The sequence below is a fragment of the Onychostoma macrolepis genome, chromosome 04 (assembly GCF_012432095.1).
Source record: "Onychostoma macrolepis isolate SWU-2019 chromosome 04, ASM1243209v1, whole genome shotgun sequence".
Lineage (NCBI taxonomy): Eukaryota > Metazoa > Chordata > Actinopteri > Cypriniformes > Cyprinidae > Onychostoma > Onychostoma macrolepis.
Window position 1 is genome coordinate 31,139,998 of NC_081158.1, and position 144,179 is coordinate 31,284,176.

General features: G+C 37.9%; 5 protein-coding genes across 15 annotated transcripts in view; 3 read left to right on the plus strand and 2 right to left on the minus strand.

Annotated features, from left to right (window-relative positions):
• Window positions 1–49,926, plus strand: part of tmem63a (transmembrane protein 63A) — a 50,992-nt gene extending 1,066 nt beyond the window's left edge. Inside the window, exons 2-30 of one of the 6 annotated variants that reach the window (XM_058773233.1) lie at window positions 21,029–21,107; window positions 21,312–21,511; window positions 27,973–28,372; window positions 28,668–29,612; window positions 29,695–29,917; window positions 30,426–30,539; window positions 31,017–33,612; window positions 36,637–36,798; window positions 36,906–36,985; window positions 37,323–37,398; window positions 37,475–37,512; window positions 37,699–37,841; window positions 38,896–38,947; window positions 39,034–39,142; window positions 39,215–39,285; window positions 40,616–40,696; window positions 42,692–42,821; window positions 42,889–43,022; window positions 44,417–44,599; window positions 44,733–44,886; window positions 44,962–45,068; window positions 45,149–45,235; window positions 46,024–46,083; window positions 46,194–46,356; window positions 46,602–46,707; window positions 46,787–46,954; window positions 47,057–47,172; window positions 47,503–47,556; window positions 47,648–49,926. In XM_058773233.1, coding sequence (XP_058629216.1) covers window positions 36,637–36,798; window positions 36,906–36,985; window positions 37,323–37,398; window positions 37,475–37,512; window positions 37,699–37,841; window positions 38,896–38,947; window positions 39,034–39,142; window positions 39,215–39,285; window positions 40,616–40,696; window positions 42,692–42,821; window positions 42,889–43,022; window positions 44,417–44,599; window positions 44,733–44,886; window positions 44,962–45,068; window positions 45,149–45,235; window positions 46,024–46,083; window positions 46,194–46,356; window positions 46,602–46,707; window positions 46,787–46,954; window positions 47,057–47,172; window positions 47,503–47,556; window positions 47,648–47,785 — 2,412 coding nt within the window. In that variant the 5' untranslated portion in view covers window positions 21,029–21,107; window positions 21,312–21,511; window positions 27,973–28,372; ... (2 more) ...; window positions 30,426–30,539; window positions 31,017–33,612 and the 3' untranslated portion in view covers window positions 47,786–49,926. Of the gene's footprint in view, window positions 1–21,028; window positions 21,108–21,311; window positions 21,512–27,972; window positions 28,373–28,667; window positions 29,918–30,425; window positions 30,540–31,016; window positions 33,613–34,781; window positions 34,967–35,011; window positions 35,278–36,636; window positions 36,799–36,905; window positions 36,986–37,322; window positions 37,399–37,474; window positions 37,513–37,698; window positions 37,842–38,895; window positions 38,948–39,033; window positions 39,143–39,214; window positions 39,286–40,615; window positions 40,697–42,691; window positions 42,822–42,888; window positions 43,023–44,416; window positions 44,600–44,732; window positions 44,887–44,961; window positions 45,069–45,148; window positions 45,236–46,023; window positions 46,084–46,193; window positions 46,357–46,601; window positions 46,708–46,786; window positions 46,955–47,056; window positions 47,173–47,502; window positions 47,557–47,647 lie in introns of those variants that run through there. The other 5 variants (XM_058773232.1, XM_058773234.1, XM_058773231.1 and 2 more) reach the window with 5 other exon arrangements.
• pou3f2a (POU class 3 homeobox 2a) lies at window positions 215–3,355 on the minus strand. Its single transcript, XM_058773235.1, has one exon. It carries the CDS (start codon window positions 3,064–3,066, stop codon window positions 2,053–2,055), a length of 1,014 nt encoding a protein of 337 aa, XP_058629218.1. The 5' UTR covers window positions 3,067–3,355; the 3' UTR covers window positions 215–2,052.
• Window positions 49,927–56,438: 6,512 nt separating the features above from the next.
• rsph9 (radial spoke head component 9) lies at window positions 56,439–60,977 on the plus strand. 2 transcript variants are annotated; one of them, XM_058772099.1, is made up of 5 exons: window positions 56,439–56,786; window positions 57,210–57,378; window positions 57,798–57,927; window positions 58,442–58,588; window positions 60,688–60,977. In XM_058772099.1, the coding sequence occupies exons 1-5, from the start codon at window positions 56,560–56,562 to the stop codon at window positions 60,846–60,848; spliced, it is 834 nt and encodes a 277-aa protein (XP_058628082.1). In that variant the 5' UTR covers window positions 56,439–56,559; the 3' UTR covers window positions 60,849–60,977. The 2 variants fall into 2 exon arrangements, with proteins under 2 accessions (XP_058628082.1, XP_058628084.1); XM_058772101.1 differs by lacking the exon at window positions 58,442–58,588.
• Window positions 60,978–61,047: 70 nt separating this feature from the next.
• Window positions 61,048–63,585, minus strand: mrps18a (mitochondrial ribosomal protein S18A). Its single transcript, XM_058772107.1, has 6 exons — window positions 63,395–63,585; window positions 62,611–62,642; window positions 62,273–62,377; window positions 62,062–62,185; window positions 61,609–61,684; window positions 61,048–61,479 (listed from the first exon to the last, which is right to left on the minus strand). Exons 1-6 carry the CDS (start codon window positions 63,531–63,533, stop codon window positions 61,335–61,337), a joined length of 621 nt encoding a protein of 206 aa, XP_058628090.1. The 5' UTR covers window positions 63,534–63,585; the 3' UTR covers window positions 61,048–61,334.
• Window positions 63,586–63,708: 123 nt separating this feature from the next.
• On the plus strand, window positions 63,709–120,772 carry vegfab (vascular endothelial growth factor Ab). 5 transcript variants are annotated; one of them, XM_058772103.1, is made up of 12 exons: window positions 63,709–63,861; window positions 63,958–64,045; window positions 64,537–64,683; window positions 79,542–79,878; window positions 98,069–98,190; window positions 110,046–110,088; window positions 110,653–110,849; window positions 111,567–111,643; window positions 112,069–112,101; window positions 115,491–115,556; window positions 118,758–118,904; window positions 119,298–120,772. In XM_058772103.1, exons 4-12 carry the CDS (start codon window positions 79,833–79,835, stop codon window positions 119,317–119,319), a joined length of 753 nt encoding a protein of 250 aa, XP_058628086.1. In that variant the 5' UTR covers window positions 63,709–63,861; window positions 63,958–64,045; window positions 64,537–64,683; window positions 79,542–79,832; the 3' UTR covers window positions 119,320–120,772. The 5 variants fall into 5 exon arrangements, with proteins under 5 accessions (XP_058628086.1, XP_058628087.1, XP_058628085.1 ...); XM_058772104.1 differs by lacking the exons at window positions 63,709–63,861; window positions 63,958–64,045; window positions 64,537–64,683; window positions 79,542–79,878; window positions 98,069–98,190 and adding an exon at window positions 107,553–108,608 and having other exon boundaries at window positions 118,761–118,904; XM_058772102.1 differs by lacking the exons at window positions 63,709–63,861; window positions 63,958–64,045; window positions 64,537–64,683; window positions 79,542–79,878; window positions 98,069–98,190 and adding an exon at window positions 107,554–108,608.
• Window positions 120,773–144,179: the final 23,407 nt, after the last annotated feature.

Sequence of the window (144,179 nt, forward strand, 5' to 3'; positions counted from 1 at the left end):
ACGTTTGAACCCGTCAAATCCGTCTTCATTACCGGTGAAATAGCAAACATTTGCCTCCATGGTCACGCAGAAATCGAAGCGAAGGAATTGCAACGGGCTGCGATGGATCTACAGCATCATCTCATCCCGAGGCAACATTATATTCAACAGCCTTGATGCTCGAATAACGTGTGAAATTGTGAATCCATTTATCTTGAGGATCTTCATGCGCGGGGCACAGATTGATGAGAGGCACTTCTTTATATAAAAACGTATTCATTTAATGACAAAAGGCGTTTAAAAACTGTGCAATTTTTCTGTCAAAACCAAAGACATTACTGGTCTCAATAGGGCACACTGACAGCTTGTGCTTTGGCAGTGCCAGGTTAAGTGCACAAATATACAAGTATTCACAGAGCCATAGAAAATTCAAATGAAAAATCCACGCACAATGTCCTTGTTTTTTGATGCAGGCCATCAAATCAGCGTAACACAGCTGGTGTAATATTTCCCGTTAAAGAAAAAGAGACCAATTTGGGATAAACAAGAAACACAAAAGAACAAACAGATACAAACATGTTGAGGCTTATACATTTAGTTGACGCACAAAATCACACAATGTTACTATAATAATAATGGGCAAGAATAACTGGCCTCTATTAGTCTTTTATTATTATTATTATTGTCGTTGTTTTTAAATCTTGAACGGTGTTACTGTAATAATTACAAGCAAGAACAATTTGCCTCCATTATTATTATTATTATTAGGCTATTATATTTTTTTTATTATTATGTCATCAATGTAGTTTTTACATCTTGTCATTTCCATATAAAGCGTTTCCAGACAAATGACTGAAATTAAATAAAAGCTTGGTTTGTTGTTATCTTTAATGTAAAATATCATAAATGATACGAGTCAGTTTTGGTTTCTTTTAGATTACCTAAATTATAATTTATATATTTTCTATAGAAAAGGTTAAATAACCAAAAATGGTTTAGAATCTTAATAATCTTAATAAACAAGGAGGAAGAATCTTAATAAACAAGCCACTGTCTCAAGTCATGAACGCTTTTGGCGCACGCTTATAGAAATTCAATCAAAATGTTAAGAAAACCCAAACTGGGTGGGTAATTATAAAGAGCTGGTATCCATTAATTTTATTTTTGTGACTAGAAATTTCGATATGATCCACAACACTCTGCGATTGTGGGTTTTACTGTTTCCTCAGGCCTCTGTTTTGCACCAGCAGTGTGAATTCGTGATCTGCATGAAATCGGGCTGCTTTGCCTGTGAAAGACACACAGCAGCACTTGGCAGCCTTTGTTGTGACCGAAATTAGACTTTTAAAGAATTGATCACGTTTGCATTTAACAGTGATACTTTTAGATAAGTTAGTATGTACATAATGTTACTAATAACAATAAAATAACAATAATAAATATTATTGTTATTGTTAATTTTTCGTATTATGAAATTTTGGATCTTTTTATTGAAATAATTTAGAGATATTTAGTTTATTATTATGATGATTATTATTAGGTTATTTATTGCCATTAATATATAAAGGCGAATGAAATACTGACATAATTTTAATCAGTATTAAACCTTTTGTGATCGTGACGGAAATAATAATAATAATAATAATAATAATAACAACAACGAAGCATTTTCCATTAATATATGGAAGAGAATACAGTAGACTGCACCGGATTAATTTCAATAAGTAAGAAACCTTTTGTGGCCATGAGGGGAAGATGGCGTGCCCCTGACGCCTTTTTTCACAGCTTTCGGTTGGAAGTGATATGATGCTTTCACAGATCCCCGGACTTGAGAAAAGAAATCTCTTAAATAAAAGAATATTTACGTTCCCTCTTTAGGTTCAGCCGCGGCGCGTAACGCCTCAGAGCTTGTTTTCTGGCGCCCGCGCCCGTATATTGTTCGCGCAACCACGCGCGCTCTCCGCGCCCTCGGAGGTGCCACACACAGAGACACTTCATCACCGTCGGTCCGCCCCGAGCGGGCTTGTGACCGGGACAAAGAGACAGTCGATTATGTTTCAGGCCGCCCCTTTCTCACGGAACAGGTGTCTGCGCGCCGGGGTGAGGCGAGGCGTCCCCGTACACATCCTCGTTCCCGGCCATCGGTCCGTTTTGGGGCGTCATTCGCTTCTCCTTCTGCCGCCGGTTGCAGAACCAAACCCGCACTACCTCCTTCTCCAGCTGCAGGCTGTCCGCCAGCGAGTTGATCTCCGACGCGCCGGGTTTGGGGCACTTGAGGAAATGGCTCTCCAGGGCCCCTTTGACACTCACCTCGATGGAGGTCCGCTTTTTCCTCTTCCTCCCCTGCGCCGCGATCTTATCCAGGCTGGTCGGGCTTCCCGAGGTGGAGTCCGCCTCCTCCAGCCATTTGTTCAGCAGGGGCTTGAGTTTGCACATGTTCTTGAAGCTCAGCTGGAGCGCCTCGAACCTGCAGATGGTGGTCTGGGAGAAGACGTTCCCGTAGAGGGTGCCCAGCGCGAGCCCCACGTCTGCCTGTGTAAAACCCAGCTTGATCCGCCGCTGCTTGAACTGCTTGGCGAACTGCTCCAAGTCGTCTGAGGTCGGCGTGTCCTCGTCTGAGTGCAGACTCTGCGGATGGCCGTGCTCGCTCAGATGAGGGCTGTGGTGCTCCTCGTGGTGCATCCCCGGCTCGCCGTACCCGGACTGAGAGTAGATCAGGTTCTGCCCGTTGGAGGTGCTCATGCTCGGCATGGTGGTGGCGCGCCAAGCGCCCGCTTCGTGATGCTGCTGGCTCTGCTGCACCAGATGCGCCTGCCTCGGCGAATGCTGCAGCTCCTCTACCGGCTTAATGTCCTGCTCGCCCAGCGGGCTGGCGGGCCACGGCGACCCCTCTCCCCCGTGAGACAGCGCCGCCGTCAGCCACTGGTGCGCATGGCCAAGCGTGCTGCCGCTGCTCTGTAGGGTGGTGTACTCGCTCTGCAGAAGGCTGTGCGCGTCTCTGTAGGCCTGCGGCGGCGTCTGCTGCATGCTGCCGGGCTCCGAGCTGGACGTGAGGATGCTGTAGTGGTTGGACGCCGCGGTCGCCATAGTTTCCACAGCTACTCTGTGCCACAGGCGGCTCCCCAGCGCGCCAGAGCCGCGAGGACGCAGAGGCGCGCACCTGAGATCCGCCTCGCGCTGCTGTCGATTGGTCAGAAGCGCTTGACAGATGCGGCAGCGGCGTGTTCATTGGTCACAGTAGAGTCGACACTGAAGCCCCATCCCATTGCGCTCCACTGAAAACAAGCACAGAGGGATCAGCAGTGACAGGGCGCAATGGGCTCCAAAGGTATCCAGCCTAGCTTTCGTTAACTTTTTCTTTAAGTTTAAACGCTTCTCAATTTAGTAGTAATATGCTGTTTTACTTGGCTATTACTTATATGATAGTCATTCCAATAGAATTAAATAATTCATTTTAGATTAATTTCGTTATTATTGGTTATTTTCTGAGTGTTTTGTTTAAAAAGAAATAAATCTGTTTTTAATATTATCCGTGAAAACTAGCATATTAAACATTTTAAAATATATATTTTTTATAAACGTGTTTATTATATATTGTTAGTTTTTCAAATAAATGGTAAATAAATTTGTCAAAAACCTAAGATTTTATATATTTAACTCTCTCTCTCTCTCTCTCTCTCTCTCTCTCTGCAATAGTATATATATATATATATATATATATGAAAGTAAACCTAAAAATAGGTTTATATAGTTCTTTTAAATATTTTTTATATACAGTAATTTGTAGTTCAAATAAATTAATAAATAAAAAATTTATAAAGGCAATACAAAAGTGCAAAAAAATATTTTTAAAATATATATCTTATATTTGGATAAAATAACTGGATAAAACAAAATGCTTTTCAACAATAAAAATGAATTAAAAAGATGTGGGTGCATAATATATTTCATATAGAAAAATTAAAAAGACTATTAGTCATAAATTCAGAAATGTGACCTGCACTTTAAAATATCGCCATCATTCCATCCTTTTAAATTCTGTCTGTTTCACAATACTTTGTCATTTCTACTCAAATTTGAACTTAATTTTCTTCATTAAAATTAAATTCAGAATGGTTGAAAAAGTGCAGTGAGCTCACGACTGCTTATTGACACTGGCACCGCTTTTTTTATGACTTAAAAAATCACAATAATAGACTTACATGAAGTGTAATGTTACCATCCATACAGTGTATATGATAATTAAATGGGTATCTGAACATTAATAATTATTTTAGACTCAGATGACATTATAATAATTCTGTTTGTTTATATTATTATATGGTTGAAATAACAGCACTCTGTGTTCTGATGGGATTTCAGAGTCTCTCTGTGTCTCTCTCATGGCTCAAGGAGGGGGCATATTTCTCGGGCCCCTGTCCGTTGCCATGGCGAGAGGTGAATGAAACAACGCCGCCCACGTCACAGCTGCTCGAGCCTTTTCTCTCTCTCTCCCTGTGCACATAAAGCCCGTTTCAAAGCCTGAAAAGCACACGCAGGGCATCGCAGGGCCGCAGGGCCAGAGAGAGGTGAATGGCAGACTCTACCTCCACCCCAGCCACGGCCTTTTGTAAACATGCACCCACATGCACTGTTCTCCACATATTTTTTGCATTTCTTTATAATGCATCTCTGTGTGCAGTGCAAAAAATACATGGTAGTAGCATGTCTAAAAAAGCATGATAGTCCCATGATACTTATTGTGAGTCCAGATTGCCAAATGCTCATGAGTTTTGGTGAAATGCAAGGAGCGGTCGTGTTAATTGAGTTGTAATTTTAAGATTCAGAAGCTTTAACACAGTCGTGCATGGCCAAGCAGAAAACACATTAGCTTAATAAAGTAATATGCAAACTATGGGCTGTTCAATTACACATCCTAATAACACATAAACGATGCTAGACCCGTTAAAGGGACGAAAAGGCCTAGCGTTTATTATTATTATTAAACAGTTATCTCTCTGGTATAGTTCCTCCAATCTGCGTTTGAGAGAATAAGAATTAATGGTGAATAATCTGAGCAATAAATTAGCAGTAATTATATCGACCCTGTGCTGGAGTTATTTAATTTCTCATGGCTTAATTAGATAGGACTGTTGAGTAACTAAATGTTCCAATTCAAAACATGATCATCATGGGGATTTTTCTTTTTATACTTTTTTTTTCTCCATAGCAGGAACAGAACAGTCTGGTAACACCGAGAAATAACTTTCCATAAGCCCATAATTTTTTATAATAAAATATATACAAGAAAATATATAATTTTTAAATGCAGTTTGGTAGTTTATGTACATTATTAATAGCCTATATACAGTGGGTACGGAAAGTATTCAGACCCCCTTAAATTTTTCACTCTTTGTTATATTGCAGCCATTTGCTAAAATCATTTAAGTTCATTTTTTTTTCCTCAATGTACACGCAGCACCCCATGTTGACAGAAAAACACAGAATTGTTGACATTATTGCAGATTTATTAAAAAAGAAAAACTGAAATATCACATGGTCCTAAGTATTCAGACCCTTTGCTCAGTATTTAGTAGAAGCACCCTTTTGATCTAATACAGCCATGAGTCTTTTTGGGAAAGATGCAACAAGTTTTTCACACCTGGATTTGGGGATCCTCTGCCATTCCTCCTTGCAGATCCTCTCCAGTTCTGTCAGGTTGGATGGTAAACGTTGGTGGACAGCCATTTTTAGGTCTCTCCAGAGATGCTCAATTGGGTTTAAGTCAGGGCTCTGGCTGGGCCATTCAAGAACAGTCACAGAGTTGTTGTGAAGCCACTCCTTCGTTATTTTAGCTGTGTGCTTAGGGTCATTGTCTTGTTGGAAGGTAAACCTTGGCCCAGTCTGAGGTCCTGAGCACTCTGGAGAAGGTTTTCGTCCAGGATATCCCTGTACTTGGCCGCATTCATCTTTCCCTCGATTGCAACCAGTCGTCCTGTCCCTGCAGCTGAAAAACACCCCACAGCATGATGCTGCCACCACCATGCTTCACTGTTGGGACTGTATTGGACAGGTGATGAGCAGTGCCTGGTTTTCTCCACACATACCGCTTAGAATTAAGGCCAAAAAGTTCTATCTTGGTCTCATCAGACCAGAGAATCTTATTCAGGTGTTTTTTAGCAAACTCCATGCGGGCTTTCATGTGTCTTGCACTGAGGAGAGGCTTCCGTCGGGCCACTCTGCCATAAAGCCCCGACTGGTGGAGGGCTGCAGTGATGGTTGACTTTCTACAACTTTCTCCCATCTCCCGACTGCATCTCTGGAGCTCAGCCACAGTGATCTTTGGGTTCTTCTTTACCTCTCTCACCAAGGCTTTTCTCCCCCGATAGCTCAGTTTGGCCGGACGGCCAGCTCTAGGAAGGGTTCTGGTCGTCCCAAACGTCTTCCATTTAAGGATTATGGAGGCCACTGTGCTCTTAGGGTGTTTTCACACCTAGTTCGTTTAACCCTTTCAAAAGCTCTCAGAGCGGTTCAGCGTGTATATGTGAACAAACCATGTGATCTCAGACCCCCCTAAAAGGACCCAAAAGCGAACCGTACTCAGACCACCTCCGGAGGTGGTCTGAGTACGGTTCGTTTGTGGGTCCGTTTGTGGTTCAATATCTTCATGATATGCGAAAGCAATGAGATCCCGGCCCGCTTCGCATTTCGTTTTGACATGTGTACCTGGAGGCTTGCCATCTGGGACAAAATCCGTCGAAGTGGAGAGTCCGCGGAAATAAAGGATTCCTGTCCCTTCTACGAAGATTTGGATGAAATTTTGGGTGCAAGCGCTTGTGCTTGTCCCACAAATGTTGTCGAAGGTGAAAGTGTGGCAAGCAGCAGCAGTTGTTGATAGTGTTGGAAGAAAAAATTATTTTTAGTTGCTATCCTCTTCCTTTCCTGTTTTTTTCAGATGCATTCCTTTAGTTCTGGTTCTGCTTTGTCTGACTCCTTCTCTGTTTGTCATTTGCCTCAAAATGTGCCACATCCATGTGATGACAACATGTGAAGATGCCATTTGAATACCCCAAATCCACTGCTGCAAAGAAAGCTGGGCTCTGAGTTCTTATAAAGTTGTGGTGTGAACAAAAAAAGAACTTGGTTCTCTTTTGAGTCCACTACATTGTGAACACCAAAAGGACTGAGGTCACTTTCGGCTGGTTCCCTTTCTGGTTCACTTTAAGTGAACTGGGTTTGGTTCTCTTAAAACGAACTATATGTGAAAACACCCTTAGGAACCTTAAGTGCAGCAGAAATGTTTTTGTAACCTTGGCCAGATCTGTGCCTTGCCACAATTCTGTCTCTGAGCTCTTCAGGCAGTTCCTTTGACCTCATGATTCTCATTTGCTCTGACATGCACTGTGAGCTGTAAAGTCTTATATAGACGTGTGTGGCTTTCCTAATCAAGTCCAATCAGTATAATCAAACACAGCTGGACTCAAATGAAGGTGTAGAACCATCTCAAGGATGATCAGAAGAAATGGACAGCACCTGAGTTAAATATATGAGTGTCACAGCAAAGGGCCTGAATACTTAGGACCATGTGATATTTCAGTTTTTCTTTTTTAATAAATCTGCAAAAATGTCAACAATTCTGTGTTTTTCTGTCAATATGGGGTGCTGTGTGTACATTAATGAGGAAAAAAAATGAACTTAAATGATTTTAGCAAATGGCTGCAATATAACAAAGAGTGAAAAATTTAAGGGGGTCTGAATACTTTCCATACCCACTGTACATGAAAACATTTTGAAAATATTTGAAAATATTTTAATATGCTTTAAATATCTGTTGAGCTTATGATATATATATATATATATATGAAAGGAAAAATGAATAAACAGTAGAATATTGTAGAAAAAACAGTAAAAAGTAGAATAAAGTGGAAAAAAATAAGAACAGTATAAATAATAAAGAATAACATATTTTCAAAATATACAAAAACTATACAATGTATATAAAACATTTCAGTAAAGTGTGATTTAAAAAATACATTGGTAATACATTAACAAAATTATTCCTACTGAAAAAAAGTTTAGTTTGGCATAGTAATGATTTGTATTCAGAAATTGTTAGTAGTCACAAAGAAATGGCCAGTAACACACTGGGTTAAATTTTTGAAGGAGAAAAACTGAAATAGTATCTTTTTTTGTAAAACATACTTCAGTAATCTTCGTTTACTACTTCAATTTTTTTTTTAGCATTTGTCATTGCTCCAGTATTCGCATTTTCAATAAAATGCACTGAAAACAAATCAATTGCAATTTACATCACAGTACATATATATATCATTTTACATTGTGTTGTGTTTTCTGTCAGTTTGAATGTGTGTGTGGGGTTTGTTTGGGGTTCACCTGTGGTAGATATAAGGGGTGGATGAGCTCCTACAGATCGTCATTCAAATGTAATTAGTCTGCACAAAGGGCTTGTTAAATCTGTAATCCCACATGCCTCCTCTCCCTTTGATAGTGTTGGTCAGCTGTGAGCGAATGCCTATTATGCTCCTTATAAAAGAGGGGCAGTTCAGCTCTCTGTATTAAGGCCCCCACTGCGCACGGCAAAACTGGGGTCAATAGCACCCCAAACACACTCTCTCACATATACATGCAGCAGAAACATGGGCTCATCACATGTGTCATTAGATCAAACCCTTCAGAAACCACCTGTTTCAAAAACATTATGGTGTGAAAGTGAATCTGAAGAGTACTGTTTCAAAAAATAAAATGCTTGTGCTTGCAATATTTCACTGAACAAATATTTAAAATCGAATACATTTTAAAACCACTTCTTTGAAAACTCACGATCAGCTATATTTTTATATTAAATATCATAGCTAAAATAAAGATGGGTTCTGTTTACTGTATGCTCAATGCATATATTAATATTTAATAATCATATTAATAATAGTAATAATAATATTTATCTTGCTCTTTTCCCTCTTACACCCAATAGCTCTCTCATTTTTATTGGGTAGTTGTTTAAATATGAATACTTTGGAAGCCCGGCGGGTACATCCATTATTACAACAAATGCAGAATTACATGTATTTTTCACAAGGGTTTTGGACTTTAATGGGGTTATGATTTGAGCTCCTGCGTGCTTCTATCACTTCTATGGTCTGAGCATTCAGATTTTAGCTCCATGTCTGCTATGATGTTCCTCTAATTTAGAGCATTTGTGAGGATTATGTATTTTCCGCCTGATTGTGACAAACATTTGGCGCTGGTTGGAGTGAGTGGGAAAATGACATTGCATCATCAGATTAAGTAGGTAATCCAGAGGTGTCTGTGTCTCTGGCTTTGTGTGGGAGGATATAATGAACACACTAATTAGGGGTATTATTTAGATAATGGGTGTAAATCTTTGTCTGAGAAGCTTAGGCAGTTATGATAAAACTGTAATGTGCAAATCCAAAGTCATTAAGATATTTAGTTGATTGTCCAAGATCTTTGGAAGGCGGCTAACTCGCAGCCTGATAGCGCTGATTGATTCCCCTGTTCCCTGAACTTTTATGACTTGATGGAAATAAAACTTAAGTCTCTTTTTCTCCTGGACTCAGATGCAAGAGTTTGGTAGTTTAATGGCTGATTGGATTTTACTGCCATTGCAACAGACCATTAAAAATCCACAGGGGTGTTTTGCTGGTTTTGCATCCTGATCTATTCTCTGAGGATGTGAGAGTATAAATATGTCATGTTTTCAGGGTCGCTGTGGCTTTAAATTTTCTTCCAAATGAAAGCACATGACCTTTGTTATGTATGCTTAGACCTCAGTGTCACAACAACCTCATGATTGTAGCTAGCACATTAAACATGAGGATATGCTGCTTCTGATTGGTCAGCAGCTCAATTCAGTGGTCTGATTTTTCATAATATTCAACGTGGTCCATGGCAACTCTGTATATCAGAAATTGACAACTGAAACGGGTAATGCAATCGCAACTAGCACCATTTTTGGTCTCAGGGATTGTAGTGCAAAAGAATAAAATAATTTACGAGTAAAATTGATAGAATTATAGAATGTATAGAATTATAAACTAAATTAAAACTCAATATTTCATGTTAATGGAACCAGCTGACTGTACATCATTTTTTGTAATTTGCAATATATGTGTTTCAGCATAGAAATGTTCTAGAACATATTAAAATTATCCTATAAATTCTAATATATGAACAGCATCAGAACATTCCAACAGTTCTGGAACATTAGAACTCTCTCAATTTAAGCAAGAACCTCTGCATCAGAATGTTCCAGTGATCTAGAGCAATAAAATTCTGTTTAAGTAAAATTCAGTAAAAATGTGTGAATTTGAGCATCAAAACATCTCCAAGGATCTAGACCCGTGGTCTCAAACTCAATTCCTGGAGGGCCACAGCTCTGCACAGTTTAGCTCCAGCCAGCTCCAAATCACACCTGCTTGGAAATTTCTAGTGATCCTGAAGACCTTGATTAGCTAGATCAGGTGTGTTTGATTAGGGTTGGAGCTAAACTCTGCAGAGCTGTGGCTCTCCAGGAATTGAGTTTGAGACCAGTGATCTAGAACATAGAACTGTTCTTAGAACTCTCAGAACATTCCAGTGATTAAGAACAGTAAAATTCTCTATATTAGCATCAAACACCACCAGTGTTCTAGATATCTATAATGTAGGCATAAACTTCAGCATTCTAGAACATTAGAACTCTCCTAATGTGTCTTTGCATCAGAAAATTCCAGCGATCTAGAACAACAAAATTCTGTTTAAGTAAAAATGTGTGAATACCAGCATCAAAACACCTCCAATGTTCTAGACCAGGGTTCCTCAAATCTTACCTGGAGGGCCAATCCACTGCAGAGTTTAGCTCCAACCCTGATCAAACTCACCTGTCTGTGATTTTCGAATGATCCTGATTAGCACGTTAGCATGTTCAGTTGTGTTTGATTAGGGTTATAGCTAAACTCTGCAGGAAAGTGGATCTTGTGGGCCAGATTTGAGGATCCCTGTTCTAGACCATTTAATTATCTATAATGTTCTATAGCATTCAATAATATTAGAATTCCTCTGTGCCTACAGCATCAGAACATTCCAGCCATCAAGAACAGTAAAATTCAGTTTTAGTAAAATTCAGTTAAAATGTGTGAATATGCATCAAAACTTCGGCAACAGAACACTCCAAGGATCTAGAACAGAAAAATAGTGTTCAAGTAAAAATATGTGAATATCAGCATCAAAATACCTTAGTGTTCTAGACCATTAGATATCTATAATGTTCTATAGCATTCTAGAACATTAGAACTCTCCTAATGTGTCCTCAGCATCAGAACATTCCAGTCATCTAGAACAGTAAACTTCTGCTGAAGTGAAATTCAGTAAAAGTCCATGAATTTCACCATCAAACCACCTCCAATGTTCTAGACCAGTGGTTCTCAACCACATTCCCGGAGGACCCCCATCACTGCACATTTTTCATGTCTCCTTAATCAAACAGACCTGATTCAGGTCACCTGCTCATTAGTAGAGACTCACAGACTTGAAATGGGTGTATCAGACATAGGAAACATGCAAAATGTGCAATGTTGGGGGTCCTCCAGGAATGTGGTTGAGAACCACTGTTCTAGACCATTAGATATCTATAATGTTCTATAGAGCATTCTAGAACATTAGAAAACTTCAGTATGTCCTCAGCATCTGAAAATTCTAGCAATTTAGAACAATGATATTCTGTTCATAAATTTGAGTAAAATGTGTGAATATTAGTATCAAAACATCTTTAATGTTCTAGACCATTAGGTACATATACAATTCTATAGCATTCTAGAGCACTGGAACTCTCGTAATGTGTCCTGACTCATCATCAGAATATTCCAGTGATCTATAACAGTAAAAGTATGTTCAAATTGTATAAATATCTGCATTAAAACATCTTCAGTGTTTTAGACTATTAGATATCTATAACATTCTATAGCATTCTAGAACATTACAAATCTTCTAGTGTCTGCAACATTACAACATTCTAGTGATCTAGGTAAGTAAAATTCTGTTCAAGACCATTAGATATCTACAACATAGTCTTAAACTTCAGAACTGTAGAATATTAATGTGTGAACTACAGCAGCAGAACCTCCAAGGATTCTAGAACATTGAAATTATCCTCATGTATAAACACATTAGAACTCTCTTTATATGTGAACTCCAGCATCAGAACATTCCCATGATTCAAGAACATTATTACTCCCCTCATGCACCTCAGAACGCTCTTCTAGAACAGGAGAATCTTGAAAGCCCTCGTGGATCGATAGAGATGGGCTAACCTCAGATTAAACCCAGATTTCAAGCCCGGTTTGTCTCGCTGGGGATTTATACAGAAGTATATCAGTCCAGATCAATACAGCTGTCTGAACTAGGGGTTAAAATGACTGTTAATCTCTCCAGTTGAACACTGATGGCCACACTAACAGCTGAAGAAGGGCTGAATCTGTGCATCAAGCACAGGTTAACAGTGAAACTCCGGTCACACTGCGGAGATGGAATGGACATCTTCCATTCCATCTCCGCTGTGTGTGTGTTTAGCTGTTAGTGAGCACTGAATGGTCCAACTACACATTAGAAAGGAATAATACCCCTTGGTTTGGGCTTTTGTTGTGTGTGTGTGTGTGTGTGTGTAAGTGGGGGTTAAAATACGTATGATTGTACGTATATGATTGTACATTAAATGCATGGTTAAAAAAGTTTGAGACAAACATCAAATTCAACTTTTTAATGCACATTTTCTCTCTTTCTCCACTCAAGCTTCACTAAAGCGTTCACCACGTTTAGGTCACTTTCCCAAGAGCCTGTCTCCCCCTTCCCGAACAGATAAAAAATAGAGAAAGAAGGGAAAAAAGAATTGAGTGGTTTAAGGCAGGACACCATCTGTCCTCCGCCATAAAGGACCAAGGACATCTTGCAGTGTTTGTGTGTGTGCGAGTGGGAGGGTGGGATTGTGAAGTGGTTTGCTGGCCCAACAGAGGGGCTAGAGGTGAGAGATTTGCAGAATGAAGGGGTGAAACAGAGAAAGGCTGAGTGGCTGCTCACAGAATTCCTGCTAAGAGTGAAGCGGTCTGCTCTGGCGCTGGTGCTCCATTTAAAGCTGCCTCTGTAAGTGTGTGTGTGTGTGTGTGATTAGTGGACCCCCAATTGTTAGCGATCTCCTAAAGCTGCCTCTTGCAGCTGTGACCCCCACGACCCTGTGGCACCATGGCAACCGTTTAGACCTCCATCCTCTCCCAAAACTCCCCTTACTGTCCAGTGTCATGCTAAAAAGGCCTCATTTTAGGAAGTTGTAGTCTGTTTTTATTAGATTTAAGTAAACATATCCACATTCATGAGAAAAAAACACATTCCTTTTAAAGAATATTCCATACTAAAAGGTACTAGTAATTTCGTGTCGGCGGCATACACTTTGAGCTGCCGAAACACATCGTGGCAGTTGATAGATTGAATATAACTTGACACTGTCTCAGGATTCTGAGTCGTATTAAACGTGTCTGCTAATGTTTGTAGAATTGAACCACTGCTGGTGTGTCTTAAAGTCAATGTTTAAAGTGAGCATTCAGCTGCTCTTCTGTGTGTACAGTCATGTTTGAAGAAACCTGCTGCCTCTTCCAGCTCATAATATGCGCAGAGACAATGAGGAACTTGAAAATAATGCAATTTCTGTATAGTTGATTAAAAACTTAATCTTTGCCATTTACCATGATAACCATAGTTTTTGTTAAAATATCAAGTTACAGTAGATCAGCTACATTTACTACTGTAGAACCACAATAGATTAATATGGGAACTCTTCAAAATACTTTTTTTGGTAATGTATTTCTTGACTTCTTGTTTTGATTCTAATTTTGACTCAAATTTTGACTTGGATTTTGATTCAGATTTTGATCCTGACCTCTTAAAACCATAATAGACTATGGGAACTCGATTTTTTTTTTTGTCATAAATATCTTGTTTGTTTATTGTTTTGATTCTGATTCTGATCCTTTGATTCTGATTCATATTCTGATTCTAATTTTGATTCAGATTCTGACTCTTATTTTGATTCTGTTGCTGATTCTTTGATTGTCACAGGTTCTGATTCTAATTTTGACACTCGTTTTGATTCAGATTCTGTTCCTGATTCTAATCCTGATCCATTGATTATGACTCATACTCTGATTATACTTTTGTCTCTCATTTTGATTCAGATTCTGATCCTGACATCTTAAAACCCTAATAGACTATGGGAACTCAGTTTTTTTTGTCATAAATATCTTGTTTGTTTATTGTTTTGATTCGGATTCTGATCCTTTGATTCGGTTTCATATTCTGATTCTAATTTTGACTATTTTGATCCAGATTCTGTTCCTGATTCTAATCCTGATCCTTTGATTATAACTTATATTCTGATTCTAATTTTGACTATGATTTTGATTCAGATTCTGCTCCTGAACTCTTAAAACCAAAATAGACTAATATGGAAACTTCTTCAAACACTGTTCTTCTATAAATTTCTTGTTTTGATGACAGTGATGACTGATTTTCAGTAACAATATCTTTAGCAACTACAGTATTTTGGCAGAAGCTATAGTGTTTATGGTAATTTTTTTAAGGGGAGGACAGCAGAAGTGAAAAATGCCTCTGCGACGACACAGTTTGTCTTCATCAAATGGAAAGAAATAAAGATAAATTGACAAAATAGCCGTAATGGAAGGGGAACAAAGTGCCATGACACATGCTAGTGCCATTCGACTATACACAGCAATTCATGTACACACACACACAGACATCTAGCACTTCCCAGCAGTGGCTAATGAGATGGTTCTTCAGCTCAAAACAGTCAGAGTGTGTTTAATGAAAAGTGGTGTGTGTGTGTGTGTGTGTGTGTTAAATGAAAGTGTAATTACTTTGTGTATATTAACAGATGTGCTCTGTTTGCCATGGTCCAGTGCAAACGGACCGAGGGCTGTTTCATGAGATTGTGTGTGTGCTAATGTGTGTGTCTACGATGGCTGTGAGAATACTTCATAAATTCATTTGCGTGTCTGTGGAGGTCAGCGTGTCTCATAACGACCCTCAGCGTTAGCAATAAATGCTAACTCCTTTTATTGCTAAAACGCATCCCATAAAACACCGCAGCAGTGCAGCACCAAGTGTGCCTTAATGTAAACATTATTAAATGAACTATTGCTCTCTTTGGGATAAATTAGGAACCATGGAAGTCGGTGTCCTTCTAAAATACAAACGAACGCAAACAGAAATGTGACGCTTGAGACTTCACTGAAGATGCATGCGTGTATTTGTGTGCGAAATCTCCTGTCACCGTTAACCCACAAACATCACACACGGTTTTTCTGGAACGTTCTGCTCTTGTTTCTGACTGTTTGTTTGTGTGCTTGAATGTTAATGAAGTGGGAGCCCAGCCGCTGTTTACAGGGTGGAACAGGCGTTCCAGGAGTCTGACCTCCTTAGAGGGACACGCAACACTTTGTATGTGTGAATGAGGAATGTGAGTGCGTGTGTGTGTTTTTGTGTGTAATTGTGCGTTTCAGAACGTGTGTGCGTGTTGGTCTCAGGAAGGGGAAAAAAGAGGCACTCACTGCTCCTATTGAACTTGACCTGCAGGCCTGATCAATGTAGCACAGCGTGTGACGGAATGAGAGAGCCGACTTATTACCCTGGAGAAAGAGCGAGGGGAGAGAGAGAGAGAGAGAGAGGGGGGATGGAAGGCAAAAGACTTTAGTTAAAGGCAGGATCTTGAGGGCGTAAAGAAAGTGAATGAAAAAAATGTGCATTTCTCCTTTGCTGAGTCTGTGTATTTCCATTACTCAGAAGAGAACACTCTGTACTGAGGTTCATTTACACACAAGAAAAGCTCTTTGATCTGTTTTAAATCGTGTTTTTGAAACTGCTGAGTTTGCCCCAGATTAGCTCTCTTGTTTTATTATCTTAGTAGAGATGAATTTAGGGATGGACTGGTCGATGCAGAGGTTTTTCACCAGCTTCTTTACATTTAGTTTTCTATGTGCGTCCTGATTAATGTTATTTTCATTTTGTTTTGATTATATTTTGTTGAGCGTGTTTTTGGTATTTTTGGTCCTGGAGTCTGATACATATTCTTACCGATCTTAATCCTGATTCAGACCTGACCTATTGACTCTTGATTCGGATTCTTATACAGATCCTGACTCTTTTTCTGATTCTTTGTCTGATTTTAATCCTAATTCTGATTTTGATTATGATTTGTATTTAGATTCTGATTTTGAGTACTATTTTGAATCTGACTCAGATTTGATCCAGATTCTGATCAGATTCTGATTCTTTCTCCCATTCTGTACCTGATTCTAATCCTGATCCCTTAGGATCAGAACTCATATTCTGATTCTGATTTTTAGACGTATTTTAATACTGACTCTGAATTTGATTCAGATTCTGATCCGTTGAGTCGTATTCTGTTCCTGGTTCTAGTCTTATTTTATTTCTGACTCTGATTTTGATTGTGATTCTGATCCTGACTCTTATTCCTTATTCTGATTCTGTTTCTGGTTCTAATCATGATACTGACTTTTATTATACTTCAGATTCAGATTTTGAGTGTTGTTTTAATTCTGACTCTGATTTTGATTTATTTTTTATTTTTTAATTCTGCTTCTGTTCCTGATTCTGATCTTGATACTGACTTTGTGATTCATATTCAGATTCTGATTTTAAGTAGTATTTTGAATCTGACTCTGATTTTGATTCTGATCCAGATACTGATTTTAATCCAGAGCCTAAATTTGAATTATGATTTGTATTCAGATTCAGAATTTGAGTCTTGTTTGACTCTGCTTTAGATTCAGATTCTGATCCAGATTCTGATTAGATTTTTTTTTCTAATTCTAATTCTGTTCCTGATTTCTATTTTTTTGAACTATAAAGCCAATTGAGGTTCACATTTTTAGTACCAGAGCTGCAGAGGATGATCCACTCTGTAATGAGAGAGAGAGAGAGAGAGATGGTCGATCTGGGCAGAACTATTCACCCATAACTCTGCACATCAGGTGTGTGTGTGTGTACATAGGGCACTGATGCACAATCCAGCGTCTCTCATTATCCTCCCGCAGCAACAGTGCCCTGATTGTCATGGTTACGGTCATGGCTAAGGTCACCGATACGCCTGTCTAGGGCGTGGTGTAAATCAGAGGTTGTGCTTTATATCAGAGGTCACCGTCCTGGGTCCCGACCCTCTGCTGGCCTTTGGCCTGCTCTCACCTGTTTGCGGTCGATGTATCTGGAAAATTTGATTGATTGCCACTCAAAACCAGAGCAATCTAAAATACTGTACATGCTCAGTATTTGAATTTCCTGTGAGGTCACAGACACGAGTGTATGTGATTGTATATGTTTCTGAATAATATATGTCACCCGTCTGAATGCGATGTGATTTGAAATCAATTGCACGTTGGCCAATAGTAATTGATGTGGCTTTGAGAGGTAGGAGGCTGTCCCACCCACAAGATCCCTCAAATTCAATTTGGAATCAGAGGGCAGAGGAGAGGTGAGCGACTCAATATCTCATTCATTTCAGTGACACACAAACACACACACATCACAAATACCCCAGAAATAGACCCCCCACCACCGCTACCCCACATAAAACCTCAGATCTCAAGAGTGGGACTTATTGAAGACCACTTGCCCAAAGTAAATCCCCCCATGCCCTACTCTCTACGCATGCCGGGTAATGACTTGGCTTGAGTTTTAATGTCTGCCGCTGCCCCTGGGAAGACAGCAAGTACCTTTTTTTATCGTAAATCTCACAAAACAACCCTGGCGTTCTTCAGGAATGCTAAACATTAAATACTCACTGAAAATTTCCATCAACCTCCCGCTCCCCTCACTCCTTCTGCCTGTTAGGGAGTGAGGAGGAAAAAAGGAGAGGGAGAGAGTGTGATGGAGGAAACGCTCCAATGCTCAGAGTCGCAGTGCCCCCGAACTCTAACCCGTGATAGATTGGGTGCTCCTGCAGCGTGACAGACGAGCGATTGATGGAAGGAATGGCGGATAGATGAAGGGAGAATCAGAGAGAGAGAGAGAGAGAGATGGGAAAACAGAAGGAAAAGAGGCTTGAAGCATGTGCTTTCTTTAATTGTGTACAATAATGTAAATGTGAGGTATTATTTAGGCTTTTTTGACATAAACATCTTTCACTTTCACAGAAAAAGGTACAAAAACTGTCACTGGAGTGGGACCCTTTCAAAATGTACACATTTGTACCTTATTTACCCATTTTAGTAACTTAAAGGTACATATTTGTACCCGAAGTATTCATATTCATACCTAAATGATTTTTGAAAGGGTACCCAGCCCGTTAAAAACGAGCTCGGTTTATAATTAACACTTGCACTTACAGTTATTTGAGGGTGTTTCAAGGCAAAATTGGGCAAATTGCACCAAGGAAAAAAAAAAAGTAAACCATGAAACTTTTTTAATTTTTACTCAAATATTGCTAGTAAATAATTCACAAACCAAAAATAATTACAAAGAAATGCCAAGTAACAATTTGGATTAAACATTAAATACATTTTCAAAGACTGAAATATTTTCCTGTAAAACATACTCCAATAATTTTCTGAATTATTATTATTATTATTATTATTATTATTTATTTTTATTTTTTTTTAGTTTAGAGAGGTTCTCGTAGCTCAAACAGTAGAAAAAAATATATGTATATATGTATATATATGTATATGTGTAAAAAGATATTCAAGCTGTAAAGTTGTCAGACCTTTCTAGGCAGAGAAACTTCTAGTTATGTAAATTTTGCATATGTTAACATGTTTACTTTCCTTGCATGATTATAAGAGCTGAAAGATCTGCGTGGACAAGATGGAAGTGATTATCACACTTTTGAAACAGATTTTTGTTCAATTTATGAACTAACAGACAAGTTGAAATCATATTCTGTAAAATCGACTGCATCTAAAGCTAGTTCTAGATGCAGTATACTTAAAAAAACAATCATAATCTATTTATGTACTGATATAATATTGAATATTCATGATCAAATGATTAGAATTCCACAAAATATTCATGACATCACGTGTTTTCAGAGCGCAGAAATGATTCTTCACTAATTTCATCTTGAGATCTAATCTTATCAAAATTCTGGCAGTGTGTCAGGCCCGACTCGAGGTTTGTGTGTCTCTGTAATGGAATTTGTCTCACTGCACAGAGTTTAAGCACAGCTAGTGATTCAGTGCAGCAGGGCATCTGGGTCTCTCTCTCTCTCTCTCTCTCTCTCTCTTCCGCCCTCCGCGGCACAAGCGTCATTTGTTGACTGGCAGGCAGAGTGCCAGGAGCAGCATCAGTAAAATGCTGCTGAATTATACAGCCTTTACGACTCACGCTATAAAGCAACCGTTTAAAGGAAAGACATCGCCATTTAAAGCAAAGACATAGTGTTGCTGTTTAAAGCTTTTATTGTCCATAAAACAGACTCACTGTGATTGTCAGGGAAGGACCCTCCACTAAGACGAGCTTAAAATTAGTGAGAAACAGGTGTGTGTGTTTGTTCTCATAGGGATGTATTCAGGTGTGTGTGCATGTTTGTGCCCGTGTGCTATGTTACAAACACACTAAACACACTATAAAACACACTATGAAACACAAATTCAAGTATGTCCGTCTATACACTCTCAGAAATAAAGGTACAAAAGCTGTCACTGGGGCGGTACCTTTTCAAAAGGTACATGTTTGTACCTAAAGGGTCCATTTTGGTACCTTAAAGATACATATTAGTACTTAAAGTGTACATATTTGAACCTAATAGGTACAAAAGTGTACCTTTTGAAAAGGTACCGCCCCAGTGACAGCTTTTGTACCTTTATTTCTGAGAGTGTATAGTGATTAGATGTATATGCACATTAAATGTTGGAATCCAAAATTAAGAGATTATAAGTAATTTTATTTTGTTAAAGAAAATAAAGCCTATTCTCATGTTTTTTATTCTCATGTATGTACAGTATGTATGCATATACTGTATATTTACACTCTAAAAAAGGCTGGGTTAAATACAACCCAGCGCTGGGTAAAATATGGACGAACCCAGCGGTTGGGTTATTGCCCAGAAGGTTGGGTTAAACATTTAATCCAACTGTTGGTTGAAAACAACCCAGCATGTGTTCTGTCCAGTATTTACCCAGCACTATATATATATATATATATATATATATATGGCAGTATATATTGAAATTATATATACTCTTTCTATATATCATTTTATCATTTTATCATTTTCATCATAAATAATGAAGCCTATTCTTATGATTTTTTGTAAAAACTTCTTAACATTTTCATAATTAAGCACATTTTCCTGCCTGTTTCTGTGTTTTTCCACCAGATTAATGTAATGCAAAAAATACACACGATGGCAGTATTTGTTGTACTGCATTTATATTCATAATTATATTGTCAAAAACACAACTTTTTGTACCACGTTTTTGATGTATTGTCTTTATATTCATAATTTTAAATGTAAACTTTTTTTTTTTTTACTGTATTAAAGTTATGATAATCTAATGACAATCATGGTTGAGAATAATGGGACTAGCAAAGAAAAAAGGGATACTATGCTTAATTGTCAGTAATATACTGTCATAATGCAGTAAATAAACTAAAATAAAAACAAATTATCCTAGTTAGTTAACACAAGTGAATTAATTAACAATAAAATGTCTTATTTTTATACCTTATGATTTTGGTTTCATTACATTCACCCATGTGTGTGCAGGTATGTGTTTGATGAATTGCTGGCTGCTGTTTCTTACTCTCTGTAAAGCTGTTTAAGAATCCGGTCACATTCTAGACCGGCAGTAAAAGAGCCCTCTCCCCCTCCTCTTCTCTCTCTCTCTCTCTCTCTCTCTCTCCTCCCTTCATCGTTTTCTCCTTCCCTGTAGCTCTTTCACACTCCTTTCTCTGTGTGCCCCCCTCTACCTCCCCCACCTCTCTCTCTCTCTCTCTGTGCAGCTGATAAACCCTCTCACTGCGTTTCCAGGTCTGCCACCCTCACATCAGCTAGACACTGATCTCTGCCAAGCTGTCAATCAAACACGGCGCAGACGACTGATACGCAGGTGAGAGACAGACAGCGCGAGAGAGAGAGGAGGAGGAGGAAAGGGCTGCTAAGGTTTCTCTTGATTCCTCAGCGTCTCTATGATACACTTTCTCCCCGTTTTATGCCTCTCGCCCCTTCATCTCCTCTCCGTTTCTTGTTTGCGTCTTTTGGTTTTTGTTTAGTCTCGTCTGCCTGTATAAACATACCTGCCTCGTCCTCACAGGTTTGACACGCGGGTGATTGACAGCCGCGCTGAGGGGCGTTCAGTCAGCGTGAGGGTCTGAGAAACTGACAAACAGTGCAGCGTTTTAAATGTCATTCTTCATATCTGTCCACTTCAGAGTGTGTGTTCAACCCGTATCACACCGCTGCAGCCTCCACACACACATATGGCGACCGGAGACCAGAGCAAATCTACTTATTGTGAGCTCCTTTGTATTATTTCTTGCCGTGCTTGACACACAGAAAGTGAATAATCTGGTGCAAGCGATGCGATAGCGAGCCAAACAAAAGCCAAATTCAGCAAAATGCCATTCATAAATTTTAGCAGAATATATCAGGGTGTGATATAATAATATGATGGGCATGGTGCATTTAAAACTATTTACATGTACAATTGGTCATGTATTAATTTTAGGACATATAGCACACACTTTAAAAAACTGCAGTACGCACCATAACAAGATATTTCTACCCAACATGCCCATTAAAAATGACTTTTTTTAGAGGTTCACAACTGTTTTTTTGTTAGCTAAACGTAGCTAAATTATTATTATTTTTTAATGGGGTGTTGCTTAAATTCCTGAAATAAGAGTTGTGGGAAACAAGCTCAAAATATTTTCATGTTTTATTCTATGACATAAAATACACCAGTATAATTTTTTTAATTAATAAAGACTGAAGTAGGCCTAACTTTTGGAAGTTTCAGAAGTCATGTGACCATGGTGTAGTTTGTTTAGAGCCTACATTTAGCCTTTTATTTAGGCTTCAAAATTTGTGTTCATTTGTGATGCACAAAACGTTTAAGAATCATATACTTGTTGAAAATCCTATTGGAAACCAGGGTGATACTATCTTCCGGGATGGATGGCCTACAAAAATACGGCATCATTGCACGCTACTGTGACTCATATCCACGTCAAACAGCTTCTCAAATTAGAAATAATGAGAATTGTAAATTTCTGATTCACGGTGACAATCCATTCACAATATTAAACATATTAAATATAATGAAATATTTTAAAAGTGTAATATGGTGATTTAATTTTTAAATATATATCTTATTTTAATGTATTTATTGATATTTAATATAGTCTTAAATGAAATGTTTACAAAAAAAAAGTATTTTTAAAATAATTTCAAGTACTGTAAATTTGATAGCTGATTTATCAAAACATTGTTTTAGCCTAAATTATAGCAACCAGTGGCAGATGGGGCTCTGTTTGGGAAACTGTTTGAAAACCATAATTCCCTGAATCTTAACTGCCATACTCTCTGCACTAAATGTCAGCCACATGTCACCAAAAGCATCAAACATTTTCTACCGTGAATATTGTTCCCAAGAAACAGCATGTCAGAAGAAAGTGTATTCAAAAGCAATCAAATTCACATTATTCTAATATTTTAAAAAATGATAATAGTGAAAAAAAACAAAAACATCAGACGGTTAATGTTAGAGGCCAGCTGGTATGAGCGGAGCAGCCTTTAGTGTCCTTGTTAATGCGCCCGCTTTGCACCCCAGCTAACAAAAATGTGTTCTAGGAATGTTTTTCTAATCTTCCCATTAAATTACAAAAAAAATTATTCCAAAACAACATTCTATTTTTTATGTTTTAAAAACGGTTAGAGAAAACGTTAAGGAAATGTTTCTTTTTAGCATTTTGCAAAAGTTCTTTCTATAAATGTAACATTTTAAGAATGCTACTGAAGACCATGTAATTTTGAATTAACATTCTGTTAATTTTATTAGAATGTTCATTTGTAACTGTAACAGAACCTTGCCAGAACATTCCGCGTCGACACCTTTGCTTTGTGTCTTGCTGAATAACCGATCAGTTGGAACCATAACAGCTGCCATCATCTACATCTGAACAGCTGGAAATAAACAGGCTGAACGTTCACGGGGTCACGTTCAGTACAGCAGTAGCATCACATTCAAATTCATATACAGCATGGCTGTAACCCAAACACGCGAGGCGTCTTTGTCGGTCTCACCTCAGCAGGGCCAAAGAACTTCACTATACCAAATTCAGCTTTATTCAACCATCCATTATGTAATTACACTCGCACATACACACAGACACAAAGACTTGAGCAAATGATCATCTAATTGCTGCGGAGCGGTTAAGTGTATGTGTTGCTGTCCTTGTTGATTAGATTCTGTTTCAGTCTTTGCATCCGAATGTGATGTGTGAGGTGTTAGTGTGTTAGCGCATTAGCGAGGTGTCGGAACGAGGGGCCCATCAGCTCGTTAATGAGCAGAAACGCTAATCGTGTTTCACACTGACACAAACGCAATTAAAACATCTGTACCGCGGCGACCTGATCTCGCACGTCTTTCTCTCCCTTACGCTAATGCTAATATTTTGCAAACAGAGAGCGAGAAATTGCCAAGGCCCGTTGACTGTTATTATGACACCTGTCAATCATATTGCCGTTAAAGTCTTAATTCACAGTGGTGACGTCTGATGGCTCTTTTTTTCCCTAAACGGCAAGAAGAAAATGTGAGTGGTGCTAGCCTGTACAAAAGCGGCTGCCATGATGCTAAAGGGTTCAGGGTGATTGTTAGCAGATGCCAAGTAATTTTGGTAGCTTGCTAGGTGGCTCCTTGTGAAAAAGAAGTAGCTACACTTAGAGCCTACTTTTAAAAAGAAAATAATATACTTTAAAAGAATATGAAGTGTGATGTGTATGTAATGTTCTTGGAAATGTTATATATATATATATATATATATATATATTATATGTGCTGTCAAACGATTAATCGTGATTAATCTCATCCAAAAAAAAAAGGTTTTGTTTACGTAATATGTGTGTGTGTGTACTGTGTATATATATATATAAAGAGACACACATACAGGATATATTTTTAAAATATTTATGTGTATATATTTATATTCATATAAATTATATCATATGTGACCCTGGACCACAAAACCGGTCTTAAGTCGCTGGGGTGTATTTATAGCAATAGCCAAAAATACATTGTATGGGTCAAAATTATAGATTTTTCTTTTATGCCAAAAATCATTAGAACATTAAGTAAAGACCATGTTCCATGAAGATATTTTGTAAATGTCTTACTGTAAATGTATCAGAACTTAATTTGGACAACTTTAAAGGCGATATTCTCCGTATTTTGATTTTTTGCACCCTCAGATTCCAGATTTACAAATAGTTGTATCTCGGCCAAATATTGTAATATCCTAAAAAGATATGTGGTCCAGGGTCACTTATAATTATATTTAATATAAACGTAACATATTTTTCTTAAATATATGTGTGTGTGTGTGTCTATATATATATATATATATATATATATATATATATATATATATATATATATATATATATATATATATATATATATATATATATATATATATATATATATATATATATATATATATATATATATATATATATATATATATATATATATATAATATAATATACACAGTACACACACATTATGCTAACAAAAACTTTTATTTTGGATGCGATTAATCGTTTGACAGCACTTTTATATATATATATTTATATACACATACACACACACACACATATACATATAATTAAAAACATTATATTAATTTAAAATAAATTAAAATCTATATATATGACATAGCCTACAAGTTTAAATAGTTTATTATAAAGGCCTGTTAGTACATTCGGCAGAACACTTTAACCATACTTCATATGTAATTATGAAATTGCATACAAAACACTCTTACGTTCAACTATTAATAGTTTGACAGCACTAATATATAAATATATATATATATTTGAAATAATACACTACAGTTATAATTATAAATAATTTTATAATTATAATAATATATAACTATATAATTAATAATGTTTACATTTGCTTTAGTATTTAGTCAACACATAATTGTAACTTATTTAAGGATACTATTGTTATGCATTTATGGCCAAACACACTCAGCACAAGGCCTGTAACAACCCAAAAGAAAGCCTCTGGTCTCTGCAGGGGAGAGGGGTTTCTCATTTATTATGACAAATTAAAACCAGCCTTTAGATTATGATATTCTAAAGCTCACAGCTCTGCTACCCCCCTACTGGCAAGAAAAACCCAGCGGTGCTGCCTCTCTCTCCGTTACACCCACAGCCCTCCCTCGTCCTCTCTAAAATGATGCATGGACGCTTGGCCCAGTGTTGTCCTCGTGATGGATTGGAGCACTTTGGGGAAAATTTCAGTTCACGGCCACCCTTGAGTAGAAGCTTAAGTAAGACTCTCTTTAATATTGTAATGGAGAACGGAGAGGCACGGAGAAAAATGAACCCCTTTGGATGATCTAATGTATATGAGATGAAGCCCAGGTCACTTTGAGAGGAAGATACGGGACGGTTGACACTTGTGTTTGCTGAATACAGACAGGCGGATGCGCTTTATCCAGGCCTCTGTGGAAAGAGTTGCAGATTAGGTCAGTCACAGTGGGATTTCAGGTGATTTCTGTGGACACCGAGAAGTAATTATAATACTGGAGAGATATCAGACCACCTGCAGGTGTTTAATACACTTGGATGGCCCTTACACGACACACGGACCCTGATATTATTAAACTACTTCATTCAGTAACCAGCGGCATTAAACAGGCCAGACATCCATTATAAATCCATGCTTTTTTAAAATATAAATATATAAAACAGCCCAGTTACGCAAACTAGAAAATTCAATAGTGTAGAATGAAATGACAAACCTAAAGAATTTAAACCCAATTTCAATTGGCTCCAGTATGATAATGAGATGGTAATTATATGATAATTGTATGGTAATCTGGCAAGGTTATTCACAAGGGGAGGGGAGGTTTCTGACAGAGCAACTGTCAAAATGTCACGCATTATAAACATTAAAAACACTGACTGAAATACACATATTGAAGGATACCGCTGAATGAGATGGCTCCTATAGTTTCAAACTTAAATAATGCAAGTAAAAAACTGTGAATACATTGATTTGTGTTGCGATAATAGCGATAAATTGATACTGTAGCTATGTTTTACACAGACTGGTAGGCCTACCCTGTTGAAAAAACCCAGCATATGCTGGTTAGGTATGTTTTGAAGCATGGCTGCTGGTTTGAGCTGGTCCTTATGAGCTGGTCATGTGCTAATCATGAGCTGGTTTAAACTGGTCATGTGCTGGACCTAAACTGGAGCTAGTTGCTTATGGCCAGCTTAAACCAGTTTATGACCAGCTTAAACCAACTCAAACCAGCAGCCGTGCTTCAAAACACACCTAACCAGCATATGCTGGTTTTTTTCAACAGGGTAAATATAATAAGAATGATTAAATAGCAAAAATACCAAACATACATGACATGAGAAGACTTCCAGCAATATTATCTATCGAGATATTATAAACAACGAGCGCTTCTCATACTTTTATATGACGGAGGCTGAAAAATACAAATGCGGCGGCGCCCTCTAGTGGTGAGTAATAGTAATAGCGTCGACACCAATCACAACTGTTCCTCAGCGTCATTTCCACTACAACAAACAAATGACCCCCAAATCATAGAAATCAATTCGTTGCGATTTTTCCTAATTACTTTAAACCATTGTTCTCCTTGTAAAGTTTTCCAAAAGTTCTAAAATTAGGAAGTCGATTAGGGAGCATCTATTATTTGTTTATTTATACGTGTATTTATTATGTTTATTTGTTTTAATGTCATTTCCATTAGGCTACATTTTAATGCTCCGAAAGAAATATTTATAATTGCTTCGTATACTTTCCCCTATTCCAGAGTGTCCCAATTTACCTTAATAAATTAGCATTATGCAATAAATACATTTACTATTTATGCAACTGGCTGATGCTTTTATACAAACAATTTTTAAGGTATATTCATTGACCTTGGCTTTCCTAGCGGTTATAGGCCTACATAACATTAATTAAATCACTTGTGTTTCTCCTAAATGCAGTGCACTCAGATCATAGCAGCGCATAATGATGACAACGATTATTCAACTTTTATTGAACTTTTATCAACTTTTATTTATTTATTTTAACACTGATGTGCCTCTTTAGAGTTGTGTAAAATATTTCCTTTGTTAAATAGGTAAGAGAGAACTCTCAGAACTGACCTTCTTCCTTCCATTTAGCAATCCTGACTTGTTCTAACATTAAATATGCACTCGGAATAAAACTAAATAGATTGCTTAAATGAAATGAAAATAGCAGGTTTTAAACACAAGCCGTGTTTGTTTTGACTGGGTTTGTTGTGTGTCTGTATGTTTTGTGACATTGTGTCTTTGGTTGGAGTGACTCAGCAGCTCAACGCTGACGGACAACTGATGCGATTACTGTTTGAGGTCATGGAGTCATTGTGTGCATGAGTTTTTTTTTTTTTTTAAACATAAAATCAGTTTAGTTAAAAAAAAGTTAATACAGCATAACCAGTAAACAGTAGAGCTGTACAGGGAGGCACCAAACAACTTACAGAGTAGATTATTGCATGCATAGCCTATGCACAATTATTAGATTTTGCAAAAATGAGTTATGCAATCTTTTCCTTCTGAGAGGTTTTTGCATACTTGGATTCACTTGTGCATTGTTGGTGTTCTCTTATGCAAACCTTCCTTAATGTGGTGTTCCCTCATATCAGGTATGTTTCCTCTTGATCGGTCCTCTTTTAAAGTCTAGAGTTGTGAACAGGAAGGAGACAAGACATCTGATTTTAGAGCACCAGAAGAAGAAGCATAAACAGATTATTTGAGCAACATCTTCAAGCTCAGCCCAGTCAGCAGAGAGGACCGGTGAGGACGGAGAGAGAGAGCCGAGGACTCTGGGTGAAGAGGTAGAGAAGGTGAACCAAAAAATAGAGAACACACTCACAAAATGCAGATGCATAACAGTAAGATTTGGTTCGGGGTTTTTGTTGTCTTGGGAAGTTTGGAGGGTCGTGACTGTGGCCCCGTTTTAGGCTCACTGGAAGCCAAACAGTTAGGGGACATTATGTTTAGAGGACTCTTTCCAGTTCACCAAAGCTTCAAGATCATCAACACGACAAGCAGTCCTATTCGACACGCGTGCGAAAAGTGAGTCCATGCATCACAAAACATCATACAGCTTGCATTAATAATGCCAAAGAGTGAGAAATTCAAACTTATGAAGTAGAATTACAATTGAAAATAACTTTAATATCAATTAAAAATGTTCTATTTATATTTATATATATATATATATTTTTTTTTTTTTTTTTTTAAATGTAATTTATTCCAGTGATACAAAAGATGCCCTTACTCGCCCTTAAAAAGCAATGGGTGTGGTTGAGTAACCAATGTCAAAAGGTCCTTACGTTTTTCAATAATGTTCTTCTTCGTCTTGTTGCAGATCAGTTATGGTTTAACCACTGGGTTGTTATGAGTGATTAAACCCGTTTTCCGACATTCAAGAGGATTGTGCCAGAAGATGACCACCAGGCTCAAGCAATCACCAAAATTTTGAGGTACCACAACTGGACCTGGATTGGCATAATAACCACAGACGGAGATTACGGGTGCTACGCCGCAGACCGACTTGAGGCGCATGCCAGTTCTAAACCCTAATGATCCCCATCCACTTGATTGGCTCTATCTCTCTCTCCTCTCCACCTGTAGCTGGTGTGCGGTGAGCGCACTGGCGCCGTTGTCCTGTGGCTGCCGTCGCATCATCCAAGTGGATGCTGCACACTGGTGGTGGTTGAGGAGAGACCCCCCCCACATGATTGTAAAGCGCTTTGGGTGTATAGCAATACACAATAAAGCGCTATATAAATGCATCATTCATTAAACAAATATTTGTGTCATACCGCATTGTGCTTCCTGACTTTCTCAACAATGAAAGCTTAGATTGCAAACTCAATGAAGCTATCAAACATATCGAGAGCACCTCAAAAGTTCAAGACATTGTGTCATTTTCCAAACCTCACCACATGTCTTGTTTGTTCGAGAAACTCACTATTTCTGGATCAGTTGAAGTGCTAAACAACCGGCCCCTGAATGAAGTGGAATAATTCTTGGAATAACCCTTGTTTCAGGGGAAAACTCTATTATTTAGATAATCTAGTAGATCTAAACCCTGATTCACATCCAAACAACACCATGCTGCAGCTCTTCTTCAGAGGAGAGTTAAGCAAAAGCAGAACCACCAAAGAAATAAGAGAAACCCTGAAGAAAGCTATATACCATGGTTCAGTGTTTAGCATAGGGCTGGCTGTGAGGTCCATCGCTTAACGCTGTTAAAGACATCTGTTCTCGAAAAACCTGCCGTGGAGGCTTTGATATTCAACGCTCTGGGGTAAACAAGTCATTTGCTGTTATTCTATGTTAAACCGAATAATAAATATTCAACAGCTGAAGTATATTGTTATTTTTTCCAGCTAAATGATGCCTTGGCAAGAACCATGTTTAAGTATGGATAATGAGATATATTTATTTAGCAAGTCTGGAGATTTGGATATCAACATTTGGGAAGCGGCTCATGGAAATAACGCAGAAAGTATCAAGAATGTGACACTGACGACTGTGGCACGCTGCATGATCAAGAATAACGGCTTGTTTTTCCTGAATGACAAATACAGAAATCTAGTGGAAAATATCACTGTGAGTGTCTGACGCCACATACTAAAGAATGAAGTGCTGTGAGGAAAGAAAGTGTGAAATCTGGTTTATTAAAGGGGTAGTTCACCCAAAACAAACTTTCTGTCATTATTTACTCACTTTCATGCTGTTCCAAACCTGAATAACGTCCTTTCTTCTGCGGAACACAAAAAGAGAGATTTTGAGGAATGTTTTTGTCCATATAATGAAAAGTCCAAAACAGTATCAAGTTTCTAATTGACTTTCGTTACATTGAATTAAATACAAAAAAACAAACAAACAAAAAACCGGAAGAAAGGAAGTCATACAGGTTTGGAATGATATGAGGGTGAGTAAATTACAATTTTTATTTTTGGGTGAATTATCCCTTTAGCACCATACATTTTGCAAATATGTCGTTTAATCTGAAATATTATATAAATAAAATATATATTTACATTTATATTGTATTTTATCTAAAAAAAAAAAAAAAAAAAATTCAATTTTAAATTTTTATTTTTATTTTTTGCAGAGTCGTGTGATTTTGTCTCCCTGGTTTTAGATGGGTCTTTTCTGAACACCCTCCCCACACGTGTTGCTATGTGTGTGTGAAGTGTCCAGAAAGCACTTTTTCAAACCAAAACAGGTGTGTATTTATTCAAGGTTTATGAAATTAAGCCACTTACACCAGTTTCAGACTTGCCAAGAACATGAAGTTCAGTCATTTCAATACACATCCTTCTACATAATCATACAAAAACACACAATATAAACCAGGCAATTGCTGCTTATTATTTCTATATAGGAATACTTTACCCAAAAATTCTGTTAGCATTTACTGATCCTCCTATCATTCCAAACCTGTTTATTTTGTGGAACACGAAAGAAGATATTTTGATGAGTGTGGTAACCAAACACTTTCGGTTCCCATTGATTTACATTGCGTGGTAAGAGTCAATGGGAACTGAAAGTGTTTGGTTTTTAATGACACGAGGGTGAGTAAATGATGACAGAAGTTTCCTTTTTTAGTGGACTCGGATCATTTTATTAACTCGGTCGTTAAGATTCATCAGCAGTATACTGAAAGGATATTTAACAGATGTAACTTTTCATTCCTCTACAGATACAGATGAATGTCAAGAATGTCCAAAGAATTTCTAGTCTAACTAGAACTCCACCGTCTGCTCTCCCCAAAAGTCACTTTTCCTGTCCTGGAAAGATAAATACTGTATCAATATTCTGCTGATTGCTGGTCTTGGCCTCCTTTTAACTCTGATTGTGATGTTCGTGTTCTTGGTCAGACGGGACACCCCGGTGGTCCTCGCTCTCCATCCTGATGTTGCCGTCCCTGCTTGGGACATTGTTCTTGTTCGGTGGGAAACCCACATGCACACAGTGTCAAACCGGACAGGTGCTTTTTGGCCTGAGCTTCACCCTGTGCATCTCCTTCATCCTTGTCAGGTACTTTAAGGTTCTGCTGGCCTTCCAGAATGACTCCACTGTCAAACGGGTCATGAGGAAACTCTTCCTGCCCTACTGGATCATTGGCGTTTGTGTGATTATCCAGGGCGTCATCTGCGGTCTGTGGTTGTGTTTGGAACCACCCAAGGTTTTTGAGAGCTCAGCGATCAGGACTCATGCTGGCCTTCATCAGCCTTCTGGCTCTGGTGTGCTTTGGATTCACCTTCCTGGGATGTAAACTTCCCAAGTGCTATAATTAAGAATAGTGCATCAGCATCAGCATGCTGATCTATAATATCATTTGGGTGGTGTTCAGACCCATCTATGTACAAATCTGCCATATGTACAATCCGCATACGGGATTCTCATCTGCCATTTCATGTCTAAATGTTACATAATCCTATTTAAAAGTGAGCACAACATCAGAGAGGCTTTCAAAAGAGGCGTTCGGGAGTTCACCAGACGCTTCCATAGAAGTTCATGAGTGGATCGGCGAAGAGCTGGACTCGACCAGCCAGACAGCGTATTTACCATTGACTCTGCAGTCTCACTCGAATCCCTACCCAACAGGCACTCTTTCCTCATTTCACCTGTCTAAAACACTTAAAAACTTTGTGCTTTGTACTACAGTAATACACTGAAGACTCGATAGTTGACATTTAACCAAACAGTAAATATATAAAATTCAGTTCAATTTAGAATGTTTGTCTTTTTGTGCATATTTCGGGGCACAATGATTTTACTGCAGGTGCAAGACAACCTCCTTTAACATTTTGTAAACACCACCAACAATTCAAGCAAAGACACTTTGATTTAGTCACAAAACGTTACTGCATTTTATTTTTTGCTTTCTAAATTGTGGATACATGGGGCATATAAACGCCAGTGCGTTTTCTATTTTCCCGGCATACTTGCATCCAAATCTTTATATTTTGTTTATCTTTCATCTATGATTTCAAAAAAGAATTTGACGCATCTAAAAATGATTTCACAAATATACGGGCTGTGTTCTTTTTGATTATCCAGGAAGAAACCCCATGCACTGACTCAGAAACTTAAGATGATTCTCTGGAACTCCTCCTGCTACATAACAAGCGATGACAAGCTTATATAATCCATGACTGTTGATGTTTTGTTTATCTTCCTCCTGTGGGTTTTTGGTGTCTGACATGCCGGAAATACTTACAACAGTAAGTTGATATGGAGAGAAAAAACAAACTTTATTCTCTGCTTTGATGTATCAAACTTGGTTTTCCTGGATGGAGTGATTTTTGATTTTGATCTTGGCATCAGTAACTGATGTGCTCAATAAGGGAAATTTGATCTTCCTGATTGAACATTTCAGTTTTTGCATTCATGTCATTAACTAACTACAAATAAGGAACAGTGTACTGTATTATAATATGAATGAATTTTGAAGGAATATGAAGGTGTTTTTTTAACAGGTGTTTTACCTGGATTTTGAATTTTGCACTGTGTTGCATTGTGTTTCAGTTTCATGTAACTAAAAAATATTTATTTATTCTTGCCATTTATTTTGTTTGGAATTTTGTTCAGTATATCAGGCGAAAATCACACTTTCTGTTTAAGCAATCGTACAAACACACACACAGGTAAAAAAAAAAAAACAAGTTAATGCAGAAACATTCATGGAAGATGTGCGAACAGTTGTGAACACGGTGCAAATCAAATCTGGCCAATGGTTACCTCTATTACAATTCGACCATTTTCTGTAGAATAATCTCCAGTCTGAGTTGTAATTGCAACACACACAGCACAGACAGAAGTCAGATGAATGCTCCACGCTCTGTTTCGCGTGTTTACAGTAGCCTAACCAAGCGCAACATCTAAACGAGTCTGTGTGCGCTCGCCTGCTTGTGTCTTGACTGTTCATTTGCCACTCATGCCAGTATCTTGACTACGCTGATTAGAGGCAGTATTCCTCAGCTGTCAGGCTGACTGAAAACAATCAAAGCCTCCATACCCCCAATCACCGCAGCTCTCTCCCCGAGCGCCGCGCCGCAATCAGCCGCTGATTAGGGAACCTGTCGCCCTTCTCCAGCCGCGGCGGGGGTTAATTCGCGCGTCAGATGGAGCCGCGGAGGGCCACGGAGAGGCCAATGAGAACGTGAGCGGGATGATATTGCACGGATATAGCCGCCCTGTCAATCACATGGGATTCACTGTAAAGACTCAGAGACTCTCTTCATCTCGCTCTCCTCCCCCTCCTGGGCCGGGGTAATCTATTTAAGCCAAATGTGAGGATGCACCAATTAAATCAGACGCTGTTTGGACATTTCTGCCTATTTTCGACACATGAAAGCAATCTAATAACATGGTTGGATAAATAAGACATTTACCTTGCATTGCACATAGCGTATTGCATGTTGTTTCGCACCAATTCATTGTTTATTTCCACCTTTATACACTGAAAATAATTTCTTTTGTATATGCTATAAATGTAATAAATACTAATTAGCCTACATTGAATTAAATGTGAAATTTTAGAATGGACTGAAATAGGTCTAGTGCTTTCCTGTAATATATTCTAATAATCTTTTTACAACTAAATAGATAAATAGGCTAAATTAAAATTTACAGGGCAGTTTTTTTTTTATAACTCAGAATCTTCGTAAATGATTACCCTGTATACAAAGAAATAAGTACATTGATACATATCAATACAAACATAAAACATACAAATACATAAAAAATACTCAGCCTAAAAAAAAATCACTTTTTACAGAGTAAATAATTTGAGGTAGGCCTACAAACAATTTTCAGAAAAGATACATTCAGAAATTGCTAGTAAACTATTAAATAGGCTAATTACAAAGATAGCAAGACATAAATGTGAAATTTTGAGGTTGGAAGACAGACTCCTATAGGCCTAATTGTTATTTTGTTTACTTCGAAAAATGATTATAGCCTATTTATCTTAGAAGCTATGGGCCTAGGCCTAGCCTATAGGCCTATATTAATTTTTTTATTTTTTTTATTTTTTTAACGTTTTGGTAATTCCACTCTATTCTGTTTTGTCTCAACGCCATGGTTGTTTGAAAAATTAACTTGACTAAATGAACAACATATGAAAATGCAATGGCCAGTATAAAGCCTATCATTATGCTTGGATAAAATGCTTTTTGTTTATAGCTACATTATTTATGTTCGATTTGGTTTATTTATTCTTAATTTTCTTTATTTAAAATCATTATTATCCTGTATTCCCCAAGTCATCTCGGGCCTTTTTAATGATCTGTTATTTTATTCATATTTTATTCCCGTGCTATGGAATAATATATTCATTTATCCTGCTTGTTTGTGAATTCTCTTCTATACAATGATAATTAATTTTTAAAAAGTGTCCCTTCGTCCCAATGTGCATACTATCCACCCTATCTGCCCTAAATAGTATTGTAAATTAGTACTATCACATAGAATGGGATGCATAGTATGCACATTGGGACGCAGGCTGCGTGTATTGGTACGTTGGGCGGAGTTCGGTGCATCTGCGCATGTGCGGATGTGAGTCAGTGTAAAGTTTAGTTTAGTGTACTCAGCTGACAGCTCGACCGGTTCTGCACAACCCAGAAGCGGAAAAATTCCACCGAGGTATGATTTTGTTTCCTAACGTGTTTTATTTGTAAATCTCGAGAAAGCGCCACTACATCTCTCGGTTCATAACGAAAGTTGAACTGGCCGTTATATGCAGAAGCGTCATGACGTCACTGGCAGCGTGGCGATGTATGTGTCAGTTTAGTGTTTATTTAGTGGCGTGTTCATGATAAGCTGTGTTTACATACTGTCATGGGTGTAACGACATTTAGTTTAGTTGCTAGTTAACTGCTTAGCTACCTGTTTTTGGCTTTATTCTCAACCATCGACGGATGTGGCAGTTCTGGTCAGCTGTCAGTTTGGCAACAGTAAGTTTCCACGTAATAAAGAAGTTGTTGTTTTCACTTATGCTGTGGCATAACAGGACAGGGAGCTGTGAGTTGGTCATCTAATGCATGCATTATGAAAAGATCATGAAACTGAAGTAGAAAGAGAAAGTGTTTTATCCTGCATCATGGGACCATCCTTACAATGGGTGAAACTACTGAGATGTTTCTAAGGAAAAGCTGTGCTGAAATATGTTTTGCACTCACATATGTGTGATTTCACAGTCTGTTCAGACACATTGCAAACCACTGATGAGTGTTTTGAATGTTTTTCAGTGAAAATACGTCATTGGGGTAAGAAAAAAAAAAACATTCAAAGGGAATGCAGGATTATTTTTCTTTACCCCACTGATAGATATGTTTCTTTCTTTTTTTTAGCATAAACTAACTTAATTTGGATATTGTTTTTTCTTCTCAAGTAAAGATTTCTGTTGTTGTTGTTGTTGATATTTTGTAATGCTTCAAAAGACAAAGTAAGAAAAATGTCATGAGTCACCCCCCCCCAGTGGCTATATTTTGATCCTTACACATTCTTAATAGCGTTTAATGGTAGCATGGAAGCAATTCATATTAAGTAATAAAGCATTTTAAGGGACTGTCATGTTCATAAATCCCCAAAACTTTTTTGTGCTGATGCAATATATTCATGTGATCTATACTATTGTGTAATTGTGTTTTGTTTGTAATAAAGTTATAAAGGACTCCCTCGAGAGTTTGAACTGAAGTGCATGTGACATTTCATGTCCTTGCACCGATATGCCATTCACAACGTTGAAGATTCATGCTTTGAATCAAATATGGCTAACACCAGCTAATCTTTAAAATGTTTTCAATACCAACCTGTAACGTATCACACTAGGCCTATAAAATATTCTTCTAAATGTTTCTAGAAGAAAAAAGTATCCTACCAACTGGAATAGTTTACAGAAATTGCTGAAAATTGATACATATATTTCTATTTCATCTTTTACTTTTATCTTTTGTCATCCTTAATCTTTTTACACTGCTAATGAGTGCTTTGAACAACTCCTGTAATTGTTTAAATAGCTGTATTTACTCAATAAATTTTATATTATTTTATTTATTTTTATTATTTTATTTAATGTTATGTTATGTGAATGTAATGTGTGTGTGTGTGTATGCATGTGCAGGATCATGTTCTTCTACTGCAAGACCATCATTGTAAATAAGAAAATAATTCTTAATTGATTTCCATGGATAAATAGAGATGAACAAACAAACAATATTCATCTGGGATGCTCATGGCATATGTCACCGAAACAGATCTTTTCAGGAGCAGCAAAAGTAAAATTGTGCAATTTATACCTGTTTGTCCTCCAGATGGCCTCCACGTGGTGGGAGCGCCTCTCCGTGTCGGTGAATAACAGGACAGCCCATGTGGACAACAGCAGCTGTTTCAGTGCCACACAGAGCACCGTGCTGAAGGGGGTGAACTTCGGAGGAGTGCCCACTGTTTTGCTGATCGACTTCTCACTCTTCGTGGTAAGTTCAGCAGTTAGCTGGGATCCGATTGGCTTGAACTGCTCGAGTTGTGTCATCTGATTGGTTGGTACAGATGTAATTATATGGTGCTGTGTATCTTCCCGCAGGTGCTGCTGATAGTCTTCACTCTGATCAGAAGGAGACTGTGGGATCATGGGAGACTCGCTCTTGTTGCAGAGACTGAAGGGTATGTGAGATGAAAACCGTAGTAGTCACTATGGAAACACACAGTGTTATAATTTATTGTAAATTGTCTTTTGGAGAGTCAAAAAATTACATTAAAATTGCAGCGTTAAACTAGCCAAATTATTATTTAAAAATATAAAATGTATATGTTATATTTATTTTTATATATAGTTTTTTATTATGATATTGTATTATATTATTATAGTTATTATAGTTTTTAATAATTTTTATAATATAATTTTTTTGTATTTGTATGATATTTTGAATTGAGAAAAAAACATTTTAAATACAGAAGATGAAAACGGTGAGATGAAGAGCGCTGTCTTTTGTTGCTGCAGGTTCAGACATGCTACTAAACGACGTTACAGTAGAATGACGTCATCCATGTCCGTCGAGGAGCCCGAATACGAGAAGGTGAGTTTTGACCTCATCGTCATCCTCAGTATGGCATCATTCATGACATCATCAACATCTTCCTCATTTCCTGTAGGGTTGCTGCTCCTGGATCAACTTTATCGTCAATATGGAGTAAGTGCTGTTTTGGTGCTACATATTCATTTTACATGTTTACAACTGGACAGATTTTACTTGTTGATATTGTTACTTTTTTCTAAGCTCAAATAGGGAAGTTTGCATGGGAAAGTCCTAATATAAATTAAGATGTGAAACTGATGTGTGTGTGGTTTTTGTGTGTGTGTGTGTGTGTGTGTGCAGTGAGACTTCAGTCCAGGAGAAATGTGGGGTGGATGCAGTACATTATCTGTCGTTTCAGAAGCACCTGGTCATCCTGCTCTTGATCATCTGTGTGCTGTCTGTCACCATCATCCTACCGGTCAATCTATCCGGCGACCTGCTGGGTATCTAACACACACACACACACACACACACACATATACACTGGAAAATTCAATGCAGCCTCAAGAATCCTTCATACAGAAGCTCGGTTATAAACTAGTGAGCTGCCTCACTGTTTACTGTTTCTCTAAAGCAGAGACTTGACTAATACCAGAGACACTGACATAGAAAAATGAAAGAAATGTGGCTGCCATAAGAATAAAAGTGTGAAGAGCCTTTTTGAAAATGAAAATCATTCCTCCAGAATGATTTCTGAAGGATCATGTGACACTGAAGACTGTAGTGATGGCTGATGAAAATTCAGCTTTGCATCACAGGAATAAATTATATTTTATAGTTTATTAAAATAGAAAAGCGTTATTTTAAATTGTAATAATATACGGCCTCGATGAGCGTAAGAGACGTCTTTAAAAACATGAAAAATCTTTGATCTCAAACTTTTGAAGGAATTGTGTATATATATATATATATATATATATATATATATATATATATATATATATATATATATATATATATATATATATATATATATATATATATACTACAAAATATTTTTGGAATATTTATTGAATATATACTTATTAATTTCTGATGTAGTATAATATAATTAATGTATAATATTTTTGTTGATATGACTTTGAAGACATTCATTAACAAACTTGAAAAAAAAATTTTTAAGCATGATTTGATTGGTGATACTCTTATTGTCAGATTTTCTTGATGGTTTGAAATATGAAATGTAATCAGGAGAGAGTTTTAGACATTTTGATCTTTCCTTACTTAAGATAAGGTAATTAGTATAATGTAGTTATAATATAATATTATATTATTAATATAATATTAATATTTATTTAGGACAAAATAATCTTTTTATATAGCAAAATTTTGCTTGTAAGAGGCATTGTGTTTAGGCCTATGATGACTAGTTTATGGAAGGGCGGTAGTGGTTTATAATCTCACATGATGTCACCATATGAAATATTTTTCAAGTTTCTTTTCTTAGACTTCAGTCTCTGCTGATGGGAAAAAATCTGAGTCATTTCTGTGTTCCAGGCAATGATCCCTACAGTTTCGGGAGAACCACCATAGGGAATCTTAAGCAGGGGTACGTACAGTATGTATTTATGCACAAATGTCTGAATGTGTCAGTGTGTGTCTATTTGAACTGTATTTTATGTGATGTCTTTGCAGTGATACGCTGCTTTGGCTGCATACAGTATTTGCAGTTCTGTATCTCATCATCACGGTGGCCCTGCTGAGACGACACACCTCTAAAATGAAGGGAACCAAGAGAGAGATAGTAAGCCGTCCTGCCGTTTCTCTCTCTCTCCCACACACATACATGGTCTGACCCTGGTTTATTTTTCCATAGGCCAGAAACACCCTGTTTGTGAGGTCTGTACCCACCGCAGCCAGTAACGAGAGTATAAAAACTCACTTCATGTAAGTGGGAATGATTTTCCAAGACTTCATTCTGTTCACTTTATTTTTAGCCATTCATCCAGACATCTTTTCCTTCCCATCTCAATGGTATTTGCTCCATTCAGTATGCAGGGCATGATCTCAGCTTACAGCGTGTGGGTGCAGGGGCGTAAATTTCATTTGACAGTAGGGGGGGGGACAATAAACGTAAAATTTCTCAAGAGCAATTTTTGAAGGGGACACAAATAATACAGCCAAAATTGTACTTGTAAGGATAGATATGTGTACACAGCATGTGTACATAGCATGGAGACTGTGTTTAAATATGATGGTTCACCACGCGGTCATATTAATTATTATTTTGCGTCATCCATAGTATTTTAGGTTTCGTCTGAAACCTAGTAACGTTAGGTCTCTTTCGCATTAATTCAACCGCATTAAACCCACTGATCTGCCACTTAACATCATATTGAACGAAACCCAACAAGTAGGTCTACAATATTAGCCTAATATTAGTTCACACACAGGCTTATCACCGTGTTAGCTGTAGTGGGTGACAAGCTACGGTATTAAACTTGTTAACCTTATAATCGCTCATAGAAAAAACATCGGATGTCATAATTTTTTTTTCATGACTAATTTATTAATGATCCAGCATCATCTGTATTAAAGAGAAAGAATCATTTCACCCGATGTTTAAAGAGAATAAAATAGCCTTGACAGCCTAAGTTACTTACACATAACTAACTTGCTCTCTCTCACCGGACTGGTGTGTGTGTATCGGTAAAGAAGGAAAGCAGGCAGTGGACCAAACCACTGTGAGGAAAGGGAGGGGGGAATCAAAACATTTCTCAACTTAAAACGTTTTTTTGCGTTTATTTTGTTTTACTACTCACACAGTTATTTTAAGTATATGTCCATTATATTATTTTCAATACACAGAGTCGCTTGTAATGATATTTTTAGGGGGGACAAGCCTCAGATAGGGGGGGTCCTGTCCCCCCCGGGATTTACGCCTATGTGTGGGTGGGACAGTGAAATCTCAAAGACTTATTGGGTAGCATTTATTTATGTGCCATTCACAGGAATTTATTAATATTACAGATACAGATTATACTTAAATAATAGCCATTGTGCTTAATTTGGATAATTATCAGGTGTAACTTTGGCCCCAAATGAAACTGAAATCTGTTTCGGTTCTAGAACTACGTTTTCATGAGCAAATGAAGATGGGAGATGTGTTAAGGAAAATGATCATTATTTTTGCTTTTCTGCTTTCTGCCTCTTATACAGAAATGACACTTTTTACTTTAAAGGTTTTAATGTGTCTTGACTGTATATTTGTTTGCAGGGAGGCGTACCCTACCTGTCAAGTGACTGATGTTAACTTGTGTTATGATGTTACCAAACTGATTGACCTGGACAGAAACAGGTATGAAAGCCAATTTGACCCAATATTATTCAAAACTGTCCATAGATTTTATAGGATATACTCTCACAGACCTAAATGATAAGGTATTATTGAAATACAGGTGCTGGTCATATAATTAGAATATCATCAAAAAGTTGATTTATTTCACTAATTCCATTCAAAAAGTGAAACTTGTATATTATATTCATTCATTACACACAGACTGATATATTTCAAATGTTTATTTCTTTTAATTTTGATGATTAGAGCTTACAGCTCATGAAAGTCAAAAATCAGTATCTCAAAATATTAGAATATTTACATTTGAGTTTGAATAAATTACCATCCCTACAGTATAAATTCTGGGTATCTCTTGTTCTTTGAAACCACAATAATGGGGAAGACTGCTGACTTGGCAATGATCCAGAAGACGAACATTGACACCCTCCACAAAGAGGGTAAGTCACAGAAGGTCATTACTGAAAGGTGTGGCTGTTTACAGAGTGCTGTATCAAAGCATATTAAATGCAAAGTTGACTGGAAAGAAGAATTTGGGTAGGAAAAGGTGCACAAGCAACAGGGATGACCGCAAGCTTGAGAATACAGTAAAGCAAAGCCGATTCAAACACTTGTGAGAGCTTCACAAGGAGAGAACTGAAGCTGGAGTCAGTGCATCAAGAGGTCACCACGCTCAGACGTCTTCAGGAAAAGGGATACCAAGCCACTTCTGAACCAGAGACAACGTCAGAAACATCTTACCTGGGCTGTGGAGAAAAAGAACTGGACTGTTGCTCAGTGGTCCAAAGTCCTCTTTTCAGATGAAAGTAAATTTTACATTTCATTTGGAAATCAAGGTCCCAGAGTCTGAAGGAAGAGTGGAGAGGCACAGAATCCATGTTGCTTGAAGTCCAGTGTGAAGTTTCCACAGTCAGTGATGATTTGGGCTGCCATGTCATCTGCTGGTGTTGGTCCACTGTGTTTTCTGATGTCCACAGTCAACGCAGCCATCTACCAGGAAATTTTAGAGCACTTCATGCTTCCTTCTGTTGACAAGCTTTATGTAGATGCTGATTTCATTTTCCAGCAGGACTTGGCACCTGCCCACACTGCCAAAGGTACCAAAAGCTGGTTCAATGATCATAGTGTTACTGTGCTTGATTGGCCAGCAAACTCGCCTGACCTGAACCCCATAGAGAATCTGTGGGGTATTGTCAAGAGGACATCAGACCCAACAATGCAGAAGAGCTGAAGGCCACTATCGGAGCAACCTGGGCTCTCATAACACCTGAGCAGTGCCACAGACTGATCGACTCCATGCCACGCCGCATTGCTGCAGTAATTCAGGCAAAAGGAGCCCCAACTAAGTATTGAGTGCTGTACATGCTCATACTTTTCATTTTCATACTTTTCAGTTGGCCAAGATTTCTAAAAATCCTTTCTTTGTATCGGTCTTAAGTAATATTCTAATATTTTGAGATACTGATTTTTGACTTTCATGAGCTGTAAGCTCTAATCATCAAAATTAAAAGAAATAAACATTTGAAATATATCAGTCTGTGTGTAATGAATGAATATAATATACAAGTTTCACTTTTTGAATGGAATTAGTGAAATAAATCAACTTTTTGATGATATTCTAATTATATGACCAGCACCTGTACTATAACAGTTTTTTTTAATACTTCGAATTAGTTTTAATTTTTATGTTTTCCATTCATTTTAATTTTTTAGAATTTTAGTAATTCTCTTTTGTGTTTTAGTCATTTTTATTGTTATTTGCCCCCCACCCCCACCCCATATTTCTATGTATATAGTTTGTGTTACTTTTTTATTTCAGATTTAGTTTTTAGTTATTTTAGTACATCAAGTTAAAATACATGAAAATGAGAACCTTTTCCTTGGCAACTAGCCGAAATAAAATAATTTATTTCAAGTAACATTTTTAATTTAAAAAATGTAAAAATATATTTGTTGTGTCATATGTTTTTTGTTTTTTTTGGGAATATTTTGTAACAGAAAACGGGCAGAAAAAAACTTGCAACATTACAATAAGATACTCCAGCGCCAGGGACGACGCGAGGTCATCAACCCGCGCCCATGCAGCCACCTGTGTTGCTGCTGCTGCCGCTGTAAGGGCTGTGAAGAGGTAAGTACTTCCACCATTTGACTTTTCAAGCTTTGGGCATCTAAATAAAGTGTGTGTTTATTTGTAGGTTGATGCTATAGAGTTCTACAGCTCACAGGAGGCTGCTCTGCGTGAGGAAGAAAATAAACTGAAAGAGAGTGAAGAACTGCATCCTCTGGGCATGGCATTTGTCTCTCTGCAAAATGAGTACATGGCCACTTAGTAAGTGATTCATGCTCAGAATCAACTGCCTATGTATAAAAATGATGCAGAATTATGCTGCCTTGTAAGCCACATGTTTTTACTAGAATCTAAGGTAGGGCTGGGCAATAATTCGATAATGATAATTATCGCGCGATATAAATTTCCTCAATAAACGATAACAAGAGGTTGATAAATGTTCAATATAATGTTTATGAGGCAAAGGCGGTATGAAAGAGTGCTAGTCATTTGAAGCGTGCCACCGTTTATCCACTCGGATCAAAGTTGAAACAGCAGTGCAAGCTTCACTAGAGTTCACTCGCTGATGAATCTCGATTACGCGACACTGAACAGCGCTGTGAGATCCAGTGTGAAGTGCTTAAGTTCAGCAAGGAACAAAAATAACTGTTTACAGCCAGATGACTGTAAAGTACAGTGCTGACAAACAGGAGAAACACTGAGTGCAACGATACAGTCAGAAGACTTTTTAATATACAAATCGCCATCATTTATCATAGCTTTACTGTAGCACCACTAACTGCACCATGGTATTGTGTCAGAAATGTGGGTATTCGTGTCGAATTTTATTATATTATTAATGTAGACAAGTATTAAATCTATTGAAGGAGGAGTAATGGAATATAATTGCAGTATTTCTTTTGTGATTAAGCTATAGCGTTTATGTGTTTATACTAAATGTATTTAGACTACTGTTTTTCATACAAATACCTAGAAGCCATATTACATTTTTACCATGGTATAAATATATGCTACTATGGAAGACCAATGGTTAAAAAACCCACCTCAAACAGTCCAAAAATTTAAAATTTAAAAAAAAAATTAAATTTCACCAAAAATGAGATTGCTACAATTTTTACAGATATTACTGATTTTGATAATGAAAAAATAACAATTTAAAAAGATATATTATTATTAATATTATCAGGCAACACAAACCTGTTATATGATTTGAAACAGTATTGCTGATTAGAACATGCAGAGCTAAGAACTATTTTTTTCAATTTAGATACTTAATGACTGGAAAAGTCAAACAAAGTGTTTGTCATGTTCTGACCATAAAGAATAGTTTAAAACCACAATTAACTTCCACGACTTTGACATTGGAGCAAAACTCTGCCTTCAAACTTAAAAAAAAAAAAAGACATTTATTGTGATAATTATCGATATCGACTGATATGAAAAACAATTGTCGTGATAATTTTTTGGCCATATCGCCCAGCCCCAATCTAAGGTGAAATCTATTGTGATAAGTCAAAGAAAAACTTGTTTCTCAGTCTGGATTTTTAGGTTTAAAAGTTACTGTTAAAAATTGGTTTCCATATGGAGAAAATGAAAGGAATTATTAATTCTGGAACCTGACCTTTGCACTCTGTGTTGTTTATCTTTCCTCACAGTATTCTGAAAGATTTCAATGCTCTGGAGTGTGGAGGCGGGGCAAGGGGTGTGGCTGGAGAAGAAATGGGCGGAGGAATCAGGTGTGGGTGTGGCCGGGAGCCTCAGCCGTCCTCTAAGAGCGAAGAACTGAGGGTGAACAAATGGAAAGTGAATTACGCTCCTCACCCATATAATATCTACTGGTATGTACCGTTATACCTTTTTGGAATGAAATCTGTTATATTACAACCTTCTTTAGTTTATAGAGAAGATTATAACAATTCATCTTATACAGTTCACAATATTAACCTCTCACCTTCTCTTCTTCTCTTTCAGGGAGAATTTGTCATTACGTGGGTGGCGTTGGTGGCTACGCTTTTTGCTGCTAAATATAGCACTCTTTCTCCTCCTCTTCTTCCTCACAACGCCCTCCATCATCATCAGCACAATAGACAAATTTAATGTCACCAAGCCCATTCACTATCTGAACGTATGTGACTGAACACGTGTAATGATGTCAGCACATGAAGTGCAGTGGTGTGAAGACAGTGTGTTGTGTTTACAGAATGCCGTTATCAGCCAGTTCTTCCCCACTCTTCTGCTGTGGACCTTCTCGGCCCTGTTGCCCACCATAGTATATTACTCTACACTGGGAGAGGCCCACTGGACCAGGTAGACCATCAAACTCAACTACACACACTCGCACACAAACAAGCTCGCTTAATAATGCTTGTCTATCTGTGTGTGCAAAGGTCCAGTGAAAATATGAGCATGATGTACAAGCTCTACATCTTCCTGATCTTCATGGTGTTGATTTTGCCCTCACTGGGCCTCACCAGGTACGAGCTGATGATAATGATGATTATTGTTATTATTAATAAATGCAATTTTTTTTTATTTCACAGTAAAATATTACAATAGTCAGTAGTTGTATGTTGTATTTTTTTTTTAATTTTTTTTTTTTTAATGTTATTATTATAATGATTAATAGAGACAATTTTTTTTATTTCACAATAAAATATTACAATAGTAGTATGTATTATTTTTGTTTTAATGTTTTTATTATTAGTAGTAGTATTAGATGAATTTTTTTATTTCACGGTCAAATATTACATTAGTAGTATGTTTATTTTTATTTTGTTTTAATGTTATTATTATTATAATTAACATATACAATTTTTATTTCACAGTAAACTATTACAATAGTAGTATTTATTATTTTGTTTTAATATGTTATTATTATTACTACTACTACTATTATTATTATTATTATATAGATATATAATCACAAAATTTTAGCCAAAATGTGAAGCCCTACAAACAATCACCGCAAACCTGGAGCTTTAAAAAAAAAATCACATTTTAAATTGCAATCACAATTTAAAAAAAATATTTATTTGCATGTTTGTTCATTTTTAACAACAAAAATCAATTTTTTTTTTCAAATTGTGCTGCCATATTGTGGGTTACAGTAATGTTAACATTGTTAACTTGGTCCTGGGTAACCCACCCACCTGTGATAATTTAAAACCATAAAGTCATGAATTTTTGATTAGTGTACAGTGGGTCTAAAATGTTCCCAAAGTGAGCATGTATACAGATACAGCTGTGTTCTCTTTCTTCTCAGTCTAGATGTGTTTTTCCGCTGGTTGTTTGATAAGCAGTCTGAGGGGAAGCTGAGGTTTGAGTGAGTATCTTGTGTATTTATTTAACCCTTGTGATTTATTTGCTCAAATCAGACTAATTTTGTGACATGCACCTAAATATATCAATGACTTTCCCTCTTGTCTGTCCCAGGTGTGTGTTTTTACCTGATCAGGGGGCGTTCTTTGTAAATTACGTGATCGCGGCGGCTCTGGTGGGCTCTGGCATGGAGCTGCTGCGGTTGCCAGGGTTGCTGCTCTACATTGTGCGTCTGGCACTCGCACATTCGGCTGCTGAGAGGAAATATGTTAAACAGGTCTGTCTGTGGCTTTTGATGTTTCAAAAAGGATTTGGAATTTTTACTTCAGAACTCACTACATTTTAACCAACATGGCATAAAAAAGAATTTAAAGGATCTTTGAACTTTTTTTATTATTATTATACTTTCATTTTAATTAAGCATTGACATTTTTATCATGCTATATAGAAATCAGGTTGATAAGTGAGATTTGAAATGTGTTGCTGATACACTTAATCTCTTGTCTCTGTTTCTCTATATAGAATCAGGCGTATGAGTTTCAGTACGGAGCGATGTACGGATGGACGCTGTGCGTGTTCACGGTCATCATGGCGTACAGCATCACCTGTCCTGTCATCGTTCCCTTCGGTCTGATTTCTTTCCTCAAGGCCTTACACACAGTATTAGTGTATGTAACATCACATTAACATGCAGGCCATCTGTGCAGGTTTGCTGTACCTGCTCCTGAAACACCTGGTGGACAAACACAACCTGTACTTCGCTTACCTGCCTGCCCGCCTCGATAGGCAAGTTCACCTGGGAGCTGTCAATCAAGCACTGGCTGCACCAATCATATGCCTGATGTGGCTTTATTTCTTCTCTGTGCTCAGAACAGGTAACGTCCACTAACTGGCTTATTAAATCAGTGTTTCTCAGACAGTTGTATTCATATATGTGAGTCATATAGTGGATATATGTTGATTTTGTGTCTCCACAGGCTTCAAGGCGGCTACGTCAATGTTTACTTTAGTGGTTCTGTGTGTGACCATCTTTATCTGTTTAAGTTACACCTGCTTCGGACACTTCAAATACCTCAGTCCGCACAACTACAACGTAAGCTGCTTTGTTCTGTGTCAAAAGTTTTATCAGAATTTACAACGCATTATTGTAATTTAACCATAATTTAATGGCTATTGATTAACCACCCCACAACCTTAAACTAATGCATTCACACACACACACACACACACACACACAAATCCTCTTTCTTTTTTCTTTGCATTTTTCCTCTGCTCAGCTTGTACCCTAATCTTGTTTTCTTATAAACCTGGCATTGTATATTTTAAATATTGTTGGCTCTGTGAAATATTGCTTTTGTTTCTCTATTTAAGTAACTTTTGATAAAAGCGTCTGCTAAATGCATAAATTGTGTCTATGATTCAGGTTAAGGAGGAAGATGAAGATGCAGATAGAGGTTCACAGAGCTCATCTGCATCGGCAAGTTTCACATTTTTATATTACACACATTTTATTTTAGTCCTGATAGATTTTGAGATGACCAAAATCTCTCTCTCTCTCTCCTTTTTAGGTGTATCTTCCCAAAGTTTTGAACCCAAATGCATCATCTGAATCTGATGAATGCAGCATTCACCATTCATACGGCACCACAGACACAAGTCCGCCCTTCCTCAGCACTGAGGAAGACTGTCCAGACTTGGATATCTAACAACAATAATCAGTCAACACTGACCAATCACAACTGTCCTTTCACCTCTGGAGGAAATGGTTCTTGCTGTATTAGAGGTTGGAGGTCAGTGTGGAGATGGAGGGGATGTACTTTTAAAATCAGGATGTCTTGGAGAGAAAAAAAAAATCATTTTTTTTATACACACTGAGAGACTTGAGGAACATTTAATCATGAACTGCCATATAACAAACCTAAAGGAGCTTTTCAGGATCAATTCTTCTCGCCAAAGACTTTAAACGCTTTTCTAAATTGCCATTCAAACACGCTGTTCAAACATTTCTACAAAACCAGCTTCGCCAATGAGCACTTGCCAAGGAGTACAAATATAACTTGAGTATATTAAAACATTTGAACTGACACTTGTGCCTTGTTGGAAAAAACATAACACATTATAACTGTAATTTGAGTGAGAAAGTGAGCTTCTGTATTGTTTGTCATTCCTAATATTTTGTTTTTAAAGCAACGTTTTATACAAATATGTTAATATATTGATGTTGACAGATATATTGAGCTCATAGCTCAGTGGTCTTTCATTACCATATTTGTGTAGTTGTGTGAGAGAATGAATCATCACTAGGTGGCACTGTTGCTTTCTGATCAGTCTGTTTCTCCCCAGAGCAGTTCTTCAGACTGAAGCAGAGAGACGTTTCAGTACAAGTTTAACATAATATTTTGGCATAATGTCAATTATCAGAGAAAATAATTTGGATGAAAAATATGCAAAGATTATATTTACAGTACGGCTCTTACAATGAAGTAAATGGGGCAAAGCATAAACCTTACAGATTTACTTTTTTTTGTGTTAACATAAGATTAGCATGAGAAAATCACTTGCTGGCCATGTCTGCATAAAGTTCAACTTCAATGTCATTATCACACCAGTAAGAAAGGGACTGTTTACATGGAGCAAATTCTAATTACACTGGAAACTATTAACTAGAAACTACTTAGAAAAGTGTTCCCACTTTAAAAAAAGGGCAAACTTCACAGAGCAAATGAGAAACAGGCCTTTACGAAATAATGAATGTAGGTGCTTTAACAAGTACAAGCATCATATTTATTCCTTTAGCTGTAATGCAGGGGGAAGATATTGTGGATATGAAGGGAACTCTTGGCACCTGTGTGTTTGTGTTTTTGTTCTGTATATTCATTATATGAGTGGAGCAGAAACTGAATTTTAGTGTCTGAACATTTAAACGGCTCAACATCCGAACATTGAGTCTCATATTCTTAAGCCTCAGATTTTCCTGGAAATGGATGAATGAATGTCCTCCAAACACACACTTGACACATTTCTCCTGACTGCGGTTTTCAGCTCATTAGTCGGGATAGAGCAAAATCGTCTTATTTTAACACCATAAGCAGCCCACAAACTCGAGTGACTGGCTCCAAACGTCAGGATCAGCATTCAAAACTGCATAAGAACAGAAATTGATCCAATGAGAGTGTCTGTGTGTGTGTGTGTGTGTGTTTCAAACTTAATTCATATATATGTAAATAGGTACCATAGGGGAACAAAAAACATGATAATACTATAGTATTTTTTTGTACTTGTTATTGGTGCCAGGTGGTTAATTGGGTTCATGTTTAGGTTGCCAAATATTTTACTGCACAAAACTTTTAAACTTTGTAACTTTTAAAAATTTTATTGCGTATGTGTATATTTCAGTAGGATGGATCGCATACTTTATACACAATACTGTGTAGAGGTCACATGTTTGGTGTAAACCATATACACAGTCATATAAATGAAGATTACATGTATTTTTACAGCTTCATTTCATTCTGTGACTGTGAGAGCCAGAAATAACAGTATTTACGGTGTTTGACACCACGATAAACCCTCAGAAGGCTTTACGGCCCTAATGACACATATGCAACTTGAGACAAAAGATGCATATGAGTCAAATAAACCATTTCGGTATTTCTTTAAATGGGCTGAAATCAAGTCCCAGATCAGGTTTCACTGAATGGTGTTTGCTGGGGGCCTCAGGTTGGCAAAACTCCCAAACCAATGAAGCATTCTGGTTATAATGTGTGTCAAGTGTTGGCAGCTGTAGCGAATCTAGAAAAACCTTATTGTACCTCTAGAAACAGCTGTTGGAAGATGGGATGTAAAAACAACAATTAGGATAGTAAATAAACTCTTTCTTTTATTAGTTTTGCTTGTTAAGACAACCATCACAGCCATCACTATTCCTCATGCTTTCTGCATATGGATTTCAACAAATTCCTAACACAAAATATAAACTTTAGGATGTTATTTGTTCCTTGCTGTTTGTGCTACAGGAGTGAATGATACATTAAAGGAACAGCTCACCTAAAAATAAAGATTTGCTGAAAATGTACTCACCCTCAGGCCATCCAAGATGTAGATGAGTTTGTTTCTTCATTGGAACTGATTTGGATAAATGTAGCATTACATCACTTGCTCAGCAATGGATCCTCTGCAGTGAATGGGTGCCGTCAGAATGAGAGTCCAAACAGCTGATAAAGACATCACAGTAATCCACACCACTCCAGTTCATCAATTAATGTCTTGTGAAGTAAAAAGCTGCGCATTTTTAATGAACAATTCCGTCATTGAGACATTTTTAACTTCAAACTGTTGTTTCTGGCCAAAATTCGAGTCATCTATCCATAATATTGCTTCCTCCAGTAAAAAGAAAAGTCGTCTCATCGGAATATATGCACAGATCAAATACCTTTTATAAGTGAAAATATGGATGCTCTGGAATTATCATGACTTATGCACAGGGACAATCCAAAAATAAACACAAAAACTATTATTATTTATTTATTTATTTTTAAAAAAAGTGCAATTTCTCAGTCACGTGTACTGGACATGATGTGAATTCTGTCATGTAACTTGCATCACATGATTGAACACACACACACACACTGAATGGCTCGTCTCCAGCTGTGTGCGTTTGGTCTTTCAAACTACAGGAACCAATTATTGTTCTACTTGTATATGGTGCCTCGAAATTCTCCAAAGATAATTCTTCCCTCCATTAACACAGTTGAAGATGTTTCCTCCTCTCCTCCCTTCTTCTCTTCTCTTTTCAGATGGTCTGCGCTCTTTTCTGAAGCCGTGATTGATGCCTCTGACCTGGTGACCCAGAGTACGTATGACTGATCTCAGTGCCAGCCAACCACAAAGCCCGACGGCATTGATTTCCCCTGCTGATCCCTCCCTTTTGTCTGCGGGGATTATTCCCATGGCAACGCCGGTGGTCTATAAGGTACCGTTCTCAGAGCCGAGAGTAATAGACCCTCGCCAAGCCCTGGGGGTAAACTTATTCCACTTCACCCAGACACAACTTTTAAGGGAAAACTAATAGCAAAGTTTTGTTTCCTTGCCAGACGTCTCTTAAGGTTTGCAGAGTTTACTCAGGGAAGAAATTGAGACAGAGAGAAATGAGTAAAGAAACTGAAGAATTAGAGGAGAATTCCCAGATTGGGACTTTTGCTCTGTTATCTGATCGTCAACAGAATCTAACGGAGCAGGAAATCTGCCTCTGAAACTGCAGTCTGTAACTCTACAACTCTCTTTAGCGTAGGGGGAAATTCTGTCAACGTTTACTCGGCCTCTTGTCGTTCCGTGTGACGGAAGAAACTAAATGAGGAAATTGTGAGGAATATACTTAAATTGAAATTTTTGGTCCCACTTTATATTAGGTGGCCTTAACTACTATATACTTACATTTAAATTAATCATTTGGTACAATGCACTTATTGTGTACATACATGTTTTTACATTGTGCTTATTTTTTGATGTAAGTACATAGTACAGGGTTCCCACGCTTCTTGAAAGTACTTGAAAGTACTTGAATTTCCGACATATGGATTCAAGGCCTGGAAAGTAGCCTACTTGAAAACAAACATAGGTCATTGAAAGTGCTTGAATTAAATTTAAAATAAATTTTGTTTATGGCGCTGTTTCAAAAATGGTCCTATATGTGCTGTCAAAGACGGAATGAAACGGCACTTGATGCAAGGGGAATCCTCCTGCTAGAGCCTTAGCATAGGATGCAACCCAGCTGGTTGAATGGGCCCTAACTCCTAGACGTGAAGCTAAACCTAGCGCCTCGTAGGCTAGGGCAATAGCATCCCTCACCCAGTGCCATAGCATATGCCTATGAAAGACTGCTCTGATTTAAGCCACTGGCTAATGCGGTGGATGTAAATCTGAAGAGCATGTACTGGATACAGTAAATGAAGTCCTTCTTGCTCCGGTGTGCTGAACGGCGGAGGTCAGAGGCTTCAAGACCGCATTAGGACATGGTAGCCCCTGCTGGAGGATGTATTTCAGGGCCTAAAATACAGCCATCATTCCGAGGCAATTGATGTGCCAATCGAGAAGATGACTTCTCCAGAACCCTTGGGCTGGATGGTCATCCAAGACTGCACCCCAGCCGGTGAGGGAAGCGTCTGTCGTTAGCATCTTGCGACGACAACATGTGCCTAGAGTGGGACCCAAAGTCAAAAACTGGGGTCTGATCCACATAGAAAAGGGTACGAGGCCCTAGCACGTAACCCTTATATGCCTCTGGGGATTGGCCCTTGGATTAAATCCCCTGGCTCTGAGCCACAACTGTAATGGTCTCATGTGCAAGACGTCCAAAGGTTTCACGTGGATGCAGTCACCATGAGACCTTGAACTTTCTGAAAGTAATGTACAGTAACTTTCTGGCCTAGCCTGAAATCCTTCATGGTTTTCAGAATGGATTCTATACGTGTAGGAGACAGCTGTGCCCACATTATGATTGAATCCTGTTAACCGCTAAATACATTGTGCCCTGGGCAAGAGAGAAAACGCTTCCTTGGCATTGAGTCTCAATCCCAGATAGTTAAGATGAGCGAGGACGACATCCTGATGTCGGAGCGTCTAGGGGTCTACTACTGCTCTTGTAGCCAACTTCCAGCTTTAAACTGATGACACTGCAGGAATCATCATCTCGAGTAACTCCTTGTTCGTTTTACAATCGTGGGAGGAGCGCTCGGGAGGCGGCGCTCTCAATTTCCATTTCAAAAGAATCAAGAACTGCAACATTCGCTGCCCGATCCGAAGAAATGCCGGGGCACGCTTTGGAAGCGGGTGCGAAAACTTCCCGATCTGGCGAGAGCACGAGAGAAAGGGGAGGACCCGCCTCTGGAGCCTCAGCCAGATCAAAGTGCGATCTTAACGAGGGCGCAGCTACTCGTTCTTTGTAAAAGAAAGCGAGCTGAACGCGAAGCTCGTGGATAGGAAGTGAATCGCAGTGCTCATAGTCACAGCCCTCGAACTCAAGAGCAGCATGCTCTTACCGCAAACACTCAAAACAAAGTCATGCAAGTCATCTTCAGAGATGAGCCGTAAACAGAGGTGTAAAAAGTACTCAAAAATTTTACTCAAGTGAAAGTACAAACACTCAGTGAAAATTTTACTCAATTAAAAGTACAAGTATCTGGCCATAAACATACTTGAGTAAAAGTAAAAAAAGTACAACTTTAAATTGTACTCCAGTATTAAAAAAGTAGAAGTACTTTCTTTTCTGACAGACATTCAGAAGTTTGGTTAAAGGGAGAAAACGAAACAAAATGCAATGGTGCAGGTGAAACACGTATATCTAGTGCAACAACAACAATTAAAATGCAGCACAGCGGAACACTGGAAAAAAAATACAGGGAAAGGGATTAAAAGGAAACTCCATCCTTTCCACCCTCATGCCATCCCATGTGACTTTCATTTATCAGATGAACACAAACTAAGAGTTTTAGAAAAAAAATCACGTGTATGGGACATCCAAAAAAGACACTTCAAAAACTACACAAAGTGAATATGACAGTAACGCATGCAACGCCTGTTAATGAATCAGTGTCTTCTTAAGTGAAGTGATAGGCTTATGTAAGAAGGATACAAATACTAATATTTTAAACTTGACCGTCGTGTTCACTTTGTGTGGGTTCTGTAGTGGTTCTGTTTTGCATTGTCTGGACTAAAAATCTTTGCTTGTGTTCATCTTAAGAAAGAAAGTCATAAACATCTGGGATGACATGAGGGTCAGTAAATAATGAGAGAATTTTCATTTTTGGGTGAACTATCCCTTTGAAGAGCAAGATGTGATGCAGAGGCTAGAAACATATTCCACACAGAATACTAGAATGTGTTGAGTTAATGAGGAGAATCATAGAATTTAAACACACAACATTAACGGTTTGAAAGGCCACTTTTTTGTGTGTTGTTAATCTTTTAATTATTTATTTGGGGCTTTTAGAGTTTTTTTTCTCAGCAAATATTGATAAATAATTATTTGTTACTAATTAGATTAATTAATGAGCAAATCATGTAATTATTAAGATTTATTTACTCGCCTTCATATTACTCCAATATGAATTTCTTCCATCTGTGGAACAAAATAAGATGTTTTGCAGAATATTTAGATCACTCTTTCTAGTACAGTGAAAGCAAATGAGGTTGTGATGCATAAAAGTACTTCCTATGAATTACATGTGCATTGCATGTCTTCTGATACCATACTTGACATATTTCAGTGTAATTAACCACAAATATGATTCGAGCTCAAATAAAAATTTGGTCTCACTTCATATTAGGTGGCCTTAACTACACACAGACTTTCAACAGTGTTATTATAAATACATATTACTTAATACTTGCATACTACATAAATAATTCTTGAAATGACCAGCGTACGAGATGTTAAATTCTGATGTTAAATCCACTATTAAAATTAAACTTGGTTCAAGCTGTGAAAAACTCAACAGAAGTTAGTGCGCCTATAAAGCCTTATGTATGTTCTCAATAAGTCATGTTGAGCTCTACCAGCTGAGACAAATCTGTCCAAAGATGTGAAATACAGACATCTTCACTTCCTTCCCGCCCTCTTCCTCTCCTCCTCATCCTCCCCTTCCTGTCTGAAGTCTTCCCCCTCTGGTGGTGCTCTTTCAGAGGCTTTGTGAGTTATAGCCAGAGGCGGGTGTGATGTTGTGACCACTAATCTCCTGTGAATGAGGCGGTCCGTCAGTGTGCGTGTTGATCCTGTGTGCCGCTAACTCAACGGGGTCTTTGTGGCTAACCGTTCCTCGACAGCGCTGAAGCACCGTCCCTAATCACAGCAATGCAGACACATGAGCCTGCTAGCGCTCACACAGTGCTGGAGTGCTAAGCACTTGACACCTGTAACGGATGTTGCTTGTTAAGGTTTGACCATGCGGGGGAAAGCTTATGCTGTAGAGCAGACATATACGCTCTTAAAAATAAAGGTTACATAGGTTTTTTTTTCTTAGTATGAAGAACATTTAAAAAAATAAAAAATAAATAAAGAACCTTTTTCCACTGTAAAGGACCTTTTGTGCAATGGAAAGGTTTCATGGAGGTTAAAGGTTATACATTGAACCATCAATGCCAAAAAGGAACTTTTATTTAATTAAACCTTTTATTACAACCTTTAATGTTTATTGCATTGTGGCATTATTTTCATGACAATTAACAATTTGTATTAATTCTCATGACCGTAATTAGTTATTATAGTTAACGCTGAAATTAAAAAGTTACTTGAAATAAAATAAACATTAAGTGAAATTAAATAAAACACAATAAACTTTTTTTTATTTCAGCTAGTTGCAAAGGCAACATTTCTCACAAAAAATAAATCAGAAATAAAAATGAATAAAACTATAAACAACAAAAGCTACTAAAAATGACAAACACAAAATTACTAAAACTTTTACTAAAATGAAAATGGAAATTATAAAAATAAAAACTAAATCAAAAATAATAATAAAAACTAGTATTTCAACAATAACACCTACTGCAAATCATTCTGTCCAGATACAATAATTATATATATTTTTATTCAGCATAAATTAAAGAGAGCGCAACAAATGCTATCATTCATTCATTATTTCATTCATTTACCATAATGAAAATTTGGGGGTGAAATGTTCTTATTTGTCAAAATAATTGTCACAATGCAAATAATTATTGATAGTCAATAGCGGGGTTTTTATAGATAGATAGATAATATAAAAATATAACTTCTTGTTTTTCTTTTCCATTGGGATGAAATATGAGTTTTCTAATGCCTGTGCAAAGCTGAAATCATACTTTCCTCTCTACTTCTGTTTGTCATCGTCTTAAACAAACTGCCAGACACAGCCTTTGTCTTCACACACATAAACACACTAATGTGTTCTCAACAGGCAGCTGACTTGCTGTCGGCCGTGGATGCTGTTAACAGCACTAGTTCACACATACAGCGTGTGAAGCTGCTGGTATCACGCAGAGGGCATTAGGTCAGACTGAACATACATCCTGCCAGCTGTGTCACACGCTTCCTGTTTGTCTCTCTCAGTGGATGAGGAGCCTCCTGTGAGCGACTGTCATCTGTGCAGACATCTAACTAAATTAAATCTATCACCATGACCCAAAAATGCAAAAATAAATGCAAATAAAATAATTATTATATATATATATATATATATATATATATAATATAATATAATATTCATTTCAATTAATTTAAATATTACATATTGTGTGTGTGTGTGTGTGTGTGTGTGTGTGTGTGAGAGAGAGAGAGTTGCTATAACAACAGGCTGCTAGGGCTTTTGTTTACCTTAGCAACTGCAGAGTAACCGGAGAGTGAGGCTGATTAGCTTGCTAGCGTCACTTCTCTAATAAGCGAAATAAATACAAATTACTGAAGTACTCTATTATAAATAAATATTTGTTAGTAAATAGCGTTGCGATGGACTTTGAGTCTTTGCATTACTCGTTGGATTTAGCCGCCGGTAAAGGTTTGACTCTGAGCAGTGAGCAGAGAGCCATGCTACAAACCTCGCTGGTCATTCTCAAGAGAAACTATAAATTCAACCGGGTTTTGTTTTGGGGAAAGATTTTGGGGCTAAAATGCGACTATTTTATTGCTCAAGGAGTTGAAGAGGATGAAATGAATAACAGAAAGTCTTTGTACAGGTAGGAAATCATAATGCTTGTTGTTTAGATAAGTGCTTGTTTACTCATTGTGATCATGTAACGTTACGATGGCCAAATTTGTCTCAGCAAAATATGACACATAAGAAATTTATTTTGCAATAAAATAACATCTTATTGGTTTCATTACTCATTTCTGTTGGAAATGTAATCTTAATATGGTGGTCATTGAAGTGAAAGTTTCAAAAATTTATTAGTTTTGATTATTTCTTTTAAAAAACAAAGTAAGTTAACCTTAGGCCTATAAATGTATTTTATTTGACAAGGCCCATTGTGTCAGTATTACTTGGAAAAACTGTGATATCCAATAACAATATCTGTTTAATCTTATTAGTGAGTGATAAAACATGTTCTTTTTGAAATTAATTTGTATAATTACTGTTATTTTTTTTAATCATCAAACAGTTTAGACTGCATGGATTGGCACCTGCTCCCCCCAGCCACTGAGGCCATGATTGCAGATGTGGCATTAGCAGCACAGGGGCGATTCACAGGCGACCCGTCCCATGAGTACGAGCACACAGATATGCGTATTAAGGGAGAGGGGGACGACGCCACAGAGGAAGAGGTCACGGTGAGAGGAGGGGCGTTTGGGTTACACGACACAGATGAGGCCATAACAAGCATGCAGCATTCTGGAAATAGGAAAATAGAAGGAAGAAAATGAACAAAAGCCCATCTTCCTTGGTTAATTTGGTATATCTGCACTTACGAATCGTAGCATGTTTGTGTCTTTATAGAATACAGATCTTGCTTTGTTGACCAATCTTTAATTTTTAGCAATCAAAGAGTCTAAACATTTCAAGGAAAACTGGAAACAAACACAAAATGAATGTTATGTTTATGCGGCCGTGGTAATGTTTGGATGTAAAACAACTGTTATTATTTATTCAGTTTTCTGTTTATTCATGGTTTATAATGGAGTAAACATGGTAGATGGCAGGAGGCTTGTTGAATGTTTGTGGAGCGGTTAACATGCCTCTGTTTCTGCAGGTGAAAGTGAATGAGGCGAGTAGATTGGCAACAACCGTGTCAAACATCGATAAAGATGCATCTGTAGTGCCACGTGGTGCATTTACCAAGAGCCCCTGCGGCAAAGTGCAGACAAACCGAAGCTTTGGAGGTACAGTATGCTTACAGCCAAACTCTTAGCAGTTCACAAGTGTTTGTATATGTTTTCCACCGGAAAACAGATGCAGCTGTGTGAGTATAAAACTAAAGTCTGTGTTTCCATTTCCTAGTAAAATGTAATCCATTTCAGTTCTCTGAAGACGCTTTCTTGTAATCAGTCTTCAGTTCGTCTCTTTATGTTGTCATTTATCTGAATTGTCAGACCCTAGATCTGTTTACATTTTGCACACATACGTCCTCTATTTCTAAATTGCCAAAAATGTCCAGGTTTTGTCTTTGTTTCTCAGTTGACGTGCTCTCCACAGTCCTCATACGTTGTATGTACAGTATGAGCAATTGTATTGCTTTGACCGTTCTTTGTAGATACCACCTTTTCGCACACCATGCCACATCACATTATGTACAATAGAACAATATGAAAACAAAGCCAAAAACTGAACATTTTAGGCAATTTGAAACATGTCTGGGAAAAAGTGGACGTATGGTCACCTTACACATGATCGCAGGTCTAGATCCCGCTGAGGCTGTGAAACTGCGCAACTATCTGCACTTCTGTGAGCCGGTTAACCTGAAAAAGAAGTCCATCTTGGAAATGTTTCACCTGAACCCTGCTATTGACTTTCTAGATCCTTTGAGCGAGGATGTTCCCAAAGGTAATTAAAAGGAATTAAAATTTCATTACCTTTATCCTTGATGCGATTTTATTTCCAGTCACAATACTGTTTCTGAAGGTACCGTGGGAGTCTCCAGCTCCCACCCTCTCCTGTAATGAAACGTTTGCAATGAAGTCAAACCCCTCTTTTGCTTTAGACATTATAATTCAAAGGTGAACAACGCCTGTTAACACCACCATACTTTCCAAAAAAATGATGCTGACATGCAAATTGCATTTAGGAAGTCTTAATAGGGGTGGGAAATATGAGGAGGGTGTAAAAATCCTTCTGCAAGGCATCCCATGATCCCTGTAGCTGGATTTCCCTGGGTTAATGACAGATATGATTTGGCAGCTGCCTAAGGCCAAGCGAAAGCCAAGGAGACATCTGGGGTGTTGTTCTGCAAACTATGATCTCATTGTTCTCTTTTCTTTCTGGGAAGATGCGTTTGAGGGATTGCCATTTTCTACAACAATGATAAATCTCCCACTCGTATATCTTGGTGTGTCTTCCTGCCATGTTTGTCAGTTGGGAGTGAACTAACAAAACAGTTATTCAGAAAGCTATTCGTCTGTTGTCCTTCCCCACAAATTCAAGTCAGACATAAGCTTGCTGAAAGGTATTCATCAAGCACACTTCATGAAGCATTACCCATCGCTTGCCTACAGGCTACAGACCACTACTGATTGTTTAACATCGAGTTCCTCAAGGAATATCTGGTTCTGCTGATCCTGAATCTTCACCAGATGGAATCTGACTTGTTTAACATACGGAGCGAAGCACTTTGAGCCTCGACATTTACTGAAAACATGGTTTGTAACTCTTGCATATGGCGTTTATTGCAAAATTAAGAGTGACCTTCCTGTTGAATGCAACCTTGAAGTGTAAAGATGAAGGAGAAGACAATGATCACATCAAAGACTGTAAATTATAGCATTTCTTCACTGGGAATATTGTTATCGGACTCTGATTTAGAAGGCAAATGCCTCTTTGTTGTTTCTCAGTAGAGTCTGAAGGCACAGTCAACTTACTGGACACATTCCCAGACTTTAAGTGTGGTAGAAACATCTCAGCTGTTTCATTAAAGGAGGTGATCTATCCTTATTTCTCTCTCTAAGGGATGGCCCTTAACCTCAGGCAACACTAGGCTAAGTTGATTTGTTTTGCCTGAAAAAGTAAAGCAGGTTTCAGACAGAGGGCATTTACCCACCCTGCGCAACAGTTTCTTTCTTTTCCCCTTGACCAATCAGGTGGAAAAAACCCAATCCCCTCTCAAGAATTGCCAGAGGTGAACAGGTTCATCTGGACGCCTCAAATAGTGGGTAGAGGATACTGGGAATGGGCGGTGATATTAACTGCCGCCCCCTCCCTCGGCTTCACTCAGGTTTCCTTGAATGTGGCTTGGACAAGGAAAAAGTAGGGAGATTTCCCAAGAACTTGAAAAGGCAGAAAACATTGTATAACCGCATGACTTTTAAGCCAAATATCACTGTAAGAATGGAGGGAAATGGTTTCGTTCAGTGTTGATGGAAGCAACTTGTCTGATTTGCCCATCTTATTAAATATGGCATCTTTCAGACTAAAAAATCTAATTAATGCATATTATCCTCAAAAGCTTTTCTAATTAGTGAGCGCTCTATAGAACTGCTAACTATAAATATTTGAACGCATAATAAAGTCGCAATGAACATTTTTGAGTGTTTTAGGTTAAACATTGTTAGCAGTTAATGTTCAGTGCTGCAATTCAAACAGACTTCACTGGCATTGAGCTTTGCGGTACTGGGTGCAAGCCAATGCCGGCAGCTGGATACAGGGGCCACCCAGACAGAAAGACCCCAGAGCGCCTCTTCTTTATACACTGCTGCGATAATAGTCATCCATAACTGAGCCAACTCTCTGTCACACGACTTTCTTCTCCAGATTTTACTTATACCATCACAGTCTGGATTCTGTCAATGGTTATGTGTAATGGTTGAAAATTCAGGTTCAGTTTATGTAAAATGCTTTTTGCCTTCTCTTTCCTCTTTTGATCTTCCATAGTAGAATAATTCTAGTCTTTTTCTTGTCATTTTTGCTTACTGTGTGTGTTCTTCATGCAGGGTCGTGGTGCCTCCAGCTTGAACGGGGCGGCACTGTGTGTGTATTACGCAGTTTGCTCTGGCTGGGTCTCACTTTCTTCCATGTTCCCCAGACCCCTCAGCATGGGTACATCTACATGGGAGATGGACTGATGAACCTTGACCTGCCCTTCATGTTATAGCAGCCAAAAGGACTTTTGAAGACCACACATTTTGCAGACCGCTTTACTTGCACTATAATTTTCTTTCTGTTATTTAATTAAAACATGTCAGCATGTTTGGAAAGTTGAAGTTGCATTGGTGTTTCAACCTTTAAGGCAGTCACAAAAGTGTACCTTCGGTTTTCTCTGGCGCAAACACATACAAACTTAGAAACATCTGCAAGTGAGGAAAACATTTTATTTGCAAACCTGCATTTGCAATAATATAATTTAACATTTCTCCAAATCACATGGTGGAAAGCCAAATCAGAGGGCTGAACATACAGCTCTAGAGATACACTACAGTGTCCTCTGAATTTACTTTTTGATGTTTCAGTGCACACTGGTTCTCTCAAAGTCTCTTTGTGGCAGAGAAAGTGAAAACCATGAAAAGGTGCAAATCCTTTGTCATAGATCCTCTCTGTCTCATGAAAGTCACTGTTTTGATTGGGTAAACAGCTGTGTCCATCAGTGCTGTATGTACAGTGGTTTGGGGCTGTATCTGATGTTGTTTTTCAGGGCAGGATGTCCTACACTCATTCTCTTCTTACACCACTTCAGCCCTGTCTTGTAGATGGGCTTCACAGACTTCACAGAGTAACGAGTCAGATACCTGTAACACCGTAAGAGACAGTCTGATTAGTAGGAGGTACTTAATCTAAAAAAACAAAAACAAATGGCACATGAAAATGAGACTCATCAAATATGTGACATTAACATCTGCTTTCTGAGGTGACTGTACCGGTTGAGAGGTGGGTTGGATTTAGGTTTTGGTACATGGCCTTCAGGTAAGGGGGGTTTATGATCTGGTAGAAGACCTGGAAAGAAAGGAGGAACTGGTTAAATGATCTTAGCTATTAATAAGTACATCAAAACCGATAAGAGTAGCTGATGCATATAATTTTACATTAAAATTTGAGGTTAAAATACATATAATTATATAAGGCAAAGTGTGTATGCTTGGACCTTTAATTGGTCACCATTTCTTTAAGCTTTTTATTTTTTAGGTTAATTTCACATGGTTCTATATTCCCTATAGTCTCTCAGTTAATATGAGATTTAAAATGCTGCATTCATAATAAATATAAAAAAAGAGAATAGACAGAATGTGGTTTAAAACAGTTTTAGATGTTGTATTACATTGATTTTATTGAAGCTGAGCAACACTGAGCATCTTCGGAAAGCTCCAACTCACCAGCACGATGGGCCATCTGTACACAAATTACTATCTTGGTATGTTCCTGAGCACAGAGGCCTGTAATGCGCCGGGGGAGCATCCCGCCGTCTGAGCGAATGAACTGACTGAGTAACAGCACATCCTGCATCACCAATAAGAGAGAGAAGTCTTAAAGATAACGAGATAAAGATAATGGTGCACACATCACATCACATGTGTGAGCACTTACGGTGTAGTTGTACTTGTTTTGTAGGTTCCATCTGTAGATGGGACAGGAAGCTGTGGGGTTGGGAGGCTGTGGTCGCTCAGATGTAGGCTCTAAAACACCCTCTATCTGATAAAAATGTGAAAAAAAGCATTATAAGTATTGTAAATAGTATCAAGCTGAAGTGAGACTAACACAATTGCTGGTTAATTGCATCTCTCATGAGACAGACGATACTGGGGAGTTATTGTTCTATACTGGATGCTCAAGAAAGAACTGTCCTTGCAGAATATGGAATATTGTTTGACTATATGACTAATTCCTTTCTAAAATGTACATGGGAAAGAGAAGGTGTTACTTACAACTGTCATTTTGCCATCTTTCTTCTCCACCACTGTAAAACACACAACATACACAATGCTTTCAGACACTCTAATGAAAGACATTCACAGCGACACTCAAGTGAATAAAATATGAAACTAAAATATTATAAAATATAAATCTGTTTAATTGAAAAATTCTTATTTTGTAGGACAGTGTATTACTTCAATGATAACATGCACTGAAGCTGGCATGAACTCCACAAGTTTGTGCAAAACCTGACTAATGACACCTATTTAATATTTGATTAGTAGCATTTCAAAATGTGTGTAGAATGTTGAATATAGACGTTTAACACGTCTTTGAACATGTTCAATTAAATTTAAAAGAATTAAAGGTAACACTTTATTGTATGGTGTCCTTGTTACACGTTACATGTATCATAATAACAATAAATTATGCATCGTTACATGAAAATAACCCTAAGCCAAATTCTAACCATAGCCCTAACCATATAGTAAGTACCTGTACATATACATATGTATGTATGTATGTATGTATGTATGTATGTATGTATGTATATATATATATATATATATATATATATATATATATATATTACACTGTAACAAGTACACCTTAAAATAAAGTGTAACCGAATTAAATGTTCTATTTCGTCCCAAATTTTCAATGTGCACTCGGACTTTTAAGCGGCATATAATATAACATAATATTATATCTAAACGTTCAATAACAGCTATGACATGAAGAGGACGGTGCAGTGTGCTGTGCATCTGTCCTGAAACCAAACTCCAGTAAACTCACCATGTCTAAGTCCGCGACTCCCCAGAAACGAGAGCTGTGAGAAACCTGGTGTCCTCTGAAACAAACCCTTGCTGCTGAGTTCGCTCTGAACGGTCCTCAGCGCTGTCCTTGCGGACTGCAGAACACAGCGCGCCGCCATGCTTTCTCTGACACTCACTTCCTGTTTGATTACGTATTTCCGCCTCCTTGTAAAAGATGCGCGAGGATGTCTGTTATTTTGGCGGTCAATACAAATTCGTCATCTTAAGTAAATATTTCAGTCAGTAACAGGTTTTTATTACTGACCCGTTCCTTACATGTGACAAAGATTAATAATGCCGATAAATCTTGCTCAATTTCACCAGGTTTTGTTTTTCACTTACACTATATCTCAATTTACAGGTAAGAGTGATAATATAAGCACACTTCCACTCTGTATAGCTTATTTGTCGCCAAGTGAAAGTTACAGTCAATTACTGATTCCTGAGGTAATGGGGTAATTAACTACAAACATACTGTTTGTTAAGATTTATTTATTTACTTACCTACTTACTTATTTTATGGCTACAAAACATTAATTGCAGTAGGCCATACTGTGACAGACAATGAACTTTATGGAAGAACAATCTAGACAAGAACTGATGTCAATGACCGGTGAGTCAGATATAAAAGGTGAGTTTTTTAAGTGTGACATTGATTGACATGTTAGCAATAAAGAGATTGCATATTGGCTTAATAGTTACTGAAAGTAATAACAAATAGCTACTTATTCATTTCAAATAGTTTTGATGTGCTGCGAGAATACTTCTTGTATGCAAAGAAAACAAAAATAACGACTTTATTCGACAATTCATCTCCTCCGCGTCACCCTAGCGCCATTTTGGAGAGTATCCACTGAGCGTAAACAGCTTATGTTGTTCTGTGTCAGCTGCGCCACATGGATACACTGTTTTTATTCAAATCAAAGCGTAAATGACGTAAACAACGTATCCGTGTGGTGCAGCCTACGCTGTTTACGCTCAGTGGATACTCTCCAAAATGGCGCTAGGGTGACGCGGAGGAGATGAATTGTCGAATAAAGTCGTTATTTTTGTTTTCTTTGTGTACAAAAAGTATTCTCGTAGCTTCGTAAAATTACGGTTGAACCCATGATTATTTTACAGATCTCCTTGCTAAATTTCTGGACGTTGATCGTGTTAATTACATTGCTGTCTATGGGAGGGTCAGAGAGCTGTCAGAATGCATCAAAAATATCTTCATTTGTGTTCCGAAGACGAACAAAGCTTTTGGGGGTTTGAAACGACATGGGGGTAAGTGATTAATGACAAACTTTTAATTTTGGGGTGGAGTAACCCTTTAATGTACATAAACTCTTTGTGGCATTTTTTCCCAATATATATTCACCTTAGTTAAGAAAGTGCATCTAATACAAATGTGTCATGGCATTTTCTTCAAAAGTCTCCAGATTTAGTTGAGGTACGTAATATATATTTTGCATTCACTGCGTTAAGCAACAGGTGTGCATATATGGATTAGTGGAACACAATTAATGAATTTACGAATGTAACAGCACTCTAGGTTACTTTTCTTAGATCTAACCCCTTTGATCTAACCTTGTGCAGCCAGGTTTTTGAATTTTGCAATAGTTTATGACTTCATGCTTATCATGAATGCAGTGGAGGCTGCTCTGTGAGGGCTGTACAATAACAGAGATTTGCTTCAATTACATATCTTATCTAGTATCTTCACTAGCTCCACAAGAAGCAAGGATAATTCAAAGAAATGAACAACCGAAGGGGAAGTATGCAGACAGTTGTTTTATCTGAATGTACAAGGTATCTTCCATTGTACTGTGATTTATATTGACTGCCGTTTGTTCACAATGGACTGGTTCACAATGTTCACTTTGTGGTAATGCAGGGATTTGTTTGCATACTATCGGTCACTGATCTTGGACCTTTCTCATGTCACTGTTACCAACTTACCATATAAATGAAACTGTACCTGCACAACCTGAGTTTATCTTATGTCACAGCATCTAAATGAAAGATGTAAATTCACTTTATCTTTCTATGAAGCTTGATCTAGACACTTTGAAATTGATCTATAGTATAGCTTTAATTGTCATGAAGAATGTCCCATCAATTAAAAAAAAATCTTGCATTGTTATACTGGAAACAATTGTGTCACTGAACATTTATTGAATTGCTTTTTAATGTGAATACTTTTCATAAATCACATTCATTTGAATCCGCCAGAGCAGAAAGGTAGGACTCAGGTTACAGTTTTAGTTATGAGCCAAGACTTCACTCTCAATTTATGAGGACTTGTGGTCTGGAAATGCTTTTCTTCCAGATGTTTCCAGATTTTCACAGTGTGTAAAATTCATTGATTTGTGCACAAAGGGAAATAACCTCGAATATATCTACACTGTCTTGATGGAAAATGACATAGTAAATAAACGTATAATTTGTGTTGATATGAGACATTTTTTAGACATTAAGCGTGTTTTGTTTCAAACACTCTGAAGTAGTAACTCAACAATGTAGACAAGTTGTGAAAATTGCCAGCTGCCTTTGCGACGTTTAGAGAAAAATAAATAAAATAAAATAAACAAATTGCAGAGCTTATCGGCACAGCAACATATCCTGGCTTTCTCTTACAGTGTTTGAGATGCAGGTGTTTTTATTATTTTTATTGCGATAGTAGATTCTTTTCTAACCCTCTATGTCCCTTATGTAAACAGACTTTCAAAAAACATGCAGATTAGAAAAACATAGAGACAGTCATTATGTGATTATCCCTGTGGATGTTACATGTATTGACATGAAGTTTTCATTTTGGTGAGCTTTCTTTTTAACTGAATTGTGTTAGTTAAAAAGAGAAAGAAAAGGCAATCTCTTGCCGATGGTAGGTGATAAAAAGGCTCGCAGATTTGGTTGACTCCGTGTACCCTCACAAAGAAAGGCCTTTTTATGAGTTGGTCAAGTTACGTAAAAAGCCTTCCCATTCATCTCTCCTCAATTTTAAGGGAAACGAGAATGCCCGACCAGCTTATTCATGGTCCTTGGCAAATATTGCAATGGTACTGATGGAAATAGATGTTAGCAAGGTCGTTTCTTTAGTGAACAAGCACATAAATTCACACGGATAGTTATTGGCCTTTACACTGGCGCCCCTTGGATCTGGTGGGTCTTTTGAATTTCTGGCAGCTTCGCTAAAATTATTGGTGTGTTGAATAACAGGCTCCTCTTGTACTTTCACACAAAACCAGTCGATCAGAGAGCTCTTATGGCGTAGTTGAAGGCCTCTGATTGTTATTGTGTCTGTCCCTCTTGATTTATAGATGTAAGTGATGTAGTTTATCTCTGAACAAGGGCACAAAGTCTTAAACATAGAAGAGACCTCAGGCAGAGAGTTTCAGCTTCACATGTGACATCATATCTTGGGAGCAAAATGTGAGGGAAATGGTGGGAAACCCTTTCTATGAACCTCATATGCTGTTTGAATGAGAGGAACCTTTTGAAAACCATTCGTGACTTAAACGTTTGTTGTTTAATAATACTTTTGGCACTCAAGATTCTGTGCTACGTCCTGAGGATATTATTGTGTCTGTAACAGTAATGTAATCCGTATCGGCACGTCTGTTAATCTTGGACTTGACCCAGAATTCAAGTGCATGCAGTAATAAAAAATGTGCCTATTTTTGGATTCAGAAAGTGATGGGGTTTCTTGTATTTTGTGTAGGTCGTGCTGCACAAAGCAGGCTTTGCTTCTCCAAACTCATTCCTTTGGTCATCAACACAGTGGTCACATTCCCTGACAAAAGTGCTGTGCAGAAATGGCATTTAAAGTGTCTGGTCACCTTCTCATGAGCTTTGATATTCAAATACAACGTGGAGCTCCCTAAATAGCAGCTGAGCTGAGTGTGGAGTAAATCAGATCACTTTCAGAAGATGAAAAGAGTGCTTCTGACATCCCCACAGACAAAGATGGAGGACAATGGCTCCATGTTGATTCAGTGTCATGGTGAGAAGTTATGGGTGCACGCAGGAGGTTAGCACCACTGAAACATGTAGGGGGTGACGAGCATGTCTTCAGGAAGAGCATGTAGAGGTCACAGCCAATATAGGAGTGCTGATGCAGACAGTAACATTGCCTGAGGGAAATCTTCCTTTTCCTGTGCTGTGTACACAGGCTAATTATCCTCTGAAAGATTAGATACAAATGCTAAGTGTCATTGTCTCACTGTTTGTGGATTGTTTGAATCGAAGCTAGTAAAAATCAGTGCAGATTGTATAATTGTTCTCATGCAGGCTCACTGTCTGACTTGGCATTTGCCCGAGTTGAAAAGCCTCTCTAATTCAATTAGCGCAGAGAGGTTTTGCTGCCTGAATAATTTCACTGTAAAGCTGCTGTAGACTGAGTCAATTGCGAAATTTGAAAACAGACCATCATTAGTTCCATTTTTCTTGAATTGGTTTGAAACCAGACCTAAGTGCTCTGCAAACGCACACTTTGACTACAGCATACGCATATGAACATGTAAACGAACCCTTTTTACATTCAGCATTACTACACAAACTCAAACAGTGTCTCATCACAGACCTCATTCATTAGAAAAAGCCTTTTCAGACACTTCCCTGCTTGTCTGAATCCAGATGGAGTGATACATGAATGATGGCATTCATAATATCCACAATGTGTATTCACGGCCCCCTGTCCGATCAGAAATCTGGGATATATCACACTGCCAGCGACGTGAAATTTCACCCATCCGCACAGCAACAAATGTCTCTCTTTCATCCTTTCTCTGCCTCCCTTCCTCACACCCGCCCTCCCTGGCCTTGCTCTCCTTCTCGCTCTCTCTCTTTTCCTCATTCCCTTTCTTCTCTGCTCCCACACTGAAGCCAGGCGGCTGGAGAGGCTCTGGGTGTACGTGCAGAGTGGCAGAGGCTCTGCTTAAAGAATCAATGTGCTTTTGGAAAAGCCTCGGGAGATTCAGGCCTCTCCATGTCCCCGTTCTTTCTCTTTAGGCCCAGACTCTTCACATCCGCCAACTTCTATCCTCATGTGCCCTTTTCATTTTCTCACTTCCTCTCTCTTTCTTCTCTGTCTATCTCTCTCTCTCTCTCTCTCTCTCCACCTTTCTCTGGTTCAGGCAAATATATGAGTACGCTTCGTCCCCATTAGCACTAATGTCATGCAAGACACATCCCAGTCAACACAATGACCGATAGACTCCTAAGAGCTTGTGGTGCAGGAAAGGAAACATTCAGCTTTTTCTGTCTTTTCCACTTGGTTTAGTTGAGTCACAATGTTTGTTTTCTATTCTACTCTGCGTACAGTTTATGTCTTTGACCTCACTTTTGTTTTTTTTTAGTTATCTGATTGTGCCTTGTCCATTTGCAGTGTTTCTGGTCTAGACCGCCTACTGAGACAAGAGGAGGCATATAAGATGGCCAACTGCAGTTTTGGTTTTTACATAGGAGTGGGTAAATCTGACATTGATATCTCTTAAATAGAGCACTGAACAATAAAGTGGTTGCTTTTTCAAATAATGAAGCAGCACTCTCCAAGACAATGCCAACACAAGAAATTAAAGTTAAATATGAAAATATATACAGGTGCATCTCAATAAATTAGAATGTTGTGGAAAAGTTCATTTATTTCAGTAATTCAACTCAAATTGTGAAACGCGTGTATTAAATAAATTCAATGCACACAGACTGAAGTAGTTTAAGTCTTTGGTTTTTTTAATTGTGATGATTTTGGCTCACATTTAACAAAAACCCACCAATTCACTATCTCAAAAAATTTGAATATGGTGACATGCCAATCAGCTAATCAACTCAAAACACCTGCAAAGGTTTCCTGAGCCTTCAAAATGGTCTCTCAGTTTGGTTCACTAGGCTACACAATCATGGGGAAGACTGCTGATCTGACAGTTGTCCAGAAGACAATCATTGACACCCTTCACAAGGAGGGTAAGCCACAAACATTCATTGCCAAAGAAGCTTGCTGTTCATAGAGTGCTGTATCCAAGCATGTTAACAGAAAGTTGAGTGGAAGGAAAATGTGTGGAAGAAAAAGATGCACAACCAACCGAGAGAACCGCAGCCTTATGAGGATTGTCAAGCAAAATCCATTCAAGAATTTGGGTGAACTTCACAAGGAATGGACTGAGGCTGGGGTCAAGGCATCAAGAGCCACCACACACAGACGTGTCAAGGCATTTGGCTACAGTTGTCGTATTCCTCTTGTTAAGCCACTCCTGAACCACAGACAACGTCAGAGGCGTCTTACCTGAGCTAAGGAGAAGAAGAACTGGACTGTTGCCCAGTGGTCCAAAGTCCTCTTTTCAGATGAGAGCAAGTTTTGTATTTCATTTGGAAACCAAGGTCCTAGAGTCTGGATGAAGGGTGGAGAAGCTCATAGATCAAATTGCTTGAAGTCCAGCGTTAAGTTTCCACAGTCTGTGATGATTTGGGGTGCAATGTCATCTGCTGGTGTTGGTCCATTGTGTTTTTTGAAAACCAAAGTCACTGCACCCTTTTTTGAAAATTTTGAGAGCACCAAGAAATTTTGGAGCACTTCATGCTTCCTTCTGCTGACCAGCTTTTTAAAGATGCTGATTTCATTTTCCAGCAGGATTTGGCACCTGCCCACACTGCCAAAAGCACCAAAAGTTGGTTAAATGACCATGGTGTTGGTGTGCTTGACTGGCCAGCAAACTCACCAGACCTGAACCCCATAGAGAATCTATGGGGTATTGTCAAGAGGAAAATGAGAAACAAGAGACCAAAAAATGCAGATGAGCTGAAGGCCACTGTCAAAGAAACCTGGGCTTCCATACCACCTCAGCAGTGCCACAAACTGATCACCTCCATGCCGCGCCGAATTGAGGCAGTAATTAAAGCAAAAGGAGCCCCTACCATGTATTGAGTACACTAAAAATGTTTTTTTATTGGTCTTATGAAGTATTCTAATTTGTTGAGAACCAAAGACTTAAACGCCTTCAGTCTGTGTGCATTGAATTTATTTAATACACGAGTTTCACAATTTGAGTTGAATTACTGAAATAAATGAACTTTTCCACAACATTCTAATTTATTGAGATGCACCTGTAAGTGTACTTCTTTAGTCTAACTGAGACTTGTCATAGCACTCGCTTATTATTGCTCTTTTGTTGGTTTTGATTACTTCTATTGTCCTCATTTGTAAGTCGCTTTGGATAAAAGCGTCTGCTAAATGACTAAATGTAAATGTAAATATGTGCAGACAGTAATCCAAATTTCTGTCTATCCAAAAGTAAGTGGCCAATTAATTAGACACTCAGTTATGCACAGGGATATCCCATTTACTTGGGACTAAGACTAAGCTCAAACAATGCTGAATTTATTCCAGATAGCTCATGTCAAACTGCCAAATCCAGTATCTACAGGTAGTTCTTCCACAGAAGTGTTCTTTGTAGTAGCTTGGTACTTTGCAAAAATAACTTTTTATTTTCCCAGCAGACCAGTAAAAGCATTTGCACACCGACTCTGTGAAACTGTGTAGCAGACAGCCAGTCAGACCAGAGCTTGATCATTAAAGAAAGAGCAATATGTGTGCAATATGCACCAGATGATAAGTGACCTCTGGGTGGTCGGTCGATAAAACAGAAATGAGATTGTTGCTGAATAACTCTTAAAAATTAACATGATTTTGTGACTTGTGTCCACCTTTGTTTTTCCCATAGTTTGACCTTTTCTCACTTTTCTGGCTTCCTCTCAGGTGGATACCATGGGACTTTTAGAGGCTCTTGTAAACAAATCAGATAGCTTAAGCTTATTCTGAGCAAAGAAAGAGTACACGTGTAGTTATTAATATACACACATAACACATTTTTGCAGTTGTACTCACATTAACCACAGTATATACTAATGCTTAAATCTAAACATGCGGTCATGCAGACACAACAAAAGGATTTGTAAACATGCAGATGTTTTTACAAAAGAAAAAAAAAGTGAAGTTTGACCCACATAACCATGCTGGTTCTGTAACACACAGCAGTTCTCTCTAAAATAAGTTGGAGAGTCAGCCATATTTTATTATAATTAAAACCTGACGCTGAAAAAGGAGGTGTAGCATATTGTCACGTTTCATTTACTCTCTCTCTTGCACAAATCTACTTAAACTCAGGCTTTGAGATATAAATACAGTAGGTGTTTGTTTGAGCTGCGATCCACGTGACGCCCCCATGACAAATGTGCCTTTCAGAGGAAATGACCACCTGCCATAAGATGACATCACTGTCCTCCGCTCACTATCACTATCAGTCTTGTTCTCCTGTTGAATTATTTACATGACCATTTGCTCATTATGATCCACCCACTGCGGCTGGGAAGCTGTCAGTAATATATATGCACGGTTGCCATTTGAGCAGTGCTACACATATTGCATTAAAAAAACATATTACATCTGCAAACAAATAATGCCAGACATTTTTACAGAATTAGACTGTGGCTTATGTGTCTAAATACTTTTCAGGTTTATAGCCTGCATTACTTAACTGACCTGCTGTGGAAACCTCAAATCTGTTTACCTGTTACTGTTGTGCTTAAACTCTCCAATAGGTGGTAGTATAATTGTTAGAGATAAAGCTTGTGCTAAACATTGCGTTGAGATCATCTTTTAACAGTCTGCAGATTCATGTGGACTGGGAGATGAGCCAGATAGGAGACATTAGAGTAAAAAACTGAATATAAATAAATAGTGATCGGCCATTGAATAATATTTTTGAATGAATCCAAAATACCTTTTATTCTAAATGACCTCAAAGAAGAACTAGACCTGTAAAACTATTAAGTCACCATGAATGTCTTCAGCACTAGGGGAGTTAGTGATGCTAGTCTGGAAAGTATGTGCTTAGATAAGAAATGTTCCTGTTGACAGACTCATAAGTTAAAAGACGAAATGAGACTTTTTTTAATGCATCATTATTTTTGTTATCAAAATGACCTTCATTAGCCCCCAATTTATCATTCTTGAGTCAACACAATGAAAAAAATTCTAGAAACAGTCTACAGTTTGTAAGTCTGAAGGACACTCCATTCACATACTTACAGCACATTGTGTGTGTCTAAGGTGGAATTCTGTGAAAAAACCCTGTGCTCTGTTCACCTCTCGGTTGGGGGTCATTCACTGCCAAAGACTTGAGACTGTCTCCTCCAGCCTCCCTGTAAATGTAGAGAGGAAAAGCAGGTAGTCAAGAGCTTCTTTAGTCTGAAGTATATGCCTAATTAGAAGATGCACTCTTACGAAAAAGCGAAAAACAAGGAAATAGGCTACAAAGGTCAGAAACCATAACCTAGGATATTCTTCACTAGTGTTTGTCATTTCATAGATTTGTGTTTGTGTTAATCAATCTTATAGGACACCTATGAAACCATGAATGAATGCATTAATACTGGGAAGTGTAACTGTATGTGTCATGAATCATCCGAGCATGACATCAATGCATGCAGGGCTGTTTCTAACCATTTTGACGCCCTAGGCGAAATCCCTATTAGTATATATATAATTTCTTTTTCAGACATCAGTTTCTTGTCACATTTAAATTGGTTGTCATAGTAACGACACTAATTTGTGGAAATTCAGCACATTGTGAGTTCCACAAATCTGAACGCATTAGGCCTATTTGTAAATTGACTGTTAAGATAAAACATTTTGCACAATTTATTATCTGTGATAGATAGCCAATGGATACCTGTATAGCTCTATGTAACATTCCCTAATTGCTAAGAAATTGTCATCATACATAAATTAATTTGAATACATTTGGATTTGGATAGATGTTTAGATATTATCAATGGCTACTTTTTGACTTTATCTGTTTTTTTGTTCAATTGTTTTGTTGTTGTTGCAATATTATTTCAGTCAAACCTATAAAACCCTTTGTTACCCCAAACTACATAGGCCTATAAAAGCCTGATCAGTGACATAAAAGTAAGCAGAATGCAGCTAGTATTCTTTTATTACTCATTGACGTGTGAACGTCCCCTTTAAATAAAAAATGTGACTCTCTGCCCACTATATGTATGACGCTACTCCCTTTAAGAGCTGTTGGAAGCGAATACATTTTTTTTTTTTTTTGGAAGCGAATTAATTGATTCAGCATTTCGACACTTCCGTAAGGATGCATTAAATTTGACAAAGTGGTTTAAGTATGTATTGATATTAATTGCATTGATTTTAATTGGCTGTAAAAGTTTTATATGGGAATATTACACAACACACTGAACCTTTAACTATGCATTGGCGCAAAAATGCACACCTTTTAGACCAGTTTCACATGAAACATGATTCCTCGACTGCCACAAATACTGCCTAAACAAAATACTGATTTTGTGCACTTTTTATGTACCAATATTTTAAATTGGCCTTATCTTGCCAAAACACAGACAGAACCCATTGATCTAATGGCATTGTTGAGCGCTCCAAATCCAAATGCAAACTTTGCATGCAAAAATCAGAGGCAGCAATCGACAGCGCTCTGATCCAGTGGCATACAGGCATCGTCAGAATGACAGTACTCTAGCCCAATGATGTTGGGGGATCCAGTGGGGGCGACAATCATATTTCAGGGTGTCCGTGCCACTCTTGATCACAACCCTGTTCAAATGTAGCGGCAGTACGTGCGCTCATTGGCGCCCCTCTAGCTGGTGGCGCTCTAGGCGACCGCCTAGCTTGCCTATGCCTAGAAACGGTACTGAATGCAAACATGGTTTACCTCACCTTTTAACTGCTGAGCAAGAATAACGTAAGTCCTCGCAGCATTGGAACATGCACTTTGGAAAAGCAGTGAATGAATTCTATAAGCATCGTATGATAAATTTCAACTGGGAACATCCTGATATGGCTGATATGTTCTTTTGTCATGAGTTTGTGGACAAACTGCACTGATATTGATCCTGATATTGTGATACGTGCAGCATAATGTAGTTATTAAGACTAACTGCAGCAGACCAAGGTTAATTGTCCAATGAGAACATGTTCCTTTGTTTACATCTGTTAGAATGGTAGATTGAAGAGTAGCTTTTGAGGTTCCCTGGGCCAGAGTTTTAGTATGCCACCTGTTCAATGTTTTTCTTTCAGTCATTGTGCAATTTTTTAACTGCTCCTTTGGCTCAGAATAGGATTTTTGTTCTTGCATCATGTACCATTCGATTTTAGCCAGGCTTCTGTGGATTCTGTGGGAAGGTACTCACCACACATTGTGTATTTTCAGAGTTAACCTCATGTTTTAAACCTTTTCATTTTTTGCTTTGTTTGAAGATGTTTTTGCTAATATTTAGTTTGAAGCACTGAGGGAACCCTGACATTGAAGTGAACCCTACTGTGTTCGGACTGTGGGGTTTGTTTAGCTGCTTTTGAGGAAGAGGCGCAAGTGTTTGGTTTTTCCGTTCTTGCATACTGCCTCCTAAGAATTTCTATCCATCCAAGCAAAGCCCAGCTGAAGCAGAACATTTTCAAAAAGGCCTGGATGCTGAGGGTTGGTATCATGCTGCTTGAAGAATCTCCATTATGTTTTCTTTTTCGCTTTGGCAAGTGGAAACTAACACTCCTGGTCTTGCATCACTCCCTGGAGAAGGATTATCGTTTATTTTATGCTATTCTGCACTTATTGTCAAGTCAGCTGGAAGTAATAAAGGAATTCTGTTTGTTTTGGACAAAGATCAATGGCGAGCATTTGTTTTTTAAGAGAATCTTGATTCTCGTTTGAGCAGGAAAGCCAGACCTTTGCATGAAACGCGTGAAGAAATATGTCAACATTGTGATTAATAAACCTCCTGGAGTTTCCTCATGAACTAAGGTGATGGATACGAAAGTTGAGGAGTTTTTACTGCAAATGTGAATGTCAACTCCTTGCCAGTGGTTAGTGAGAGGGCAGATGTCAGACTTCAACACGTTCTGAGGTGGTGCATACCTGATTAATCAGCTTGTGAGGTAGCCAACTTGTATAATAGCTTTGGACTAGACTCCACTGTCCTCATAAGGATTCTGGCCATATGACTGCGTTTTGAGGTTAGAGCACCTATACTTGTTTAGAACCCTCTTATTTAGAATTAACTTTAAGTTAATGAAAAAATATGTTGTATTTGAAGTTGTAAACCATGTGCAGACTTTCATTCACGCCTCTTTCTGTCTCTTTTCTTTAGAAATCAGTGTTTTGGTGGGTGGTGTAGGAGAACATTTCACATCAAAGCGAGGAGCGTGACCTAAAACTTCTGCACTAACATCTGCTTGAGCAACATGGGAGCGAATCCCACAGTAGATGGGAAAATTTTGATGGGTGTGAAAGACCTTAAATCTAAGTTTCATCATGCATCTACATAACATAAAATCCACTTTACGTGAGTCTCTTCATGAGCAGTTGTTTGGACAATGTTTGCCAGTGGACCAAATTAAAACTCTGACCTTTAGATTTATCTTTCCATAACAAGCACTGAAACACACCCCGATGCTCAACCCTCAAGACCAGATGGAAGAACGGATGCTTGACACAACACCAAGATGAAATTGTGTTTAAGAAGGGATGCCTCTTTTTGTTGCATCTGTTTCTGATATGTGTTTTTTCCATGGCATGTTAGCCTGACAGGAAGTGCTTAGCAGGCAAAAAGAGACAGTTTTTCGGAACCATAAGGCATGACGCTAGATCTATCATTGTAGGAACCAGTTTGCTCTAAACCAAGATAAACCCCTATTTAATGCTCCTCGTTCACATTGCATCTGGACTAGACGTTGCTACATAATCACGAGCAAAGATTTAAGATCATATTATGAAGGAAAGCTGAATGAGTTTCTGGTTTATGTGATGGAATAGATGTGGTTTAAGATGTGGTTTTTTTTTAACAAAAAAAAATAAAAATAAAAGAATGAAGCTGAGTACAAGGCTGCTTGCTACTAACTATAGCATATTACAGTGTGTTGGTTGTACAGAACTGTATTGCTACTGTGAGAGACAGTTTGATTCAGTGTTCTCAGTAACCCATAAAAGACAAACCATCAGTTTCCACAGCTGTCCAAAAGTCCAAGAGGGACTTCCTCCGTTCACATGAAGTCTCCTTTCCTCCCATAAGCCTGACAGGCTGTTGATTACTATATAGGGCTCATATGTTAACTGGCTCCCCTACTGGGGTGAGTATGGTTCTGATTAAGGGTAAGTGCGCTGAATAACCAGAAGCCTCAAGAGAGGTGGCTAATATAAAACAGACCTCTCTGCAACACCAACAAATCATGAAGAGACCTGTCTCTGTCTCCATGATACTAGACAAACATCTCTTCCTCAGAAAGCCCCAATGAGTCAACTTAACCTGCACTATTGCTAAAGATTCCTCCTTTTTTCCCCCACCTGAAGTAATATCTATATTACCTAAGGCTATGCTCTCTATATGCAGCTAGAGGAGGCTTTAGATGCCAATAATAGGGAGTGTGTGAACTAGGATAAGTCCTGTGTGCTTTAGGGTTTGTTACCACAGTTATGGCCATCCCTGGAGATGTCTTTGGGAACTGGTGTTTGTTTGAGAGTTCTTTGGGAACTTTTAACATTTTTAATATGCTCAGTATAAAACCACTTAGGTGCTCGTTGCTTTTAGAGCTGAAGCCACCAGACACAGTCCAGAGACTGTTCTAAGCCCATAAATTATCTCAGAGGAACGTAGTCGATAAAGATTTGGCCGTAATACAAATGAATCTTTTGAGGAGTTTGGTTTAAGTCTTTATTAAGTATATATGTGGGCTAAACCATTCTTATCTTTATTATGGTGACCCTAAAAGACAGTTTTTGTCTTTAACTATTGATCAAAGTTACAAGTCTCTGAAGAAAGTGGAAAGCATGTCCAGATACGGATGAGTTATCAGTGTTCATGCAATCATACTATCGCTAAATAACCTCAGCAAGTCTGTACTCCAGATATGGATTAACTTTATACGCTTGGATATATCTCAGTTTCACAGGTTGCAACCACCTGTTTTCGGGACTATATGGCTTGGCTTTTCTTGCAGTCGTAATGGAAGCATAATGTCTCCTAATGAGACGTCTCTGATTTGCCAGTGTAAACCTCTGTCAATCCCCATTGGATCCATTGTAATTTCCTGCTGTATCTTTGATTTAGCTATGAAGAGTGGTATTTAAGCATTAATTTGAGAAGACAAGTTGTAGCTTCGTAAAACCACAACCTCTGATATAAAAAAAGCCCACTTGGCTTTAAGTCTGTTAGATAAGTTGCAGACACAAAAATTACTGGGAGCTGTGCCAGAATGGTTTCAAATGACTTGCCATTCACTGTCAACCCAACTGGGTCTTTATCACATAGTATTTTTTTTCAGTACTGTATATTTGCTTTAATTATCCAGAAGATTTTTAACAGTGACCATATTCTTCTGTGATTTCTCAATTTTCAGGGTTATGACCCTGTCTCCAATGTATATCATTAGAAGCTGAATGTTCACCCACTAGGGGACATTTTATCCATGGACTGTGTTGCCATTCTCAGCTTACCCTGTGCATAAGAAAAAAGCTGAGCCTTTCCATGTCTGGAGTGACCCCTAGTCTAGTTCATTTCGTACAGTAAGTTTCAACATGCTTGTAATGTCTTGTTTAGGAAGTGGACTCAGTTTTTAGTTGGATTGTGTGCACCGCTGCGTCTGGAGAACGAGGCCTCTGTTCTCTCAGGTCTTCCCTTTAGGAATGTCTGGCTAGAGGCTCTGTGAAGGCCTGTAATCCTAGTATCCTGGCAGTGGAACGCAGTGGAACTGCTCCAGATATTGCTAAGAAGCTTTAAAAAACCCAGGCTGGAAATTCAATTACCCTTTCCTTCAAAGCACTGTGGTGGTCACGTGAAAAGAAGTCACTCCGAGTAATATCTTATTCTCTTCCATCATTGTAAATAACAGCCTCTCCTGGGCTGGCTTCCCCAAGTGCCCTTGGAGTTTCCTTCTCCACTACATCCACTTACAGCACGAAGCCTCTCTTTGGACTGTATGGGATACATTGCCTTAAGAGAGCGGAAGGCTGTTTTCTAAATTTAAAAACTCATATTATCTACTCAAATTCAATATTTGTGTACATTAAACATGTGTCTGTTTGTCCCGATAGATGTCGACATGTCAACATGTAATGTCATGGTCCCTCAGGCTTGCTTGAACAGAAAACATATGGAAGGCAATTGGAATCCTAAGTGACTTAAATACTGTTGGACAGGGTTCCCGAATTACATCTACTGCAACTATTGGAAAGTATAACTCTCAAAACGGATTTATATGGTCCTAATATTCTAGTGATGATACTACCCCTGTTAAATTTCAGTGATGAGGCCAGAACACAGGAAATAAAAACATCCAGCTCAACCTAATACCAGTAAATCCAAAATAACCACTGCAAATTCATGAATTATACTATATTGAGTTGATATCTCAGAAGACTGAACATTTCGCTAATACTTCTTTATTTTTTTATGAATATATTTGTTAATATTTAGCTGTATTGCTAATGACATTGATATTAGTGCTTCCTTAAGACTAATGTTGGTAGTAAACAGCTAATCGCTGTCACTTCATGTTTTAAAGCAGCAGGAAGCAGAACAACCTTCCATTATTCTGATGAAGCCGGGATGAGACCAGACCATTTTTATCAGCTTGTCTCTGCTTTTGACTTGTATCGCTTAGGGACTGGCGGTTTATTTTGGAAGGAGTGTCTGTGAGAGACTTACAAAGCGCAAAAAAAATAAGGTCATCCAGTCTATCCATTGTTGCTTTTCTCCTGTCCTACTCCCTGCAGAAAAAAAGGACACAAGTTTATTCTGAACATGATAATGTGGAGGAGGGTTGACAGAGATTATTTTAGTTCAGTTCCCTTCAGTGTATCATAATCTTACCTGTAACCTGAGGAAACAAACAAACAAAAAAATGCCCTAAGATAAAAGCTAAAAGAATTTAGCACTCAAAGCATTCAGCTAATCATGAAACCGATTGCAGAGGAATGCTCAAGAATTTCAGTTGGAATGTCAAAAAATATTTTTATATTATTACTGGTGTTGTTAAATCTGTATAAATCAATGTACTCTACTTTTTTTTTTTTTTATCCAAAAACTGGAAAGCTTGACACCATTGCTTTTTTTTTTAGGTTGACTCACACATCTGGGTTTGGTTTGGAGTGGAGGTGTTTCCTCTGGGCCGTTCAGCTTCCTTTCACCTCTCGCCTCTCAGAGTGTCTACATGGTGCAGCTCTGAAATATGACGCATCCATCGGCATCTAAGGATTTATTCTTGCTTTATAGCTCCACTGAGACCCCTTATACCTCACTTATCAGCTCATTTCTCCGTCTGCAGAGGCCTAACACCCCCATTATCATCTGACACAGCACTCCATGGTGATAAACAGGCCATGGAGTTCACGTCTTGGTGATCTGCTCACATGAATGGAACCTGTGTTACCTGCCGACTCCTCAGGTTTCCAGAAGGTGATTCTGAATCTGGCCACAGGTGAGGTATGATGTCAGGAGAAAGATGTTATCTGAGGTTTCTGTCTGTCCAGTGTTCCCAGGTCTTTAAGCACATCTTGTTACTGTTGAGGTAGGGTGCTGCTAAAATAAATCCTCTGAGAAAGACATAGCTGTTAATGTACTGGGACGGCTAGATGGTTACTGGTAATAAAATATGAGAAAAGTACCTATTTTCCGGAAGCAGGTCATTAAACACTGAATAGATGAAAGAGTTTGTCTGACTGATTTACCACAATTCATACCATAGGCTTAACTCTGCGCTCAGGTTCCTGTTTCAGTGCACAGAGAGCCAGACATATATATATTCTCATTTTTGGGTGGCATTGTTGGTGAACTTTAAATGTTTAAAAATAAGAGATAATTTAATTTGGAATAACGCTAAAATGTATCAAAATGTTGCGTTGGGACATTTTACGAAGAATAACACATTTGCTGATAAACTCTTTGTGTAATGTTATGCTTAGCTAGCAAGTTTTACCTAGCAAGAGGTTTTGTTGTGAACAAGTGTTTGTCCCACCAATATATCTAAATGGTGATGGTTCTGATGTCAGAACCAGTACATGTAACATTTAATTCCCTGTTTTTGTGCTTTTTATGATTGGGCAGAGTAGATTAACACTTCAGTGATTATAATGGTAGTTTTGATGCATAGCACTGTGCTTGTAGTGTAGATATGATGTAATGTGCACTGCGTAGGCGTACATATAACTACCATATGGGGGAAAATACAGCTTTTCAGTTGTATTGGTCAGTAAATAAATAGAAAAGAGTAAACGTGCTTGTAAATTCAAAAGGTAGTGTGTTACTCTGATTCCAAGATAAAGTGTTGATAGTTCCCATGTACCATTTTCAGGTCCCGGACAGTACAACTGAGGATGAGTCTGTCTTAATGAGTTTAATTGTGTTACTGTGAATGTTTGGGCATATGTTTGAGACATCTTTGTTTGTTACTGCTATTTTTTCGTTCTCTCTTTCACTCTGTCTTTGTCTCTTGCTCTCTTTCGTCCTCCTATTTCCATAATAGGCCTTAGGGTTGAGGTCAGAAACAGCTGTCTCCCTCTAGAGCCACCTGGCCCAACACAAACACACACACATTCTTAGGTAATACTGCTCGTCCAACAGGATAACACACAGAAAACTCATCATTCTGTCTCGCTTTTTCTGTCATTTACACAAAAGTGACAGTTGAGGCAGCAGGAAAGAATAGTGTGGTGGTGCCAGAGCCCACTGGTGTTAGTCAGACAGCAGAAATAGCAACAATACACACATATCCATATACCTCCAGACAGCAGACAGGGAGTTTGTGCCAAACCTCTTAGCCGAAAACACACATCCACACGCAAATAGTGACCTTAGAGAGGTTTAAACAAACTTGCAAACATAAACAGACTGAAATCCAAACATGCGACATCATTTGTGCACAACTGGGTTGCTAGACCAGACGAGCTTTGCATGTGTAGCGATCCGAGCTCTCACACACACAGGTTGAGCAAAGGTCTTTTCATCTCCTATGCTTTTACTCATTCGTCTGACAAGCGTAGAACTCCGTCTAGAATCTTCTTTTGCGCACACACTTAATGGTGGTTCAAGGTGCAGTGTAGGGTAGTGTCCAGACCACCATGCTTACCGTGCTGTCCGCAATCAGAGAGACGCAAATTGTCGGTCGCTAATCCTCCTAAAGAGCGGAATCCTAAAGCAGCAGTCAGCTTTGATCCAATACCCAGAGAGATGAAAGCTTTTAAGCCAGGCAACTGCTTTTACACTGGTTTTCCCACTTTTTTTGATGTGTCCTCTGTCCTTTTACTCGTTTGTCACATCTTTTTTTTGTCACAATAACCTCACATGGGAGAGAGAAGAGAGACCGGATGGCCTTGAGTACAAAGATAGATGTCATTGATGTAAACGTTTACACATTTGCATTATTAGAAACTCATCCTGCTTTGTGCCAAATGCCGTTTGGTTTGGTCCATTTGTATGTTTCATCCAAACCAGACAACGGTGGAGTGATATGTAGAAGAGGGACGCAACATTTAAGGTGAACTCACCTCAAAGTTTTACTGCTGAAGAAATAGAAAATACTTCAGACTAGTAAGTTTAAAATGATGTGCACTTGCGTGAGATTTAAAACTATTTTCATACTTCTTTAAATTGCTTGGTCCAAACCCAAGTTTGTTTCCACCCACCTTCCGCTACCCACACAGGTCTTGTTTCTCAAAGCATTATTGTTTTTTTTTTTTATGCAATCAAACTGCAGTATGATTGCACCATCAATGTGAGAACCAACTGTTTACCACTTAGTTAGGTAACAAGTCAGCTTTACTATTTTGCTTTTGTTAGTTAAAACAAATCTACAAAATACTGCACTGTGAACTCAGTTGACACTTGCTGGTGTTTACACCCTTAAACCAAACTCTGCACTTGAGGGTAGGGACACACCAAACCGACACCAAAGAACTAGCACTGAGGAAAGCCGACTTGTGTTTCGTCGCATTGCCTGTGTCGGGGAAAAAAAAAAAAGATGCACTAAAACACACCGTACAGACTGCCGATGGCCAGCTAGCGTGTACGTTTTGCGCTTGCATGAGATAACATAACTCCTACACCAGAAGGTGGCAGTAGTCTGTGTTCAGCATTCAAACAGGGAAAGTAGAAGAGCTAGAACTGTGGATATACAAAGCAAGCAGTGCTAAGTTGCAAATGGCACTGGCATTGTCAGCCCTTGATTGGATTGTCGCCTTGTGGATAAAGAAAGAAGTGGATAGAGTGACAACAAGTGTCTTTGCGTTCCCTCTTTACTCCGTTGTTGGTTTGCTTTCATCAGTTCCATTTTTTTCTTGTGCACTCATTCACTAAGCTGAATCAGAGTTCTCTTTCTCTCTTATTCATAACAACATAAACCTCTTAAAATGAAGGTGTTAATGAACATAACTGATGTTCTGCTTTATTTACGTTTTGTATATCTTGTATATCCTTGTTTCGGTTTCTCCTTTGAATGACGAATATTGACTATTGATACCTTCTGATTTAGACAGTTAAGTCTTTACGCATAGGCGCAGAACACACTTGGCCAGTTTGCAGTTGGCTGTAGTCTGTGCGGGATGTTCAAGCCCAGCTTTTTTGGTTTATGTCACCACTAGTTCTTTGAAGTCGGTTTGGTGTGTCCTGGCCTCTAAGCAATCAGAAGTGAATACTACTCTCTTGGTACTTCTGTCAGTTGCATAATATTAATCATTAGTGACACATATGTCTACGAATGAAGTAATTCAACAATAACATTGTAATTGAAACCGTTCATAATGCTACATTCGGTTTTCGAGACAACTGAGAATATTGTATCTGTGAAGTTATACATGACAAGCTTAACACTGATCGATATATATATATACTGTTGTCTTGCTGAACGCAAGAAGAGATCTGAGCAAGGCATTGATTGATTTGTTGTACACACTCTTGCTTGAAAAGAGAACACCCAAATACACGCCTTGTAGAGGTTAAGGAGTACAGCTGGGAGCAGCTTACTGGGTAATTTATCTTTCAGCATAGTAATTAACCCAGAGAGGGATTGAAAGCACAACCACTTTCCTTCCCTTCCATTCCTCTTTCTCTCCTAGCTACTGAACTGCATCTCTTGCTCTCTGTATCTGGGGTATTTTTCATATTGGTCTTGTATATTATCCCTGACAGCTGCACGCGATTCTAATGTGTGTGTATGTTGGCTCACAGCATGTCTCATCACTCTCTGAATCACTACACAGATTTCTTGCTTTACTGACCTTCTTTCATTCATATTACAGTCTGTTTTTGAAAAGTTGAAATTTTTTGTGTTTGTTATGTGTCAATTCTACATCTGCAGATATTTTAGTCTGAACTCAAGGTCGCATAATAGATTTTCAAAATTTTAGAACCTGGGATAAAACTCTTCATCCTAGAATCCACAAGCTTTCATATGAGACATGTTTGCTCGACTGATTTTCTGCACGTACTTTGTCAGTGTGATGACACCGTGTTTCGTCATTTAGGAGAAGAGCTTATGTTGTAAGTGTGAAATCTGCATCATCGCTGCAGGTGGAGGGAATCTCTGCATGACAACTTCTTTAGAGTTTCTTTATCGGAAGTCTTATAACATCTGGTGAACTTGTGCAGGGTGGTTTGGCTACAGTTTGTTTTTCAACTGACTCTCTTAGCAATAATAATGGCACCTACAATTTCACAGTTGTGGTTGAATGAAATGTGTGTGAGCAAAGAGAGACCTTTTTCATTTACCAGTGTAAAACCATCAGTCACACACAGAACAACAGATTAAAGTAATTATTCTAAACTCATTATAGTCACAATTCAACCTAATTTGGCTCCTTTCCAGTGATCTCTAATTAGTCAGCTTTAATTTGAGTTGCAAATTGCTATAAGTGTGATTATACTATAGATTTATCGACTTTCGTAGTCATTTGTCATGTATGTTTTTATTTTTAGCTTAAGAAATGGAAAGGAAATCCATTTATATATATATATATATATATATATATATATATATATATATATATATATATATATATATATATATATATATATATATATATATATTTAAAAATATATATATATTTTAGTGGTAGTGCTGACAGCTTGCTGTGCTTCAGCTGTTCAATAATTTGCACAAAACTCTTGCTGTCACACGCTCATCTATCGCCACATGACTGGGTTTAGTGGAATAGTGTTAGAATAAGTTTCCACGACTTTCACATGAATATGATCTTTCTTGTAACCATATGGCTTGGACCTCAGTGTCATGACTGCACCTCTATAAATACCATCATCTCCCATCAAAAGCCAGACCATCTTAAAACAATCCAGAGTACGAGAATGGGTTGGGTGGTACAGGCAGAGCATTGCACTGACAATTAGACAACAAAATGTAAGCAGAAACGAAAAAACGAATACCAGCACAAATAAAAAAAAAGGGGGTCTTTCCAAACATATAGACTGGAAAAGTAAATGTTTGGAGAGGGAAGAAAGAAAAGAGAGGTTGTGACCCGCTCAGTATTTACAGCTCCTCACGGTTGCTGGGATGCAAATCTCTTAATATGCACTGTGAGTGAACATATATACCTTAAAACTCAGCAGCTAGTCCTAGAAAGAGATGGAGATGTGAAAGTGGAGAGAGAGGACATGAAATAAGAGAGGTCACAATCTCAGAAGATCAGAGAGAAAGTGTCCCATAAGCCCCCTGCTATGGAGGAAATGAATGTTTGGGTTGTGACGGACGTGTAGCTGAGATGGATGGTCACCCCTGACTGACTCTTTATCGCCCCAGCGCTGCATGGGATGTTAAATTGGATGGAGAAGAGTTAGACTGTGTTTGTGTGCCTATACAGTATGTACATGGTATACATAACATGGTTCAATGTAAAGAATGAGCTATTTTGGTAATCATGCAAATTGCTGTTAAATGTGCCAGTGCACTGCAGTCTAATCTCATATTTCATCATAGTCTTATACATTCTGCACAAATAAACCAACATTACTTGCCCTGAGCTCAGTGAAAAATAAATGTATAGAATTTGTTAAATACTGAAAGTAATTAGTGTTTTGTTTTGTTTTTCCCCCTCCCCCATTATTATTGCATGCTTGTGCATGTTTATGTTTATTAGGGCTTTGGGCCAATTCCAGAGAGGTGCCCTGCTTTGTGCCTGTTGTGCTGACTGTGTTACATGCTAATGTCAAACTCTTCTGGAACCAACTGTAGGTTGAGTGTCCATGCAAAGTGTTATTTAATTGAAGCAGCACTGAGATTGAATTAATGCACAAAGTACACTGAAATATAAACAAATATTCAAAACATATGCAATAATACTACGTCAAATAATAAAAGATATACATATGCACACACATACATATACGTCCATCCATACATACACTCATATACAATAAAAATAGACATTTATGAAACATGCAAGTGCAATTACAAAAAAGACCTGTTTATATAAATCATATATTTTTTAACAGACAGATTTTGTGTGCTTTTGATGCACAGACTTTGCTATTCATTTTCTTGCACTAAACCCTAAATAACCGCATTCGTCAGGAAGTCAAAATTGGAGAAGGAAATAAAATTACCCAACTCTTCAATTTTATTCTGACCGATAGCACTAAAGTGCGTCACATTGCAGCAATTTTGGAGCTCATAAGTAGGAACGTGCTCTAAGTTCTGACTTGTCAAGTAGGCCTATAAATACATTCAAAGTTGGTTGATTATAACATTTGTTATGTTTTATTCGGTAGTAATAAACGCTACTACTAAATGTTACTACTAAAGGTGACTAAATGTGATGTTGCTGTTGAATGAAAGAGATGGGAAATATACTTCCAAAACTGGTCACAGACGGTCACTGTTGAGCTTTAAAGCACAAAGTGTCTTTTTATTTTAGCTCTATTGCTGTGGTTTTCCCTTGAGTGCTTCAGTGATTGATTAACGAGTGTTAGTGGTAATTATAGTGCAGTCTCAGTCTAGTGAATGAACCTGTGACATTTCTGCTGTCTGTTTAGGAGAACAAACACAGGCTGTGCACCGCTTCTCTTTTTTTCTACCTCCATTATTTCATTTTGAGCCCTAAAATACAGTCCGCAATGACCGGTCTTGTCCGGTATGTTGTTCTCTGTTCTCTGTGTTGTTTGCTTGTACCTTTGTCGTTTTTGCTATTTGACTCTTTATATTTAAAACTTGCGCAAACAAGCAAAGAAACCAGTCTGAGCTATATTTGACAAACCAAGGAAAAAGGAAGGGAAAAAATACAAAAAAAGAATGACAAAAAGGAAAAAGAAAGGGAGGAATGGACAGGAAAACAAATGACTTGGTGAGAGAGAGTTGCTGCTGATGGTGGATTTCTGTTCTCGAGTAAAAAGAAATCAGAAAAGAAATGTAAATGTAAATCAATTTTATACAGTATCTCTCCTCACACATTAAATACTGACCATTTCTTTCTTTCAGAAAGAAGTTTGCATTGCGAAATTATATTTAAATTATGCATAATGCATGATAACCTGTTTCACATCCTATAAAATATAATTATACTAATAAAAATTGTAACACTTTATTTTAAGGACCAATTCTCACTATTAACTAGTCGCTTATTAATTATCATGCATATTACTAGCACTTTGGTTGCTGCTTATTCTTATAAACCACTTATTAATGCATTTATTTTAGATCCCTTAACCCTACCCCATATAAATTAACAACTACCTTACTATTAATAAACAGCAAATTAGGCGTTTATTGAGACACAAGTAGTATTTAATAGTGAGAATTGGTCCCCAAACTAAAGTGTGAGCCAAAAAATGATTAGAATCACCACTGACCATAATAGAGAGTACTAAAAATTGGGGGGTGAATGTGATTAATTGTTAAATAAATAATGTCATAATGCAAAAAAAAAAAAAAAATAGAACATGCTTGATATTCATTACCAGATTATACATTATTTGCTTTCGTTTGATTTTTTTTAAAGGTGAAATGAGGCATGTTTTCAGATTCACTATAGTGTTTCCATAGAGATGGTAATGACCTCGAGTAAGATAGATAGAACATGAGAGAAAGAGAAGGGAAATAAGAGTGATGAGGGTGTCTAAAGTTAATGAACTTTTTAAGTGCCGTACATTAACTGCAGGTCAGTGGAGTCTGACGCCGTGGAGGGGGATGCAGGAGAGCGCTGGAGCTTTGTGGGGGAGAACAGGTCAAGGCCGGAACGGATGGAGAGGATAGCGAAGGTCAAATGCTGGGGAGGAAAAGACAAACAAGGAGAAAAAGAGACAGAGAGAAAGGAAGACAAACAGAAAAAGAGACAGAGAGGGATGGGTTGAAGATGGCCACTAAATCAGGAGCAATCTGTGGTTACAAAGACAGCAGAGGATTTAAAAGTTCCCACAGAGTCGGTACTCGTGTTTTTCTTTTGTGTTTGTAGACTTCCAATAAGCCTGTACGGGAAAATAGAAAGGAGGTGATGGGGTGCAATTTCCTGTTTCCGAACATGCATGATCTGGCATGAATCAGATTCCCACTTTTTATCACAGACCCAAGTTTATTCCCAGCCGTATTTGAGTATTATACAAGGAGACCAATTATCACACAAGCAAGTCAATCAGTTTATTTTATCAGCCCGTATAGCTGCATATCATACCACAGTTCAGTTCACACAAGATTGGCTTTGTGCTAGTGTAGTAGATCCAGTAGATAAAAAGACACACTTAATCAAACCTCAAGGGAAAATAAGGACATGCAGGAAACACGACCGGTTTAGACCAGCACGAGCACAGTATGACAAACTATGACATGCCATGATAAAAGCAAGCCAATGAGGTATAAGATATACCAAGATAGAGTGGGAAAAACCATGCCGTGTGTATGTGATGTGCCTGTGGCTGTAGTGTGTGTGTGTGGTTTTATGGCTATAATTACATTAAATGACTGGAAGGACCCATTTCCCCTCTGCCTGCTTACCCCGGTGATTTAGACAGGGGTCAGCAGCACTCACCCGTCGATACTCACACACAGCTCCATTTACCCTCGCACCGGTCCTTAATAACACAAACGTTGTGTGATGGAGAGAGTGAGGGGTCACTCACTCATGCTAGAGTTATTTTTGCACTAGTTTCCAGTGCTGTCGATATTTATCTGTGATCATGTCTTTATCATAACACTCTAAGTTTCAGTTTACAGTGAAGTTTGGTGAGGCTGCTTTACGCTTGTGGAAGAAAATTGTTCAAGGCAAGACATCCCAGGTGAATAGGGTAAAAATGTGACTAATAGATATCACCATACCTTTTGATTGAGATTTCTTAAATGTTACATTTAAATATGCAAATCTAATATTATCTAATTAAACATGCACTGCATTGCATGCATTTCCAGAACAGGAATCTGAACATTTCATTTTGTTGACAAATTACAGTTAAATGTTTTTACAGAGGGTAATTTTATCCCTCTTTTTATCATTCAATAAATCATAAAAAATAACTGCCAACAGCATTAATTATTGAATTAATTTTTGCCATGTTTTTAGGAATAAAATCAGACAAATAATATATGAAAAAAACTGTTCTGGAAAAAAACAAACAAAAAAACATCCAGAATATCAAATAATAATAATACAAAAATTAAAATGCTGTATGTAAGTACTACTGTAGAGATAAGTAGAGATTTCTGGCTCAGTGCATGAGAGAAAAAAACAAAAAACCTCACTTTGAGTAAATGGCCTTTAAAGATATGTATCATAATTTAAATCTACAAATGCATATAGATAAAGTACAATAAAATAAAGACTTAGTCTAAAACACTACGTTATGAACGGTGTTGGGCACGTTACTTTAAAAAAGTAATTAGTTATAGTTACTTCTCACAAATCTCGTTACTTTTTTTAAAATGTTCAAATGTCAAATAACTTTGGATGCCCCCAATATTAAATATGTTAAATTAATGAAATGGACACTAAAAAGAATAAATTATTATTATAAAACATTGTAGGGGAAAGTGGGGTGAGTTGTGCCAGTTTTTACTCTAAGTGACTTTAAAGTGAGGCCATGACAGTAATGCCTTCAACTTAAGAATGTACATATATTTCAGGATGTGGTGCATCCCTGAGAACAATAACTTTGGATCTGGAATAAATTGTTTCAAAAATATAGCTTTTGGGGAAAAAGTGGTCTTGTGGCACAACTTGCCCCTGGTGCGGGGTGAGTTGTGCCTTTGGGGAGAATACGTTGGGGTAAAATGTGCCAGTGATTTCTGAAGTAAAACAGAACATTTTAATGTTATGAACTGTAATCCTATATGAAAGCAAGACAAATTCAATACAAAATTCCTCATTTAAGGTTTATTTAGATATTGTCACCCTATTAAACTGTTGGAATAAGCCATATTTTGTAGTTTTTGGGAAAACACAAAAAACTTAAATACACAATATGATATTTGTGAATCATTTCAGGCAAAAAGGCTTTGGCAATAGATGCCTGTTGACATAGAACACTGTCTGTCAATTATGTAACATATAGGAAAAAAATGTGACTAGGCTAATTTCTAACTTGGGTAAAGTTGGTTTTATATTGGCACATTCGGACTTCAGCATTCAATTACTTTGTTAACCGCACTACATTGGACATTCGCAAGTAAATATGACATTAAAACAATACTTGCCCATTTTGATCCATTGTGAAAAAAATGTTGTAGGTTGATAATGATGTCGCTGATTAGAATTTGCAAAAAACTTTATTGCACATATAATTAGAAATTATTGAACGCGGAAATGTGTGAATGTTGTGAATGTGCGAATATAAAACCAACTTTACCCAAGTTAATTTCTAAACATCTTATTGTGATTTAGGCCACTGTAATTGACCATAAAAACAAGCGTTTAATATCGTTAATAAATAAAGTTACAGTGAAATAAGACGTTTATTAGTATCGTTTAATAAATTACATCCATTTGGAAAATTACAAACTTCTTATTGGGTGGGCCACTGATGAAAGTGGGTGGGCCCGGGCCCACCCAGGCCCACCTGTAGCTACGCGACTGCATCTATGTATCTACTGACACTTAGTATCAGTCAGTCAAGCATTATAATATAATATAATATAATATTATGATAATTTAATATTATATGATGATAGAACTTTAGTAATTAGAATAACCAAGTATGAATGCATATTTGTCATCAATATAAAACGCACTAAGGATTAATGAGCTGCTGGGTTCATGAATATTAATCACGTTGTCTGCGTTCGCTCGAATTGATTCGCTGAAATAAAAACAGTGATGATAGGTGAGCGCCAATGAGATTGTCGTTTGCGCATTAGTTCCGCCCACTACCAGACAAACCGGCAGTTCTTAAAAGCTGAAGAATTCCAAAGGAACTCCGTTATTTTGACAGGAAAATACAACAAAGAATATCGTTTACATGTAGCGCGTCAATTCTGCATGTTATGAAAGACTCTCTTGCTCTGCATCTTTCTTTGCGTGCGTGTATGTGAGAGAAAGCGACGGCGCCTTCACACTGTTTATGGTACATCAAATACAGCTACACTGCGCATCCATTCAGATGAACTGAAAAATTAAATTCTAATAATATAATATAGTAACGGCGTTGTAACGGGGGAAACAGTAATTTGATTACTCGTTACTGAAACAAATAACGCCGTTAGTAACGCCGTTTATTTATAACGCCGTTATTCCCATCACTGGTTATGAAAAGCCAAATATCCCAAAATCTCAAAATTGAACAGTGCATGAAAAAACATTGTCGTGCCTTAGTCTTGCCTTAAGAGGTTGCACAGTTTATTACTTTGATGAAAGATTACAAAGAACAACTTTGCAATAAGAATGTTTTTCATGTTAACTTTAATGAGAAACTTTAGGGGCTGGTTTGAAATTTGCAATAAAACGTAGTTTGTTATAAACATGTGTTTTCATTTATACTTTCGTGTCACCACATGACTCACTTATTATAATAACGTGAAATAAACACCCCCCACCGCCATCACCACCTTGCAGTTTTACAGCATTCGCACGAATGTGCTTTGATGTCAGTTAACCCTAATGCAAACACACAAATCAGAGTGTCTGCACTGCTTACAACAGCTTTCATTTGCTAATGGGCTTCTGACCCAGAACCAGGGCCCACCTGTCGCCCCGGGCAACCAGACAGCAAGCCCTGATAAGGTTCTGCAGGCCTACAAGTGCAGTAGATTCAGGCCGGAGCACTAATTTGCCATACATGACCCGTGGACACACCATCTGACTATGACACTGAATTGAGCATCTGCTGTGATTGTTTTAGGTTGTTTGTTGTTGTTGTTATATCAATTAAGGCTTTTGCGTACACTGCTCCAACTGACTGGAACCTTCTGCAATCGAAATTGAATCATTTTAAAACAGTTACTCTGCAAATGGAAATCGACTCAATGATATGTAACTGTTTTTAAGTGTCTCTAGTTTGTTTGTGTTGTAATATTTTGTGATGTAACTGATGTATTGCTGCCCATTTTGGCCAGGACACTCCTGCGAAAGAGATTTTTAATCTCAGAGTCTTTTCTGGTTAAATAAAGGTTAAATAAAAAATAAAAATAAATAAAATAAAATTACAGTCTAAATTGTGATGGATGTGGCATGGTTATGGCTTATTTCACACTTTACGTGTAGGCAATGTTTACTGTGGTTTATGATTATTTTGTCAAAAGGTTCAATTTAATAGTTAACTCTTTCCCCTCCAGCATTTAAAAAAAATATATATTTAAAAAAAAAAAAAGATTTCACTAAATTTTCATGCCTCCCAGAATATTTTGTTGTATGAATATCTGAAATTAAATTTGTCAAATGAAGGTAGAGCCTCTGCTTTAAAAAAAGGATGCATAAAGCTAGAAGAAAACTTTTTTAATCAACACTTTTGTTTAATAAAAAAAAAAAAAGCCGAGAAAATCACTATATCCGGATCGGATTCAGAGCGATGATCAAACATAGATGGAGTAGATCACTTCCATTAACACCCCTAAAGCCTGCAAAGTCCTAAACCACTTCCTGAGTCGACATTTCATTCTGTAACATTTGATTTACATGCTGTTTAATGCTTGATTGTGTTATTTTATTACATATGCATCTGCACAAAAACAGGAAAGACGGAATAATTCCATCAATGGCAGAGATAGGGTTAACAAGACAGATAAAAAAACTTTCTCAAAATAGTGCAAAACCTAAGGAAATTAGCAGGCTAGCTATTATGTTATATAATTGCACCCTTTTACCTCGCCAGTTTTATTCCTGCTTTTCGTTAATCCTTCTTTTTTAAAAAAGGACTCTTTGACCTTGATGCTCTTTCTCTTGTCTGTCTGCTTGTCTCTTCATCTTATCTAAACTCTTTGAACCCTTGTTATATTCTTTGGATTAGTGCAGTCAGCTGTGTTTGGGTGAGAGTGTGAGAAAGTCAGGTTCAGTAGAGACGGAGTTCATCTCATCTCACACACACACACTATCTCTTTCCAGGTTTTTTTCCCCAACTCTGGCATTCTGCCTATTAACCATCGCTCTGTCTGCTCCATGCCATTCATAACTTGTGAAGTGTCTCTGGGAGCGAGAATGTGCCCATTCACAAGAGCTCTTGTGGCTTCCTTTTATTCACATAGTGCAAGAAAATGGGGAGGAAGGTCTGCATCCTACAAGTCACAAAGTTAAGTCACCTATACTCTTAAAAATAAAGGTTCCAAAAGGTAGTTTTTGTAGTGATGCCATAGAAGAACCATTTTTGGTTCCCCAAAGAACCTTGGTTCTTGAAAGAACCATTATTTTCTTAGTGTGAAGATCATTTTAATAATCCAAAGATAAATAATCTGAACCAAAGGTGACCCAGTAGTAAAGCAGCAACACGTCGGAAACAAGCAACAATGCAGCGAGATTAGCACAACACAACAAAATTAGTCCAATGCATTGTGTTGTGGAGATTTTGTGTTGTGCACTACTGGGCCACCGTAAATCTTCATGAAACCATTTTTATTTTTTTTATTTTTATGAAGAGTCGTGCAGAGGTAAAACAATGAAGGTTCTTTACTGGCATCCGAGGCTCCACGAAGAACCTTTAAAATCCATGGAATAGTTCTATTCACCCTATGGGGGTGTCCATAGGAATATCATCCACATTATGATACATCTGTTAAAATTCATTCACAATGCGTCACTGTATCATAACTGGATTGTGACTGAAGCTCTGTCTATTGTGCAGGAAACATCCAGCATGTCTGAACTGCAGGATCAGTTTCAGCATCAGATCGCGTCCTGGTCTGAACGCTTTTCTGCACTCTGTACAACCCTCAGATTCAGTGCTGAATCCGTGAACTCCTCAGTGAACTCTCCGACTTCTGTGCTGAGTCAAGAGTGGAGAAGCTTTGAAGTGAGGGCTACTTTAATGTGTAAAGAAACCACATGTTCCTATTCAGGACATTAATATATGAGTTGTGAAGATGTTTCTAGGAGAGAAACAACATGCAACGTGCAAAAGGGAGTGAAACTGTGACACCCGTTAGGACATTCATTATCACACACTGCACAGCACACATATCCCGTAGAGAAACGTTTACACTGACAGTGATTAAAATGATGGAGGTCACAAAGTCACTGTACTGTTGGTTTTTCAGTGGGATTTTTTTTACACCACTGCTGTATCCGACTATATCAAGGTCATGCGAGTTCCTCTGTCCGCACACCCATTTATAGTCAGAAATGGTCATCAGTAGTAACTTACGCTTCCTGTTAATTATAGTTCAAATTTCTGTACTGTCTAGCCATGGAATACAACACATTTTTGATCTGAAACATCAACGTGTTCGAGGTGGTTTCAGCATTGCTTATTGAGCCTTTCTGTCTTTCATTTGCATGGTAAACTGACTACTTTTGAAAACACAGGTTTTGTGCATTTTTGTCAGAACTTCTCTGTGGCATGTCAGCAGCACTGGTGTGGCGTGTGAGTACAGTGGCCATGTGGTCAGAACCACTTCCAGTTGTGGTCGTGGGAGGATGCAGTTTTCTCGGAAGCCCACTGTAGACACTCTCTAAACAAATATGTACACACTTAACTGTGTGTCCGGTGGTTAAACATCTTTATCACTCTCCGTAGATTAAGAATATTCTGATATTTTGGAATTCAGTACTATTTTGTTTATGCATGTGTCATGTAAAACCAATTACCATCGCCTGATTTGTCAATTACTATGTAATAGATTTGCAAAAAATGATTTTCTTACTTGGTATTTTTGGCTTGTTTTCCAGAACAAATATTTGAATGTTGTTGTATCAAGATGCATTTACATGAGAAGCAAAATGACTTGAGATTTTAAGTCTTGTTTTCTGATAAATGTATCAAAATGTTGTTAGTTTTTGCTTAAAACAATAGGATTTTTTCTTGTTTTAATCACAAACTAGCTACATTTTGACAGAGAGAGAGAGAGAGAAAGAAAGAGAAAACGAGAACAGAAAACAAGACTTGATATCTAAAGTCATTTTGCTTCTCAAGTAAATAAATATTTAAATGTTTTGATCCTGACGTGAATGAAGGATATGGCTGAAAGGGAAGCTTGAGGTTTTTCACACTGCTCTGTTATTTCAAGCTTACAGAGCAGGTTGTTGATGAAGGTCTGTTTTTGTGTGTTTGTGTGCATGTGGTGGCGTGTTTGCGGTCGCGGCTCACCTCTCTGGCTAACCGCCTAACAACCGTGATCTCTGCAGCAGCCTAAAGCGTCTGATATATAAAATCCCTTGTATCTCAATTGTTCACGGCGATGAGATTAAATGGAGACATTTTCCTAAATCTCCTGAGGACTCTCACGTGTCTCCTCTAGCATTTCCAAAGAAAAGTCAACCATGCCAAGACACTGAGGAGATCTAAATATGTCAAATTCCAGTCAAATTCTTTGGTAAATCAAATGATCTGACCTACAGCGTCCACATTCGTTTAACATGCTTATACTCCTGTTGTATGTCGACAGTTGTCTATTTTTGTTTCTTTTATTTGTCTAATAGAAAGATGAAAAGAACACAGACTGGAAAAAGAGCAATGATAAGACAAAGCCGGAGGCAAAGAAGCATTAGATTAGAAAAAGGCAGACTTTGAGAAGAGAGTCAAATAGTGACTTAAATGAAAGCATTGATGCGGCGTTCTGTGGTATACTGTATCTGACTCCCAATCCTGGACTCTCTCCAGCTCTCTGTCTTTGATTACAAGTTCTCAGTGACAGCTTTCACCTCATTCTCATTTGTCTTCCCACACAAACACGCACACACAGACCAGGACATCCCACAGAACAAAGATTAAAAGAGACGTATCCGTCACAGACGCATGTCATTGTTTTTTTTTTTGGAGGCATAACCTCCGTAGTTACATTTCCCATCAAATCAGAATTCTTTCTTGTGATAAATTTGAGCTTTTAGCTTGTAGATCAGATGCGAGTCGGAGAAATCTGATTCTTGATCAGTGGCTCCAGAGGATTCTCTGATTTCAGTGTCAAAAGCAGGATGAGCTCTTCACTGTTCCTGCCAAAGTGGGTGGTTTCCCACTGAAGAATCGCTTTGACAATCAAAACTGACAGTCCGTTTACAGCAGATAACAGATTCATAATGAATTAGGGTCTTGATTTTACTTTCATTCCAAATACAGCAATACCAACTCCGATAACCTCATGTTGTAGAGCTACGCTGAACTTCAACTCTGCAAGCGTTTGGTATTGTGGATTATTCAAGGCCTTTATGTTGAGCAATCCCCGTTCTGACCACATGAACTTCTCCCACACAGCTTCCACATCCTGAATGTCTCCAGCACTGTAATGTGGTTTCCTGAATGGTCAGTTGTCCACTTAGATCCAGCTCTCATTAAATGCTTCTACAAAAATGAATCTCTCTAGTATGGCAAAGAGGGCCCAATGACCATAACCTCTGCACAGTCTCTATCTTCTCAAATATATATTTCAGTCTAAAATTTTGTCATTTACTCACCCTCATGTCATTTCATTCCCATATTGCCTTTGTCTTCTTTGGAACACAAAAAGAGAAATAGTGAAGAATGCTAAAGGTGAAAACCTATTGCATTTGGTGTCACTTACGTCAAACCTACCGTTGCGTGTTTTCAATTTTGGCATGTTCCTCACACAAAGGGATTGTACGGTTTCAGAAGACACTTCTCTTTTTGTTTTCTAAGGAAGAAAGAACATAATACTAGCTTGGAAGGACATGAGTGTGATTTATAATACCCGAATGTTAATTTCTGGAACATTTGCTTTTTTCAAAGGTGCAGCGTGTACTTCTTCAGTTCCACTCTTTTACTTGGGTGACAGATAATGAGGTAAGTGAGATGTTTGCTGACGTCCCGCCAAGGGTATCAGAAGGGATAGGGATGCTTCAGGGTCACTTGAACACACCAAGGGGCAGTTCACACAGAACGCATCTTTGCATCTAAAACGTGAGATGCAGCGCTCAAGAATGGTTTTTAAAAAAGTGCAGTGCAGAATGCCTCCTCTGCCATGTTGCCATCAAATAAAACCAACTTGCTACTGTAAACAAAAGCTCACGACACTTGCCCCGCCTCCGGGGTCTTCTGATTGGTCCGCTTTTTTTAGAACTGACATTGATTAGTGGTGCTGCATGTGTAAAAGTAAATTCTTTTAACATGGCTTCTTAAAAATGTGGTGCAAAAGACTCAAGCCCAGTGGTCATACAAGTCCATCTAGAATGCGTTTACATACAAATAAACAATGTAAAAGTAGCGCATTGGAATGAAAAAACGCATTCTGGGTGAACGGCCCCTAAGATGTCATACCGTAGGTTGAGTCTAATGAAGAAATAGAGACAGACAAAGAAAAAAGAATAAGGTAGAGAACAACTTGAGAGATGCCATAAAGAAGCTATTCGAATTGTGAAATACAGACCAAGCACGGAGATTTTTGAGTTAAGACAGATCTATTTCAGGAAAACTTGTATAGATCCCAAAGGCAAAGGTGCTAAACTAATATATATCATGCTGGAGGGGGAATTAACCAACTCATCATAGTTTTTCATTCACTACTGAAGCAATGGTGTTTCTGGATATTATAACAGCCATGTTTCTCAGACAATTCCAGAGTACTGTAATTGTTAAAATGTCAACTGAGAAAGTAAGAGTGCTTTTTTTGGCCTCCGTCCCAGCATGCGCTAATACACACAGAGCTGGTTTAACCCTGATCTTCTGATTTCTGTGTTCGTGGTGATTCTGCTTCAGAAATATTTGTCTAGAGGAAGGCCAGACCATCACAAAATATCCATGTTTAATAGCCTCTTCATCCTCTACTAGTCTTTGTCTGTGATCTGTTTCTATAAAACTGTTTGTTTTTAAGTGTTTGTCTGAGAAGTTACACTTCACAGCTTTTTATGCCTTTCCTCAAGTCTTGAATCATTAAACATCTACGCTGTCTTCCACAGAAGACTGATTCGCTCTATGGTAAGAGTAAACTTGAATTTGGCTGGTTTGAGTCGGCTCAAAACTTGTGAGCTCTGGCTGTGAGCGCTCAGATGAGAAAGATGAGAAACCCATCAGTGCGATGACGGGCCACCTAGCACGAAGTTTCACCTCGTAAAAAGATCTGTCATTATAGCGGAGGATTTGCCCCAGGAGGTCTTCGCTTTCACTGCCGCTCTGGTGCTGCGGAGACAGAAGCGCTGCACTGTACACACACAGAGGGAAAATTGGCCCCTGAAATGTGATACGCACTGTGAGGTAAGAGCCGTCTTTCTCTCTCACACCCCTGCAATGAAATACAAATATATGTCTATAAAATCAAAAACCTTCACACATGAAAACACTTCAAAGTGCCACCTTCCCCATCAAACCGTCCATGTCTTGTTGATCTTTTAGGCTTTAGGCAAAGAAATTCCACAGAATCACTCAAATAATCAACCCTTGTCACACACAAACACAAATTCTTAAAAGAAACATCCTTAGACATTACTTTCAACCTTTCTAAAATAGTCTCTCTCTCACACACACACACTCTAAAACTTTCAACTGAATGCTAAACTCTTAAAAATACTTATGAGTCTGTTAAAAAGCTTTGGCAAACACACGTTTTCTACAGTTTGACCATGTCATTGTAGAATTTTTACAAAAGTATGTTTTTTTTTACAAGAATAATAACGATCCTTTCCTTGCCAAGTCTTTATGTATGTTAAAGAATACCTCTCCCTTTGTGCCAGAATGAAAAGAGAAATCCAAAACTTGGAAATTAATAAAAGCAGTTTTGCTTTGTTTGATACAGAGCTTGAGCAGGTCTTCTCACATTTTAATGGAATTGTTTTCCCAATCCAAATTGTATGAACTTTTTTACTAACCCTAATTTCCTTCCAAACCTGTATGACCGTCTGTATTAAGTAAAAAGCAAAAGGAGATCACACTGCTCTTATAACCATATAACTAGAAATTGTCAAAACCTTAAAGAAGAGCTTCAATTAACCCTTCGCAAAGACCCACCCCCTTCGTCACTGTTATTAAGTCCGACAAGCCATGGCACTCTCACGCCACACATCATGTTCTCACAAAGTGAAAAATACATCACGGAGTAAAGAGGACACTCACTACGCAACAACAGAGCAGGTTACTTTTGGTATGACGGTGTCAGCTTTCAAATTTGGACTTTTTTTTTTTTTATTCAAACAATAAATACAGTTTTGTGGCTCTTTAACGTGTTGTGACAGATTGCTGTAGCGCCTCAGTTAAAGTAGCACCTGAACCGATCATCTCTTCCTCTTTACTAGTTATAGCAAGAAATAAACATGAATGAACATCAGAAGGTGTCTTGTTTTAGCCACGTAAAGAAGTCAATGCACACCATTTTTCTATTTCAAGTCCACAGACATTAATCTACTTTCCTGTCTGGTTGTTTGTTGAACAAAATGGCAGATTCATCGTTATGATTGATCAGATCGCCTGTCAATCAAACTCTGAAGGGTGAATTTGTGTACCATGTTTTCTAAAGCTATAAGACGTGAAGATGTGTAATTCCAGATTTGATGACACCAATGTAAGTCTTGTAAGTGATCTTGGCTTGGTCCTTTTTGGAGTTTGACAGCCCCTCAATTATACTGTGTCCTTTCATATTGTGGAAAGACACGAGGGTGAGTACACGATGACAGAAATGTCATTTTTGGTTGAATTTTTCCTTTGTGTAAAATGACAAAGACTGGAAAAACGCTGGTATAATGGTGTGACCACAACACATGATGGAGTAACCAGACGTGCAGTTTTCCACAGAATAAATTGTCATTGTGGCCAGGATGACTTTTTTTTTTTTTTTTTTAATCTTATGAGTAATACTGCTGAAGTTTATTTGAAACTTATTACTTGTTTAATACCTGCTTGTCCATAATTCATAGATTCACAAGACTCTCCTGCTCTCTCCTTCCTCATGTCTGCATTAGTATTTATCTGTTACTATTTCTCCAAGGTACCTTGACCGCAATGTCAGAAGTCAAAGGTCATAGGCGTAACACCCTCGTCCGGTCAAGCAGAGAAGAATAAGGATTTTAGGAAGCATCATGTTTTGCTGATCAGTCAGGCATTTGACATTTTAGCCCAGCCTTGAATCCTGTCACTGGAACAGAGCCTTTTTCAGGAGAGCGATGATGAGGCCTAACACTGTCAGGCAGCTATGACCAAAACCAGTGAGGGGTTACTGACTTTACCTTCCAGAAGACAACAGGGTATGTCTCTCTGCCAGAACTAATAAGACTCGGAAATCGTGGCTTGAATGTGGTTTTATCTACAGTCCTCCCATACAGCCTTGATCTGCACCAAAAGGCACTTTGGAATGTATTCCGGTTAGTAGAATTCTGGTGCAAGCTTATCTTCAAGACTTTTTTCTTATCTCTCTCAATTCAAGTGCACGTGAACTGGAGAGAAGTTTATTTAAGCTTGTCTGAACAGCACTACAGCTGTAATTGGAGACATCCTCTTTCAATAGAGATGGTCTTTCAAATGTGTCATGAGTTTTGAGTTCAGGTCTGTGCTTGATTTGTTTGTTGGTAATGGTGTGTTTTCTTGTGCATGTACAAAGAATGACTGTATCTTTACAAAGTGGGTTTACCATGGCCTTCTGCCTGCCTGGGAAATGTCCATTACTGGTAAAAGCATTTAATATAAGAGCATGTACCAAACCACCAAACATCTAGTCTCTTCCAGAGTACTTCTTTGGAAATGCTGAGCTTGAGGTACTTCTCAAAAAATGAGTATGATTTCCCATAAAATACATCACAGTGTTCATGAAGACCTGCCAGTAGTTCCATCCCACACACAGCGAGAGAAACATATGCACACTTTAAGACTCGCATGGAGCTTTTTTTCATTAGCCAGAATGAAACATCTGCAGAACGTCACCTCATGGGGTGATAGTGCTTGGAGGTTTGAGTGATTGGTTCTCGTCTCCTTTGAAGGTATCCAACAGATCGGTTAAAGTTACAGATTGAAAACTTCCTCGCGTAACGCCATCTGTAATGTAAAAGGTGATCTAAGTTTGAAGGGTTTACATCAAGGTCTGACTGCCACCCCCTGCCAGTTTTTTCCAAACAGCTATATCCATAAAGATCCTTTCAAGTGCCATATGGCTTGGTTTTGACATGCTAGGCTGTATGAAGAGCTAAGATATACGTCATGTGTTTACACATGATTGGTATTATATACCGGGCAAGTTTCCGAAATATGCTAGTATTTTGTCCCCCCGATGCCAATCTCCTGTATTGCAGATCTTTTGCGCTGTAGGAACTCCACAGCCAAAAACACTCTGGGGCAATTTATCACTTTTGATAAATTTTTATAAAATCAAAGATATTTACAGTTAGTAGATGATTCACAGGGGAATGCTCATTCCTCTTCTATTAATATGTCTTAAATATGAGGGGAGTGTGAGTTTTTACCAGGTTTTTGGGAAATGTGTTGGTGTACGTGCAGCATAGGGCTATGCTCTTAAAGGTTGCGTCGGGTCAGGTAGACGTGCGCTAAACCAGCGCTGCGCACTTGCCACAGCTGGAGGGGTCGAGGGTCACTCGCTCTGCCAGCAAAATGGCAGTGATTTATTGGCCGTTTAAGTTTAATGACTGAATTCTTCTGCTTTGTGTCCCGTCCAAGAATCTGTCAGGGTTTTTTTCTGGATGAACTTGTCAGCACAGACAAACACACAGAAGTGCTGAGGAGAGCTGACATGCCGAGGTCTCTCTGTTGGTCTGGAATACTCCTCACAAGACTCTTCACTGACAAAACGGTTGCTGTGACTTGTTTGAGCCACCTAAAGCGCGATCAGACATTTGTTACAAAGCAACCATCATATACAAAGGGTTATATGAAGAAACATGCTTTGCATATCCGTGTTTCAAGTTTAATAGTAACCCCTGTATTTTTTTTTTCCCCCCATTATCTGGAGAACATGTGAGCAGTTCATGTCCATGCAAAAGTCACCCACATGATGCTGGAGCATTGCTGGTGGTTGTGGTTTTTTAGAGTGTTGCTATGTGGTTTGCACAAGTCAAAAGTATCTCAATGCAGGTGTGTGTTTTTCACTTGCATATATTCCCACAAGGCTTAAATCAATCTAATTTCTTAAATAACAATTTGCTTGAGAAACTTTTGATATAACAAACCCCTCAAGGAGAACCCAAAAAGGATGTCATCTGGAGAAGTATCACAGACTTCATGAAAATACAAGTTTACACTTCTTGCGCAATCAAATGGTGCAAGAAGGCGCAGTGCAAGTTTCCCTGTAATATGTATTAAGTTGGCTCGAGAAAGTCAGTATCTCCTCCTAGAGGTCAGCCCTTAAAGTCTGTGTAAAGCGATATTAAAATATGTGTTCTGAGTTTGTCACACAACAGAAAAATGTGTTATTAACCACCCAGCCAAATTTGAATGAAAAAAACCCCCGCCAAGTAACTAAAATAAGTTATCAAAATATCTCTTGTGGTTGGAAGGGACTACTTTGTGAACAGATAATAGGCTAGTTGAAATTAACTGTCTAATGAGTCAAGCATACTGATGCATATAAACAAAATAAAATAATCACGTCAGGGAGTTTGCAAAATTTAGTAGAGTAACTGTGGATTATCTGCTAGAATTATAACAAACCACATAAGACAACTTACACTCGTTGGTGGGCATGCACTGCCGACTAACTTCTTCATATCATCGTTTTTAGGAAATTTAAATAATGAGACCAAGCTATTTTGTAAATTGCTGCAACCAGGCATAGCTAGCTAGCCAAATGTAGACTGTGGTAACGAACGGTGACAGTAACTCAAGATTGAGCGGGAGAACCACTGACGCTGATACACAGTAGTTATTATAGTGTTAGGGGCCCCGCCCAAAAAATCAGTTTAACGGTTTAACTCCACAATTCAGTACTACATAGTTCAGAACTTCAGAGTCTTTGTAAAGCGTTTCAGCAATACATTTTTAACATTTATAATGTGTTTAGAAACAATTCTCAAAATTCTCTTTACACGGACTTTAAGACTGTCCAGAAGTTAGTCGCTATATCTTTTTTTTTTAACTGATCCGGCTTACAGTTTTCAAAAACCAGACTATCAAAACCAAAAATCCCATACACTTTATTGAAGGGATGAACACTTTTATACAATGAGACCTATGGTGTATTTAAGCTGTCTATTGCTATAGCAAAGCTTAACAACTCCGTCCTGGGGAAAAAACCAGCTAAAACCAGCCTATGCTGGTTGACTGCTTTGGCTGGTCTCCTGGTTTTGCTGGATTTTCAAGTGGTTTTGGCTACTTTTTGGCTGGTCTTAGCTGGTCAAGCTGTGAGACCTGCTAAAAGGCCATGCAAGCTTAAACCAGTTACTTTCAGATTAAACCAACTAAAACTAGACTACCAGCTTAGGCTGGTTTAACTATTTTTTTTTTTTTAAATAAATCAGATGGCTTTAGCTGATTTTAGCTGTTTTTTCATTCATGGTAGTAAGTAAATCTGTCTGTTTTTCTATCTGTTGAACATTCTAGCTTTGAAAACTATTAAACTAAAACTTGAAATTATTTCAAGCATCATTATTTTTAGCCTTTCTGCCTAGGCTTTCTCAAGCCAACTTAAAGTTTGTCTACAAACTTTACTCATCTACTTGGCCTTTTCTAATGTCGTATATCACTCATATCTGCGTTTTTCTCCCTCTTTTCTCCTATCAAATGAATCCATCTATGTTTTTCTTACAATCTTAGCTGAAACAGCAAACATTGATGGATGTGGAATATGGCATCATGCTAGTAAGACAATTATTAGTGTGTGAGGATGAAGTTTACCCTCTATTATTCGTGATGTAGAGCTCATTTAAATGAAGTTGTTTATATAAGCCAACAAGTCAGCATTAATATATTTATCTATCACAGGAAATGCTGTGTCTTCTACAGCCTCAGCTTCCTGCTGGATTAGGGGTGGGTGTGTAACTATTTTTTGAGGAAAGAAAAGGCCTAAAAGTGTTTCGAATATAAAGAAAAAACAATAGGTTCTCAATTTTTGATGCAGCGTGAACTATAACGTACTTCCACAGGGTTCTTGTTGCGTGTCTTTTATGTGTTTTTTTAGAGGTTGAATTGAAATCAAATACTGCCATACTACCCTTAATACTTCTGAATGTGATGTCTACATAATAATTTCATGAAGTTTCAGATCACTCAAACCATATATGGAAATGGACCCTCCCTTATATGGTTACTAATGGGGTTTGATGGTCATCTAGTGGAAAAGCTTGGTACTACGCCCAAACAAAATTTCACTGAAAGCTAATTTTTTGAGATATCAACCTCAAATTTGGAACACAACTTCTTCAGATTTTTGGTTTTCATTTTCTAGCAGTTTTAGAGTAAAACATGTTTTGTAAAATATATATTTTATATAAAATATATTTTAATTTTTACATTTTCATAAACTTAAACTTTCACAACTTTTTTGTAATATAATTTTTTCACGTCTACAATAATCTGCCAAGTGTCTTCTTTAAAAAGAGACCAACCTTAAGTGTCTGCTCCAAAGCATTCAAAATTTATAACAGTTGGAAATGTCATTTTCAGGCCTATACTCAAAAAGTGGAACCGACAGTTAACAGGTTAAAGAAGCTCATTGTGTTGTACGTGGACACATTCAAATCATCCAAATATGATCTATTTGGGTTGGCACTTGCAAGGTGAGTGACTAATTATACTGGGAAAAGACTGACATTTATTAAAAATGAGGTTAATATGCCACCTCCGGTAATGATGCAACCATATACCCAGGTTTCATGATGATCCAGGTTCAGAATGCTTTTTTTAAGAGAATATTATGAGTTAAATGAAAGTTGAGCTTTGCCAACAGCTTCAGTGCCTTATTCCACAGAAAATCATTTAAAGATTTTTGACAGTTCTTGGTTTACAATGAATGTCTATGGAGCAAGCATACGACAGATGCTGTCAACAGAACTGAACTTTTATTTAACCTGGAACATTAGTTTAATGTTAACCATTTTTGATTAGTTTCAAAGTAAAGTAGACCTGATTGAAGGTTCACGTTTTCTCAGCATTCACATACAACCTCAAAAATCATGTTTGGATCTACAACTTCCTCCTGACGGCCATGGAATATTTTCTGACAATATGGCAGAAATTTTCCCCACTTCCCTCCCTGGATATCTGAGCTGTGCTTTTACTGGAAGCTCAGTTCTGCCGTTTAGGGTAGAGTCTAATCTGGGCCTGGCTATGAGCCATTTCATTCCCCTCTGACATGGACCTGTGTGAGTGTGTGTGTGTGTGGTAGGGAGTGGTGTATGCATACAGGACTCGCCCATACCTGAGTGAGTGATAGTGAAGTGTAAGAGACTCTCTTTGTGAAGCACAGATCAAGAGATGAACACAAGACGGAACTAGGAAATTACCTATGACAGTGGAATCGAGTGGAACGGTTTTGAAAATAAAAATGCCATTAAAATAATGGATAAAACTTAATAAAAAACTATATAAAAAGCATTGCACATTTAATATCTCTTTTTTAACATTTTAATGCCTGTGTAGAAAAAGAAGGGGAAAATATTTTAAATCCAAGGCCACCGAAAAAGTCGGTGGTCATTGTTGCGCTTTGAGTGATAGTAGGTCGTTTTTGGTGACTTCCCATCTGTGGGTCGGTGTTTGTGTACTGAAGCTCTCTGGAACAGCAGTAGGAGTGTAAACTTCATTAGTTTTGTTCTTACTGAGTTTGCAGTATTTCTGACAGGTGGCAGTGTAGCTCATATCTGTCTGTTATTTTTCAATTAAAATCTGACGTACGAACCGCACTAACAAAAAACAAACGTCTCTTCTCATTACCTCCTACATCAACACCTTGCTTTTTAACTCATTCTGTACAGCTCTCGTCTTTGTCTTTTTCTGTCTTTCCTCTTTCTTTCTCTGAAACTTCCTCCCACTCTTTCACCTTGCACTCAAGGTTTCCTCTGGCACTCAGACTAAACAGCCCTTACTGAGGTGCATTTCTGTCTGAGTGTGCGCTGAGAGCGAGCGCTTGTGCTTTTCTGCAGCTGCCGAGACTTGCTAATTGGTGACTATCACCAAGATATGCAATCAGGCTGTCTATCTAATGTATTTCACATCATAAATGATCTTAGTAATCTTACTCCCAAGTGGTTTTCGCTGCATGGCCAGTGATATGGGAGCAGAGTCTGATGTTGCCAGATTATGTGCAGAAAAACACGCAAACTATTCTGACAATAAAGCCCTTCAAATAAATGACTTGTTTCACAAAAACAAGCCTACTCCAGTTGTTTGTGATTCTATGGATGTGTGGTTTATGGTTTAAGGGCAATTGCTTGACCTTTGTTGATCTGATTTATTTTAGTATAAACCTAAAGCAATCAAAAGTATGCGACGTATAAACCCAAAAATGGAAACTAGTGTATGTCCATATTTATATTTGTTTTTAATAAAACAAGCCAAAAAATTGCGTGTTAAGTGGACTTGAACGTGCTATACGTGCAGTGACGGGCAGATGGCGCCAATACAATTAGCAGTAAACCAAGTGTGAGGAAACATTATTTAAAAAAATAAGCATATTATACGCTTTTATGAGGAATTTATGTAGCCTAATAAGAAGGATTTTGTTCGAAAGCATTTATCCGTGAAAATCTATCCAGAATATACTCTATTCATAGATGCCTACGTGTGAAATTGCCACATGCTAAAAAAAAACTTTTTACATTTAAAGTAGCCTACTGAAAATATATATTCCTTAATCCGTAATACGAATATAAAGCGACACTTTTAACTCATCGTTTTGATTAAATACCTATTTTCTTCTGAATCTGTGTGTCTATGGAAACGGGATGTCGTCGTGTAAATCCTCGATCAGTGGTGTTGTGGAGTGCAGGACTGACCGCGGCTCACATGTCCAGCTCGCGTTAGGAGCGAGTCGGTCTTTTCCTACGCGCGCGCGTGCGTACTCACACACCTGTACGTGGTGATGGACACACACACACACACACACACTTACACATGTGATCACGCCCTCATTAGCACTCTCAGTTTTCCACGCAACCTTGCAGATGACCGAGAAGCCCCAAAAAGGCGTCAACGCTGCCGTCATGTGATGCGGATGATATTCAAACTGGGATTACGCACACACTGCAGACCGCTATGATTCTGCACGTAGCTGCCCAGCATTACGCAGCAGCTATTAGACTTACTATGGTTAATTCATATACATTATATAGTTATTATATTTTAACATATAATAAATTATATAAAGATTATGCCTTATTTCAATCTAGAATTTTACACACACACAAAAAAGGCAAGGTATTTTCTTTCAGTGGTGGTCTCTGACTTTTGGACACAACTATTAAGCGTACAAATAAATAAATATATAAAAGATAATGTACAGTCATCCTGTAATGATGGCTCGCTATATTTTCTAGCTTTGTAGCCATCTACTTGCATTAAAAAAATAGAATTAAGAAAAAGAAATAGAATTAAACTATCTTGAATTGGACTTTATTATTATTATTATTATTTTGTAAAACTTTTTTTTTTTTTATTAGAACATAAGCAGAGCTGGTCATTTATATAGCGTCGCCATGGACAACAGTCATTATTCAAAAGTAGCCTATCTGACCAATGAATGCCGGGACTGACCAATCAAAATGCAAACTTGCAAACTAAGAGGAATATAACTATCGGATCAAGTGACTAAATACTAGCCATAATACCGCTTTTATATCAAGCACCTAAACTGATGCCAGAGAATCTCTTTCAGTTATCATTTGAGTGAAGATCTGCGCATCTAAACTGGAGAAGTCCACGCTGACACCACTATGGCCACGCCCATCGCGGTGACTCGTCCAATGGCGTGAGCTTCATTCGCTGAATTGACCGACAGCTGAAGCTGTTCGTTAAAACCGGGGAACGGCGGCGTCCGTGATCATTCATAACGGCAAGAGGGAGAACTTGAGAAGACGATAAATCCTTCAGGAAGCGGAATTAAAGCAACCTTCATTCGTAAGGACTAGAAGTGCGCTTGGATTTTGCATTCTCTTCTCAGCGCCTTTGTGTTGTCTCTGGTATCACTGTGCGCTCCACTAATAACATACAGTGTTGGCAACACTCAGATTTGTATCAGAGAGTGAGTTTCTGATCCATTCTGCGTCCCATTCCCAATGAACCCAACGCACTTGGAGACTGGCGGCTGGCTAAGCATGGGATTACTTTTGTGATGTGGATTGTAATAGCCTTGGAAGAAAAATTTGATTTACTTCTCAACAATGTGAGAGGACCTGCGTCCTGGATTCTCATATTTCTGGATATTCTGAAAATAATCGGCAACAGTTGAGGGACGCTATAACATACTTGCCGTGGATCTCAATCTCTCTGTCTCTCTCAGGTGTCTGCATGCGTGTTTTGGGACCAACATGGGATTCTTGTTGCCCCTATAGGTCGGACTCCTTGTGAAGAAGCCTTTACTCATGTCTAACTTGCTTTCCGAGACCTTTACCAATGCGTTTGCTAAAGTCCGCCTATCATCGGATAGGGTTTTAAAAAGATTTATTCGCCTTATAAATTCAATCATGAACTTTGCCGTTCGCGTGCTCCAGTTATTTCTTGTGACGCTTCTGTATTTTTCAGCTGTCAAGGTAAGTTTTATACGCATGTGCATATATAGAAAACGAAACCGAAGTATTGGTTGAATTGTAAATATTGTTATTTCGAATGCAACGCGTCTGCGCCACTATATTATACGTCCTTGTGATTCCCCTTGCGAGGTCACTGACCATGTATTGCCAAGCTATTCAAAATCACTTGAACAAGCAAATCGGACCACCCCACAGTGAGCCATTTAGCTCTGTAGACAGGATACAACCGGGGGGATTCACCTGTATTCGCAATCAGAGTCCATTCAACTGTTTATAAGTTTGTTGTCGATTTTGGTGAAGGCCCTATCATAGCCACCTTAGTGATATTATTACGCTTTAAAGGCGCAGCTACAGTGTAGCGCTTCAGACGGACCGGGTACCAACATATCCGGCTTTTGGAGATCACAATGTTCAGATATCAGTCGTTTAAGTTACGATTTGATCCAGCAGCCTTCAGAGAATTTTAACCAAACAAATTTGTTCCTGATGAAATTTGAAACTTTATATTCAAGGACATGCAGAAATGCAAATAGAAGTGTTCATCAGGCAATTTGATGAGAAGTTTGTATTTACAGCAATTGAATAACGGGATATTCAGCTGTTCACAAACAAAAATGACCTAAAACCATATGAAACCCGAGAAAAAGTTGAGCTGGTCTGTTAAAGTGAGTAAAAAACAAACAAACAAACAAAAAAAAACAGCTTCATTGAGAAATGCACATGGTCTCTCCATGGAGCTTTTGCGAAATCTCAGAAAGTGAAATGCTCACGTCTCTAATGCAGAGTCCAAGTCAAGTTTTGACTTGAGACTAGACTTCAAGGCCAAGTCAGGTTTTTCAAGGCCTAAGTCTTAAGTCTCTTTTTTATTAATAGTTTAATAAAATTAATAGTTAGAAACCTTGTTGCACAATTCATTTCATATATTAAAAAAAAAAAAAACAATAATTCTTTGACAGGCCAATTTGTCTTTCAGTTTTGTTTTCATGATTGACACCTTTTTATCTGTTATCTTTAGTCTCTCATTAGGAGTCAAAGTCATGTTTCAAGTAAAGTGCTTACATGTCAGTTTTTTTTTTAACTTAACCTGAGTGAACTTGAGTCTGAGTTTCAGACTTGAGTTGTTGATAGGTTTACTTGAGTTACATTTTATTTTAAAAATGCAATGTTTAACTATATACACAACCCAAAAAAGAGTAATTCTTTGCGATAGCTAACATTATTAAGTTTTATGATGAACTTTGGCTTTTAAATGAAATTAGGTAATTTGTTGCATCATCCTAAACCTGTGCTAATGCGGTGGTTAATAACTAGTCAAACTCGTTGGGACTCATTTGATTAACAATTGGCAATGAAAATGTACAACTGAACTGAGAGTGTTTAACTATAAATTTCTGATTAACATGTATTTCTTTTATTTTTTTATTTTTTTGCTACCAGAGTGCCTACATACCCAGGGAGGAAGGCAGAAGCACATATGATGGTGAGTTTCTTCTGGGCCTGGCACTCAATGGTGTCATCAAGAAACTGGACACATACAGACTCACTCGGTATAGCGCCCTCTAGTGGACTACTGTGCCTTTATTCAAACTGTCACTGCATAGTTTTGGATAAATTTGTAGTATTTATTAGAATCTCACAAGCCAGTGTGGTTTGTAATACTTCTCAACACGCAAACCTCCAAGGGATAATTTGGAGTAAGCATGCATTGCCAAACCTCTAATTGCTCAATCTAAACTCAGAGAACCAGACAACATTTTATTAAAATGAACCGTTTTTCTTCCTCGTGCCAAAAAAAAGACACGCAGGTTACTTAAATCAATGTGTTTTGGGGTGTTTTTTTTTTTTGAGGCAGGCAGAGCGCAACACAAGAAATGTACATGGTTTATATGGACACCCGTCTCAGTCACAAATTCCTCGAAGAATAGGCTACCAGATTTCCCAACTGTGTTGGCCTTGAAGAAGAGCAAAGACCATCTCGCTCCCAGTGGTGCAACTTGGCCTACATTTTTGGCAACTGATTTCTCCTTTTTCTTTGAAATTGCAGTGGTGCCATTCATGGAAGTGTATAACAAGTCTCTCTGCCGTCCTCGGGAAGTGCTGGTGGAAATTCAACAGGAATACCCTGATGACACCGAGCACATCTTCATACCGTCCTGTGTGGTTCTCACCCGCTGTGCTGGGTGCTGCAACGATGAGATGATGGAATGCACCCCTATTGTCACATACAACATTACCTTGGAGGTCAGAGACCCCTAACTTCCAGACTGTTGCTCCTTTTTCTCTCTATTTTATTTCTTCCGCTATCCGTCTGAATCTTGTTAAAGGTGCTGTATGTAGGATTGACACCCAGCGGTTGAACTAGGTATTGCAGTCCAAATTCAAAATATTGGAGACGTTTTTTTCACCCGGCCCCTCCTCCTCAGACTTGACGCACAGGCAGGTTGCCAGATTAACGACACCAACAGGAACGAGCGCACATGAGGATGAATACAATTAAATACACTCTGTTTTCCACCAACTGGCAACCCGCGGTGCCGAAATACAATTGGGTAAACTGGCAGTGGGCGGGTTTCACAAACCATAACAAACACAGACATTCCGGGCCGGAATGCACATTTTCAAAGGAGAATAACTGACTGTAGCATTGTTTTTCAGATAAACATGTATGTTAACTTAACATGTTTCTTAAATATCTGCAAACATATTATGGTATTTTTATGCTTTAGTAGAATCAAAATCCTACATACAGCACCTTTAAGTCTACTTTTTGGAAACCCTACACTCCTCTACTTTGTCTCCCACACTCAAACCCTTTATCTTTCTCTTTTTGGCAAAGCCAACAGTGTTTCTCCTGAATAAGAGTAGCCAATTTTTAGGTAGTGTTGAATGTAGCTTGCCTGTTTGTCTGTTTTAATGTGTTATTACTTTTTTTTTTTTTTTTCTTTTTTCTTTCTGTAGATTAAAAGAGTGAAACCGCTCCGTAATCAGGTTGACTTTTTCATGAGTTTTGCAGAACACAGTGAATGCCAGTGTCGGTAAGAAGCCTCATTTTAACACGCATACACACAAAAAGACCTTTTTTATAGCTTATTATACCATAATTACCACAGACAAACCCTGTTCTTACCCCATTCCATTTTTAGAACTTATTTTCTTTATTTTTATTTAGAAATAAGTGTTACTTTTGAACAAAATTAGACTTTTTACTGAAAGTAAGAAAAGCTGTCAGATTTAGCAAACCTTCGAGGATAATCTTATAAACTCACCCACTTTCTTTTGTCTTTTATTATTATCTGCTCTATAATTGTATCTCTAGCTGTATTAATATAACTATGGGGTGTTTGTCTGCTTCTGTACTCTTTTATATGTGTGCAGGTCTTTTAATTATAAATGTTTGTTGTGTGCACACAAACAAACATGTTCGCTGAGGTAATGTCTCGCCTCTTTGTTGCTCTTTCAGGGTGAGAAAAGATATTCCAGAGAAAAGAGAGAAGTAAGTGCCGTTGTTCTAGTGTGGTGGTGATGTATGTGTGTGCATGCTTCAGCTCTCGCTCTATTTTGTCATTTCTCCCTCCATCATTCATGCATTCATTCTCATTTCCTAATCTCTTTATCTCAGTCACCCTTATCTCCAGTTAGGAGTATTCCTTCCTGTTTTCCTTTTCTTTCTGATCCTTTCATCTCCATGCTTTTCATGTTGCATAAAGCCATAAAATCTGATCGTGAGAGAACAGTGGAGCTCTTCATTGTTGTTGAACCAAGCGAACAGGTGATTTAGATCTCGAAAATCATTAGTGGCACAATTGTCAAACTAAAGCTACGCAAAAACTAGGACTGGGCGATATATATATATAGATTTTTGCTAGAAATATTAATTTAGAATATGTTTTTATTTAACTTGTATGTTTTTTAAAGAAGCTCTGGAAACTCATTTTGTGTTCCCAAGTTTAAGAACATTAAGACTAAGATCTTTACAAAGATATTTATTTCAATGAAACAGTTCAGCTCTGATTCGACAGTGTCACGGTGCACACAGCAGGGAGGAACGAGGAGAGAAGGATAACTCGAATAACAGTCTTTAATGAATCCAAGCAAGGCAGGGCAAGACAAGGCAAGGCTGACACAGACAGGAACACCGGGGAATAACGAGTAGACCAGATGAAATCTAACTGAACAGGCATGAACTAAATACACAGGTTAATCATAGATAATTAGACAAACACAGCTGGACGACAATTAACTAATAATCACACTGAACAAGGACAGGAACGTGACCAAATATGGAAACAAGAGGCGGGAACACAAGACACACACGACAGAGGACTGACAGACAATATGTTTGTTATCACTCAAAAATGAATGCATTCAGTGCTTTAATTTATAATCATTATTATATACATATATTTTATTATCCTTTACTCAGTGAAAAATAACGTGGAAACATGCCTTGTTTATTTTAAAGTATATATTTACTATTGTTTTGCATGTACAATAGCTGTCTAGTTGAAAAGTTTTCTCCTCTGATTAAAAAAAGCACTTTATGAAAGTTTACTTTATAGAGCAAATATATGGAAGCTTTTTCACGCCAGAGAAAAAAGGTAATTGTGCATTTTTATCTCACAATTCTGAAGAAAAGTCTGAATTATGAGATATGAAATGTCTGAGTTGTGCAATACAATCTTGCAATTGTGAAAAGTCACGCTTGTTTCTGCCATAAAATAAAAACAGTTATTCACTTCATATCTTATTGTTCTGACTTACAGTTTACTGTAATAATTATTAATTATTATACTGATTATAATTATTATTATTGTAGTATTATAAATTATATACAGATATACATATTTTTTTATATTGCCCAGCCCTAGCAAAGGACCAGAACTACTGCTTTTGTTAATGCAGCCGGCAGGTTAAAAAAAGTACACTTCCACAATGTACTTAAAGTGCTCTATTTTCGCGCACTAATTTTGTACTTAATATACTAAAAATGATACTTTTGTACTACTGAAGATAAACTAACTTAAGATAAACCACTTGTAGTACACTTGAACCCATCTTTCATATACTTTCATGCACTCAAGAGGTGACTAAATCCATTTTTTAAATACGGAGATGGTATGTTAAAAGCACATTTTAGTTCATATTCATGGTGCCCCAAAATAGCAAAGTTGAGTACACTTAGTTGATCTTAAGTATTACTAAAGAATCATTTTTAGTATATTAAGTACAAAATTAGTGAGCGAAAATAGTGTATTTTTTTTTAACCTGGGGCCTACAGATGAACTGAGTGAGATACTCTCTGACCCTTACACCGCTATCTGATCTCACTTCCTGTTTGAGGTCTTCATGTCATTGCACGTTGGTTTCTTAGATGTAAATTCAGCTCCTCAGGTGTGTAAATAGCCGCGTGAACAGGTGTGTGAGTTTCGCCCGCTAGTTCAATGCCCTCGCCCCGCATTCATCTCTAAGCTCTGCTTTATGATCTGAGGTAAGAGAGGGATTTGTCCTCTCTGAAGTGTCTTTACGTCCGGTGATAAGACAGCATTTTGTGCATTTGTTTACGAGGCCGTTTCCACTCCTCAGAGATACCGTGGCGGTCAGTCAACCCCCTGTCTTATGACTCCCTCTCGCCAGAGAATGCAGGCCGAAGTGTTTGAAAGTTTACTGAAGTTGACGCTATTGCAGAGGGTGTTGATCTTGTGGCTGATGTCTTACGGGTCAGAGGTTATCTCTAGGGGGTTAAAAAGTTTAAATGCTTTCTGGTTCTGGTAAACAAGTGGCCCTTTGGCACAGAGGCTGTTCCTCAGCGTGCTCAAAGACAACTGCCTCATAACATGATTGAATCTGACCTCAGAAAACAGTGAATGTAATCGTAGATAATCACCCGCCCGATGTGTCAACAGTACAGTCCTGATGTTCTGTTTAAAGAGCTCCATCTTTGTAACATTTGTAAGAGACGCCTAAATTAGTGAAAGTTTTCAAACATTTTTAGTCTCAATTGTATCTATATTGGACATCTTGCAATCCATTTATTTTCATCACGCATTGAAAAACCCATATTGGTCCACCGCTAATGCAAATAACCATATATGGATCGCGGCACATCAGTTTGAACTGTGATTGTGAGATAGGGGAAAGTTCACATTCTTGCTGCCTGACGTGTCTGATGTGATATGCTAGGATCCTCGGCTATCTGAAAGATAAATGGACGTATGTTGCCAATATTGCGTGTTGATTTGCTGATTGATCATTATAATGAAACGGCTTTTGACGGTTTACACTTTATTTTAAGGTGTCCTTGTTACAGTGTAATTATACATTTAAGTATTGAGTAATATTAAGTAAGTACATGTACTTACTATATGGTTAGGGTTTTTCTTAGGGTTACTTGCATGTAATTATGCATAATTTATTGTTATTACAATAGTAAGTGCGTGTAACTTGTAGCAAGGACACCTTAAAATAAAGTGTTACCGAAGTCTCTAATATGCGAGAGTGAAAAGTCGCCAGTGGATGTTGAGCTTTGGCTCAAATCGAATCAGTTTGTCTCTGTTTTGGAATCCTGCAAACATTACTGAAGCTTTTGAAGATTTAATGCCTTGTTTATTTATTGATACGTCTTCGTGTGAGAGAAATTGAAGAATTGGAATTTCCCCAGAGCCTGGCTGGCTTTTAATTTCTAATTCACGTCTCAGGGAGTTTGCTGTGGTGTCAGGCACTTATAGAAGAATAAGAAGAGACATGTTTGCTGATGTGTCCATCTGGATCATTTTAGCACTACGTTCACTGCAATCTGACTGTGTTGGATGATCTTTTGCAGCCACTCCGATTCAGTTTTTGTCTTTCGATGTTCTTCTTTGTTTGTCATGTTCCCTTTTCCAGAAAACCCCGGAAGGGCAAAGGCCAAAAGCGAAAGAGAAAGAAAAACCGTGAAAAAAAGCGGGATTTGTACGTCACCTCTGCGTTCGCCTCCTCTCACCTGCACCTGAGTGTGGCACTCTTGGTCGTCAAATTAATTTGGGAGGAGATTTTATGCCTCCTTTAATCAGTGCATTCCTGTCGGACGTTATTAATTGCCATTAATCCATCAGCTCCTCCGCCATTTAATTCAAACTGACCATCACACGAAACCACATGCCCGATCTCTGCTTTCACAGAGCTTGACTCACTAATGCTGACTGCACATGCTAAAACCATTAACATTAACAAGTTTGGCCAAATTTTTTTTGGTAAAAATGGTACAAACAAGTAAAGCGCAACCACCCACTCTTTCAGTCAGATTTCTAAGCCCATGACCAAACCAGGACTACAAAATTTTATTCAAACAAAGGAAGTATTTTGGAAAAAAGTAGTCTTTTATGAGAGAATGAACTCCCATGCGGCGTTGTGAATGATGTAATCCAAACAATAGCCACAATACACTAACAAGTCTGACAAGCATAAAATAAATGACACCGAGACGATTCATCTTATATGAGATGTTTATCACAGAATAATCAAATATATACATTGATTGCTGGCAGGGGTGCCTGCAGGATTTCTTCCAAGGGTACGCACAGTTTGCATATCTAATCATTTGTGTGAAGAGCAGAAGCTGAAGCGCAGTTTGCAGGACATGGAGGCACCAGAGCGGTCACTTGCATTTTTTTTTCTTGATAGTGGAAACAACTTATAAAGGTAAGAGTAATGCATCATTCGGAACTGTAAAGGGTCTACTGTTATTTGTGTGCATTCACAATATCAACAAAACGTTGTGCTCTTATTAAAATAAATAGGAAAACAGATGCGTTTGCCGTCTCATCTTGAATAGGAGTGCCTCACAATGATGAACCGAAACTCAACGAATTGAGTCAAAAATATGATAAATATATCTATAGATAGCTTTAAATTACTACTTTAAAACGAAATAATTCAAATCGAAAACAAAAACTCTTTCATTATGTAATCCGTAAAGATGCATTTCTCTCTAAAGGCACGTCCAATGAGGAGATGGCGAGTCATTTTTCATCACCGTCTAAAATATAAAAATAAGGAAAAGCCTTAAACATGGCCGATTATATTTTTTCAGATTTTTATGTTGCTCTGCTCTGAATTCCTTAGAATTTCCTTAAACTTTAAAGGATTTTCTGCAACGTAATTTTGTCTGATATGTGAATTATTTATTAGCCTATTTTTAATCCATGCAGCAAAACAGCTTTAAAAATTACTTTATTGCATTCCAGATGATTTTAAAGAACTTTTTACTATAAATTTTACGGGTAGCTTGAATGTAAAACATTGTCATGAATTCGTTGTATTCCTATTTGTAAAATAGGCTTCAAATTAATTGTTGTAGAATAACCTGATCTCATGAAAGCGCGTGTAGCACGATTTTCTCTTTCTATTTGACGCAATGTTTATAAGCAGAAATTGACTTTGGCATGCAAAAGACTGATACATTCATTATTAATGGCATGGCTGGTTCAGTCGACAGAAATACGGGACAAACAGTCCTATAATTTACTGCTGAAATGTTTGCGGGGAAAATCTCAGGACAGTCTGAGCACTCATGGTACGCACAGTGCGTACAGCCGTACACCTGCAGGCGCCACTGATTGCTGGTATAGAAACTCCTTGGATTTCATCATTAGCAGTGCTTTATGGAAATAGTCGATCAGGGATCTCAGAAGCAACCTTGTAAATAAGAATCGTTCTCATTTCCAAGGTTGGATTTCAGGTTCTCTGATCAGAGGATCTTGTAGTGCAGCACTTCATGGGAATTCAGAAATGAAAAATCGCAAAAGCACAATCGCTTAACGGCCTCTGAGCTCATAGGTCTGAGAAAATGAGTGGGATTTCCATTTCTGGATCCCTACAGTTGCGCTCTATAGGTTGTGCTGCAGGACCCAATAAATCAAGCTCTGACTGGAGGAGGTAACCGACATACAAACTCCCCCGATCCACCCAGCATGGCTTTCAGATGATGGTACTAATCTATTACAATATTTGTGTTGGAATCACAAACTTGTTTGTGTTGCTTCCTGTTTTTGGAATGTTTTTTTGTTCTCACAATTGTATTTGGACTTACCGTCATCCTCGCATTGGTTGTGCCCTCTCTGACATATGAGAAAGATTGTGTGAGATGTTTTTTTAATTCATTGCTGTGAGTTTGATCTTGTCATGCTGCATCAGCTCTGCCGCAAAGCATTACGAAATGTCAAACAGCCTGTTTACTTTGGTGCTTCTCCCAGCAATTGGGAAATGAAATGTGTTTCAATGAGAATGAAAGGGCGAAGAAATGTGTACATGGGGACAATCTGCTCCTGTGGGACTGATGCTTTTGAGGTCAGTATTTTTCTGAGGGCTGGGGTTTGGGTTTACATATAAAAAATTAAATTAGATTTGAGGCTTGTTTAGACAAAGAGCATGAAAGTAGTTATTTTGCACCACAACTATTCACACTGAATTTTTGACATTCTCTGAGAAGATTTGGATTTCAAATTTGGATGCAAAATCTTACTGTGACCAGAGCACTGACTTAACGCTAAAAAAACATAATTGAGATGCTTATGTGGGTTTAAATCTGACTTGTGACATTTCCCAAACACGACGATATTACACGGTTGTAATTTAAAGTCAGGGTTAAATCTAGAATTTAGACTGTGGCTTTGATAAACCTGTCCTCAGACAAATATTAGCTTCAAATAAGGTCAGTTGGCTCAAATATGTGTGAATCTTCCTTTTGGAGTGCAGCGTTTTGTACTGTACATGTGTCCTGATGATCCTGATCCAACACCACAAAAAGCAATAAACAGAAACACTGGATTTTCAAGCATTGCGCTCTCTCTCTGACTTTTATTCCAGTGTGCTTTTCTGAAACAGATTATTGTTGTTTTCATTATTTTCTTGCATCAACTGAGCTTGCAGGTGCATGGCCACATCCTGCCTAACTTCAGCTATTCACACTCTACAAATCCCCCTCGGACCCTCAGAAGGGGCAAAACGGTTATACCAGACGAGGGTGGCTCAAAAAAACGTACTGCTTGACTCACCGAGTGCCTGTGTGTGTGTATGTTTGAGTGAAAGTGTTTAATAATATCTGCCATGACTATGAGTCAGCTGTAATCTCCCCCAATCCTTTTCCTTTTCTCTCATTCTGTCTCTTTTCAGTAGTCAGTGTGAGCCTTGCTGTTCTACGTGCTCTGAAAGGAAAAGAAGGTTGTTTGTTCAAGACCCCGAGACGTGTCAGTGCTCCTGTAAACACTCTGAAGCCGACTGCAGGTCTAGACAACTAGAACTCAACGAAAGGACCTGCAGGTGTGTTTGTGAATCCACACTTTGTGTACTTACACATGTTAGCGCAAGACTGGCCTTCCTGTTTTTGTATTGTAATGTATATCCCTTGACAAAAGATGTGTTGCTCTTTCATAATTCAATCAGAATTTTTCGTCATTATTTACCTACCAAACCTATATGACGTTCTTACTTGTGTAGAACACAAAAGAAGATGTTTGGTAGAATGTTCATGCTGCCCTTTTCCATAAATGTCAACTTTGCTGTTTCAGTTTTCAATTTCAGTTTAAGACATTGATGCATAGAAGATACTCTGTGAAGGAACCTTTTTGGCGGAAGGTTTAATCTTCCTGTCTAGAGTAAATTTTTGAGATGTTCTGGAGATTTCATGTATGATTTTTCCACTTGCTTTCCCAGATGTGACAAACCAAGGAGGTGAACCGAACCGAACTTGAGAATGGACTCTGACATGAAGGAATATTTCACAATAATTCACAGCACTTTGAACTTTCAGCTTTGAACTCTGCTCTCATTTTTCTGTCCCGGAGATATTGAGAGAATGAAGCGAAGGGGTTCGGGGGAGGTGGGGGGTTAATAGTCAATGAAAGGTTCTCTCTGTATATTTTCATGATTTTCATGTGTGCGCGTTAAGCGAAGTGAGAGACTGAAAGCACAGGATTTGAATTGCTGCTAAAGGGTCTTCGGAAAAGACCTGCGTAAACGTTTCTGATCTTGGCTGGCGTGCGTAAAGTTGTACTCGAAATCACTCAACGAAACACATCACTGGATTTGGGTCTGCTGTGCAGTTTTTCATGTGAATCTAAAGCGCAAACGGAAAGTTTGGAGGACTGCAACGATGCGTTGGTGTCCACTACACGCTGTGGAATCATTCCTCCCAGCACGTGAACACTGAGAACAATGCGTGTGTTTTTAGAGACGGACAAATGATTGGAGCTTTGACAAAAGGCTGAACTGATACTATCGTCGGAATGCCACGCCATGGAAACCTGCTGGCCGCTGTGGTAAATGCTTGCAACAGAGCTCTGACCTTGACGAGGCAAACACAAGAGGATTTTGGTCATATTCACTCCTTAAAGGGATATTCATTCTTTGACATGTTTGGAAACCACTTTGCGTAGATCGTGTGATTAGATTCCATGCTTCCACACTACTGGGGATTTAAGATGACGATTCGTTCTAGGTTTTTCGTTGTCGTTCAGCTAGTCTTGGAATTTTAGTCCAAATCTATTCCCCTAAGCAATTCAGTAATTTATGATTTTTTTATTTTTTAGAATATTTTCAGTATTCTGTCTCTTTGTATTTAATTTGACCTATTTATGTGCAGTGTTATGTTAAGATGGATCGTCTCGCCCTTTATTGTCTGCAAACCTCCATGGCTGTCTGTAGGGGAAAAAAGCTTTTAATCCTGTTTTATTTTCTGTAGATGAACAGGGAAACATTCCTAATACTGATCAGTGAGTCGTGTTGCCAACTGCCTTGACTTTGCCGCCTTGCTGCAGATGTGTGTGTGCCGTGTGATCTCTAACAAACAAACCGTGTAAATGTGATTTCGTGTGCATATGTTTGTGAGCGTGCATGTGTGAGTACGGTCTTGATGTCAGTGTGACATACCTATTGAATAACAAATATAGCAGCCAAATGTAAATATAGGCCAAACCCAAGTCGCCATTTACTTCTACTATTATAAGATCTAACAACCTGAAACACTATGCTCAGATGCCTTCTGATTTGATTGGAGTTTTACATTTATTTATTTACTCTATGTAAATATGTTGAATATTAACATCTTTTTTGTGTCTGTGTAATGTAGTACAGCATATTTATTTTCAAATTATATTGCCTTTTTCTATAAAATTTCGTTTGAAAACTTTTGATGTGTTACAATTTCATGAAAACACCTTTCACAGCTGTTTATCTGGTTCGTATTTATTAATTGCAATATAGAATTGAGTGTTTAGGTTACTTTTGGAGTTACCAGCCAGATGTTAAATATTTCAGATTTCAAGCATTATGGCCAGTCAGGAGCATATTTGACCTGATTTCTTGTAGTCCAGTCACATTGAATCTAATGAAAATGATCTTCAAAAAAAAAAAAAAAACGGATGCATGATGCATGTCCCATTGTATTCATACATACTGTACAGTATTGCATTGGCTACATCCCATTTCTCAATGTTTTCTATTTCCTGTTGTTGGGTTTAACACTTGTTCAAAATCGCTGGCTTGAAGTTCATGCTGAGCTGCAGGTGTTTCTCAAGGTTCCTTTACATTCAGATGAGTCTATATTCAATGGAAAACCATTCACACTGAAATTTAATGAGTGTATTAGAGAAAGAAGTTCATTCCATTTTGGCAGGAACAGAATTGCTTGCGTTCTCGGAATAATTACTAAACTTCACAACAATATAGTGCGCTTAAGTCAAGAAATGCATATCACTGAAGACAATACTTCATTATTCTGTTAGTTGTTTTAGATGATGCCTAGAGTTGCATCACTTACAGATTCCACTTTAAAACTATTTTTTACCTATTTTTTCCTACATTTTTTGTCCAGAATGTGTCCTTCACGTGGTTCAGTTCAGTCTCGGAGAACATTATGTAGGAATGTTTTGGTTTGTTTAACTATATAAAACATTCAAATGTTCAACTAACCATTACCATTCCAGAAATTTCCCATCCGTCTCGCTAAACCTGAGCCGACAGGTCCATGTGATCATCAGTAGATCAGTGTTAATGAGGCTTAGGTTTAAGAGAGGTTTGTGGAACAGTTTGCAGTGTTTGTTTTGAAACAGCTGATTTTAGCCTAAGCGGCGCTCTGCTTGTACTAGATTAGCCAATACGTTTGACATAATATGACCACGTGAAGCACTTAAGAGCAGCAGCTTTACATTACCTATGAAATATAAGATAATCCTCTTGCTGTCCTCCCCCCACCTGCACAGGCCCCTCGGCCGCTTAAATACCCCAAGAATGTTGTAAGTGACTTAAGATGTGATTAGAGGAGGAATTTTGGGGTGGCAGGTTCACGTCTCCCGTGTAAACCGTCATTTTAGCTGGATCTACCAGTGAACTTTACCCCATCAGTTTAACTTGGAGTTAAATGGCATGAACCGAGAGGTTGCAGGTTTAAATCACAGAATTTTTTTTTCTTGCAGGAGGAGGTTCATTCTCAGTAAAGGTTACCATGTCCCCATGATTTGTTACTGATATAATGAACTGGATACTGCACTTATTAGTCATGTTACTTGGTAACACTTCACAATAAGGTTTCATTCTACATTAGTTAACATGACATAAGAATGGATAGTACTTCAGAATTTGTTAATGAATTTCATATACAAATACATTTTTAAAATGAAAAGTATCGGGCGCACTTTATATTAAGATCCAATTATTGCTAATAACTAGCTAACTACAAACTAAGGCTTTTGCCTCAATAAACTCCTAATCACTGCTTATAAATAGTAAGGTATTAATGTTAATGGAACATTCATTTGAAGTTATCTGGTCTTTAATTTCCTCTAAACATAATTATTCATTATTTATGGAACATTTGGTCACACCTTATTTTAAGGGCCAATTATCGCTATTAACAAACCATTAACTATGACTTTTAACTCAATAAACTCCTAATTCACTGCTTATTAATAGTAAGGTAGTTGTTAAGTTTAGGTATTAAGGTGATGTAGAATATGTGCTTTATAAGTACTAATAAACAGCCAATATGCTAGTAATATGCATGCTAATAATGCACTATATTAACAAACATTGAAAAAACATTAATAAATACTGTAGAAAATATTGCATATTGATAGTTCATTTTAGGTAATGCGTTAACAAATGAGAGCTTATTGTGAAGTGTTACCCATTGTTTAATAAATGTAAGATTTTATTGTATTGTATATGTATAATTATATTATACATTTAATATAAAAAATACTCATTTCATTACTGTTTATTTTGGGGGTTAAATTAGTATCAAATTACACCTAAATCTTGCATTAACTGAAATTTAAAATATGTACTTAATGAGAATAGCTTATGCAGAATTAGTTTTTGCTTTCACTTTCTATTCAGCCTTGTTCTGCTGTTTCTGACATCACATGGCTCAAACAGTAAGTCCAAAAGTACATTTCTCACATTTTGTGATGAATAAATGCCCTTACACTGGCCTTCTCAAGCTGATTCAACTCTTTTATAGGAACAATCTGTGCAGTTTTGACTAAAATGTGTGGAGTATAACTAGTTTTGCTAGCTAACTGTTGGCTCCCTGCCATTTCCCCCCTACTTATTTTAGTACCCTAAAACACTGAACCGTGAAATAACGTAGAAAACTTTAATTAATAAAATAATAACATTTTAATTTAATTGCACTTAACTGCCATACAAAACTGTGCTGTTCTGCCATAACTAATCAGCTGTCAGTTCAAATTATATGAACTCCAAACTTACTGTGGCAGGGTTGAAATCATTTTTGCAGTTACTTTGCAAACCACTTGTTTAGGATTCACGCGTCTGTGGAATGCATAAATGCATCTACCAGGCACAAATTACAGAGAATGAGCCGAGAATTTGGTTTGAGATACATTTGGACATTCAGATCAGAGAGAGTCTTACAGTTCTTGAGATTGATTTTGTTGTTTAGCAAGTGGTCATAAATTGGTGCCATGCTGTGTAATTGTCATGTCGCTGAAAATAAACTGGAATTTACCCTTGTTTCCAACAATGTGGCGTGACCAAGGTCTGTGACTTTAAAAATCAGTAGCAGTCCACACCCTACAGTAGAGACGTGCACTCTGTCAGGAACATACAACCGTCCAATGGCATCATTACTCATCTGTACACGTCTCACACCTGTGTGTGTGTGTGTGTGTGTGTGTGTGTAAGCATCAGATTAGGTGCGTGCTTACTCACACACACTACTAACCACCATTAAGTCATCAATCCCATAAAACATGGCTATATTTGACATTTTCCTGGCATCGTTTTCAGATAAAGGAAATGTCTTCTAGGAAAATGATTCAAAGAGCAGGAGTGATTACATTATCAGTTTGAAATTTCCTTTATGATGGAAAGCTTTGTGGATTAAATGTTCACTTTAAAGACAAATGCTTTCATAGTTCAGAGTCAAATGCACATGTTTTGGATGGTTTTCTGACAGCCTGCGTCTAATTCACTTAAGTTTGCTAACAGATTATATAAGGTTTGTAAAAAGGCATGATGACGTATTGAATTTGAACTCGGATCACTTCCGTGAGAAATGAGCTTTGATCCTTCTAACAAAACACTTGTTACATTGTATAAAACGCAAAACAAAAGTTCCCCACAATCGAACAGGAATCAAAGTGGTTTTATTACAAAGATTGTAACATGATTTATTTCCTGAAGTAGAGCCACGTTTGAGCAATAGAAGAAAGATAAATCTTTGTTTTGCAATTTAATGCATCTGCAAGAGTTTTATATTTAAATCCTGCAAAGACCAGTCATAAATTAACCAGGACTTGAGGCAAAAAAAAAAAAAAAATTAAATAAATAAATAAAAAACACTGAAAGCACTGAAAGTGCCCAAAATATCACAGATATTTAAAATGATGAATGTGATGATGATGATAGTGAATTTCTCAGGCTTTATATGCTATCTAACATGCAATATAATCAGATTCTATTAGCCCTGTGTAATTATGGTTTGAGTGCCTTTGCAAGTGCCAGATCTGTCAGATTAGTTTTGCATTTACCGTCTTAGAGCCAAGTGTTTTTATAAGTGGTTTTTTTCACAACCCCCATTCATTTTGCAATTATTAGCCATAATTGTTTAGGTTATAAATGTATTTTTTTTATTAAACTGATTCAAATTTTATTTAAAAAAAAAATATAAAAATTCCATAACAAAGTGCATATTGTTGTCTAAAAATAGTAAAAAAGTTCATTAGAAGTTATTTAAAAACCAGATGCTAATGTTAATAATTTATTTGATTTATTAATTATTTTACCCCATTCAGAGATTTACAGCATTTTTAGTTTATTGCAGCCACCCTAAACCTTGCTGTTGTCATCCATGCAGGTCTTGTTTTCTGCGTGTGCATGGAAATAAAAATATAATACAATTTTTATTTATTTAAATAGAAGTAACATTCCAACGGGTGATGCACTGTTTCCCACAATTTTGAATCCAGTTTAAATACGCTTATACTGCATTAAAAAGCACTTCTGAGGATAAGCCAGCTGCAAGAAATATCAATGCTTACATAAATGAATCATAGAATGAGTCAAACAGTGAGTCACACCCGTAAGGTTTTTCAATCCGCACTTTACCCTGGATAAACGTCTTTTAAACCCGGGTTTCTATGCAGTGGGTTTTGAAAGCGGGTTAGTTTTTCTCCTCTGACCTCCCAATTTCGTTTAAGAAGATAATTGTTATGCATTAAGCTGATGTCATGCTTTTGAGAGGACAAGAGAGGGAATTTTGGTCAAATGTGATGTAAGTAGGCATGGAACATATCTGTGAAATGACTCCAGTGTGGAGAGAAGCCCAAGACCGATCATCTCTCTGTGTCGGTATAAGCGTTAAGTGTTGTGCTTATTTTCCCTGCATCTGTCCTCTGAACCTCTCTCTCCTTCCACGGCTGTCTTACACCAAAGATAAACAAGCAGTTTTTCTTAGATCACACATTTTGGAAATGGTATAAACAACCAGCGCACACTCAATCAACTTCTGCAAGTCTAAACACACAGCTGTCCACACACACAAACACACAGAGACAAATTCTCTCATTTGCATTGAAATGAACACTCAGGGTTTCTTTAGGCTCTCTTGCATCTGTCTTTATACTTGTTGGATCTCTGTGACTCTTGAGTTTACAATGTATGTTCAAGTCTTTGCTGGGCTTTTCACACTTGAAATTGTAAACTCGGTGTCACGAAGCCCAGGGTTATCTTATATTCCACACTTTCATACTTTGAGTTAGTTCATCCTGGGCAGTCAAGTTTCCAGATTTCACTCTGTGCATTTGTAAACCTTGGATTAATAATCTCATTGGCGTATTTACATGCAAACCACTACTGTGGTTATTTTTATTTTTTGAAATATACTACAAAAATAGTATTTTCATCACTCTACCCAGCTAACAAAATGTTCTAAGAACATTTTCCTAACATTAACATATAAAATATTTCCTTGAATATTTCAGTTTATACGTTTGCAAACATTGGAATGTTACTTTTGATTGTTCTCTGAACATCTGAACCTAACACCCAAGGTAACACTTTAAGGACCGATTCTCATCATTAACTATAGTTGCTTATTAGCATGCCTATTATTAACATATTGGCTGTATACTTATTAACCATATATTCTGCATGAGCATATTCTACATCCCTAGTCCTACCCAATAACTAAACTTAACAACTACCTTACTAACTATTATTAAGGAAAAAGTTGTAGTTAATGGTTTGTTAATAGCGAGAATTGGACCTTAAAAGTAAGTGTGATCAAACGTTCCATAAATAATGCATAATTATGTTTAGAGGAAATTAAAGACCAGATAACTTCAAACAAATGTTCTGTTAACGTTACTAGAAGAATGTTTGTTCATAACTTTCAGAGAACCTTGCCATAACATTCTAAGAACGTTTCGTGTTAGCTGGGCAGTCACGGTTTACTTTTAAATCTTAGATTTCTAAACGTTCTCCTTTTTTATGTGAATATTCCGTTTTATAATTTTGCAAACATTATGAGAATGTTACTATTGTTCATTACTTGGAGAGAACCTCTTAGCTGGGCAGCCACGGTTGACTTTTTCCTCTCGGATGCTGAAACTAAAAGTGTGTGAATGTCTGCAATTGCACAGTGCGATGAATATTTAATGAGATAAGCACCGAGACAGTTAAGTATTGGTTGTCTGTTATTAAACAACTCGCCATAAAATGTTAGCGGAAAAACAGTTCTAACCAACCTTAAAAATAATTAAAAGTGGCTTTAACTGTTTAAAAGATATTAAGTGCAGTCTGAAAACCCTTGTTGTGTGACTCATAATTAACTATTTGACTGCAATATCAATTAGAGGGTAAAAATAGAGAACAAATTGTTATATTAAAAAAAACGCTCGCTCTCTCCTCATAGTCCTTTGAGTTCCGTCTGTTTTTGGATCAGTTTTAGGCCTGAGTTTATTGTCTTTGAGTGACAGTGTGTAATATTGCTCTTTAGCACATGCTATTGTCTGGCATATTGTCTCATTTCCCTCTCATGTGTGTGATGGGGTGTTAGTGAGTGATTAGTCTGTAGTGTTGCTATGAGACCAGTTTAAGGCATTCCACACATATTCCATCTAATCCTTCATTCCGGGCTGTTAAAATCATTGACATGTGATCAGTGTCTCTTCCGAGGGCTGAGCTGTGTTTGGGTGTTCCCACATTAAAGATGATTGAAAGCGCTTTAATGGTAAATAAAGTGCTCTCATGATTTTTATGTGCATGCGTGTGATTATTTGTGTTCATAAGCAGAAGTATCAAGTTTTTTAGTTATTATAAGATCCATATTCAAGCCATTAGAAGTTCTTTTTTCTTTTTCTTTTTTTTTTTTGCATCTGAACGAATGTTCATGTTTAACTCCAACTGAAGTATAAAAATGATTTTGCCATTGTGACATCATTTTATCTCTTTGTAATTCTCATTACTGTAATGCATCTGGATGAATCTGAGAATTTTATATTTTATAATATATTTATGTACCATGATGTATAAATAATTGAAACTTTAAATAATATGTATTTTTTTTTATTGCATTATAATGAGAATTAGGGGTTTATTTATTGTCATGAAAAAATCACAATGCTTTATTGCACAATGCAATTTATTTTATTTTTCTTGATTTTGCGGTGAAATTTGACTTAAATGTTTCAAAGGTACGTTCCTGCCACCCAGGACAGAGATTTGATTTTCCTCACTAATCCTTCAGTTATTTGCACCATATTGCTTATAATATTTTATTAATTACATAGATTAGCTCTTAATCGGCTTTCACTTTTTTCACATTGATTTCTTTTTGCTTTTTTTTACCAAATGAGCAAGCCAGAGCCTGTCATGACATGTTTTCCTGAATCAAAGTAGCCAGCTGTTTTGTGTCAGCATCAGAAATATTTACAAGCATTGAGGTAGCGTGATTCAGATTTTTATGGGTACTAAACACCACCACAGTGCTGGAGTTTCCATGAAATCAACATTGAGTGATACAGCTTATCTGAGGTGAGACAACTGCTTCCCAACCAAGACTGAAGTCGCAGGTGTAAACACATGATCTTATGCAGAGAGGCATCTGTGCTTGGGTGGTCGCTGAGATGCACTAAATCGTTTTTCAGAGATCGTCTGCAATACACTTTTTGGATTTATATATTGTTCGGCCACATGCAGAGGGAAATGTGTTGATGTGTTTAGTGAATGGCCAGCTGAAATAAAGTGTGTCGAATGTTAATGTATACTCAGTGAAATCAGACATACACAACACTCCTACACATAGCTGTATGAATGTTTACAGCATATATACAGTGTGATGCCTCATAAAGGAGCTTTGTAGTGTGTATGTGTTTGTGTGCCTATAATTAACCATATTTTATGGACAATTTTTTGTATCCAATATTGAGCTAAACCTCCTAAAACCTTTTAAAGGTACGTCCTCATTTATAAAAACAAATATATATATATGGACTTGTATATCGATATATATATATATATATATATATACATATATACAAGTCCATCGTTACTTGACATAAAGCATATGTTGACTGAAATAAAATATATAAAAAATCTAACCTTTTTCCTTTTCAGCATTTTTTGATGGGGCAATAAAATAAAAACTGAAATGGAGGTAAAAAATAATAAAAACTATAAAGACATTTAAACAGCACAACACAACAAAATAGACAATATTATTGAAACTTTAGCTAAAATGAAAATGTAAAATATAAAAATAAAAACTTTCAAAATATTAATAACAACTATAATAGTATCTCAATAATACTAAAATAACACTGGTAGACACCCTACCCTAAGTTATTTTGGCTTGGTTATAGTACTAGCTGTATATAAAAAAACAACAACAGAAGTCTATGCAATCTCTCTATTTTTGAATAATAATTAAAAAATGTATTTAAAGGTTTTAAAACTACAAGTTCAGGTCTATGTTTTCCTGAGTTTACTTTTGGCCCCAAATGGACTTTACAATACTATTTGCTACATGTTTTCATAAATAAATGAGTTTGTTGATATTGGACAGTGAGCAAGAAGTGCAGAAAGGAAATCTTAAATTGCTTGAAGGGATTATTCACCCCAAAATGAACTTGTCATCATGTACTCACCCTCATATTGCTTGAATCACATCAGGTTTGAACATGTGGATTTTAAAGCTGGGTGGAAGGCAAGCTCTTCAGTGAATCATGACTGTGATCGGGCTATTTCTGTCACAAAATTATTGAATGACTTCAGAAGACTTGAATAACTTTATGGTACCCTTTTTTTTTTGTCTTGCAGGGATGATTACACTCTTGAATGTAAATGTTCTTTATTGGCATGAAGAACCTTTAACCTTTCTATTTCAAAAAAGGTTCTAAGAAAACAAAAATGGTTCTTTTAAAGGAATAATTCACCCAAAAATTAAAACTTGCTAAAGGTTTATTCACACGCAGGCCTTCCAAGATGTAGATGAGTTTGTTTCTTCGTTAGAACAGATTTGTAGAAATATAGCATTGCATAATTTGCTCACCAATGGATCCTCTGCAGTGAATGGGTGCCGTCAGAATGAGAGTCCAAACTATTCCATCCATGGAACTTTTCCATTCCACAAAAGATTCTTTATTGTGGAAAATGGTTCTTTGGATTTTTTAAATGTTCTTTTAAGAACTGTTCACCGAAAGCTTCTTTGAGGAACCAAGAATGGTTCTTTGGCATCTCTGCGAAAACCCCCTTTTGGAAGTTTAATATTTAAGATGCTGCATCCTGATTTTGTCACTACAACAACACAGGTGTGCATGACAACGTGATGACAGAATTCAAATTTTGAGGTTATGTCAGTTAAACCATAGACACCACATCTCCAAATAACAAATGTCTAAACTGAAACGGACCAGTGTGTGTGCGTCAGAAACAACGAGAAAGATCAGCCGGTCAGACACATTGTGTGCATGTCTCTGGAGTCATACCGCAACTACAGACATTTATGCCCCGGTGGTTGGACGTCTGACTGACAGGCCTTAATCTGCATCTGTGTGTGTGCATGTATGTTTATAAAGGTTATAAAGAGTTTTTGGTGGTCGGCCAGGGTTCAGGTTGTATCTGGACACTTTGAAACGGGCCAGTATGCGATCAGCTGCGCCGAGAGCGCAGAGTATCTGATTTCTTCCAAGTGGAGACTGAACACACACAGATCTCATTAGCCTTTGCTTTGTTGCTGTAATCATGTAGCACATTAAAAATAGATCAAAATGCACTCACAAAAGTAACTTCTAGAGACAATTTGTCCTTAAACTATATCTGCATAAACACACACACTAGAGAGAGGAAGGTGGTCACTGTACAGATGCTGGCTTCACCTTTGCATGAAGAGAATCAAAGCGGAACTGCAACAGTGTAATAAATCAACTCAAAGTATGTGACCCATATACCAACCTGACCTCAACTCTTTACTGGCACTCTTTATCACACACTTCCCAGCAAGCACACTTATTGGTTTTATGTTGTGAAAATGATGTAACATTTTCACCATATAAGGTGAAACATTTTTATTGTCACAATGTTCACAATGTTGTATTTTGGTTGCATAAAATTGAGGCTTTTTGGCTTTTTTTTTTTTAATCTCTCAATTTATCACACACTTCCCAGCAAGCTTTTTTCCCCCAGCATTAAAAAAAATAAAAATAATTATGCATAGCAAATCTGCATTTTCATATTTTTGTAGAAATTATTTTGCAATAATTTTTTCTTCTTCTTCTTCTTTTCTGGTCATTGCCAAAATGCATCTTACAGCAGTGCTTCCCAAATAGCAAAGAGTTTTGTTTCAGGATCCAGATTTTATATTGGATGCCACGTGGGGACCCACAAATGTTTACTATGCAGAAGCAAGCATCCTTAAAATCAAATTGCAGTTGTAAGTATTAATATTATTGTTGTAATGTGTTCAGATGTCATTACTTTCTTTTGTCTTTTGGCTTGTCTTACGATTTTTTAGTTTTCCTCAGCATGTTTCTTTGAGTTTTTATGATTTTATGCCTATAATTTGCTGCACAAAACACATTGTGGCCCGTACATTTTTACCCTCACCGTAACGGAATCCATATTTAATATCATTTTTGGCTTTTAGTCTTTTTCCTTGTGTAGTTTTGCTCAATTTCTTCAAGGATGATGGCAGGTCCATGATGGCATGGCTAATTTGACTAGCTTCTACCATACTGACATTGTGCCCAAACAATGCACAACCTTTGACATCAATAACAAAGATATGGTAAGCATTTTCTCCTCCCTGTTTAAAGCTGATAAGCCTTTTTATTTTGCTATCATGCATCATATGTTGCATTGTATGGCTATGTTGCAATAGAATTTAGCATTGTTTTTCCAAGAACAGAACAGACATGATAAGCATTTTTGAAAACTTGTTTTTGTTTTTAAAGCCTAAACAAAACTGAACAAAATGTTTTTACTAAGTTTTATTGTGGCTGCATCAAATTTATTTGCATTTATTATATAACTATTAATAAATGAGCAGCAAAGCAGCAAATTAGAATGATTTCTGAGGGATGATGTGACACTGAAGACTGGAGTAATGATGCTGAAAATTCAGCTTTGCGTCATATGAATAAAATACATTTTAAAATATATTCAAATAAAAAAACAGTTATTTTAAATTGTAATAATATGTCACAATATTTCTATTTTTACTGTATTTTTTAATAAGGATAGCCTTCGTTCAAAAACATCTTCTACAAATCAACTTCTCATTGTCTCTTGCTTCGGTTTCTACATTTAAAACAACCTAAATGTAATCTAAATGCAATATTGTGAAGATGTTTGTCCTTCAAGCAACGCAGCCTGACAAAATGAAATTGTTTACAATGTAAGTGTGCAAACGAATGAGTGCGTGTGTGTGTGTGTGTGTGTGTGTGTGTGTTACTTGCACCTGCTGTCGCTCGCTCTGACACACAAAAGAAACACTCTCTATGAAAAACTTTCTCTTTCATTTGCAATATCCCTTTATTAGTGTCCTCTCACCTTACGGACCTGTGACCCTTTTGTGTGTGGTGCTTAGGGACGATGTCATCACCGTGGGCCTCAGAGATGGAAAAATGACAGGGCTATGCAGGGGTCCGAGAGTTCCTGGCTGTAACGTGACCCTGCAGATGCTTCAGTCATGCCTGCTATGAGAGGCCTCTCCATGGGCCTCAGCCCCCTCCTCCGGGATCCGGATGGCCCGACCACCACTGCCGGGGGTTTGGCTGGGAGGACGTGGGATGGTCAAACAACACGGAGGTGAGTTATAACCTCTGGCAGACCATCACAGTGTTTTTGTGTGTGTGCGTGTGTGTATGTTGGGTAAAAGTGGCCTGATCTCATATGTCATACCAAATACTCTGAGAGAGAAGAGGGTGAAAGAGTAACAGAGGGACAGAAATAGGGGGAAGGAGGGAGAGGGAATGTGTATAGATGTCACTGAGGTTACTGTCACACTGTAGCAGAAGACGATCGAAACACATACTACAACTACAAGTGAACTTAGGGAGGCATAACCTAATTTTAAAAGCATTTTTAGTTGGTATTAGCTGTATGAACAAAACTATTTTTGAACAATTTCTCATTACACAAATATATAAACATTCTGAAATTAAAATATATTTACAGAAGTAGTAAAAGTGCCATTTGGTCTACTAGATATTAACTAGTAAAAAAAAAAAAACTACCAAAGTCGCATGAAAAAAAAAGTGCTTAAAAGAAAAATGTGTCAGTACAGTAAGAAAAGTTATTTTTCTTTAAAAAAAAATAGAAATCTATTAGTGGTTTAAGCATTAACTCAATTGATAAATTTCTTAAAATATATTGAAGATCTTCAGACATTTTCCTTCACGTGAATGTATCTTGATTTAGGAATGTTTAGATAATTGTAATAGAAAACAAATACCAAAATACTATGTAAAATAATTTTTGCAGTGCACAGTGTCACGTTTCTTGATACCAGGAAGCACGGAGACGAGGATTTCACAAAACGAGAGTCTTTAATAGCCAACAGGGAAACAGAGCAAAAGGAATGACGTTCAAGAACCAACAAACACTAACTGAAAGGACTGGGGCTTTTATGCACAGACTAACAGGAAGAGCAGGAAGAGCACAGCAGGACCCAAGCCACAGCCATGATGATGACCCACGGTGGAGCCGACGGAGGGAGGACCCATGGAGGAGGGATGGCCGCTGACTCCAGGGGGCCATTAACGGCGGTGGAGGAGCCCGAGGTGGAGAGCCAACGAGCCAGGGGGATGCAGAGGATCCGGGGGCCAGGGTGGAGCCGAGGGCTCTGGCGACAGAGGCAGAGATCTGCAGCAGAGCCGGAGCAACTGAGGACCAAGGTGGAGCAGGCAGGGAGGAAGGAGCCCAACGGAGCCGGTGGAAAGACGGGTGACGGTGGAGGCGAAGGAGCTAGGAGTCGAGGTGGAGCCACTGGGTCAACGGGCTGAGGCGGAGTCCGGGCCTCAGTGGCTGGAGGCAGAGGTGAGGGATACTCTAGCCCCGGCGACACTGGAGGATGGCAGTCCCGTGGGGCTCACACTGCATTGATGGTGGGCTGATGGTGGGCTGAGGGCGAGCAGAGGGGCTGCCAAACGACAGCGGTGGAGGAGGCAGGAGCAGGTGGGAGGACGGGCATGTGTGAACCTCCAGGCTTCCAGGGCTGAACTCAGGAACGGGAGCAGGCACTGGAGGGCGCTCTGGAGGACGCTTTCGAGGAGCAGGCACTGGAGGACCGGGAGCCCCCTCTGGGCTGGACATGGGGACCAGAGACAAAAGAGGGCTGGACGGGACCAGCCAGGACGAAGGAGAGAGGGAAAGTCGGCCTCCAGATCCGTCTCCCAATCAATCAGATACCCCTCCAAGTCTAGCAGCCCCAGATGCCGTGATGCAGGGGGCGGAGCTCCACTCCGCGCTCACACCGTCCACGGCTTGCTCCCTCGTGGTGGGCACTGTCGCTGGCTCTCGCACCTGGTCTGCCGTGTTGGGCTCAACTTCTGGGGCGATCCTCTGCTCAGTCGCTCGGCTTTGCGCTGGCTCATAGATCGCAGCGGGAAATGGCTCTCCGTCATCGGTGGGCTCAGGCTGATGCTCCGCACCGCGGAGAGATGGTGGGCTGGGCTCTGGGTCTGGAGTGGATCTGGCGAGATCATCCTCAGGAGAGACGATCCAGTCCACTCCACAAAGGTGGAGAAATCCTCTCGAGGACCATCTTTGGACGACAGTGCTCTGCACGCGGTGTTCAGGCTTACATCATAGAATGCACGTTGTCTGGGTAGCTGGTGGCGTTAGCTAAACACAGGAACAGTCTTGTATGGTCCTCGAGAGATCAGGGAGGAATTCGGGCCGGAGAAGGAGATCCATCAGGAAACACAACGGAAAGAATAACACTGGGTAAAAAAAACGGAAACAAAATCAGAGGGAACACACGGTGGGTTCTTCTGTCACGTTTCTCAATACCAGGAAACACAGAGACAAGGATTTCACAAAATGAGAGTCTTTAATATCCAACGGGGAAACATAAAGCACAAGGAATGACGTTCAAGAACCAACAAACACTAACTGAAAGGACTGGGGCTTTTATGCACAGACTAACGAGGGACTAATCACCGGACACACCTGAACCAAATAAACAATCAACATGAGGGAGAAACTGGGTCACAGGGAACATAAAACACACAGAGACAGGTCCATGATCCTGACACACAGTCAATAACTAGTTATCTGCCATGTCATTGACATAATTATAGCTTGAGACACTCTTTATTCTTTGCTGTCAATCATGGGCTGTGAAACTCTCTCAGGATATGAAAATAGGCAGATGTCTGTTTTCATTAAATAAATGTCTAGTTTTAAATAAAAATATAATATTTAAAGATATAATACAAAGTCAACATTTTTGCTTTGGCATTGTATGTGCGTTTGAAAAATAATCGACTTGTGCTTCTGTAAGTTGTGCTGTGAACAGGCTGACTCGCTAAGAATGACATGCACATGCTTTCTGCATTGTTTTAGCACCCGGCTCACAGAAGGAACTAAATATATAACATAAAGAGCACTTGAATTGGCTGTTTAAAAATGTAAAAAGACAAAATTGCACTTGAATAAGCCTTATTTCTCTTTATATGCCTAGTTATTACTTATTCACATTTGTTAAATGATGAAGCATAACTCTGTAACTTTTATGCAGACCCACAGGGAAACTAGGCTCACAGAAATTTCCATAGATTTCCATAGATTTGCAACATCCATGTCTGATCAATTTCAGCACATGCACCTTGCTTAATGTGTGCATTTTTACTATTAGATATTGTGCACAATTTCATTTTTCCATTCTGTTTTTTTCCTTGGTCAGTGTGCAGATTTTGTGTGGGCGATATGTTGCCGCTGTGGAGGGACTCCCTCTCTCGTTCTCTCATGGTTTCTCTGCCTTACAGACCTGATCTTCCATTTATAGCTGGGGCTTCTCCACGTAGTGGAGTGTGAGTGTTCCATTTGGGCAGATATGGCTCTGATATTTTTCCCAACCGCAGGCCAACACTCACTTACAGCATTATACATGCTGCTTCACACACACTCGTCTCTCTCTCATATTCATATTCTCATTTTTGTCCTGAAATGTTTCACCCAATCTAAATATTCCCTCACAGTTTAATAGTAATGACTTTATGAATTTCTTCACTGATAAAATAGATAACATTAGAAATACAATAACAAATGTAGGTTCTACACCGTCTAGTACTTCAGTTTCATTCACCGCTCCCAAAGAAAAACTTCAGTGCTTTACAACTATAGGACAGGAAGAACTAAATAAACTTATCACTGCATCTAAACCAACAACATGTTTATTAGATCCTGTACCCATTAAACTACTGAAAGAGTTGTTACCTGTAGCAGAAGAACCGCTTCTCAATATTATTAAGTCATCGTTATCTTTAGGTCACGTCCCAAAACCATTCAAGCTGGCGGTTATTAAGCCTCTTATTAAGAAACCACAACTAGATTCTAGTGAACTGGCAAATTACAGACCCATTTCAAATCTGCCGTTTATGTCTAAAATTTTAGAAAAAGTTGTGTCTGCTCAATTGTGCTGCTTCTTGCAAAAAAATTATCTCTATGAAGAATTTCAGTCAGGTTTCAGGCCTCACCATAGCACAGAAACTGCACTTGTTAAAATTACAAATGACCTGCTTCTTGCGTCAGACCAAGGCTGCATCTCATTGCTAGTTTTACTTGATCTTAGTGCTGCGTTCGACACTATAGACCATGACATACTCATAGATCGATTACAAAACTATACGGGTATTCAAGGGCAGGCTTTAAGATGGTTTAGATCCTACCTGTCAGATCGCTACCACTTTGTTTATTTAAACGGGGAGTCATCTCAACTATCACCAGTAAAGTATGGAGTACCACAAGGATCTGTCCTAGGTCCTCTGCTATTTTCAAAATACATGTTGCCCCTTGGTGATATTATTAGAAAATACGGGATTAGTTATCATTGTTATGCTGATGATACTCAACTATATATCTCAACAAGACCAGATGAAACTTCTGAACTAACTAAGCTAATAGATTGTGTTAAAAATGTAAAAGATTGGATGACCAATAATTTCCTCCTATTAAATTCGGATAAGACCGCGATATTACTTATTGGTCCAAAAAACAGTACTCGGAATCTCTTGGATTACAATTTGCAACTAGACGGATGTACTCTTACGTCCACTAAAGTAAAAAATCTGGGTGTTATATTAGACAACAACTTGTCCTTTGAAAATCATATTTCCCATGTTACAAAAACAGCATTCTTCCATCTTAGAAACATTGCCAAGCTTCGAAACATGCTACCTGTTTCAGATGCAGAAAAGCTAGTTCATGCATTCATGACCTCTAGACTGGACTATTGTAATGCACTGTTAGGTGGTTGTCCTGCATCTTCAATAAACAAGCTACAGATAGTCCAAAATGCAGCGGCTAGAGTCCTTACCAGGTCAAGAAAATATGATCATATTACCCCAATTTTACAGTCTCTGCACTGGCTACCTATTAAGTTCCGGATCAATTACAAAATATTATTACTTGCCTATAAGGCACTAAATGGTTTATCTCCTGCGTACCTAACTAGTCTTCTACCACGCTACAATCCAACCCGCTCCCTAAGGTCGCAAAATTCTGGACTTTTGGTAGTACCTAGGATAGCAAAGTCCACTAAACGAGGTAGAGCTTTTTCACATTTGGCACCCAAACTCTGGAATAGCCTTCCTGATAACGTTCGGGGTTCAGACACACTCTCTCTGTTTAAATCTAGATTAAAGACACATCTCTTTAGCCAAGCATTCACATAATGCATCTTATAATCTTGTGCTGCATTTATATCTGATCAAATGTACATTATAATTCTTTAGACTGGGTTGAACAAATAATTTTTGCTTGAATAGAACAGCAGCTACGCTAATTATGTCTCTATCTGTTTCTCTGATTCTGCCACGGGATTAACATCCCGTAACTAGGAATTACTGAAGCGTCAGTCTGGATCCAACCCTTAAAAAGATCCGACATGACCAAACACCTGAGAAGAGATGATGGCAACACCCCAGAGGACCACGGAGGATGCCAACCCTCAGACAACACATAATTACCAAGTTAAGTCTGTCATAACTTAAATATATTGGGTTTCTTCTGTGTGTATGTGTATATGTATGTATATATATGTGCATGTGTGCGTATGTGTATGCATATATATAGTAGAAACTTAATTTCCTGTAAAGCTGCTTTGCAACGATTGTATTGTAAAAAGCACTATACATATAAACTTGAATTGAATTGAATATTTCAACATTTAACATTGACTATTTGTTTCACTATTTGTTGCTCAGACAGAGCTAGTGATTTAAACAAACCCCTAACCATAAGAATGAAACTTTTTTGAGGGGAATCAGCTCTTTTGCATCCCAAGCTCACTGGAAAAATGAGCTTGTAAGATAATATTATGTTGCTTATTGCATATTTTGCAGCAATTTCAAAGTGAAATGTCCAGTGAATGGCGGTATAAGCTAATTTTCTCCAAAACTGTTAATAGTGATCGTGGCAATGGATTTTTATGTTGGGTATCATGGCAGTTTGGAAATTAATTGTCCAATGAGTGGTGCTAAAAGTTTAATGTTCTATTGTGTTTGAAATAACGTACCGATATAACCGATAATATGAAATAACCAACAGTGCTAACAATTGCAAACGTGATATAAAATGCATTTTCCGAAGCAACCATGCACTTTTAGCTTGCTTCTAATAAATCTTTGAGCTCTTTTATCATGACTTGTGTTTCACAGGCCTCAAACCTGAGCGTGCCAACAGGTGTACCGAGCAAGTTTACTATGCTTGCAAAGCCATTTGGATCTGTTATGTGATTCAAACATAAAACTGTTTACAAATCATGCACTATAAAAGTTTTTTAAGGGTATAACAGTATTGTGCAAGGATTTTTGCATTGACAAATTTTTGTCAATCTGTAATTGGCCCCTGTAATCATAAAATGTTTGAAAAGTAATAAAACTAGTTGGTGTTTTGCTACTACTAGTGTTTATTTCAGCTGTAAACTGTGGTGAATTGTATGTATAGTTCAGTTTTGGGAGTCTATGAACCAGTAAGCAACCACGTAGCATCACCCTAGCAACTGAACAGTAGCTTTCTAATAACCATTCAGAAAACCCTCCATCCTGTTGGTGAGTTGCATCATGCAGCCCATCCAAAAGCAATTTTTCAGTTGATGAGTTGCAAAAGAATTCGAACTCTGAACTTCCCTCCAAAAATGTTTCTCTGTTGCACCAACTTTGGTTTTGGCATTTGCCATCGTGATGTAATAAAGAGGGTGTGTGTGTATGTGTATAGACTTCAGGCCAAAGGTGACCAAAATCAGCAGTTTGCCCACTGACAGAAGATAGAACAAAAAGACCAAATGAAGGCGTTCTTTGAAAAACTCAGTGACTCAGTGCGGTTTTGTATGAGTTTGTGTATGCATGTGTCTTAGTCTTCCAGTGGAAAAGCTGTCCTGTGCATACAAATGTCCTTTGCTGTCCCTAAATAGAAATATATGTAATTGTAGCTGTCACAGTGATGAAATATTCCCCGCCGTTTCAAAGAGATTCTGACAATCTATCATCTTTTGAACAAGCTTTATCCTATTTTCCTACAGGATAGATGAAGAATTATACTGTAATGCTTTGGCTTTTACTTTGTAGAGGTTTATAAAGTGTTTTTGTTGGATGAGGTGCTTTAAAAATCCCAAATAACTCAACAACCCTCCATAAATCATCAGTATGTTAATTTCAACCGATATAGACATTTAATTTCTTTAAGATGTCATGTGATTTAGATGAACACATGCAGTTTGCATAATTTCGTTTTTGTTTCATACTGTAACTACACTAACCATTAACTAATTGCACAAATGGCCTTTTAATAGTGTTGATGGATGAGAGCAAATGCAAGGTTTGACGCCAACTGAGCCATTTAGCTTGAAAAAGACGCCAACTTAGATCTTAATGTTGTACGTTTTTGGATACTTAAAGGTGTTTGGAATGATATATTTTGTTGTTCTTGGTCTCAGAATCAAGACCACGGCAGAGAATCATGTGAGGTGAGCGGCGACATCACTTCCAGAAAGCCTTAGGTCAAACGTCTAGAAGAATAATGAGTTGGTTTTGTGGGCCAAATATTAATTAAACAGAACCATTAATGGCTGTTTGTTGAAGCCTAGAAAGCCAGGACCAAATCTGGACTATTTTAGACCATTTCCCGACTCTAGGTTGCAAAATAATTACGTGTTAAGAAGGGAAACTGCACATTTGTCAGGGTGTTCCTGGTCGCCGTAAGGTTTCCATATGATGGAGATGCTATACTGGTATAACTGTCAACAAGACTACCAGAGCACTTGCTCAAAAGTTCACAGTTCACAACTGGCCCATTATTTGGGGTGAAACTTCAATTGCATAAGTATGTCTGCCTCCACCATCCCTAAGCTAGACTCATCTAGACGCCATACCTGAGAATAGGTGGAGAGACAGATGGAGTCAGACTGCCGAGTCATTAGACTCATGCTCGTCGAGGCTGTGTGTTCAGCATAATGGCAGTAATGGATTTCAAACACGCCGCATTGCCCGCGTCTGTAAGAAAAACACTGAGCCATTAAGGCCAGAGGGCCTGGCATAGCAAATATTTGGCCATGGATAAAGGTAGAGGTCATGTGATTGGTTTTATGGCACTCAGATTTTCCACATGTAACAATTACTTCAGAGCAGCATGTCACGCGGACCTGTAGTTACTCCAAATTAAGCACTCTGCAAAGGCCAAGCACTTTCATATTGAAACCTTTTGTGATTGTGCTCATACTGACGAGAGTGTGTTTCCCATTTGCTCGGCAGTGTTATTTTTTCAAATGAAAACGAGCTGAGCTTAAATAATCATTATTGCTGAATTGAGCAAACATTGAATTACCTAAAACTGAACTCTTGGGTTTTCTTTACTCTAATCTATGGCTAATCAAAATCACATCGATTATAGGCTTCTATGCAAACATACTGATGCCAAAGCTGTTTTATGGAACGATAAAAAGAAAATAAAAGCTGGCAAGTGCACATACCAGAAATGTTTTTCAGTGGTGCTTACTTGGACATCACAAATTTGAGCCTGGCTTGTATTATTTTCCCACCTGCAAACAAGAAAATAAACTTAAGATTTTTTACATTAACTTGCAATCACTTATCAAGTCTATGGGAATTTTGGTTCAACGTCCAGAAGGAAATAGTAAGTCCAAAAAATGAATACACTGTAAATAAAGCAAAGTTTATTATGTATATTTTTCAAGGGAAATATTTGTCTTTCAAGTTTAATTCATTGTGTTACTTGCCATTTCTTTGTATTGATTTGTAAAATTTACTAGCAATTTCTAAGTGAAAATTGTTTCAAAGTAAATCCTATGCATATTTTTTTCAGTGTTTCATGGCTTTTGTCTTTAACAACCCATCTAACAAAATTGTTTTAAGTAATGTTCCCGTTAACTTATGAAAACGTTATTTATGAACGTTCAAAACGTTTTTTTTCTTGGTTATTCAAACGTTACAGAAACATTCCATTTTATAATTTTTGGAAATGTTAAATGTTTTAAAATGTAAAAAATTAGACGAACATTCAACTAAAATGCATATAACGTAATGTATAAGTAATGTTTTGTGGTAATATTTTGAACATTATTAAAAACCTGCTAACTTTCAACGAACATTCCATTTATGTTACTGCAAGAACATTTGTTCATACAACCCGAATTCCGGAAATGTTGGGACATTTTTTACATTTGAATAAAATGAAAACTAAAAGGCTTTCAAATCACATGAGCCAATATTTTATTCACAAAAGAAAATAGAGAACATCATAAATGTTTAAACAGAAAAAATTGTACACTTTTATCCACTAAATGAGCTCATTTCAAATTTGATGCCTGCTACAGGTCTCAAAAAAGTTGGCATGGGGGCTGAAAAAGCAAGAAATTTTGTAAAGATTCAGCTGGGAGAACATCTAGCAACTAATTAAGTTAATTGACATCAGGTCTGTACATGATTAGCTATAAAAGGGATGTCTTAGAGAGACAGAGTCTCTCAGAAGAAAAGATGGGTAGAGGCTCTCCAATCTATGAAAGAGTGTGTAAAAAGATTGTGGAATACTTAAAAAACAACGTTCCTCAATGTCAAATTGCAAAGATGGTATGGGGTGCATAAGTGCGTACGGTATGGGCAGCTTGCATGTTTTGGAAGGCACTATGAATGCTTAAAGGTATATAAAGGTTTTAGAGCAACATATGCTCCCCTCCAGACGAAGTGTATTTCAGCAGGACAATGCAAAACCACGTACTGCAGCTATTACAACAGCATGGCTTCATAGTAGAAGAGTCTGGGTGCTGAATTGGCCTGCCTGCAGTCCAGATCTTTCACCTATAGAGAACATTTGGCCCATCGTTAAACGAAAAATACGTCAAAGACGACCACAAACTCTTCAGCAGCTAGAAACCTGTATCAGGCAAGAATGGGACCAAATTCCAACACCAAAACTCCAGAAACTCATAACCTCGATGCCCAGACGTCTTCAAACTGTTTTGAAAAGAAAAGGAGCAGGCATCGAATTTGAAATGAGCTCATTTAGTGGATACAATTTTACAATTTCTCAGTTTAAACATTTGTTATGTTATCTATGTTTTATTGTGAATAAAATATTGAATATTAAATACATTGAATAAAATTTTTGAAATTCTTATAGTTTTCATTTTATTCAAATTTTTAAAAAGTCCCAGCATTTCCAGAATTCGGGTTGTAACTTGGGGAGAACCTTGGCAGAACCAATTCTGTCCAAAACATAAACGTGTGGTAGTTTGAGAAATAGTAATAGTGATGTTTGCCTTAGCAAACACTACTGAATGTTATGCTACAGATACACCAGCAATGACTGGACAGCTTGGCATTTGACTCCCAATTGGCTGGGGTGTTTGGTAAGGGTATCCATGTGTGCTCACATTTTTCTGATCGTCACTTATACTAATGTCCCATTTTAACAAACCCTCCCCCTATGGTTGATGACCTATGGTGGCCTAAACATAGCAAGGACGATGGACAGAAGCGCCCCTAAAGTTTCTAGGAACCGTGTGTTAGTATCTTAAAATCAATACAGTAATGTGATGTGGTAACACACCACTGAGTGGAAATCCTGTCTAGATATCACTGCATTTAGGTTTTAATGCTAACGGACAACCCAACCGTGCTGATAAGACCTGGTCAGATGCAGTTGAACAGTGGAAATGACTGTGGCTTATCCTGTTCTGTTAAAATCTGTTAAGCTGACTCATGCGGTTGCGCTCAGTTGATCTCATGCCAACACTCTGGCACAAAGATTAGGAAACATTCATCAGGGCTTTGAGAAGGCAATGTAAAGACGTCCCACTGTCTCTAGGGATGGGCCTCTGACAATGTAACATCGCCCTCCTGTGGCAAGATGCCAAAAAAATGCCCACATAAAACCAAAACTTTCCACTTTTGCTTATTCTGATTTGCCAGTTTTCCACAGAAACATCCTGAGAACTAGTTTCGGGAATGTTTGAGGTTTGCTTATACAGTAAAATGTACAGATATTGTCGATTTAATCAGAAAAGTTAGTTTTGACTTGTCCCTCAGTTTGTAAAAAAAAAAAAGAAAAGAAAAAAAAAAAGATAAAAGTTTATAGTAATGCACTTAATAATAACAATGGCAGTCTAAAGGTCAAAGCTATCCAGAGGCATTAACAGCAGAAAAGTTGTTGTATTTTGTTAGCAGGCCTGTATTAATTCTTCCGTACAAAAATGATAAATTCATTCCTTTAAGTGCTAGGACTGTTCTAGGAGTACAAACTTCTGGTGATGTGAATATATATCTTTCAAAAGTTTATGAAAGCTATCATTAATATTAATTCTGAAAATAGTTGTGCTGCTTCATATTTTTGTAAAATCCATGATACTTCAAGATCTTTTGATGCATAGAAATTCAAAATGATTGGAAACAGAGTTTTTGTAGCATTATAAATGTCTTTACTGTCACTTTTGATCCATTTAACACTACCTTTAAACAAACAATGTCATTTTATGTAAAAAGCCACTTTTTGGTATGCTTGCACATGTCATATGACATGTTAATAGCTTTACATAATCATGACAGGAGTTGAAAAATTGGATATAGGACTATCTTTGAATGAGTAACAAGGTTAATAAACAATTTTACCACACTAGTCTCATGTTAGCACACATAATGTTTAGTTTGGCTGTACCTTCACAACAGTGTATATTTGAACGTTTATCCTAGTGCAGTTTCATGCCCCATAGACTGCTGTTATAAAAGCATTACTATAAACAGATTTTTCCAAACTGACAGGAAGACTCAAAATGTATTATTTGCGGTAACTGACAGCTCACATGCTATTGATAGACCTGAGCTTGTACTGAACCTCAAA

What these genes read in the sequence shown, in the direction of transcription:
- rsph9 (XM_058772099.1), top strand. Translation starts at nt 56,560, where the DNA reads ATGGACTTTGAGTCTTTGCATTACTCGTTGGATTTAGCCGCCGGTAAA. An exon ending in CCACAGAGGAAGAGGTCACG is followed by an intron (nt 57,379 to 57,797) that starts GTGAGAGGAGGG and finishes CTGTTTCTGCAG; the next exon opens with GTGAAAGTGAATGAGGCGAG. An exon ending in GAGCGAGGATGTTCCCAAAG is followed by an intron (nt 58,589 to 60,687) that starts GTAATTAAAAGG and finishes TTCTTCATGCAG; the next exon opens with GGTCGTGGTGCCTCCAGCTT.
- pou3f2a (XM_058773235.1), bottom strand. Translation starts at nt 3,066, where the DNA reads ATGGCGACCGCGGCGTCCAACCACTACAGCATCCTCACGTCCAGCTCG.
- vegfab (XM_058772103.1), top strand. Translation starts at nt 79,833, where the DNA reads ATGAATGGAACCTGTGTTACCTGCCGACTCCTCAGGTTTCCAGAAG. An exon ending in AATGTGATACGCACTGTGAG is followed by an intron (nt 98,191 to 110,045) that starts GTAAGAGCCGTC and finishes TTTTGCTACCAG; the next exon opens with AGTGCCTACATACCCAGGGA. An exon ending in AGGCAGAAGCACATATGATG is followed by an intron (nt 110,089 to 110,652) that starts GTGAGTTTCTTC and finishes TTGAAATTGCAG; the next exon opens with TGGTGCCATTCATGGAAGTG.
- mrps18a (XM_058772107.1), bottom strand. Translation starts at nt 63,533, where the DNA reads ATGGCGGCGCGCTGTGTTCTGCAGTCCGCAAGGACAGCGCTGAGGACC. An exon ending in AAGATGGCAAAATGACAGTT is followed by an intron (nt 62,378 to 62,610) that starts GTAAGTAACACC and finishes CATTTTTATCAG; the next exon opens with ATAGAGGGTGTTTTAGAGCC. An exon ending in AAAACAAGTACAACTACACC is followed by an intron (nt 62,186 to 62,272) that starts GTAAGTGCTCAC and finishes TTGGTGATGCAG; the next exon opens with GATGTGCTGTTACTCAGTCA.